This window comes from Bactrocera tryoni, chromosome 5, assembly GCF_016617805.1.
Source record: "Bactrocera tryoni isolate S06 chromosome 5, CSIRO_BtryS06_freeze2, whole genome shotgun sequence".
Taxonomy (NCBI): domain Eukaryota; kingdom Metazoa; phylum Arthropoda; class Insecta; order Diptera; family Tephritidae; genus Bactrocera; species Bactrocera tryoni.
This window is the reverse complement of record NC_052503.1, coordinates 14,944,012-15,088,190: the sequence shown is the minus strand read 5'-3', so window position 1 is coordinate 15,088,190 and position 144,179 is coordinate 14,944,012. Positions and strand designations below refer to the sequence as shown.

The following is a 144,179-nucleotide window of genomic DNA, read 5'->3' as shown; positions in this document are numbered from 1 at the left end:
TTCGATAATCGAAGAAAACTGTCAACATAAACTAAAGTTTTGAACTGCTTTTAAGTGCTTTTACGGCTTCGGCACACCTTTAACACGATATTCGACCGATTGATGGTCTGTTGCCGGGTCGTAAGCATTGATCCAAGACTCATCGTCGGTAATAATATGTTTCATAACATCCTGGAAGTCGAAAAGCATAATTTAACAGACGTTAACGCGACGTTTTTTTCGAAAAAAATGAGTGATTTTGGAAGCAATCGTGCTTTAATTTTTCTTAGATCCAAATGACCTTACAAAATAGTTATTACTGATCCTTTCGATATTCCAATGAAGCCGGCAAGATCTCTGACTGTTAATCGTCGTTTCTCAAGCGCCAATTCCTTTATTTTATTTATTTTATTTATTTGATTTATATTAGATTCTACACACAAAATTTATTGAAACTACTTTGTTGAATAATTTCATTCATCGTAAAAATCGTCGAATACACTTTATGTACTTCAGAAAGACAAGCGTTTACGAAACTATAATGATTAGTATGAGGAAAAATTTAGCACAGATGCCACTAAAGGTCATACCAAGCTAGAAAATAAAATATTTCGCAGAATGAGTTTTTGCGCGAAATTTTAATCAAAATGTCTTACTATTTTTTGCCCACAAAAATAAAAGATATCAAAACTATAAACGAAATGTTTACATTTTTCGATGGTTTTGAATAAATTGCAGAAAAAATGGTGTTCAAGGTTGAGCAATGATTTCTAGGTTATGGTTTAGGATAAAGTTATCTACAACCAATCCATCATCCTTAGCAAGCGATCAATTTTAATCCATTAAAGCTGTGTCTGATCGAATGATATGGGTGTGGCTGGCAAGTGATCGCAGCAGGATTTTGCTAGAGGGCTTCCAGTAAGAGACACGAGTTTACAAGTTTACATAAGATCGTGAAGAAAAATGCTCCTTAATCTATTTTGTTTTCTTATTAGTTATTAACAACTGTCTCAGAGTTTTAAGTCAATAAGTGCTGACTGTAATCCATTTGATCGGCTTAGCATGCTATCAGTTTCAATAATTCTTTCTCTGACACGGCTTTGTCATAAATTGAGGTTGACCTTCTGGCTTAGTGCACTCGATTGCGCAAATAAAAATAAAAAACGAAAACGAAACAGTAACAGTAACAGTAAATTCATTCAAAATCACGCAACTAAGAGCTCACTGCGCGTTAATTGCGTTTACAAAGTATAAAATGCATTCAGTGCCGATTTCGTGAAATGAGCGACGGAAATGCAACATCGCATCAATGCACTTACGAGTGAAACAAAATAGTGAAAATAAAAAAAAGATATACTCCACACATTCACCACTAACAATATGAGCGTGCGTGGAGGTGATGAGTCGTCTGGCATTCTGCATGTTGCCAGAAATCAACGGAAGATTTATGTTAAGTTGATTGCACTGCTAAAGGACATCGGCTTAATTGCTGAAAACCAACGCAGAAAAGAACAGCAAGAAACAGGAAATTTAAAAACAACAAAGAAATTGCAAAATCACACAGCTGTAGCGAAGCGGTGAAAATGCTGCATTAATAAATGACGTTGATTGAGTTTACCCAACGAAGCAACCAAGCTGGCGACTGGCGCTGTGTTGCATGTGGCAATGTGCAATAATTTCAAGGCCAATTCTCGTTTCACTTTCATATCGCTTTCCGACTACATATTTGTTCTCTGAAATGCAACTATGCATGAGTGGAATGGGATTTTGCAGGCAGATAAAGTTAATTGAAATGCAACATGACTCATATAGGCCAGTGGCTGCCACATACCATAAGTGTTCATACATACACACTATGTTCATATGTTGTTTAAAGATTAAATTTCGTATATATACAGATAGACGTATGGACCGACAGACAGATAGACGGACATGGCTAAATCGACTCAGTTCAACATACTGCTCATTTATAATGGGTTGTCAAAAAAGTCTTGCGGTATTTTTATTGAATTTTTTTTTTACTGAAATTGAAATGAATTTTTGATTACTCATGCCCAGCTCTTGACCGATGCTACGGCTGCTACTATGCCGGTCTCTTTCGACCAATTCAGCGATTTTATCGCAATTTTCAACGACAGGCCATCCGGAGCGTGGCACATCTTCGACCACCTCTACACTAGAACGAAAACGTTGAAACCATCGTTGTGCAGTGGAAATGAAAACTCTATCGGGTCCATAAACTGCACAAATTTTATTGGCGGCGTGAGTTGCATTTTTGCCTTTATCGTAGTAGTACTGTAAAATATGCCGTATTTTCTCTTTATTTTGCTCCATGTTTGCGACGCTATAACTCACGAATGACTTAAAAGAAACGACAATCAATCAAACACGTGTTAGCGCGTGCAATGAGCTTTCCAAAAAGGTTTAGCATGACCCGATGCGACGAATAAAACTAGAACTACGCGCTTTCAGCGCCAACTAGCGAAAATACCGCAAGACTTTTTTGACAACCTATTATTAATTATTTATCAATATTTATTTTGTCGATTCTCTGAAATTCCACGGATTCCACGGAACGGCAATTTCAGTTTGGTGAAAAAGAAAATATCACACGGAGCCAAATCTGGACAGTGCGGTGGTTGAGATGTCGAGATCTTTTCATGCTCGTCATGCCATCTCTTCTCTCTAATACTTGCCTGACTATTTTCAAGCATCATACTCTTCACGTTTTTAGTATTTTCATCAGTTAGAGGTCGCAGATCGTCCAGAATGAGGCACGTCTTCAACGATCACTCTACCATCTTTGAATACTTTGCACCACTTGTAGGATTGTGTTTTTAATAAAACTGAATCACCGTAAGCCTTTTCCAACATTCGCAACGAATCCGAATTTAATTAGAAATACAAAACTTGAGACAAATTCTTTGTTCGCTATTTGTATCCATTGCAAAAATCGCAAACGCACTACTGAGGTGTTTCGACTTAAGGAGCCGCTGTAAACAGACTGGTTGACAGATCGCGCTCATATTTGGCATAGTAGTTGGGTGCCATTAATTAGTCCACTTTCGAGTAGAGTTTATGGGTTCCTTTCAAAATCCGTAATATGATAGCCTTACATTTGCAGCGAGAACTACGTGCAAGTGGACTTGCTTGTTGATACAAAAAATGAGTCATACCTGACAAACTGACGAAACTAGTTGTTTCGTAAAGAGAGTGTTTTCATCGACCTCTAAGGCAGCTAACATAAAGACCGTAACTAAGCTTGGTCAAGGAGCAAAGGTTGCCACTAGCACTGGAGTTGCAGCTAAGCTCAGCTTTAGAAAGGCGACAGCATCAGCGGCAACTGGCACCAATCCTTGTAACTAGAATATGGCGACAATATATTTTTGGCCTTTTTAATTGAAGAAAAGTGTCCAAAACATATTTGTAGAATTACATGATCGTGGACTAAATTGTTGGAGAAGCTTAACCTCGACCAAATATTTAACAATCGCCTAGCGCCTCATTATAGCTATTTTTGTAAAGCAAAATGAGCTGTCAAACAGCTGACATGACAATAGAAGATAATAATAATGAAAATGCAAACCTGTTATAATCGATTTTGTGTATAGATTATTGTTATTATTAATAAATATTTAAATGATTGCTATAATAACTCCAAATAATACTCAAACACTATGGCATACTAATCCAGTATTAAGTGCTCTTTTATGCTCACAACACATTTTCATAAATAAATTACAATTGTGGTTCGAGATGTAAAGTTCAGATTTTGATTACGCCTATGATGAAACAGCTTTAATGCATAATTGGAAGTTACAACTTTGCATCCAATCATTCAGTCTCTGCCACACATACAAATGTATGAGTGTGTGTATGTCAGTGGGCATCATGTTGCATGTCACTCTGTCACTCAGCTAAGTCGCCCGTTCAATGTTGTCAAGCTGCGCTGTGAGCAGGGGTCGCCAGTCAGCTATTCCGGCAGCATTTTAATAACGCTTGTCAATTTTATTTATGAACAACAAATACAAATTGTAGCAAACTTGATGGCATTTCAGTAGCTTCGGACAACTTTAGTAAAGCAATAAACTGTTGTGCATATTTTACAAGCATACATTTTATATATCTGCATGGAAATGTATATACATAAACAGTTACTTTGCTGTTGTTAGTTATAACTTTATGTCAAGTTGAGCGAAATATTTTGATAAGTTATGCTCTTGCTTATTCTTCTGCAGCTTAATCACTTCTGTGCAGTCAGTCTTATCATAGCTAGTACATATAAATATATGCAATGTAAATATATTTTTAATAAAATTAATCCAATTAAGCCATTCCAAACTATGTAGTTATGACAGAAGCTCCGCGCCTAATTGCATTTATTCCCCACAGTAACATTATGTTATTATTAATATAATATCTGCAAACAACTTTTACAGTAGTTATTGTATTATAGAAGGCAAAGCATAGAATGGCAAAACATAAATTAAAATCTCGTTAAAGTTAGACTTTACAAGTCGCACATTATTACGTTCAAGTCCTCAAAGCGATTCAATAACAGAAAAACAATTAGGTTAGGTTGGGTTAATCTGGTAGGCCAATAAGTCACGCATAGACCAGTTTGCTTCTTTGTGATACCAGATGGAGTTCGATCGATACCTCATCCAGTGTATCAAACCGTGCTTTCAGCTTAGTCTTGCCAATGCGGAACAAGTGCGCAAGAGATGCCCCATTGCTTTCCTGTGTTCTGCTATAGACATTTATTTCCTGCTTTCTTTTCGATATGTCAGCCACATCCTGCGGGCATGTTTCGCCACCAGACAGTGACCAGTAAGTATTCCCATCATCTTCGTACAGTCTCTTCTATCGCGTGCCAATAGAAATTTTGCGTACTTCCGATCTACCATTATGCACATGACTTTTTCAGTTTTGCACCCTGGTGGCTCTTTCCATTGGGTTTTGATTTTATTTACGATGCATCTGTCAAGATCGTTGTATAGCCAATGCATGGGTTTCCCAATGTTGATCACGTTTTCGGATGTTACCCACACACCATTCTTGGCAATTTCGTTCACCTCACCTCTTGAAATATATCAAATATAAAAATATATTTTTCTTGATTTCGATTGGTCGGTTTTTATAACAATATGCTGTTGTAATCCGATCTGAACGATTTATTCGAAGATTGTAGCGCTGTATTGGGAAAATAAGAAGTTTGGCATTTATATCTCGCCGATATCGGCGGTGCTGACAAATTATCAGCTCTTTTGAGTGAAAAGGATTAATGCGAAATATAAAAACTTTGAGACTAGTTCACCTATGTACAGACACACGGACGGTAGTTACATACATATATATTTATTCAATGCTTTATAGAAAGTGTTACAGTGATTAGATTTAGATCAAATATGCGCCGTTTCGTTCGATAATCTGGCAACTTCATAATACCCCTCTCGTAGAAGCCCCCCTCCTTATTTGCGAAGAACTCTGACAGCCACTTTTCACAAACCTCTTTTGAGTTCAACTTTACACCAGCAAGGGCGTTCGCCATGGACAGGAACAGGTGGTAATCACTTGGCGCTATGTCCGGGCTATATGGTGGATGCGATAAAACCTCCCATCCGAGCTCCCGTAGCTTCTGACGAGTCATCAACGAAGTGTGTGATCTGGCGTTGTCCTGGTGGAACACTACACCCTTCCTGTTGGCCAACTCTGGACGCTTCAAGTCGATCGCCTGCTTCAAGCGGTTTAGTTGTTTGCAGTAGATAGTAGAATCAAGCGTCTGGCCATATGGGAGTGGATGATTCTCTTCCAATTACACCAAACACACAGCAAAACCTTCCTGGCCGTCAATCCTGGCTTGGCCACTGTTTGGGACCATTTACCGGCCTTTAACAACGAGCGTTTTTGCTTGATATTGTCGTATGTGATCCATTTTTCACTTTCAGTCACCATCTGCTTCAAAAATGGGTCGAGTTCGTTCCATTTCAGCAGCACATCGCAGGCGTTGATTCGGTCCAGAAGGTTTTTTTGCATCAAATCATGCGCCACCCAAACATCAAGCTTTTTTGTGTATACAGCCTTCTGTAGATGGTTTAAAATAGTTTGGTGACTAACTCCCATCTTCTGGGCGATGTCACGAGATACGAGTACCATACGTCGGTATAATCCGACGTTTTTCATGTTTTGATCGGTATTCGTCGTCACAGGTCTTCCACCGGCTAGTTTATCCATGGTGTCGTTTTCACCCGCTCTAAATCGTCCAAAGCATTCCTCTGCAGTTCGAAGGGAAAGAGTACCATCCCCCAAAACACTATTAAACTGACGGAACGTTTCTCTAGCGGATTTGCCTTTAACGAAGGAAAACTTTAAAATAGCGTGAATTTCGACGTTAGTGAACTCCATGTTTACACGTCTATAACTGTTGAACGCAATATCTAAACTAATCATGCATAGCGTCGTTTTGTAGGTTATGTCAAGACCTTTCAAAGATGTATTGCCAGATATGAGCTCTGTAGCGCATTATGCATAGCCGCGAAATTCAAAAGACAACAAGTAAGGAAGGGCTAAGTTCGGGTGTCACCGAACATTTTATACTCTCGCATGATAAAGTGATAATCGAGATTTCATAATACGTCATTTACATATTTTTCAAATACCGTATTTTTGTAAAGTTTTATTCCGCTATCATCATTGGTTCCTAATGTACTATATATTATACAGAGAATGCATCAGATGGAATTCAAAATAGCCTTATATCGGAAGAAGGCGTGGTTGTGAACCGATTTCACCCATATTTCGTACATGTCATCAGGGTGTTAAGAAAATATTATATACCGAATTTCATTGAAATCGGTCTAGCAGTTCCTGAGATATGGTTTTTGGTCCATAAGTGGGCGAGGCCACGCCCATTTTCCATTTTTAAAAAAATCCTGGGTGCAGCTTCCTTCTGCAATTTCTTCCGTAAATTTTAGTGTTTCTGACGTTTTTTGTTAGTCGATTAACACACTTTTAGTGATTTTCAACATAACCTTTGTATGGGAGGTGGGCGTGGTTATTATCCGATTTCTTCCATTTTTGAACTGTATATGGAAATGCCTTAAGAAAACGAATCTATAGAGTTTGGTTGACATAGCTGTAGTAGTTTCCGAGATATGTACAAAAAACTTAGTAGGGGGCGGGGCCACGCCCACTTTTCCAAACAATTGCGTCCAAATATGCCCCTCCCTAATGCGATCCTTTGTGCCAAATTTCACTTTAATATCTTTATTTATGGCTTAGTTATGACACTTTATAGGTTTTCGGTTTCCGCCATTTTGTGGGCGTGGCAGTGGCCGATTTTGCCCATCTTCGAACTTAACCTTCTTATGGAGCCAAGGAATACGTGTACCAAGTTTCATCATGATATCTCAATTTTTACTCAAGTTACAGCTTGCACGGACGGACGGACGGACGGACGGACAGACAGACATCCGATTTCGACTCTACTCGTCGCCCTGATCACTTTGGTATATATAACCCTATATCTGACTCTTTTAGTTTTAGGACTTACAAACAACCGTTATGTGAACAAAACTATAATACTCTCCTTAGCAACATTGTTGCGAGAGTATAAAAAGACGGAAGGGTATTTGACAACCTAATACTTCCAATGATCCCCAATGTTTACTTTGTGGCAATGTCTGCGTTTGTGATATTTTAAGCAGCCCTCTCCTTTAACTCTTAATTGATTTGTACTTTCTGATTAGTTTCAAAAATAAAATAATTGACATTAAGGAATGTAGGCAATATTTCGAGTGACAAGCTTGGATAGTTCATTGCATATATTCTGGCGGATATAATAATTTGCTGAAGACCTGAATGCACCGTCAGATTGCACAATGTTTCTTTAATCAAACACGAAAGGCTCACTATGGCTTTTTTCTGTTTTCGGAACGGAAAAATCCACATTAAAAGTTTTTGCTGTTAGCAAGCTCTTATTGGCTCGAAAGGAACCTATTTTAGAGGAAATAATAACGATTTAAATATGTGAAAATAGTTTTTGTTTGTCAGTGTGGGTGAAATTAACAATAAAACATTTAAAACACATCAATTTCCCACTGATGGCACCATGTCATCAATTCGCAACAATTTATAAAGTTTTATGCAAAAGAAACCCACAATCATTACTGTTTTCGGTAGCTGACCTATTTTGCGCTGAAGGGAATTCGGAAGGTATTTCTGAAATCATTAATCAACAAGAATAAGAACAATTTATAATAACTTTCAAAATAAAATATTTTTTGAAGTTTTAATATGCAATTTATTAGTGTACTCATTTGAAAAATTGAAATATGATACATGGTAAAAAGGCTCGCATTAGCTTAATGCGACTTTATTTTTAATTTTACTTTGTGGGAGTTACCCAGAGGCAGACAACATCAGCAGCGAATGCAAATATACGAATTGTTCTACCTGATTTTGTACTGTTTCACCCATTCGACCACCGAAGAGTCGTGACTTTATCAGCCATTTGACATTTGACACAATGATAAATGCGAGTGAATTATGGATTGTAACGGTTAACCTTAACGAACACAAATTGGTAATACAATCCCGCTCAAGATGAGCAATACTTACAGCCATACACACATACATATGTATATATGATGCATATATAATTTTTGAAGTATTGTATAATAAAAATAAAGCAATTAAAAGATGAAATTTATTAAAAAAGTTTTGTACTTTTGGTTAACCGCATATTTTTCATGCCGCCAGACTCATTAATTACTTTATTTACAAGTGTTATTAGCAATCAATTTGACAAAAATGTGTGAATTCAAACAAAAAGTTGCAAGAAAGAATTTCATTAAACATTTCCAATGAAATAATCACAAGCCAAATTTGGTGAATGACACACACAGCAACCGCGTTGTAATGTCAATGACACAGACGCCACAGAACAAATTATAAACACATGCTGGTACTTTTCTCAAATATTTATAAGAGTATACATATGTATAGGATTCTTTATTAGAATGTGCACATTGAACTGGCTGGCACATGCCCAGAATTGCTTCTGCATTTTTAGTTGCAAACAGAAAAAGTAAATTAAAATAAAAGTTTGTTGTTTCAGCATGTCAATACCTAAGCTTGTATATATGTATGCGTGTTACAAAGCCGTTAGCTATTGACAGTATAAATACTGAAGATGCTCTTGCCCACTTTTGATCAAATATGCAGGCATAAATGGCATTTACTGCGCAACCTGTCAGTGCAACAGCTTCAAAAGGTTAAAGTTCGTGTTCGAAGTGAGTATTTGTTTAAATATACACATATAGATAGATTTTATATACTTACATCCACTTCTAAAATGCATCCATTAAGTAAATAGGGAATTTGTAATAAGAAATAATTAAAAGTATTTTGAGTCACTAAAATTGTCATGTGGAAATTGACACCTGAATATAAAGTTATTTTTAACTGATTGTTTTTTTAATATTAGGTAGAAAATTAATTTAATTGTCTACAGAGCATCTTCAAATATCGTTCTCTGTAGTCTCAAACTATCCGATCAAATATGAACCGGACTGGCAAAAAAAAATTAAATTTTCACGTACTATATTACAAATATTTATTATCGCCTTCAAAAAAGTCTCTTGAAAAAATGTAAACAAGCCAACGCTCAGGCTAATCCACTTGTTATGTTATAAGTATGCTAAAGATGCGTTGGATGAATTTAGGGTCCTCTCTCTTCTACTTTGTCAAGCATCTTTTTTGCAACTGGTATTTTGGTGCGGGTCTGTCATTGACAAGCTTTATAACCAAAACATTAAACAAATCGAATGAGTCAATCCATAACGGATACTGAGACTCTCTGCTATCTCTCTGATGCCAACACGACGATTTTAAAGTGCGACGTCTTTAACTTTTCCAATGTTATCGTCATTAAGAGCGGTAGATGGATAAGCTAAGGTATGAGGCAAATTTTCGTTGACTACACGATCTTCGCTGACTGTTTTGTGTCACTCAATTACTTGTGTTCGTGATCAAGTAGACTCTCCAAAACATTTATATGGAAATATAAAAATTCAAGCACTCCTTGTTCAATTAATTGTTCCTCCAAATTTCACACGAAATTGAAAAAGGTTGTACTAATCTAAAAATTTTTTCTAGCGTGCGCAGTTTAAATGGACTAAGCAGATTATATCATATAAGATATACTCAAATAAAACGAGATCTGTTTAAAGAAATATTTAGTTAGATTGGTGAGTGAGAGGTTTGGTTTATATTAATTGGTACAGAGTCATCGTAACTGATTCATTTTTTCTTACTTAATTTTAAGTCCTTTATCAAATTTTATGAAATCAGATTTTTATAAAGATTACCGGAGTAGTTTTAAGACCAAAAGTATTGTGTTTGCTTCTTCAAATGTTGTTGAGTTATTTAATATATTTAAATTAAAATACTGATTGATTATTAAAATAAACGAATGTCCTGGACTCGGCATATTTTTGTTGTGCTAAGGGTTTCGCAACGTCTAGATGCCTACAGCGTTGATACGCTTTGAATAGTAACTATCAAGTTTTTAAAACAAAGTAGATTTTCCGCAATCTCATGTACCCTACCTTGCAATTTATACATTTTTGTCAGGTTAGCTTTATAAACAAATACTTGCCAAACACACATTGATTGTCAAATCTGGGCCGAATTGAACGGACTAAGTTTAAATGTCATCATCGCTGCCAAATTGAAATGATGAGGTATATTTAAGCGGCAGGTCACATAATTTGTTTCCTTTCCATAATATGAATACACGTAGAGTAGAAATGTTGCCGGTATGATCATTATTCTTCAAAACACAGTTAGAGTACTTTAAGGTTCGCAGTACTCAAAACAGGCAGCATATTGGGCTTGGAATCGACTGACTAGTTTTTAAAACAGTGAGGTGCTTGCATTGGGATGATGGTAGAAATAGAGATCTTATTCTGTCGCTCAGCGTTAAGGGGTTACATGGGTTTCCTCGGGCAAAAAACAGCCCTTTTTTTGATTCCGTTAACTACTCGGAAAAAAGATGCGCCCGTGATGCGTGATGTTAGGATAACTCTTTACAGGTTGGTTAAAACTTTAACTTAGAACTTGGGCGAAGGAAAAAAACTGAAATTGGATTTTTGGCAGTCATTTTTTACAAAAAAATGAAAATTTCTCGATATATTTTTTTCAAATAGTTGTAATCTAAAAATAAATCTTTCGTCCAAGTCTTTAAAGATTGTATCTCAAAGATCTATGTAAAATTTCATGATAATCGGTTGAGTAGAAATCTTGCCAACCGACTTCAAAGACACAGTTTCGAGAAACGACGCACTGCCCCTAGCTACCATCGAGCACACAAGTTCTCAAGGCTGTATCTCCGTAACTATTACTCGGATCAACTTGAAAATTTAGGACAATATTCTAGAGGTGTTGTCAATCTATATACATAAAAATGAAACCCGTTTTCCGTTGTCACGACATAACATGAAAACGGCTTGACCGATTTGGCTGAAAATTGGTGGGAAGGTAGCTTAGAATCAGGGTAGGGACATAGGATACCTTTTATCTTTTTATGTCAAAAATTTAATACAACTCATAAATACAAAATTTATGTTTCAAATCATAAGCATTTGTTCAAAATTCATGTTTGTAGGAATCATTTGAATATATGCCTACATATTTATACAGATTTTTCTTCAAAAATAATACAATTGCTAAGTATTTGTAATAGTTGAAAAGAACTGCAACCAAATCCACAGTGCAATGGATTATAACTGGGTCAGTAATCAGTCGTTAAGTATGTATGTATGTATGTATGTTAAGTATACAACATGCATACGAAAAGACTGATGTCATAACCTTTCCATCCGACTTTTTGTCTTTCCACGCGCTCAAAGACTTCTCAGAATCAGTTATTAGTTGTTTTTATTGGATTATGAACTTGCGAGGCACTCACTTTGCACATTGCTTTCGAATCTTTAGATCATCTTTGTCCTCGGTGCTCAATTCGCCTGTTTTCAGCTTAGCAAATATCTTTTCAACGGTGGATTTCCCTGAGCCCAAATTCAACAGTATTTTCCCCCGAAAAGCAACCGAAATGTTTTCTGCTCAATTTTTTTGTAAACTAATACAAGTTTCTTTACAAAAATGCTATATCTCATTAACTAATAGTTGCAATCCAACTAATATAAATCATATAGTAGTACTTTCTATGTATCAGCCACAGTGAAGCGAATTCGATTTTTTGAAACCCGTAAATCCATGTAACCCCTTAAGCAACATACGAGTCGATCTATTCTTTTAAAATTCTATTAGCACATTGAAGGGTACATAATATTTAGCAGCATAATTATTTTTTTAATAACTCTATCAAATTAACATTTGTTTTCGAAGCCCAAATCCAACTTTACTATTCTCAAATCTTGTCATTCTCTTATATCTATCGCTGCAAAAAAACGTTGGTGTTGACTACTGACTTTTTGTGCAAAGTCTTTATGGCTATATAGCTGTCACAACTATGATATGTTATTGGTTAAATGAATTTTAGTGCTCTTAATTTATTTTATACGAATAAAAACATCGACCAAAGTATTACGAATCCATTTTGCTTACGTTTATGTGGATTTGAAGTGATAAAACAGTTATTTAAAGTTCATGATTGCACTAAATTAAAAGGAGACAGGTGAAAGGGCGAATATATATGTACGTATACTAATTTCATTATTTAAATGAAATTTCATCGGAAGCTGTTCTCCAGCAAGTAGAACTAAAAATAGAAATCTTTGCCAAAATATGATTTAAATGGTAAGAATAAAGTTATGAAAATGTGACGTGCTTTTAAGAAATTAGTTTGTGATATTTATTTTATATACTAGTATATTATATTTATCTTAATATATTTATGAAATAAGTAATAACAGTCAGTTGTGCTTATTCATTGCTTGCGATGTGAAAGGCGGAAGAGAGTTGATTAATTCTTAGCTCCAAAAAATATAAATTGTATTTTCGTGTTCCTTTCGCTTTATTTATTAAAGTTTTGCAAAACTTCACATTGATTTATGCGCATTCGCCATAAAAGTTAAACTTAGAAAAACATTTTTTCGCTTAGTTAAATAAATGAAAAAAATGAGCACAGAAACAACGTTCACTTGAATTGTGCTACCAGCTGACAAATATACAGATATACAAACAGACCATGCTTTGTGAGAGAATATATACACTTATACTTATACCTATAGATATTTTTATATATACTGTATGTATGTATTACTGAAATTCACATTACTAAACAAGCCCAAAATCGTCTGCTGCGTTGGTGGCTTGCCCTTGAAAGACACACAGCGGTAACAATGGTACCCATCCTTAAAAATAAACTCAATGACAGCTCCCTATAAAGTAATATTTACAGAAAATAAATATAAACACATGTACGAGTATGTATGTATATTTATGTGCCCTACAGTTGCAACTTGTCGAAAAAAAATCAATATTAAAATAAAGTTAAGCGAAATAAAAATAAAAAATAATTAAATTACATTCATTAATTGCAGCTTAATTAGGCATTTTGACACCAATTTGCGGTTAAATAAGTTTCGGCGAGCGTTGAATGCCTTTTTTTGCAGGAATTTGTGTAATTTTCGCGACGAGTCGCGGTTGAAAGTAAAAACAGCTGAAAGTGAAAAGCAAGCAAACGCTGGCTGACGCTTTGAAATGTCATTGTGTGAGGCCAACAACACAAAAACACTACAATAACAGCAGGAATGATAAGCCAAATTGGCACAAAAAACGAGGCGAGGCGTTGCTGAAGCCAATGCAAGGCGATTTACAAAGAGGCGAAAGGGAAGATCGGGATGAGTAGCAGCAAGTACTTCAGCTGTTGTGCAAAGATGCGAAACAATTTTGCGTGCGCAATCAAGCTGATTAAAGTCGGAGAAAAAAGTCATTGTAGTTAAAGATCGATACAGCTGATGGTGAGCAACTGTACAACTACACAACTTTTGAATGACTTTTAAGCGTGAAGCCCCTGGCTATTTAATGAATCGTTTAAACGAATTTATGAATGACTTTAAATTTAAAATTTCGTTAATATTTAAAAACGTGTGCTTCATTTATTTTGTGGCTTTACAAGCAGCTGTCTGCAATGAAGTAAGTGGGTTAGAAGGGAAATCGATTTTATGAGGTAATGTATAGCACCAAAGGAATCTGGAAAATTTTTAAATACCTCGAGCAATGACATCTAATGATAAATCGGCACATTGAACTATATTACAACAGGAAATCAGTGTAGGCGTTTTAAATGAGTTTTGGATCAAGTTCTTATTTGAAATCCTTTGCATTTATGAAGGTTATTGCAGCAACCGAAGTTTTTTTTTCGAAACTTTAATGGTTATTTAAAAAATTTGTACAATAATAATATTCGAAGTATTGCTAATCTAAGGATATAGTATTGTCCCATCTTTCTATCAATTTGTGCATTTCATCCCAAAAGAACTATGCCACCTTGGCGTAGAATAAATGAAGCGAATTTATGAAAACCTCTTCCCATGTGAACAATAATTCAGTGAGGGTTTTGCACCGCCTGGAACAAATACTAGTCAGAAAGGGCAATGCTATTTGTTTTCCCCGGTTTAAGAAGCTCATAATACATAACGCCCTTCTTACGCCTTAAAACACAAGGCATTACTTTGATGTCTTAGAGATTCGGTCGTTGATTTGGTAGTTTGGTCAGGTTACATACATATATGTATGATTTTTTGCAATTTAAAGTTGACGTAATGGATCTGATTTTCACCACCAGTCATATTTAGAAATAAACATATATAAATACATAACCAAGCCTACGTCATTTAGGTTATGATACCACCGAATTAAGAGGTCCTGCACTTTGGTTCGTGTGACTATCTCTTTTTTCTCAGAATCAAAAAGTGGCTTGCCGGCAAATGCTTTATATCAAATGAGGAGGTCAAGATGGAAATACTTGTAAATATCTATTTTTGAAAGTCTTGAAAATAGTATGTCGAAGATACTGTTTCAGATTCATTTTCTTCTCGAAACACGTTGTTTCATTGCTAGGCCAATGTGTGTCGTTTCAGTCCATGTGGCATGCCGACCAAACGAGTTATTTTCACTGAGAAAAATGTGCTTGGAAGCTAGGCTTTTTATGGGGAGAACGCTTATAAAAAGTCGGTTTTTCTGTTCTGGTGTCAATCGAAGCCAGAACCTTTTGAATATATTGATAATTATATAATTAGCTTGTATTTTTTTTTTAAAACAATAATATTATTTGTAAAGACTAAAAATATGTATGTAAAAGGTAATTGAACCCTGCTTTCTCGTGAGAAAGAGAGGTGAGAATTGTCATCATACCTAAATTAAAATATTGCATCGTGTAGTCGCCGACCATATTCCTCGCTTTTATCAGTTCATCTGCAGACTTTCTGGTAAAGGTCTGCTGGCAAAATCATTCTATAACATTAAAAGGTTATATAAGGTTAGAATTTTCAAAAAATAGATTACCTTATTTTCTTAATGTACATAGATTTAAGAAGACGCAGAGAAAAACTCATATGGTTCCGGTGAATATTTTCGAAGTTACACGAAAATTCGAGCTGAGTCGATTTAGCCATGTCCGTCTGTCTGTCTGTCCGTCTGTCTGTATATATACGAACTAGTCCCTCAGTTCTTAAGATATCGTTTTGAAATTTTCCAAACGTCATTTTCTCTTCAAGAAGCTGCTCATTTGTCGGAACTGCCGATATCGGACCGCTATAACATATAGCTGTCATACAAACTGAACGATCGGAATCAAGTTCTTGTATGGAAAACTGTCACATTTCACATTCTATTTTCACAAAAGTTGGCACAAGTTATTTTCTAAAGCAACAATGTAATCTCGGAGGAAATAATTCAGATCGGTTAACTATAGCTTATAGCTGCCATACAAACTGAACGATCGGAATCAAGTTCTTGTAAGGAAACCTTTTACAATTGACAAGACATATTCACGAAATTTGGTATGAGTTATTGTACAGAAAAATAATGTAATATCGGAAGAAATTGTTCAGATCGGCTAACTATATCATATAGCTGCCATACAAACCGAATGATCGGAATTAAGTGCTTGTATGGGAAACTTTGGCATTTGACGTGATATCTTCACGAAATTTGACTTGGCTTACTGCTTAAGGTAATACTATAATCTCCGAAAAAATTGTTCAGATCGAACTACTATAGCATATAGATTCCATACAAACTGAACACATAGTTACTAACAGAAATGCACCTGTGAAGGATATTTAGCTTCGGTGCAACTGAAGTTAACATTTTTTCTTGTTTTATAAACATTTTAAGGCCAAAAATCAATTTTTTTTTTTCAGAAACTGCCATTTTATCAATAAATTTTATTTTGCTTATTCCTTCGATTTGCTTTATAAGATTTTCCACTACCTTAACAAATCCTGTTTGGTTTTTCAATTTTAGAAGATCTAGTTCAGAAATATATTGGTTACCGCAAAACGTCTTTTTTCAGAGGAGCTCCTGAAGATCAGCTGTAGTTTTTTTCCTAATGTTTTTCCTAATACTAAGTCTTATAATACAGTTAAAAGATCTCGTAATATGTGTACAACTTCTGGATTAAATATACTTAAAAGTTTTCTCAGAAAAAAATCGGGAAAATTCGTTTTTTTCGGCCTTTTAACCTTCTTTAAGATTTTTAGTACTTTCATATATTGTAAGCAAAAAAAAAGACCACTATGTCCTGTCTTTTCGATTAAAAATATCAGCGATGAAACTTTTTTCGTTAAAATTTTTCAAAAACTTTTTCCTTAAAAATCTCTGCTTGGACGAATAATTTCAAAAATTTTATGTTATGGCGAAAAAAGTAAAACAGCAGTTTTCTCACAGTTTTGCTGCGAATCTTGCACAATAAAGTCAGTACACTAAGTGGTGTATTTTTGGGCAGTAGATCGGCATGTATTAATCGTTTGAACATTAGAATCATATAGTTTAAGGCTCCTGCTTATCTGTTTATATACGAAATTAGGGTTAAAATCACAATGTTAAGTAGCAGCAATGCTGCATAATATTCACAAAACAATTTAATTGCTACAAATAATAATTTCCTGACTGATTTTACAACTGACGCTGAAAGACTTTACAAAATTTGTTTTCTACAACAAATAACTTAGCGAATCACATATACTATATATATCATACAATTAATTAATAATGTAAGCTATAGTTGTAAATAATAATAAATTGGTTAAAACAACAAAATAAACTAAAATATTTGTGTCATGTAGCATATAATTAAATAAGTGAAAATGTGAGAACTAACACAATAGGCGGGGCGTATAAGTAACTTTTATTTACACAAATTAAGCAATCGAACACATTGCCACTTATTTACAAAAAACAAAAAAAAATAATATTGCGCACTCTAGGCGTGTATAATCACTTAATTTGCCTACACCCAGTCACAGCAATTTGGTGTTAATAGATATTTTGGACTTTGAGAAAACAAATCGATATTCAATTGACAGCCGTGAACTATGCCAAATCGGTGTGGTGGCATCGTAACTCAAGCAGAGCCTTGAAATTACTAGTTTTGTGTGTTCTGCCAAAGCGAAAACAAAAAAATTTAATCAAATTATAACACCGCTCATTCATTTGAATTTGCCACGCATAATTTCATTTCATATATTTATAACTATATCTTCTTCTTCACTGTATATACTCAAACTTATAATTATGTATGTATGTGTGCACGAATATGAGCAGTTATTAATTTATGTTCAGGCAGTTGTATGTCTCAACAACAACAACACTTGCGCACAATTTCTTGCTAATGCACGAAAGCAGAGTTTAACAGCAGTGGCGCTATCGTTTCACATACTCGCTTAATTTCACATAATAAACAACGGAATTATGACATTTATAGACGATATTTATGATAGACGAGCATTATTGCCAGTGTGTGCATTATAAAACGCGTATTATTAACGCTTAAATACTTATGTTGAAGAAAATAACAATTTACGATAACGAAAAATTTAAATAATCTCTTATAGGTTATCGCCAATGTATAATATTGTTTAAAATATTGAGGAAGGAAGAACAAGCATTAACTGCCGCATTAATTATTTGTATTTGCTTATGTTATCTCATATGATATGACACTTTTTCGAGCTCAAAATAAAGTCGGAATTAATGCTATGCAAATAATATGAATATGTGTATTATACATATTTCTATGTAGCAGCATATGCGCCGGGATCAGTTAGCTAATTAATTATGTAGATCATTTATTTGACTCGCTCGGGCATACCAGCATATTTTAAAGAATTTACGCAAATCGCGTGCGGCTTATCTTAAGCATATTCTTAGTCAGTGTTCGACTTCGAATACATATTCATAAATCTTCGAACCGGATATGTTTCTTTGTGTTGTTGTGATCGGTTTGATTGAATTTGATATTCGAATATGCGAAATGGCGATTTTCAAGGTGCTGCAGCGGACGTTTTATTTCACCTCAAAAACCAGTATTTATTATATACATATATACATATATCAATATATATATTTCAATATATTTAATACATACGGACTTTTATTAGTTGCGCTGTTATAACTTTAAAGTATTTTATTTTTTATTCAATAAAAATTTGTTATACAAATATCTCCTGTGCATACAATCGCGCGATTTGCAATGTATTCTTTAATTTGAAGGCGTCATTTGTCTTGATCTATAAAAATATCCACTCATTTACCATTTAACAACAATTGATTTATAGTCTTTTTGTTAGGTGGAATACAAATCAGTGCAAGCAATAAATTATTTGCCGAAAAGCTGTCATAGAGCGAAAGGTAACAAAATGGCGTCGTTGAAATGAGAATTTTGCAATCAAAAACTTTGGCTGCATTAATGGTCAAAACAATTTATTCCGCACTTTGCTGCAGTTGAAATGCCTTCTATGAAAGAAGTTTGCTTATAAAAGCTTTTAAAAAGAACATTTGTCAACATATATAACACAGCTCTACAAAAATAATATTTTTTTTGTCGTCCTGGATTTCCTAGCACATTTCTATTCAAGTGTCCAGCTTCCAAATTGACTCATGAGAGTATTACATGCTATTATTATTACATTTTATACATATATGCCTTTTTTGTAGTGGCAGGAAGCCCCGCAGTGCAAAGTCCGCTAAACCTAACTACTCCCACCTCATGTCTCTCCCATGGGACCACTGAACTAAGTACCAATCACCTCATAGGAGAGAAGAATATATTTAAGTTTTCTCTATTGTACGCCTAACCAGTTGTAAATGTCTCAATCTTATCATTATTAGAGCTGACGTCTCGCTAACAGCTTTCCATTTTACAAAGGACTCGCACATATGTAAGTGCAGTCAAATTTTCCACCGTGAGACTACCACCAGTTATGCATTTCAGCTTTTACCTTATACTTGAAAACGAAGGGCAATGATAAAGTACATCTACAGAGTTTTCTATACACTCTGTACAGGTTGGACAATTGGACTACGGTCATGACGATATTTGTATAGGTAGCTTCTAAAGCCGCCATGGTTACTGAGTATTTGGGTCAGTTGAAAAATCAGTTTCCCATGTTGTCTATCTATCCATGAATGTACATATGTCCGGAATCAGTCCGTGGGTCCATCGTCCTTTGCTTGAAGTTTGCCACCGTTGCTGACACACTGTGATAATTTTGATTCACTCCTCTCTTTTTACTGCTGTAGACGTCGTTGATAAGTTGTGTATTCGCGCGAACTCGTCCTTGTCAGTAATGAACAAATATTTTTCCAGTCATAGTTTGGTTTCTGCGCACCCTTTTTGTGCATGAAATACTCCCTCTCAGGTTCCTTACTGAAAGTGTGTGATATTTTCATGAAATGCGAGCAAAAATGTATTCAAAATCGATTTTATGTATATCTAGGGCAACAAAACCCCTGTAGACTAGTGTAATTATTCCACTTGAATTTCTATTTAAAGCGTGTTACATAAAGAGCTTAAAACAGCTACAGCCAAATCAATCTTACTTACTGCTGTAGACGCACTTCGGTGCGAAATTATTTTAGTAAGCGCGAAGTTTTGCTTTTATAATGCAGAATAACTTACACCCTGCTCATTAATTGCAATTAATGGTAATTTTATTTTGCTTCGTTTGAGACTTCTTCATTTTTCCATATAAATAATTGATTAAAGAAAGCGAGATACATCTTAAAACATGATTTTGGGATTTGTTAAAACTTACTAGATCAAAAAAAGTTGTTAAAACTTGAGTTAGTTGAAGAGCCTTTTAAAGCTTTTTGGTGTGATATTAAATAATACCAGGAACCCCTTAAGCAGCACTGTCAAGAAGAGTGTAAGGTATTCGGAGATCTTAGAAAATATTACCACAATAGTTGATTTAGAAATTTTTATTAATTTCACTTTGCATTTCCATACAAGAGTACGCAAGAAACTCACTAAATCTCAAAGGTATTAAGTAGATATTCGTGAAACCACGAATCATCCTTCTTGAACAGCTAGAGGCCGGTTCATTGTGTCCCAACATTCTTTTCTCTGTCCATTGTGATGCCCAGAACTTCTAAGTATGGATCAGAAAGCCCTTCGCATATCGACAAAGCGTTTTGAGTCTGCCACAAATTCGCTAAGGTGTTCTAATATCAGCAAATTTCTTAGTTTTTGAAAGTTATGGCTACTGAAATTTTCAAACATAGTAGAAAGTGTCTATGTAGTTATTTCCTACTCGAGAATAGGACAGTGTCCAGTTTGAAATCCTATTCTCACTGCGTGACTGATCTTACTAAGAGATTAAGGGATCTCTAATGTTTCACTCAGAACCTGAAAGAGCTTGCTGTCGCACTTATTGCTAATCACCGCTTACTGAGCTGATTTGAGATCCACAAATCCAGTGGTACTATACAATTGGTCAGCTGAGCACCAAGTCTAATGAGGTTGGGGTAAGTGTGTCCTTCCTTCGATGGACATATCTCTAGCCCTTAAAACTGATTTTCAGTGAATAATCATACTAGAACAGAATGTATTAGTTAGAAGCTAGAAATTCCTCTCTGCAATCCCGAAGAAGACAACTGTCAAGCTCTTGCCAGTTATATAATGACTTTCTAATTAGATTTTTTACGTATGTTGCTTCACATTTAAATTAGAACTTGTTTATTGACGGTTTTTCTTAAATTAACAGTTGTTTATATGGTAAAAGTGCAATCGGAACTTGAGGTAACTTCGGCTCCATCGAATCTATAATACTCTTCACAAATAAAAAGGTCCCATATAAGAGTTTGTTCGGTAAATGGTAGTCCTGTCTGGACATATTTTTCGATATTGTGCCGTTGCCTTGGAAGGTAATTCATGCCACATTTCATGAAGATGTCTTGTTGAATAAAGAAGTTTTGCATACAAGATCTTGATTTGGAAATGTTCAGCTTGTATGGGAGATATAGATATAGATGTAGTGGTCCGACATGGCTGTTTCCGAAAAAAGAACAGCTTCTGGAGAAGGAGTGAACATGTGCAAAATTTCAGAGCGATATGTCAAAAAGTAAGGGACTAACGCGTTTATTTAGATAGTCAGAAAGACATTGAGTAAGTAAGAGAGTTTTAATTTAAATCCCGAGAAGATCAAAAATACTTGTGATGGAATAGCTTCAATCGTGAGAAACTCAACACCTCATGCTGTATGGAATTTTCAAGGTCCAGTTTTTAGTTTCCGCCTATAAATCCTGTTAAACTCTCTATAAATATAAAATAATAAGAATATTCGAATATTTATACAAATTTGTAGTCGATTGGCCTCCAATGGTCCATGAATATTTCGTTTAGAACTTGTATGTACATTCATATGTTCTTGATAGCAATTTTGCCATCTCATCGAAAACAACAGTTCTAGTTATGAATTTTCATAAATCACTCCCTAGTAAATATACAAAAGTTTTTGATAGTTTTTGTTTCGTGCGTCACTCCACACTCGATGAGTTTGTTTTCGCAATTCATATTCGGTTCATAAACGCCACTTTTTCTAAAATTTAACTAAAAACACGAAATAGAAAAATATATTTTTGATTTCATTTGCATAAAATTATGGAATCATTATGATATTCACTATAACTACCTAGTTCCATGGTTATGAATACGTACATTTGACTAGTCTAGCGCTAAAATATGTGAAATTTTTAATATCTTTTACTTGTATATGCTTTAACAAGTCTCATCGGTTTAGGGAGTGTTTCACAGTTAGAACAGTCGGTATGTGCAGTTGACGTGTCGCAAGTAGATTGACAGGCTGGCAATGACAAATATATTTTGTTGTTTTTCAATAAAATTAGATTATTTAGTGCCATGAAGAGGCGGCGTACACAAATTTCACTTTTTGTGCATCTTCCACAACTTTTTATTAATCACTCGATTTCATTTGATGATTCTTATATAACGTTTTGGCTGCACAAAAATTCAGGTCTACTATATATACAAAATTGAATTTTTTGTTGACATTCCATAGACATTTGCTTCAATTTAAATTACCGTGCTATATATGTATTATTTATTCATAGCATATTTTATGCGATGTCCTTTCACTTTTAGAATGCTTTTTATGGCTTTTTCATTGCCGTCAATAAGAGCAAGTCTTTGAGACGTTTAACTCATTAAAATATAGAATTGATTTTACTTTTCTATTGAAGAATTGCTAAGAGCAAAGGAGTACTCACATTTGTAGTTCTTATTGCCAAAACTGGAAGTTGAAATTTCGACGACGTAGGCTACTTTTTCCTTTAAAGGAGAGCTGAGTGTTGCCGAAGCACACGAGAGCTCTTCAAATGCTTTCATTGGTAGGAGGTTTCTATCAAATAATCAACAAACTGTCTCAGAACTTCTGTTTATTTTAAATATTTTGGCTACTCATTAAAAATGATATGTTATTGTTTATATTTTTACCACAATATAAGGACAGATTCATCAATAGGAATTTTTAGTAAGGAAGGTTTTAAAACACATCTTACCTTCTCCTTTCTTAATTTAACAACTATATCTCTCTTTCTCTTTCTTTTTCTTTAACGATCTCCATATTTGAGTTATCAGAAGCATATGTTCGCTGAATCAAATCTCTTTGAAGTTTGCTAAAATTCATTTAATATCAGCTGTAACACGCAGATAGAGTGAAATAAGGCAGCAATGATAAGTAGTTACACTGATTTGTTGAACATTAATCTCAGAGAGCTAAGTGAATGTTGCAGAGCGAAAATGGTTAGGCAACCTTAACAACAAGGAAACGAGTGCGTGATTTGATATCTATACTAAAACTTTCTGTTCTTACTATAAGCAATTTAGATGTATAAATTCAATCTTTCAATATTGTGTTCGATGTGGGTTTGAGTTTTGTGATCTTGGGAGAGCATGATGGACTTTGAAATCATCGACAGTCGGATCATAACGAACCTCTCTATAGCAAATATAGACAGACATGCGTAGGCTTTATATTTCGGGTTTTGGTTCGCTTTGCAATCTAGTAACTCAAAACAAAGTTTGATATATTAATCATATACACACTCAGAACGTTTTGACATAAGAATGCTATTTGTGTTATTTACAGTAATTTAAAATATTCATCTCGGGCAAAAAACGGAATTAAATCGCGATCATTTCTGCCCAATTATTTTTTACAACTTTCGAAGTAGATTAATTCAGCAACTGTGCATCGTTGAACTTAATTCAATTTTTGATGATGAAACTCCACCAAGGGCAAGCGTCTATCGATCGAAGTTGAATTTCATGAAGTTGTTGTTCCGAAAACTATTGAGGCTGTGCGCAAACTGATATTGTAAGATCGTCAAGTGACCTAACGTGGTCTGATGTTGATTGGTCGATAGAAATGTTAAAAAATACGATAGCGGAGCTTAGAAACATGTCAAAGACGTCGTTACAGGTGATGAATCGTGGATTCAGGCATATGAACCCGAAAATAAACAGAAAGCGACTGTATGAGTGATTCCAGATGAGTCCAATCAAATTTAAGTTGTTCGCACGAAGCACCTTCAAGCAAACGGTTGGAAAACCAGCCGCCGAACATGGATCACTCTTCACTACGCCAATGCGTGCTCTCACACAACGACTGAAACAGCTGCATTTTTTGATATCTCAAAATATCGGTTTATGTTTCATCTTCCATATAGTCCTAACTTGGCAACGAATGACTTCTTTTTGTTCTCGTACGTAATATTATACTAAAAGGTCAACGTTTTTCAACACCTGTAGAGGCGGTTGATGCGTTCAAAAGCAATGTTTTCGAGATATCTCAATCAAAGTGGCAAAAGTGCTTCGACAATTGGTTCAAATTCATGCAAAAGTGTACTGATCATAATGGAGAATATTTCGGAAAATAATAAAGCAATTTTCGTTGATTAATATTTGTTTGTGTTCTCTAATCCCGAGATATAAAAGTCAAACGGCAGTATTTAATCGATTCAGCTTGTCCCGCTGATCATTTATATATATTTCTTTTGTGTTCTCCGACGAGTTCTGAGAAATCTAATTTACTTTATTGAGGGTATAAAAGCGAAATATTATAAAAATTAAATAAACTTAAAAATAAATATTTCATTTTGATTAAAATTTCTATTTTACAAATTGTTAATAATTATAAATAATATTGATTAATATGTTTCCATAGGCGAATTTAAAAGTAGTAATAATGCAAGAATTAATCATAAGTAATCAACTCATTCATGGGAGCTTAAAACCAAAAATTCTAACAGAATATATTTTTAAGTTCCTCATCATTACAATAAGGCATGTTTGATGTTTAATAATTAAGCTATTTAGTTACAAAAAAAAATACTAATGGAAAACGCAGATTTGTGATTATATATATATGTATAGATACATATACATATTTATACATCATCCACTTGAATCAAAATTTTAAATATTGCGGAAATAATTTGAACTTAATTTCATTCAAATCGATGGGCAGCAAATAAATTTCAACGAAAATATTAGAATTTCAATTAAAAGAATTGCTAATAAATGTGGTTGAAACACACAAAAAACGAACGCAAGAAAATCGAAAACACAACAACACAACCATTATTAGCACGAACTGGCCGGGTTCAAATGTGGTTGTGCTTCAAATGCAAACATTTTAATTAGTTATTAAATCACACGCAAAACGATTTTAATGAATTTTATGTGGCAGCAGGAAAAACTGGAAACGGAGCGACGAATATTTCTTTGTGAATTGTCTGCATGCGTGTGCGTGTGTGAGTGAATTAGTGAGTAAAAAAATGGACAACAAGGAATAAGGCAAACGAACGGCTGGCAAAACGTGATTCTATGCACACAAACACATAAACTTGTATGTGCATAAATGTGTGTGTATTTGTGTGAGCCTTCTGCTAAAGCTCAATTTTACGTAATTTTGCTTGACAGTTGCTTCATTTGTATTTCTCGAGCACACACACTCATACATACAGCCGTGTTAACTTCGAATTTTAGAATATTTTATACCAACAACACACACACACACAAATGCAAAAACACTGAAAGCAACCCTTATATTTTCCATATAAACGCGCGCACATACACACATACAACCACATATGAGCAAGTGAATAGTATTTTACGCTGGGGCGCAACACCTGTCCGTGAACGCGTCCAAAAGAGCGCCGGCGAGCGCAACAAACACGAACTCATTTGACTCTCACTCACGTATCGGCGCAGCCGATCGTTGCTGGCTAAACAAACAAAAAACTTGTTTTTCGCCTGCGCTTGACGAGCCGGCAGGTTTTGGGCTTCAAACGCACCTACACAGCGGCAATTTATGGCAGCGTGCGCTACGTAGCCAACATGCGAGCGTTTAGTGCTAGCTAGCTGCTTGTCGTTGTTGTTGGCGTTAAAGATGCTCACTTTATTCTTCTTCGCCGATGATGCGTCTGATTTTGTCGCTGAAAAGTTAATGAATTGCTGCGTCGGCGTCGCTGTTCACTGCAGCGTCTGCGCTTGCGCACAAGCATATATTGGGCATGTGCATGTGTTTGCTTGGGTGTGTTTGAGTGTGTGTGTGTGCGTTATTGGCGTGGCAGATCGCATTGTTATTTTTGTTAAAGATGTTGTTTCGCAGTTTGGGGCTTTTGCTGGATTTCGCAGTCTTCATTTATATTGGCAAGTAGCGCGACGAGCATCTTCAGTTCTCACAGATCGGTCCAAACGGTACGGTCTAGCAAAGTAAAGCTTTTTTCAAATTGTAATTTCCAGCATACATACTTTGTTGAAATTTAACACTTAATTTTTGTTTATTAAGAAAAGCATTTAACGGCAAAAATATAGTTTTATATAAAAATATATTTAACGAAAGTTTAAAAAGTTTTAAAATAAAAATTAAGTTTGAGAAACTTAAAAAAGTTTGAAATAAAACTCCAAAAAACACTTGTGCCCGCAACCACTTAAAGGATATTACAACAAACATTTGACAAATAACTGTGGCTTGCTGAATTATAAAATATGTATATACATACATACATATATACAACTAAGACACTGTGTAACAAATGCAAATAACTTAAAGGACTAAAAGCAAATTCCAAAAATACATTTCAATCGCTTTCAAAGGATTAAGTGTTAAAATACAATAAATAAATGCTAAACGTGTTATTTGCCGTTGCTGTCATAATTAATTAACTCATTTTTTTTTTCTTTTCTCTCTAAAGATTTTTTAATAGATCGCCTAGAACTTTTAGAAAAGTAATTTTCCTTGCTTAAAGCAAATCAAATTTTATATTTGCAAAAATGGCGCGTGCTGTACTATGCATGGTAAGTTTGGGAATTTATATTTTTGAAATTTAGAAAATTGAAAAAATCAAATATATACATACATATGTATTTCAAAAAAAGAAATAATATTTTTAAATTAGAAATTTTTTTTATAAAAAGTAGATATTAAGATTTCATTAATTTTAAAAATTAAATATTTTTTTTAAGAGAAAGGAAAAAATAACGTTTTTTATAGAAAGTTATAAATAAATAATATACATAAAAAATTTTTTTAATAAAAAAATGCAATTTATGTGCAAATTATTTTATTAAAAACATCAAAAATAATTAAAAATCTTTCTTTAATTTAAAAAATTAAATATTTTTTAAGAGAAAGGAAAAAATAGTTTTTATATAAACTTTTTATATAAATAAATATATTTATATAGATTTTGAATAAATAAAAATCTGTGTTTTTTTTTAAGTAAGTAAAAAATAAATTACGTAAATACTAAAATTAAATTAATTTTAATTATTTAAGATATAAGTTTATTAAAAAATTTAGTTTTCTAAAAAAATAATTTGTTTTAATTAATAAAAAAAATAATTAATTTAAGTATTAAATTAAAAATGGTAAAATTAACTTTTTTTAATTATTTTAATTTTTGTTTTTAATTCAAAGTCATAAAATTCAATATATTTGTTTTAAGTAAAGGGAATAGTTATTATATTACATTAGTTGAATAAAAAATCAGTATAAATTTTTTCAAAATAAATAATTTTCTTTTTCCAAAATTTATAAAAGTAAAATTATTTTTTTATTGATCATTTAATTTTCTTTTAGTAAATATTTAAAAATATTGATCTAAATAAATTAATTATTGTATTAATTAATTTATTATTATTTTATTTATAATCATTTATTCTTATATGTACGTATGTATGTATATCGTATATACATATGTATGTATATGAATTTCAAGTTATGTTTCTGTTAGGTTTAGCCCTATAGCTGAAGAAAAAAAATTATTTAAATAAAAATTTGGTATATAGAATTTCTTCTGCAAACGAAATCAATTTTTATTGAATTTTATTAGAAAAAATTTTAAATATAAATTTTTTATCTCCGTTTAAAATATTTGAAGAGAAAAAAACATTTTAATTCGAAAAAATTAAATTTTTTTATTGACAATTTTTGTTATTCTTTTTTGTATTAAAATAATTAAAAAAAAATTATAATTTAAAAAAAAATATTTTTTTTTCTCTAGTTTTCTGCAAACAAATTTATACTTTTCTGTAAATTTAATTTTTTTTTGTATTCCCGGATATGATTTAATTACAAGCAGAAGATCAAACTTGGGGCGAATACATTCCGAGTTCAATCTATTCGTATGCATGTAAATATGTACTACAAATATTTTTGTAAAAACATTATGCGCGTAACCGTTAATGCACACAATTCTACATACATGTATGTACATATATTTTACGACCGTTGTTTTATTTTAAATACCTGACATTTAATGACTTTTACACGGCGCAACATTTTCTTTTTGTTTTGAACATCATATTTGTACTAAACTTTTCGTATTTTGCGCCGAGTTAGGAAAACCATTAAATGCATTCTAGCTGTGCTCTAAGCTTGTAGCTTGTATACTTATTGCTTAAATCGCAAAATTCACCTTTAACCGCGCGGCTTTAACGGCTTGAGTACATTTCCCCACACTCGCGCATATGTTTGTACACATGAGTAATGTCCACAGGCTGTCAGCTCAGATTTAGCTTAGCTGTCGCCATGCGGAGCCTCAGTAAGTGTTTGATGTAGTTTTCGCTAAAACAAATATTATTTGTTTACATTCTAAAGTGAAAAACACAAAAATAAAACGAAATGTTATGACAGCGCCGTGGAGAGACAGCTTTTTGCAATATTTGAATATGAGTAATGGGGAAAGTTGTGATAATAATTTATTATGGTGGGAGTTTTTATAGCAATTGTATTTGCAGCATTTGTACTAGATTATGCAAGCTTTACTCTGCATACTTTCCTTCTCTCCTGTCTATATTTATAAGTACTCTTCCTTGCGCTTCCAATCGAGTTTATGCGGTTTTTTAATATCTTCTGTTTTAAACCACTTTTCTGCAAATCCAGCACACTTCTAACGCATTCACTTTTGTTAACTTTTTTTAGCAACCATAGCGTTTAGTATCTAGCACCGTTATAAATCTGCCAACTCATTTCTAACGGTATACGCATACAAATTAACTTGTCATCGCGAAATAAATGCGAATGCAAATTTTTGTTTGTCGTTAAAAGCTGGCGAGTATTTGCGTATAACTCTCATGCTCACAATGTTTCCGTTCTGGGAAAGAAAACAACAACATTCAAAATTATTCACTTCCACGCTGGTAAAACAAAACTTACGGCTAAAAGCCATTAAAAAACGACTAAATAAATAAAATATGAAAAAAGCGAAAAAATAAAAAAAAAGTTCTGTAGAAAAAATACGGAATAATTAAATGAAGGTCACACTTTGTGGCTTTCTTTTATAAACTGTCTCTTGCTCTGCAAGCTTCTAGAAGTCTAGAAATGCAATATTAACAATACTGGTTATATTGGTTATTGCTACTTTCTCTTTTTATTGTGGTGGTGCTCTTGAGTCATTGTCAGAACTGCATGAATAAGCAAACGCTACTTGGGAGAAATGGTGTTTTTAAACAACGATCTAAAGGTTGTTAGTAGGTGGTTTGAGTAGTTTTTGGATTGCGTGTCGTATAATAATAGAACTAAAATCACATTAAATCATTTAGCTTTGTCAAAATATTTCAGAATATATAGGAAAACCTCGGTTTTTTTGTCTTAACGCTTAAGGGAGTTCTTAAATTTGCTAAATTGTTTAAGATCGTTTCAATTTTGGAACTGACAATTTCATTACAATTATCTTAGCAAGCTAACATTTCTACTATTACACAATTAGTAACAGCAATGAAACTAATCGCATGAAAATCTCACGGTCTTTCATATAACGGGTTCAAATTTGATAGGTTCCTACTGTAAAATATTCTGAAAAGGTTAGGACAAGAGCACCATATAAACTTATTTAATAATGGTTCACAGCTTTTTGCTGAAAGTGAGCTTGGTAGTTTGATCACAAACAGTTTTCGAACAACTCAAGTCACCCTTATGTTAATTTTTTGGCTTTAACGTTCGCTTTGACTGCCACACTAATCAGTTAGGAAGTGAGCTTGGAAGAACTGTCGAACCGATGACTTTATCGGTCTCACAGGCGTTATAGCAAATTTTCTAAAATAAGTTTTTGTCAAACATTTCAACTACCAACGTCAAACACGTATTATACGAAACTAAAAAGCAGTTACCATTATTTTGAAATTTATTAGGACCAAATTAAATATTTTCAAATTTAAATTTCATATTATTTACCACAATAAAATTTGCAAATGAGCGACTATAAATACAACGATTTGTAAATAGGAAATGTTGCTTCAACAAATTTGCATTTTTCATTCATAGCCAGCCCAATGTTGCTTTTTTTGTAGCGCTCGGCCAAAAAAACTAAAAAAAGAGGAGGCAGAAATATTTTTTTCTTGTGGCCCAAACTAAAGTATGCCAAAATGATAAATGAAATGCGTTGGCCTTTTATCTCACGATTTTCGTTTGTCTGTCGTGTTATTATTTTATATAATACACGCTGCAAAATGCCGTTAGTTGGAGTGGTTTTTGGCGTGGTTTCGACGTGACACGCGGGTTACTTTGCAATGACAGCTACAAAATCAGACAGCTTGCGTGCGCTTTGTCACAACTTTTTTTTGGCATGATAAACAATTAAGGAAATATTTTGGCGCTTTTTTAAATATTTCGTATTAATTTCTTATTTTTTTATTTTTTATTATTGATTTATTTTAGTTTTTATATTTTTCCCATTACTTTTAAACCGTAAACATAGCGTATTTTGCATTTTAATGCTTCATCTGCAACTGTTGCTTGCTTACCTTCGTTTTTTTTGCAGTTTTCGATACATAATTAATGAATTGAGCAGCAGACGCATTTTTGCTTACAGCTTGCACACGTCATTCTCCAAAGCAAATAATTTAATATGGACTGTAAGCATGGCTAAGTAGTATGTTGTAGCTCCTCCGGGAAGCGGTACATAATGTCCGAATTGTGCCAGCGCTCTTTGTTTATTTTCGCTTTTTTACAATATTTGTATTTCGGTCAACGCTTTGCTCGCGGGTCTTCAACCCGAAATTCCTATGAAGAATATAATAATTATGCGAATGGATTTTCGTTGCTTTTTTATTCGCAAATATTATTTGCGTTTTTTTGTGCAGAAAAATATTTATTTTCAATTTTACAGTTGTTACTGATGACCTTCCTTGCTTAACATATTCTAAGGTGTATATAACTATTTTGCCAATCAATTTGCACCATGTCCGTGTGTTATGAAGTGTTTTTGGCACCTTGGTCGTGCCAATGTTTATCAAGCAAAGGTTAGTGCCGCCTATCACTACAACAACTACAAGGAAACCAATTTGACAGCATTTTACATGGTCAATGAGCCATGTGCAGAAGAGGTATAGGTTTTTTAGTGGATTTAATCGATATGTGTGGTTATAAATCTTTGAATTCAATGTTAGAAAATATATATACGCCATTGCGAATTTTTAAATTAAGTAATTTTGGATTAAAAATAAAATTATTTTTTTTTTAATTATCATTCGCTGAAAAATAATTATTTAATATTTTTCCTAAAATTTTTATTCGTTGAAAAGTAATTATTTCATTTGTTACTAAAATTTTTAAATTAAAAAATATTTTCTGATCTTCTATCGAAAATTTTTAAATTCGAAAATGTTGAATTAAAACTTATCTTTTAATTTTTCTTTTACGAATTTTTTATCCACTGAAAAATAGCTTTTTTATTTGTTACTCCAGTGTTTTAATTCACAGATATTTTCTCGATTTTCAATTTTTAAACTCAAAATCAGAATTAAAAATTTTATTTTTAATACATGAATAAAAAAATGTAACCCAAATGTAAGTGGAATTAATTTTTCAATGCATAATTTGCAAACCTGCCTATAAGCAAATAAAAAAATTAAAATTTAAAACTTTCAAATCAAAGCACTATCTACTCCACAAATTTAAAAGCGTGTACGTAACTTTACTTGTTATTTTCAAATCCAAACGAAGAAATAAAATCGCAAAAAAAAATTAAAAAAATAAAATGGCAAAAAAAAGCGTAAAAATTCGCAAAAAAATAAAATCGCCAAAAAAATTATTTGCGAAAATTATAAAGTAAGCATTTCAAGGTTGTGCTTTTGCGCTAAATATTTTCTATGTGTTTACATGTTTTATACGGTTTCGCATACAGTTAGTATCGCTGTTATATTGAAGACCGCTCACGCTCTAACACAACACACACACAAACATGACGGATATGTTAATTAAATTTGTTTGATCTTGCGTCTACTGATTACTCTTATTTTTTGCCTGCATTGCTCATCTATTAGGCTGGGTATTCACATATAAACTGCACTTATTTTTCACTAAGGTGTCAATGGTTTTGATTGTCGATTTAATTGCGTGTGTTTGCAAGGGGGTGACTAAATAAATTGCACATTTCAAAGCGTTTTACTTAACAAACTGCGCTTGTAAGCCATTTGCTGCCGCTAAGCCACGCTACAGCCTGTTGACCAAAAACTAAAACCGTTTGATTGATTGCATGTGAGGATTGCTGCTTCAATTTGCCAATCAATCAGTGCGATTCTTATCACTATTGCAAGGAGTAAATGAAATAAATTGGTATTAAAAAGGTTGTTTGCCGTTGATTGAGTGAATTATTCGAAAATGTTTTGCAGCATATTTATATTCGTGTGAGTTAAGACAATTTGATGGGATTTAAGTTAAATGCTGTTTTACTATCTAGTTTTTAGATACGTTATTCAAAGCTGTTTGAAATTATTTAGAAAAATATTTTTTTGATTAAGCAATAATATTATCGAAATCTGGCGTAAATTCGTTTAAAAGTCAAACAACGAGAGGAATTTCGAACTTAAATGCCTGTACAGGTTAGCGCGAGAGCGCGATTTCAATATTTTATATTTATATAATTTTCATTAGATCAGTTTTTAGTTAAAATGTTTTTTTGAATGAATTCTATGTTCTACATTCTATGTTTTACATTCTACATTCTATATTCTATGTTCTATATTCTACATTCTATGTTTTACATTCTACGTTCTATATTATATACTATACGTTTTATGTTCTATGTTCTATATTCTATATTCTATATTCTATATTCTATATTCTATATTCTATATTCTATGTTCTATATTCCATATTCTATATTCTATGTTCTATATTCTACATTCTACGTTCTATATTCTATACTCTATACTCTATGTTATTATATATACTATACTATACTCTAGGGTTTTATATTCTATAAGCCTGAATATTTTGAACCTTTATACCTATCCAGAGAGCTTTTTCTAAATCACTTATCTTTAAATTTTTTTACTGTGAACAATCATTAATTTCTGCTCGCTGAATTCTATCAGAACTTTTTACCTAAAAATTGCTTATGACGAATCCAAGTTGGCTCTTTACACAAGTAAAACAATCTTGTTTCCATAATTACCTAAAAAATATGAAAATAAATATCTGAAATTACGAGGAAAAGTAAATCAAGCTTGCCAATCTTAAGTGACCATCTGAAGGGCCGGCATAGTAAGCAGTATCACGTGCGTAGAAACTTTGCTATGCTAAGTGTGTTACAGATATACATGTAAATATATTCTTGAAAGAACGCTTCCATGACATTATAAATAATATTCAAAATAAGAAACCAGCAAAAAATAAGAAATTTCGTAGACCAAAGTCGGCACTTTAAGCCATGAATATGTATGTATATAGATATCATTGTATATATGTACGTATGTATGAGTCTGATGTCCACAAGCAACGCTGTCTTTAATTCAGCCAAAGTCAAGACACTACTACGCTTCAAAATTTACTCATAGTTATTCATTTTGTAGTTGTTGTTGTCGTTTTGCTACGCATTGTGCACGCAGCTGATAATGCAAATATGATAATAACGCTGCTAGACTGACGACAGTGCCAGGCCTGCTATTTATGCAAGAGCTACTAAAAGTGCTGGTGTTGTTGTTGTTGTTGCTGCGCTATCATGCTTTGCCTACTGCAGCACTTTAGTAGCGTAGAGCGACCGTTGCTGACTAATACCCGCGAAAATGTAGAAAATATTTTTTTGTTTTTTGGGTTGTAATGTTCTTAAGCTGCCGCTTCTGGAGCGCCATTTACGCATAACAATTAACGTCACACAGCTTAACGTTAAGTGCAGATATGAAATTACAAGAAATCATGACAAATGACAGCAAATGGAGAAACCGTAAGACGTGAAGCAGTCCAAAAAACACAAAAAAAATCTTTAAATGCGTAAAAAAGCTGGTCTCCAGGCCGCAGATGGCTATCAGCGCTGTTGCGGCTGACTGCATAATTAATTGTTTGTTTGTATGAATGAGTGTGGGTGTGCGCGTGCAAACGTGAGTTGGCAAACAAACACAAATTTAAATGCCCCACAGTCGTCGCGTTGTTTGTGGCTGCCGTTGTAGGTGCCTCATCCCACATTTCCGATTCAACACGCACTCGCAGACTGTTCGCGTCTGTTTTTATTTAAATTGATACGGATTTTTATTTTGCATTGCGTCTATTTTTGCGCCACTTTTTACACTTCCGCCTGTTGCGGTCCTTTTTTCTGTTACATTTACCTCCTCAGCACTTTTTCTATAACGGAGTTTTTAGGAATTTCCTCCACACCAAACAAACCGTGCTTTATACACACTTTATTGTAACACACTGTTGGATGTGTAAGCAAAAAACCAACGAAAGGTCAAACGCCTGCGTGCGTGCGTGCCACGAAGCGTGTAACCAACTGCTGTTGTTTATGTCTTGTTGTTAACGGTATGTTGTAAAATTTAGGTAGTTTCGCTTGTACACTTCATTTTTGGCAAATTTTCGGCAACACCTACTCGGCTGCTAGTCGCGGTGGCAGATGCTTATCGCTGTTTAATAAATTCTCTTAAAGAGTTGAGATAAAATTGAGTGAAATATGAAAAACTCGTTGTCTGCAAGCGCTTGAAATTTATTTATACACACATATATTTCACATTTTTTATTACTTATTGCCAAGTAACAGTTATAACTGTATTTAAGAATGTGCCCACACAACAAGTGAATACAGTTATATCAATAAAATTATACAATAATTGTAAGCTGCTTGCCACTTAATCAGTTGAGCGCTTTGTACGCATGCTGTACAGCTGACTGGCCGGCAGGTGTAATTTACTGTTAATCCACTACTGTTCATTGCATACATTTGTAACAATTTGCACATTGCAATAATTTATTTGACAGTTTGCTGAACGCTCAATATAACGGTAATCACTTTTAATTTATGGCTAAATTGAGTGTGAACAGCAAATTGCATAGTGTGTATAGGGTTGTAGTTACATCATTACTGCTGATTGAAAAATCACTCCATATAACGGGAATCTCGTTTAATTTATGACTGAGTAGAGAAGAAGCGGAAATTGCATAGTGTGGACAGGGCTTTATATGAAATTATTGCTGATTGAAAAATCACTCAATATAACGGGAATCTTGTTTAATTTATGACTGAATAGAGAGCAAGCAGTGAATTTCATGGTATGGACGAGGCATATAAAGTACTTGAGTGACGTTCTTAATAGCTTCATCTAGTTCTTGATCAATTTATTGAACTTAGATATAAAATATTGCAAATTATTAAATATTATATCAAAACCGCGTAATTTTTTTTTTTTAATTTATTACACTCAGCACAACTATTGGTCTACTGGCTTATAATTTACTATTTTCGGCCGTCATTTAATATTTTTACACCGTATACTCGTAGTCGCACGAAATGTAAATAAATACACACAAACATTAACTACTTCAATTAACACTCAAAAATGTAAGCAGCATCTATTTGCTCTTCCGAAGATGTTGCTGTAACGCAAGGTAACTCTTTTGCCCTTACTAGCAAGATACTTGGGCGCAAGGTGTGTAAATTGGTTAGTCAGCGCTAACTGCTACATTTCATAATATTTTCAGCTGATTAGGATATTTTTTTTTTTAATTTTTAATGTGCAACTTAGCATTAATTTCAAAAATACTGTAATATATTAATGGAAATACTTTTATTTGGTCGGAAAAGGCTCAAAGAAAGAATGTTCAAAATGTTAAGTTTTCTTCAATAAATTTCCAATTTCAAACTTAGAAATAACAGTTAATAGAAACAACTGTTACTAAACTGTACTTATTTCAAATGATATATATTTATCTTAATTAAATTTTCAATTCGCATAACCAAAAAAAATTGCACTACTTAAATATAACCAAAACTATACCTAAAAGTTGTACAGACTACCCTAAGTCTTGCTGCACAGAATAATTACTTTTTATAAAATTTAAGCACATTTCTACTCCCAAAAGGTATTTATTACAATACCTAAAACTATAACTAAAACTATACCTAAAAGTCGTATAGCATAACCAAAACTATACCCAAAAGCATTACTACACAGAATATTTACTTTTTATAAAAAATAAATAAATTTCAATGCACAAAAGTACTTTTATTGCACTACCCAACTATACCTAAAAGGCTTACAGCCTAACCAAAACTATACCCAAATGTCTTACAGCCTTCCCTAAGCCTTACTACACAGAATCCCATGTCACACCGCTCTGTGTAAAACGAATTAATTAATATATAAAAAGCAAATTAACAAAAAATAGTTTAATAAAAGCACATGTAAGCTCCGGCATTCACACAATTTTTTGCCAAATTTTTCTCACAGCACTAAATATATTAGCAATTCAAATGCCGTTAGAGTTTTTAACATTTTTTAAACAAAGAGTTACATACATATGTACATGTGTTATACACATTTTCTGCTTTATTTGTAAGCGCTATCAGCTGCGTTGTGTTTCCGTCTATAACTGCAGACGCCAAAAATAATTAATAATGAATGACACATAACCTAAAAAAATATGAATTCTTTGTGATATGTAAATGGGCGATTTGAACTATTTTTGCGGCATAAATGGGTTATAACGTTTGCGTTTCCCAGCTATGGCAATATAATAGCGCTTACTGAAGAACTTTGTTTTCTGTGTCGAAAGTTGTGCTTTGCTGGCTGCTTGCGGTGAAAGCTTATTTATTAATGAAGTGGAAATGCAATAATTTAGGTTTCTATTCATGAAAAGAATGTCTAGTTTTGAATAATGAATTATCGTAAAGTGGGTTAGGTATAGAAATAGTTCTTGTGTCATCGGCGGAGAGGCAGTGGCTGGTGAAAAATGAGCTATACAGGTTTTTTAAAGAAAGAGGGGACTAATAAATTTTTGAAGCTTTTGAAATATTACAGTTCCAATTATGGAGGCTTTTTCGATTTTTATGAAAGAGGAGTTGCAGTTGGGATTTATTATGAAAGCTTGGAGGGATTTGGTATGAAATTTCGTTAATTTTTTGATTTTTGGTGCTAGAGAAGGCAGTGTTGGATTTGAAGGTTACTATGAAAACTTTAAGAGAATTTTGTGTAAAATTTTTGGTTCTAGCAAAGGCAGAGTTGTATTCGGTGGACATTATGAACGTTTTAAGGGGATTTGGTGTGACATTTTGTTAATTTTGAAATCAATTAGATCATTAATAAACCAAATTTTTGTACTTTGTAGGCTTTTGATATTAAAGTTAGAGATTTAAGACTAAAAAAGTCTACAAAAAGAAGATTCTAAAAAATCTTAAAACTTTCATACTCCGCGTGCTTTCTTTATTAAAATCGCACCCATACACACACATATGTAATACTTAACTCACCAAAAACTCCTTGACTTTTATCACTTTGATTGGCGTTATGACGACATTGCAGATTCCTTATGCGTTAGCATTTATTGTCTACGACATTGCCATTGGCCTTAATGGTACCAAAGACAATGCTTAATAATGAAAACCACTAATACTGAATATAAAAAAGTAAAAGTGTCAATGCTAATCGCTGCCTGAAACACGCAAACTTAAATCCAGTGAGCAATAATCAATAACTTCTATTCAACTCTAGTCACATTAAGCCGTAAACAAGAAGCAACAATGGCGAGGAAGAATAAAACAGAATTAAAAGAAGATAAATAAAGTATAAAATAAAGTATGAATAGAAGAATTAATAAAACAAAAATATTATGCTAAGAAGAAGTCTACGCAGCTTCGACAAACAACTCCATAAGACACCACTGCTGCGCAAAGAAACCAATAAAATTGTTGAAAAGCAGATATTCAAATGTCAGCAGCTTATTAAGTTGACCAACAGCTTTTTAGCAAACATAAATATTCAAAAGCAAATTAGATATAGTTGCGTTTTAAGCAAAAGAAGAAAAATATTTAACTAAATAGAAAAAAAGAAATAGAAAAAAACCAAACCAGCTACATATTTGCCAATCGCCTGAAGCGTGATGAGCCGCGTTAGCAGCAGCCAAATGCCAATAAACGCGGCTTCTGTGCATTGGACCTGTGTCATTTAGGCCTCTTTTTCTGATTTCCTGCAGCGCTAGGCAGAAAGCGAGCGACAGGCAGCGTGTTTACACAAAATTACCAGTTTCACTTTCAAACCCAATTCAGGTATTGATACGCAAACAAGCAGCAGCACTGCGGATTACATTAGCAATTGGCTGCTGAAGATCACGCACACAAACATAAACTGTTTAATTTTTAGTTAAATGCTATTTGATCATCACTCCATCACTTGACTGGCCACGCAGCGCTTGCGCACATATCTGCACCGTTAACACTGTGTACCACCAGCAGCTTGCATGTGTTGGTGAAGGTCGCAGTTTGGACTGCTAATAATGCCGTTGACATTATTTTTATTACTTTTTTGTTTCTAAGTGAGCGCTGCTATTTTGTTTCCACATTTTATTTTCTAATTTTTTCTTTGCCTTGCGCTCCCGCCTCTTGCATACGGTATTTGCATTCGGACTTTCTCGCAGCGAGCCAAAAATTGTGGATGACATCAGCTGCTCGAAAAAGCTGAATTAGTTAGTCAAACGGTTTGTGCTCAATAGGCGAATTAAATTTCGCTACAATACATTCGCACATGTGTGTGGGTGTGTCGGTGCGCGTGTGTAGCGGCTGACCAGGTGGGTTGTTGGGATTTTTGTATATTTTTTGGGCGTTGTATTTTGCGCGCTCAGCAGAAAAAGCATTCGAATGCTGTTTCGAATTAATTTTATTTTCTCCCTGGCACTGCGCTGAGCGCATACCAATTTAATTAAATAATTTAATATATATAAAATGGTTGAAAATAATTTATAAAATGTTGTGAAACTCGATTTTTATAATGATTTATTGTGCATGCAAAATTTTGTATGTATATATGTACATATACATATGTAATTAAGTGTTATGTGTAGTTGGTTGTATTGTTTGTTTTGACATTTATCGAAAATCAAAATTTAATTTGCGTCAAAGCAAATATTTTGCGCTTTACTTGATGAAAGAAAAAAATGTTATTTTTTTTAATATTTAGTAATAGTAACAGTCTCAGCAGAGAAAAAAACAGCTAAGTTAATTTTGTAATATTTGAGGTTTCTATAAATACTCTAAAACTAATTGCTGAAAAGTGAAATTTAATGAAGTAGAAATTAATTAGAGGTAAAAATAGTTTACATTGAAATGTTTTCTGCCAAAAAAAAATTCTGAAAAATTTATTTAGCTATAACATTCTTATATTTAGAATGAATATAACTTATATACATATAATTTGAATTAAAAAAAAATATATGTGTTTTATATTTCGAACAAAATTTTTTTTTTCATAATTTGAGAATTAAAAAAAAAAAATTATTTTTTATTTCGAATGAAAAAATTTTATTCATAATTTGAGTTTTCAAAAAAATTATTTTTTTATATTTTTTTATGTAAAGGAGCACATTTGTAAGTAAGAATTTTTGCAGAAAGTCAACATTTTTGATAAATTATAAATTAATTAATTATGTGTTACTTTTTACTTAATAATGATGGTATTTTGTTTTTGATTTTAAACGAAATAAAAATAAACTATATACATACATAATATTTCTTAATTTTCTTTTATTAAAAGCTGATTTATTAGATGAAAAAATATTAAAAATAAAAAAAATAAAATTTAACAATAAAGAAACATTTATTTACATAAAAAATAATATTATTTAAGAATTCCCCAAAAAAAAATATTTTTTTTAAATTTTATGAACAGCAGTTTGTTTAAAACCAATAATTTTTGTAGTTATTTAAAATTTGTGAAGAAATATTAGTTATATATTTTTTTACTTAATAATGATGACATTTGTCTTTGCTTTGACGAAAATTATGCTCAATCTTTAGTTTTTAATTTTAAGCAATATTTTAAACGAAATAAATTAAACTATATAAATATTTCTTAGTTTTCCTTTATTAAAAGCTGATTTTTAACAATTAAAATATTATCTAAAAATTAATTAAAAAAAAAAAAAAATAACAATAAAATATTATATTATTTGAGAATTAAAAAAAAATAATTTAAATTTTATGTACAGATTAAATAAAAAAAATTATTAAAAAAAAGTTATAAAATAACATATGCAACAATATTCTATTGTTTTTTTATTTTTATTAAATAAAAAAACAAAATAAAATTTAATAAAAATTGAAAAAAAAATAATTAATAATATTTTATTTTAATGCAAAATATTATATTTTGGCATTTTTCAAAAATTGTTTTGAACTAAAGGTACTCATATGTTGCTTACTTACATGAGCGCTGATAGTCAAACTAATCAGCATTTACACTTTTTTGGCGTTATAATATCAATTTACACGCTTCTATTTAAAACTAAAACAATTTTTGTTTATTTATTTCCTCATAGCCAATTAAGAACTTAATAATTTCAACCTCCTTTTGCCAAAAAGAATAATACCTTCACATCCATCAATCTTCATATGAACAAATTCATAAAAAAGCTTCCCACAAAAAATCACTTCCGGCAAATACAACACTGTATGCCATGTGTAAGAATTGCAGAACTTCTGCGTGCTAAATATATTTACCGTTTTCCTTAGTCAGCGCTGAGTTGCTTGCGAAATTTCGCAATTCAGCAGTCAATTAGCGCCATGCGATAGTAATTTTTCAATACATCGCATCCGGCATTGCAAGCCGATGAGCTAATTTTTATTTCATAACGCTGTTTAAAGTTGTGTTCCCACCAATTTTAGAAATATGTACCATTGAACTTTCCCAAATGTGTTTATGTAAATTACGTTAAGCTAACGCCTTTTACGAAATGACACTACGAAACTCGTTAAGTGATCGTAAATTTTCGTATTTTTTATGAAACACAAGCTGTATAAGAGGATTTTTAAGGCACGATAGCGGGTGGGATGCGTTAAGTAAACACACATATACATATGTACATACATTCTTATAATAGCACCAGAAATTACCGCTATAGTTTGAGGCAACTTGTCATCCCCACATTCTTAAATTTAATTACATAAATTCCTTGCTCGTGACATTTTAACGGTTAGTGCGGGAAACACACCCGCTGGTGTGAGTCACATAGCCACTATGTTCTAGACATAGTTGCGCTTGTGGTAGTGGAACCGCAGTTTGTGCTTAACAGTATTTTTTATGCACTTAAAAATTTTATAATTATTTCCAAAGAGTTAGTTGACCCATAAATTACAACAAAATGTTCTAAAAAAGCTTTTAGCAACTAACTTACATACATATATTTGCCGTAAATTACTTTTAACCACTTAAGTGCTTTTGTATGTGTGCGTGTGATTACTAGTATTTGAATATGTAATGTGTATTTGCATATGTAATGCCTCATTAATTAATGCATTTGAAAATCCGTTTCAATATTTATTCTAGCGCTTGCAAACGCAATCACTTGCATGCATGTCTGTATGTGTTTTTATTTAGATTGAGCTGCCTTAGTTGTTATTGTTGCATTATTTGTGATTATTTGTTGATGCATGAAATTTTATGCAATGCACGCAGACATAACTTTGTCTGTGAAATATAAACAGATATTTTTGAATCTGAATTAAGCAGCGCCAGAGCAGCGGCCACAAACACACGCTTATGAACGTTTGTACATGCATATATGTAACAAAGTGTCTTTGCGTTTGTTTATTTTTCTTAGCGACATTTGGAGCTGTTGCTTTACACCTTTTGACTTTTGTTGATCTCATTTTTATGGGGATTTTTTTGAATTTTTTGTTTTGGGAAACACCAGATGAGTCTCGCATACATTTGTAGATTAGTATGTACATAGACCAGGGAAGATAAATTTTGAAAGTAAAAATAAAATCATAATAAGATAAAACCCATTGGAAACGAAAGCTAAATAACAAAACTGGAAGAAATAAAAATATACTTGTGTTTTGAGGTCGGGAAGAGAAAAAGTAGGTCCTCAACCACGCTTTAAAGGTTAAAACGGTTTCTCTCGATTTCCGGCAAAACTACCTGTCCTATAGTAAAAAGTTATATGGCAAAGTTATATGTAATGAAAAGATCTAAAACTTTTGGATCAACAACTTTTTCACATAACCTCAACATTTATGTGAACAATTCAAATATCTAAATTCTTTGGGTTTTTGATTTTTTTTTGAAAAAAAAAAAAAAAAATTGTTTCACTAAAGTTTTTTGTAAACTTAGAATTCTATATGACTGAAGCGTACTTTTTTTATTTAAAATATTAAGCAGGAAACTTTATTTCGTCTCAAAATCGAAAAACCCTAATTCTTAATCAAAAATTCTCACGTCAAAATATCACATTTTTTTTATAAAGCCAGTAAGCTTTTACTTTCTAAGGTTATAAAAGGTTTATACATCGTTTTGGTAAATTTTCTCTGAAAATGTATAAAAATCCACCTTTTAAGCGTGCATTTTTTTTTTAATTAAATTTTCCAAAAATATAAAAATTTTTTTTGAGATAGTGCGTGCTGAGATATCAATTTTTCTTTCCAATAATAAGGGAATAGTAGGAAATTAAGAAGCGGATGGCTTTACTATTAATATTAAGAGCTCATACTTGGAGGTCATTTCTTAAATTTCTTAATGTCTATCAACCAATTTTTAAGAGTATAAAATAAAGAAATATTTGATCTATGATTTATTTATTAATTTATACTTTTATTTATGAGCTTATACTTGAACAAAGCATATAAAGCGTAAAAAAATTGTTGATCCCCCCTAGTAAATAGAAAATAAATATAACTAATTTTTAGTTTATAATTTTATTTATGAGCTCATACTTGAAGAGAGCATATAAAGTGAAAAAATATATTTTTTTACCCATCCTAATATATATGTATGTATAAAACAAATTTAAATTAGTTTTTAATGTATAATTTTATTATTGAGCACATACTTGGTAAATTAGCGTAAATAGTAAATAAAAATATTTTTTTTTACCCACCCTAATATACATATGTATGTATGTACATACGTACATATATAAAATAAATATAACTTATTTTTTTAATGAGCTCATACTTGAAGAGAACATATAAAGTAAAAATAATTTTTTTCGACCCACCCTAATTCAGAGAAAATAAATGTAACTTATTTTTTAATTTTTTGAGCGATCTACCTACAAGTTTTTTAGCCAAGAAAGTGAGAAAAGTCGTTTTTTTATTCACCATATAAATAGAAAACAAATAAAATTTTTTCATAATTTTATTTATGACATTTCCTGAAATTAAATAAAATATATAAGATAATATTTAATATATTTTAAATAAATATAACGAAGTTATTTAAATTTTTTATTATTTTGCATTTTTTTTATAATTTGTTTTTTCTTTAAATATATTTTTAATTAATTTTATTTTTTATTTAAGCTAATTTAAGAAAAAGTATTGGTTTTTAAATTATTGATAAATAAAATATTAAAATTTATTTACTCATTAAATTTCACAAAATATGCTAATTCGTATTCTTTTTTCTTCTCTTTCCAGGTGAGTGATTTTTTGCAGAAAAAAAAAGTACTAAAAATATTAATATTTGTAAAAACCCTACATACAGGTATTTATTTAATATCATTTTCAGTTTAAACTAAAATTAAATACATAAATTCTGATAAATGCCTTTAAGCGCATTAAAATTAACCTTAAAATTGGCAGCTGCTATTGGCGTTTCAGGGGCGAGCCAGCAGCGCCAAGGCACGGCGATGAAGATAAACACAAATTAAAAAACAATATATACATACAAACATGCATTTATATATTTATACAAATACATACATATACATATATGTGCATGTAAGTAGTGCAATATTTATGAACTTTGTATGACAACAAATTTCACTTGCACGCTTTCATGGTCAAAATCGTTGCATAACCTGTTGCCAGCGCGGAAGAATTTGCCACAGTTTCGTTGAAACCGTAAGCAAGCGAGTCCGCGTGCTGTCGGCGTTGTGGCGGCAGTAATTTGAGACACGCATATTTTTTGTTGTTTTTCGTTGTTGTTGTCGGTGCACGAAGCTGGCGTGCGTGGTCGGCCGCGTCGCAGTGCACAGCATTTGCCATTGCGGCGGCAATGTCTCATTAAGGCCAAGCGGATAGCTGAACGCAGTTAATCTTCCAACAGCGCTGCAATGCAGTCGCAGGGCGTGGTGCGCTGTTGTGAAGTTTTCTGCTGCTTTTTGTGGTTTTTTGAAAAAAAAAATACTTTGGTGAATTCCGTAATTTTCCCTTAGTTCACTCGGCCGCACTGCCTGCCCGCAAGCTATAATTTTGTAACTGTCAAGCGCGAGCAATTCGAAACGAAGTTAACAACCGGCAAACATGTGTACATATATACTTACATGTATGCATTAAATGTTTGTATGTCTGTTTGTTGCTGTAAATAAATTAAGTTTTCAGAAAAAATGCAATGCAGTGACCTTCGTTGAGGCGCTCTTCAACGCACACATTATTGACGCTTCAATTTCAACAAGCTGTGTGATTTCTTAGCGACTCCACGCTCAGTGCAGCCTCGAAAAACCGGCTGCCGAAGTGCGGGCGCATCTCGCGCTCATTTCGTGTCAGTCATTCAATTCTGTTTTTGAATCATTTGTTGGCGTCATGCATGTACGTACAATGTATTGGAGCTCTGGCGGCAAATTATTGAATGATTTTCTGATTGACAATTTCAAAATTTTGCCACTTTGTTTGCGGTGCGCTGAGGTGAAAGGCATAAATGTGAAATGAAATGCATGAATGTGGGCAAAATGCATTTATGTGCTTATTCAAATTCTATGCCTGTATTAGCATGCCAACTCAAAATATTTTAGAAACTTTATGAGCGCATATTTGCTCTCATTTTGCGGTTAAAATGGGCATTAAAGCTGCTGTGGCTTCGCAATTCTCTTTTGCGGTTTCGCGACCACAAAATAATCAACTCTTGTGCGCATTAATTAAACGAAAATTATTTAAGCCAATTGTTGCGAGTTGTGGGAGTGAAATTTAAGCTAATAAAATTTTGAAAATTTCAGTGTTGGAAAGTAAATTTTTTCCACAAAATTTTTTTGCAGAAGAAATCATTTATTTTTACTTTTACTTGTGTACCTAATAGTACACTTTCTAATAAATGTTCGCACATATCTGCTATTAAGTAGTCGATTTATAGAAGCCAACAAAAATGCAGCACCAAAAATATCCTGTATTTTCACACAATAAAATAAATTCACTGAATTTGTCTGTAATTTTTCAACAAATCAATCACACACTGGGCGGGAAATTAACAAGCATTGTGCTCTTTGCTAATTTTGTATTCACTCTTGTGGTTATATATGTACATATGTATGTTTGGCACACAATGCTTGGCAATCAGCAGCAATTAATCACAGCCTATTAGAATTGCTTCAAAATCGTATTTTTGGTGCAAAAACTATTATTTGTGGCAGTGTTGAATTAGCCATCAAGCACATGATAGCAACACATAGTTGAAATTTTTCAAATTTTTGAAATTTTTGTGTGGCAGCTACTTGCAATGCCTCCATATGTGGCATAGTTATATGTACATATATGTAGTTTTTTAGGTTATGTGATACAATTATTTTTACTAAATTTTGTTTGGTGCGGCGGTTTTGTAAGAGGATTCAAATGCCAGATAAATATTTTTCTGTTGTTTAGACATACATGCAAAATGAATTTGAGGCACAAAATGCAACAGAATTTTATATAGATTTTGCAGAGCATATATTTCATGTTGCCATATTATTTTAATTGGTTTAAAAATTAAATTTTGCAACTAAAAAATGTTGTTTCCAAAATGTACACTTAAATTAAGAATAATATTGCAATTATAGTAAAAATGCAATTTAATAGCAAGTTTGAGATTTTTAATAAATTTTAATGAAATTTAAAATTTTTTTATTAAATTTTTTTTAAAATTACTTTTTAGAAGAATAATAAAACAGAAATTTTATTAAAAAAATTCAAGATTTTCATTTAATTGTAATATACATATATATTTTTTTATTTAATTTTGTTTTTTTCATAATTTTAAATTTTTTAAAATAATTTTCTTCGTTGCAATTATAATAAAAATGAAATTGAAATAACAAATTCAAGTGATTTTTTGTTAAATTGTAATAAATTTTAAATTTCTTAATTTTTTTGATAATTTTATTATTATTCTTTTGTATTTGTAATGAAAATAAAATTGAAATAACAAATTGGAGAATTTCGAATTTCGAATTTATTAGGTATTTAAATTTTTTTTTCAATATTTTTTTATATTTTTTATAATATTTGTTGCAATTATAACATATTTGAAAAAAAATTATTTAATTTTATTTAATTTTTTTTCAAATTTTTTTAATTTTTTTATAATATTTGTTGCAATTATAATATATTTGAAAAGTTATTTAATTTTATTAAATTTTATTTTTCATAATTTTTAAATTTTTTTATAAAAACTTATGGAAAGCTTAAATAACTAAAAAATATGTTTTCAAAAATAATTTAAACCAATATTTATCTGCATGCCTTAATAACAAATTTAATAAAACTTACTAATTATTAACGAAAAAGAAAGCAAAGTTTTTAGCTTTTAAGCTTTTTTCTCATTAATACAAAAAAAAAAAACAATAATTATAAAAATAAAAAAAATCTAAATTGCAACAAAAAAATTTTCCAAACAACAAATTTTCATTAAAACTTACATATTAAAATAATTTCGAAATTATCAAATTTAAATATTAAACTAATTTTCGAAAATTTTTATGTAACAAAAATTTTATATTTTATTGAAAATTTAATGTAAAATATGGGTTTTAAATAAACTGTAACAGCTTTTTGATATAATTCTTCGTTATGCACAAGTTCTTTATTATTATTTTGATTGTGTTGATTTTTCGTTTTGACATTTCACTGACAAAATATTTCAATATACTTTAAAAGTTCTTATGTAAAATACAAACTTTTTTCGCGGCAACAAATGCTTAAGTAAACATCATTTCTAACGGGTTGTGCCAAATTTTTTTTGTTACTCTAAAATTGTTGACCTTTTATCTCAAAATTCCTATGGTCATAAAACTGGCATGGTGTAAATCTGGCATTACGCAATGCGTAATATATTTGAATGCACTAAAGTTAAGCGTATTGAATAGATTTGTATTGAAAAGTTTTAAAAGCTTCAATATAAAGTTATGTTGTAAGCTACTATGGTCAAAATTATGAGACAGTGTTGCCATTTTGCCATATAAGAAATATCTTAGAAACTAAAGAACTGAAAAATTTGTCAACTCGAGAGCTAAACTGAATAAAAAAGTGCGTTCAAAAAATTCAATAAATACTTTCAGCAAGCAAAGTAGCTTGATTACTATGTTTTCTTACCACAGTTATTATAAATTTGCATATAATAAACTATAAAGACACCTTTTTTATATAAACAAATCTTATAGCTTACCTTGTCAGAAACGTGTCAAACATTTTTATAATCCATTAGCTTGATTTATTTAACAAATTCATCAAGTTCAATCCGTATCCTTCAGTGACGCTGTGCGCTATGTCAACACTGACAGCTTACTGTATTATTAAATTAATTTTTATTTATGATAAATGCAACTGCTGTCAATTTTTCGAAATAAAATACGAAACGCATAGATATCGGTTGCAGCCGCACCATATTTATACGTTATTAAAATCTTCATTTTAATATAACGAAAGAAGAGAGTTAAGTATGCTGGTGTTTTGACAGCTCAAGGTGAACATTTGAAGCTTTCCGAAATATTACAAAACATTTCGTGTGAAACAAAATGAGCAAGCCAGCCAGTTTACTGGCAATCAAGCAAGCAATGGATCATATACTACAGTGTATTAATCATACTGTGTGTGTGTGTGGCAACAGTAAAAATTTCGATATTAATATATATTTTATGAATATCATCGCACCGTGCTGTCTTCTGAATACCACTTTCAGTTTCTTATGTAGATTTTTCACCTAACGGCATTTGCCAGTCCAGTTCAATATATCAACTGAACGCATCTCATGAATATAAGCTCACGGATGTACCGTGCCACGCCGCGATGTTCTCCACAGCAGCTTTGTTTGCTGACACATCACTACTGTCTGCCACTGTATTTGTCTTTAGACTAAGCGTGAATTGTTTGAAGTACAAAACAATGACGTTTATGATATTTATGGCTTTGAGCGCATATTAAAGTTATATTCAATTATACGTGGAGGTGACAAAACCACGCACACGAAGAGTATGAAGAGCATATTATAGGTGTGTGGAAAGATTGGAAATCATAGATTTCATGGCGTCTTCATGCAAATATTTCTGACTTAAAGCAACTGTTGTAAAAGTGGTTATTAAATATTTTTCTTATGTGTCTGGCTATAATGCAAATAGTTAATTGCCTAGAACGCCGCATGATTTATGGCTAACCAATCTAAAACATGCCAACCTTTTGATGTTTAAAGATGGTACATTAAAAAAAAAAATTATAATAATAAATATAAAAAATATAAAAAAATTACAAAAAAATTTAACGGAAAGCCGCATGGCGCTCTCATTGTGGGAAAAAGTCGCGATAAAATCTCGACACAGTTTGCGCAAAAAGCCTCAAATCAAATCGAATCAACCCACTTTGCCTCAAGTACGCCCACATTGCCGACTGACATACTGACAGCTGTCAATTCTCGCGCTCTCTGCTGCAATTATTGGAGAGGCATGCTGCCAGCAAAGCAAAAAAATCCAATACATACCCAGATATAATAATTAAATGCCTTTGAACGCATGCGCAATGCGATTCTTTGAAAATATCAGCAACATCATCATCAGCGCAGTAGCGCCTGCGTGCAGGCGCTGTCAGTGCGCCAGACTGAATGTCTAACTGTCTATCAAAAAGCATTTATGCTCACCATGCTGTCAGAGCGGCTGCTCAGCGGGAAAGCGTTTTTTTATTGTTTTTGTTGTTGTCAACTTTTGTGCACAAGCGCCCGTGCGCCTGTAATTAAAATTTATTGAATTCTTCAAAGTTTTTTATGTGTAAAAATAATGAGCACACATACAGGCACACGCGCTCGCCACATTAAAAATTACTCAACAACTTTGAAGCGTGTAAGACATGAGTTTACACTTCTCGTTCGCAAATATTTAATGCACACACGTACATATACATATATACAGACTTGTGCCGTGCTGTCATTACATGTTGTTGTTGCATAAGCATTAATGCGTTTACCATGCAAATTCTTGTAGTTGTGTGTGTTTGTGTGTGCGCATCATTCGCTTGCTTGTATGTTTGCCGCACATTTTCGTCAATTTTTGTTTGCATTAACTGTTCTCACTGTCAAGTCGTCGACTACCACCTTTTCGGCTTTGTTGTAATTATATGCTCACTGCCTAATGTTGAATGTTCATTGGCTTCGACGCCCCAGACACAGGCTATGCCCGTTTGCTGCGTTGTTGTGTTGATGTGCTAATGTTTGCTTTCAATTTGTGCGCTCCAGCACAAACAAATACATACAAAAATACTGTTAACATAACTACTCATATTATTTATGTATTTTATATGCAGCAAATAATGCGTGATTATGTTGAAAAATGGATTTTTTGACAGTCGTCTAATGTCAGTCGTTGGCAGAGAGGCAGTACACTTGTGCAGCAAACATGTGCACATACATATATGTATATCTGGGACAACCAGTTCAATAACTGCCTATATTTTGGTTTCTCACCATCGCATGTAACGGCCTCTCTCAGCTGGTGGCTACTTTTATGTCGTTTTTTCTAACCATTACAACACTTGTATTAGCATAAGTATGTTAGTGTATATGATTGCGTATGTGCTCATCATAATCGTAAAAACAAATATTAAATATTTCAATCAGCATGTGGAAAACCGGTCAAAAAGTGCAGTCATGTTTATGTTAATTTGATTTGAACGCCTATTAAGCGGACGAAAACGACCTTGTCGAAAGCGCAGCGGTAAATTTGTACGACTTTTGATGCGCTTTGAAATTCTAAATGCATAAAATTGTTTCATACATGCTTCTATGACTTATTTTTGAATGAATTACGTTCACCCTAAAAATTAAAACTCCAAAATATTTGTATTTTTCCTATAATTCTTTATTTTTCTTTTGTTAACTACTATCAACCGAGAAATTACTTATCTCTATATACTTTTTCTCATATCTTATCACAATTCTTAATTTTAGTTATATACCCACTTTTACTTCTACCCCAACTGCCCCGAACTCCTACTAAAACTCTTATTCCCTTATTTACATTTACTTCTATTCTCTTCTTTTTCTGTTTACTAAAATCTTCATCTTTTATCATTTCTAACCACTTTTAGTTTCTAATTTTTTTTATTCCGTTCCCCATTCATATCCAATAATTCATTCCCGATTTCAATTCCTTTCTTATAAACCACCATTTCCTTATCCTCATTTCTAAATAAATACCCAAGTATAATCATCATATCGGCTCCTACTCCTTAATCCTATTCCCATTTTTCTAAAAAGTCCTCCACAACATTCACATTCCAATTACATCCCGATTCCCTCACATAATCCTCATTTTACCATCCCTCCATTCCTCCACATTTCCTATTTTCTCATCACATTCCTAAAAAGTCCGTTCCACCATCAGATCCATTCACTATTCCAATCCTCATATCCCAATTCCTCTCCATAATCCTCTCTTTCCCAACCGTTCCCTTATCTTTTGATATCCTATTCTTAGTTCAATGTTCTTATTCACATCCCGATTCCTCTTCATAATCCTCTTTTTCCTATCCAGTCCCTTACCATATATTATCCTATTCCTTATCCTATATTCCTAATCACATCCAGATTCCTCGCCATAATCCCCTTTTTCCCATCCAATCCCTTATCATATATTATCCTATCCCTTACCCTATGTTCTTAACCGCATCCCATTTCCTCTCCATAATCCTCTTTTTCCCACCCAATCTCTTACCATATATTGTCTATCCCTTATCTTTTGTTCCTAATCATAACCCAATTCCTCTCCGTAACCCATATTCAATCCTCTATAGCTATTCCCATATCCAAGTCCTACCACTCCATAAACCTTATTCTCCCATTCGATCCCTTACCATACCTTATCCTACCCTTTATCCAATATTCCTAATCACATCTCAATTCCTCTCCATATGCCTTATTCATTTCTTAAAAGTTACTTCCATATTCAATTCTTTTCATTCCTATTACCCTGCCTTGCATTCCTTGAATTTCCGTCCTATAATCCCAATCATATCCTTAATAATCTTCCTACTCCTTAACATTATTATTTGCTCTTCGAATATGGGATATGTACGTCACCAACCAATCAACTCTCAAACAATTTGTTCATACTAATTCCAGTTGCCATTACCATAAAGATCCCAATTCCCCATTCTCAACCGTCAGTACTCAATTCCTATCCAACATAAATTTCTAATTCAATCACTAAACACTCCTGATATCCCTGCTTATAGTATTTCGTAAATCTATAGCTTTATATCCTCCTCTCTATCGCTCTACCACCTTCTATCCACCCATTTCAAAATCACATTACAGTACCTGCACTGGAAGCCCATTTATCAAGACAAGGTTGCAGACAATCCCTTCCGAGTCACATCACACGTATCGAAAACCATAGTTTTCCCAGTTAGACTCATTCCTAGCTCAAATCTCACTAATTTGTACCCTTAGGCTGATCTCATAGTGAAATAAAGCACAAGAGCCAGTCGAAACCAATTTGAAATATCAAAATATTATATTGATCTAAAGCCGTAAGCCCTGGCAGCTAGTGCTTCTTACTCTGTAAGATAATAATTGTATTATTATTTTCCAATTAAAAATAAATAAAGAAATAAAAAATATATTGATCTATTTACCTGTAGATATTTTTACTTGACGAAATAAGAAAAGACTTTTCCGACTACCAAATATAAAGTCGTCTAGGTACAAAAGTAAAGCCTTTTTCGACTTGCTCACTGCATTGTTGATGGCTACACTATGTTGACAGCCTTAGCCGTACGAAAAGTGAAAAGTTAATTTCATGCTATTTGGCTCCACCATTGTGATAATTGACTGAATTATCCTTAAATTCACCTGCTTAGTATACTGTGTCTAACAGAAGCCATGACAATCGAGTAAAATCGATGAATCGGTCTGTGTTTGTGCCATTAAAGCAAAAATGAAAATTATACATCTGAAAACGCACAAATTTATTGCCGAATTCTCTGCCAAAATAATGAAATAATACAACAGTACAGTATATATACTACTTATATATATATATACAACAAATATATGCGCCCATATCTAAAAGTCGCCTCAGGTCTTTGCCACCGAACGTTGACTGCAAGCGTGTAATTTATGTATTTAAGGTGTTTTCACACTCAAGTTTATTGAACTGTTCTCACGAGCAACACACACGCACACAAAAGCTGTCGTATTCCTTAAATTCGACGAAATTCTTAAATTACAACAAAAAACCACATAAACAAAAAGCAAAAAATATGAAATTCTATTAAAATGTTCTTATGAATACTTGAGTTAATGTTACAGCGATTAATTGGCGCGCTAACGGTGGTAATGACACGGCTTACCTTCACCCAAAGCCGGTCGGTCGGTCGATCGGTTTGTTGGTTGGTCGTCAAGTGGCGCATCAATGATGACTTCGGCCATAATTAACGCAAACACGCAGCGCCGTTACGCCCAAAATGAAATTATGCACACGCAGCGTGCTCGCCGAACGGCTGCCTTTGAGCGCTTGTGTTTATATACAAATACTTAATTATTATATATATAAATATATGTTTATTTGGCTGGCAGCGATGCAAAGCAGGTGTTGTAACGGCAGCGCGTACACCGGAAGTTGTTTGTAACTTTTGCGCTTACGGAAAACTTTATTAGCTAATTAATTAGGGGCTGTGATAAGCCGATGCGGTCAATGTCAAAGTGAACAGCTAATGTGATAGCAGGCGTACCGCGCCTGGGGTCAGTTGAAGTTGGTAACGAAGATATGTTTATCTGTACATTTCAATAAATTAGTTGTTTTGAAAAATTTAATAGCTATATTTGGTAATCTTTAAAGCAAAGTAAAGACAATTAAAATCTTCAATCGCCAAGCATTCGTCATTTGCTATCGAAATATTAATCAAGCGATTTTTTGTGGTTTTTCAAACATAAATTGAAGGTCGTTTGCCTGCCACTTCCACTTTTGTCGAAGAATGCAAATAAATTAAATGAAATATGTTCGCAAAGCAAAGAAGTTATACAACGAAATAAAACTTTTCAGAACATAAAATTGAATTAATTTGATTATTTTCACGGCAAAAGTATTGAACAGCGAGGCAAGTGTCTAATTAAGGTATACATACATTATAGAAACTTGATATTCTTCATTTTTTCAACCAAACTTGGCGGCTCAAAGAATAATTTCAAATACATACGCTCATGCATAAGCCAAGAACTCAACCAAAGCGGCATAGCTGCCACTTCGATGAGCGTCTGTCTTTTGAAATACACGAAAAACGAGTGTTTCGCTTTCAAATTTTGTGTTTTTTCATATTTTTTTGTACTTTTGTTTTATAAACGTGCGATTTTTAACGAATTGTATTGCTAATTTTCGCTTTTCAAGTGGCGCGTCTGGTTTGGTCTGGTCTGGTTGGAAAACAACTAACTTTGGGTTAGTTTAAATTACGGATGAGCTATGCGGCCTGCGTTCCACTGCTATACATGTGTACAGATATATATTTTATTGCATAATATATACAGTTTATGTACAAATATATGTGACAAGTGTTGTTTATACCAGTTTCACATACTCGTTGAGTACAGCCTCTCGTAGTTAATATGACAAAAAAACAAAATGGTTTTCTAAACATAGCTTTATAAAACTTTTTTTTCGATTTCAGCGCAAATTTATGGCTTGTTAACAATACTATAAATATGTATATGCTCATTTTCATAGTTCAATAAATATGTGTTAAGGCTTATACGACAGCTATTGTTCTAGAACCGGTGCTATTATTTTATTAAGCTTAATTTAAAAATTTCGCTGCTTTAAATATAAGCAACAGCTTATGTGTATGTATACCTGTATGATACATTTATGTATATTATTATGTATAAGCATATATAATATGTTTGTATTAGTTTACTTATGTAACAGCTAGTATTGATATTCTGCGCTCTAGCGGCATTTCAACTAATTCACTGACGCCAATCAAACGCAACTCGTAGCAGATAATCAAGAATGAAACTAGTATTGATATTTAGTGGCTATTTGATATGCGTGTGCTTCTTCTTTTTTCGTTTAGTGCAGCTATAATTTGTGCGAATTTCTATTCGTTTCCGCCCAAAATTTGAATTTATTGGCAAAATCAAATTAATTTGATTACGAGTGCATGAAAACGGCTATTAATACGAAAACGCCACGTATAATTGATACGAAAAAATATAGAATATTTTGGAAAAAAGAGCTCAGTTAAAAAAAAAAAAAATAATAATAATTTTTATATTAAAATAAAAATTAAATAAAAAATAAAATAAAATATAAAATAAAATAAAATAAAATAAAAATAAAAATTAAAATAAAATGAAAAGAAAATAAAATCAAATATATAAAATAATAAAATAAAATATTTAATCAAATCAAAATACACATACAATACATATGTAAAACAAAAAACATTTTTACAAATGTAAAATCGTAAAATAAAATGTAATAAATAAAATAGGTAATAAAATATTTTCTTTATGAAATCAAAAAATAAAATAAAATAATAATGAAAAAAAATTAAAATTTTATAAAAATTTGATAAAAAATAAACCAAATAAAAATAAAAAATGAAATGATATTGAAAACAATAATAGGGAAATTAATTACAGATAAAATATTATTTTTAATAAAATCAAAAAAAAAAAACAAAATAAAATAAAAAATCAAAAAACATAGTAAAAAAATAAAATAAGTACAAATTTATTTTCCATAAAATAAATAGAGGTAAAATAAAATGAAGGAAATCAAAATACACAGCAATAAAAAAAGAGAATCATTAAATAAAGTGTAATAAATAAATTAAAAACAATTTTTTATAAAATAAAATAAAATACTACAAAACAAAATAAAACACAATAAAAAAATTAAACCCAAACTGAAATAATTATAAAATTACTTTCACGAAAATTTATTTATTCGTACTAAAAAAATAACACTCGCAGCCCGGCAATGCAAGCCATGTTCAATTTACAAAAGAAATAAGCAATTATCCTTAAATATTACTGCGAACTTAATAGGTAAAAATGTAAAATAATATTAAGCAAAAATAACATTTTCACTGTTGCTTCATAGGAATTAATTTCGTACAATTTAATATGCACATGAATGGCAGCCGCTAAAAATAAAACATGTTTTTATTGCATAAAACTCTTGAAAATGGCTTGTTTGTGTATCGGCATTTGCTCGTTTATTTTCATCAAAAATGTGTTATTTTGAACAATGAAGTGTAATTTCACTTTTATCGTCTGATAATTGAGAGTTCACAATTTACAACGAAACTGATGTGGAACTTGCATAAATGTATGAATACGCGTGGTTCAGGGCATACACGGCGTATACGTAATGCCACAGCATGCTTGTTTTATGCAGGAAAAAGCGTTCAATTAAAAAGTTTGCTTCAAATGATTTCTGTTACTGTATATATATTTTGCTGAACTAAAATTAATTGAGGTAAAGTGTTTAAAATTTAAAGGTTGAATGCTTACGAGGGTGAATGCGTTTATGACGAGGAACATATGTGTACATATATCTATAACTGTATACCATATGTCTACATCTATGGACAAGGTCACATTTGTGTACATAAAATTTGAGTTTCAATACATGAGAGAATTTTTTTTATTATGCTTTCAAAGTTGAACAAATATTTTATATTTTTAATGGCCTGTGAAAGTGGCTTACCATAATCATACGCAGCTGCAATGACAGCGTATTAACTGCAATATATGCTCTTTGTAATGCTAAATTGTAATTAAAAGAATATTTTACATTGCCTATGTTCTTTCTTCATCATTTATGCACACGTGTTTTTAATGAGCTTAGCATACAGTTGCTCATATAGCTCATGCTTATAGCAAATCTGTATGTAACATTTGTATATATATATACTCCTGCACTCATGTTATGTTTTTGTTCTATCTTCAGTGATGAGAAATGTTTGAAAATATATAATAGGCATGTATAGCATATAAAAATATGAAAACGTATGCATATAAAGACATAAGCTGCCTTCTCTTCACTTAATGCCTATTTCGAACGAAATTGCGCGCACAAATACCCATACATTTTCATTAAAGTACTCCAGCTTGTGTGCAATGGCTCATCAATTTTTCCAATCAGGTCAGTTTGGAATGTTTATGCGTATGCAATTTGATGATTTTGACATTTTCGGAGAAGAGCATGAATATGCAATATTTAAAGCCGAAGCTTAGAGCATGTCGGATTTACTTAAATGCATACATATGTATGTAGATGTAGGTATGTGTATGTATGTATAAATGCAATATGCCTTTCGCTTAAACACAAAAATGTAATTTTTAATTTTTTTGCGCAGCAACTCTGCTTCAACATTGAAAAACTATGAGGTGCACAAAATTTATGAAAATGCAGTTAGCTCAATTAAACGCTTAAGAGCTATACACCAATATTTTTATTAAAAATTTAGAAATATTTATAAAAGTTAGTTGATTTATTGCGCAAATGGGGAGATTTGCCAGACAGTAAGCCGCAATTATGCAAACAGTTAGAACGCTGATGCAATGCGTGCTAACTGAAATAAGCCAAGAAAATAAAGAACGACAATTTTCAAACTTAATATGCGCAGATAATGAAAAAGCTGCATTTAAAAAAGAATAAAAAACAACAACAAAACGTATGACATTTTTCAATATTACAATCTAGTAAATTTGCATAAACGCTACACGAAATAACTCGATTTTAATTGCTGTCATTCAAAACTATGAAAACCATGTGCAGGCATACACATAATGGTGCACATGCATTTAAATAGCTGTAAATGTGTATGTCACAGCTGTTTGCCGTAAAATAGATGCGCACGCACATACGCCTTGTCAGGTTGGCTTCAGAGCCAATAGCGTGTGAATCAGAAAAGCAACACCAAAAAATTTTGTGGACTTTAAGTAAATGGTGACCACTTTTAATTAAAAAAAATATTTGAAAATTGCTGACAAATGCTTTTAAATTGACCGAAAAGCGTAGCCAATTTGAGTAGCGGTGGCATTTTAAATGAAAATCTCATGAAAAATTTAAATTTCTTTAGCCGAGGACATTTAATACTTGGCCACGTAAATTTTTTTGTTTTGAAAATAAGATATTTAGATTTATTATGGATGGAAATATGGCTCAAATAAGATCTGTACTGGCTGAAATGAGATTTTTAATTATTCGTGGTTTGAAAATCGGCTAAATATGATAAATGTTGGTTTGAAACTTAGCCAAATTAAAATCAAAAGTTAAAAATTTGTACTTCAGTAGTGATTAACAAATATTCGAATTCTAATCCGACCCCTGACGAGCACCCCAAGTAAATCTGGAACTTATATTGTTTAGAAATTTTGAAGTAGTAGTTTTAAATAAAATATCCATGGCTTACTTTTCATGTCCAAGGGTGATATTTGCTGTTTTTTACATGAAATATGCAATTATATTTTCTTCATTACATTAAATAAAATGAGTAACCGATCTTTATGTTTTTGTAGTAACTTTTTATAACACTTATTAAAAAATATTAAAAAACAGGTTGGAAAAACTGCATTTTGTCTGCCTAATGAAAACAGCTGATCAATATTTACATTTTGTATGTTATTCTGACATTTTATTCTAATTGCACTAACACTGTGACGTCACAAACAATTACACTCAAAATTGTTCACACCTTTAATTAACATACATATATATGTATATACTTTCGTCACTGATATTGACAAATTAGCAAAATAATTTTGTTTATGCAAAAAATTCCAAAAAGCTTTCAAAACTGGATTTCTGGTACGAAAATTGCTCTAAACCCGTATCCGGACACTAAAACAGATAATACAGGAGTGCTTATTTATGAGAATCAGATACATGAGCACTCTTCTAAAAAGATTTTTAAATTAAAAAAAATGTAAAGCTTAATTTCTCTCAAGGCGGTATATATTGCCTTATATATTTCAAGAAAGATCGAAAACAATTTTTATACTCAAAGCTTAAAATTCTAAGAAAAGGAGTATATTTATTTCATACTTTCTTTTGTTTGCACAAAAATGCTTAGTCCAGTTAACCATGAACTGGTAACTAGTTTGTAACTAGTTAATATCGCAACAAAGCATTTAAGCGTAGCTAAAAACTCTTTTCATTGTCATAGCAAAATCCAAAATAATAGTTTTTTCGGATCACATGACGTCCATTAAGAAATATGCAGAAAAAATTAATAAAAAAAACTTTGAATAAAAAACAAATAAATTCAGAAAAAAACCAGAAACATTTTTTCATTTCCAGTTTTATAGTTAGTCTCATTTGCCGCAAACTGTGCTTAAAATATGGACGTTCTCATTTTACCAAATTTTACCAGCTCATAAAATTTGCATTTAACGTCTGCACACATACCCACGCACACCTTTGATATATGTATGTATGCAAACACTCTGACTCAAAAGCTTAAAATCGCTCATCTTCACTTTTAGTCTCGGCTTGACGTCATATTTATTTTGGAAAAAAAACTGCTAACCTGTCAAGCGATTTTTTCACAATCAAATCTTCATTTCAAATAAATAAACCTACATTTACCGTTGGCGCGCGCAGTTCACTCAAGCGCGTTTCAAGTGACAAGTTGTCAGCTCTAACTTTGTAGTGGGCCACTTAGCAATGCAATAAGCACACGTACATCCACATATATATACAATTTGAATATATAATACTATATCCGCTTAAGTGTGCTCCATTTAGGAGCTTTGTGTCCGTGTGTGTGTCTGTGTATTACTCATATTCGCCACTAAAGCGCATGTGTGGGCGTCTTCTACGCTTTTGGCTGCAATTGGTACTAAAAGATATTCGTCTATAGAAAGATCTAAACAAAGTGGTGACAATAAATTCGAACGCCCATAATTTGGCAAACACGATTTAGCCATTTGCCAACGCAACGACGAGCCGACGCAATGATACGCTGGCAGCAGACACTACAATTGGTAATTATGTGCGAGAGAAAAGCGCCAAAAAGCGGTAAAAAACAGTAGAAATTACTTTTTATTATTATAAATTGCAATGCAAGTGATTTGTTCACAATACTGATTGCATAATTTTAACATCACATATGGGTAATTACTCATAAGGCCGCTGCTTTGTTGCGGCTGTCAAGATTTTGTGTGCGTGTGAACGCATACCCATTTATAGTTGAGAAAAATAGTGTTATACAAGTGAAGTGTGTTCCAGGCATTATATTTTTTGGAAATATTTGATAAATGGCTTATGTGGCTTATGGTTATGGCCATAAAAGAGTTGTAATGAGAAAGTAAATATGGGAATATGTGGGTGCAGCCATATACATATAAGAATTAAGCAACTATAATGGCAAGAAATATAATATGTAATAAAGTTAGCTGGCAAAAATATTGGTATAGTATATGGAATATATATGTTTTATAGTTAGAAAAGAGTCCAGTTGAAACTGCCGTTTTTGATATTGAAAGAAAACGAATTTAATAAATAAAAATTATTTAATGAATTACTTTAATTGTTTAATTAATTACATTAATCACTTAACTAATTAGTTTAATTATTTAATTAATTTACTGTAATTACAGTAATTATTAAATTAATTACTTTAATCATTTAATTAATTACTTTAATTAATTAATTTAATTATGTAATTAATGACTTTAATTATTTAATTAATTACTCGAATCATTTTATTAATTACTTTAATTATTCAATTAATTAATTTAATTATTTCGATAAATCAAATTTTTTTTCAGCACAAATTGTTTAAAAAACGGCGATCATATTAAAAAATATTTTTACACAATGTTTTATTACATTAATTTTTGCTTTTCTCCCACCCAACAGGCCATCGCTTGCATTTTAGTGCAATGCGCTCTCTCTCAAAACTACGATAAGGAAAATCGTCGCCTCATTCTGCAAATTAAAGACCAAAAAACGACCAATCAACAATACTATTCGTCGAATTTCGATACCAGTAAGTACAGCTTGTTTCAAGTTCTCTTATAAATACCATCAAATGCACAAAAAACATACAAGCATTTGCACACGTAGCATCGAAAAAAAAAATTTAGTATTTGAATACAAAAATATACAAAATTTGTAATTGCATACATAAACCTAGCAATACTTTCATAATTTTCATAACTACTTTGCTCTATATTTCCGCTGGCTACTATATTAAAATCTGTTATTTTTCATAACTTCTAAAATTTTTATATTTTCATTTTATTTTCTTTCTTTTTTCACGCGCCTTGCGTATTCCTAACTATCCTATCTCTCCTGTAACGATCCTCTTACTCTCACTTTATTCTCTCTATATCTCTCTCTTATCAACTAACCAGCTGGTTAGTCACTACTTTACACTATTGTTTCACTTTCACTCTCTCCTCTTTTTCTCACTACACTCTTGCTATCTTTTTCTCTCACATATGCATTTTAGTTTTTGCCACGTCATACATAGTAGTTGTTTTGTTAGTAGCATTTTATACATACATAGCTATTTATATACACATTTTATATATATATAAAAAGTATTATTTAGAAATTTGCGCCGTATGACGAGCTCTTGGAAAGGACTCGTGCGCCGTGTTCGCCTGCGACGTATGGAGTCCTTTCGGCGTTTAGCTGCGCAGTTAGTTTTTATAATTGTTTTTGTAATTGTACAAGTAGCAGCTTGTAGCTAGATTATTTATTAAATATTTTTATAGAAATACCTTAAATCATTTCTTTCGTTTCTTTTGTACAACAAAATTCGCAGCTTTTATTAAATAATTTGTAGACATTTTGTTTATTTGAAAAACAATTAATTTTTTAATTAATTAACAGTAGTGCGCGCTGTAGCCTTAATAAATACCAAACACAAAAGCAACTAAACAACCAATAAAAAAAACTAGTTTATCCTAAAAATAAACAAAAAATTGTCTTATGCTATAAATCGTAGTTAAAACCAGAAACAACAACATAAACAATATTAGAAAACGTTCAAAATAAACATACATACTTATATCATATATATACGTTGTTACTTTTGTTGTAGCTTTGTACTAAACACCAAATAAAATCATAAAGAATGCGTAAACGTAGTTAAAACCAAAGCAGACGCACACAAATCTATCAAATATATATATCTACATCTATTTAGTAATATATCGAAATAAACAACAACAACCAAAAATTATATATCGTCAACCAAACTCGTCTCAAATTGTAAATATTTTCGTACCGACACACACAACTCGACTCAAATCAACTCAAACTCAACTCAAATCCACGCCACGCCAATCCACTCCAAAACACCCCACTCTTCTACTATAACTTGTAGCAATATTAATATAATAATTTTGAATTTTCAAGAGGTGAGCGCTCATTATTTTTAACAAGTAATTATTTTTGTAAAAATTTAAAATTAGAAAATTATAAAATTTTAAAACTTTTTTAAAAACTTAATTAATAAAAATTAAAATTTCTGTGAAAATGAATACTAAATATTAAAAAAAAATAGTTAAAACAGTAACGCAGACCTCGAAAAAGTTAGCTGGAAAGCTTGCTGTAACTTCATAAACGCTGAAAGTGCTAACGAGCTTTCACTTGACTAAAGCTTTCTAAAAAATATATGAACGCTATGTAAAAATAATTCTTAATGATGTGCCTTAGAGTGATTAACTTACTTTCCCACGTACGTTTAATGTAAATATTCTGAAATTTATGCCTTCTTAAAAGCTTTCACCATAGAATGAAAGCTTAATGCAAGTTTTACTTAAAAATTTGCATAAACTTCTTTCTTCTCCTGTCCGATACCTTTACATCCATCATCCTTTATCCCGCATCCATATCCATACCTTTCATCCTACTCGCATCATTCACTCGACGTACTCGTGTGGCCCCGAAATGAAATAAAGCTCTGGCTTTGAACTTTAGAGTAAAACATACTATACATATTTTTTTCTGTAAACAGCTGCGCAATAGCGAAAAGGTAGTACAATTTTATATATATTTTTGTATGAAGTTTAGAAATACTGCGTATTAAGCTATGTGTTATAAGAGGCAGGGTTTACACTATACGTGTTTTTATGACAAATTGAAATGAACGACATTTTAATTTTTTTTTTTGATATTTTTAAATTTTTTTTACATTTTTTCTATTAATTTTATTGCCATTTTTTATTGAATTTCTGTCGTAAGAGTAATGTAATGAAAACTAGCCATTATAGGTATATTAAATATTATGAGGTATTAACCGTGTATAAATGCTAGGCAACAAACAACACTGTTAGCTTTTTTTTTAATGATATTTAAAACGAATTCTTCGCTATGAAATGAGAGAAGAAAGCAGTCAACAATTATTGTATATTCTTAAAATATTAAATATTCCTTCAATATCCACATAAAAATTAATAAAAAAAAAATAATATCCATTCCACCACAACCCGTTATCAACTTCCGTACATCAAAAAAATATAACAACAACTACCGCAATATACAACAAAACACTTGCTTGCTTTTGGACACTACACAGATGCCTATCGTTATGGCTATGATATCGGTAAGACGGGCAATTTCCATCATGAGACCCGCGGTCCTGATGGCGTTACCTACGGTTGTTATGGTTACGTCGATCCATACCATATGTTACGTGCAACACATTATGTTGCCGATACACACGGTTATCGTACCGTTGAACCACAAAAACCTGTCGAGGTCTATCCAGTTTATGGCGAAAAAGGCCATGGCGTAATTTTGCAATGGGATGAGCTTTACTTCCCAATTGGCTGTGGCAAGTTCGAAGGTGGCGCACGGCCAGAATTTCCAGTATTAAATTTGGGTGATGTACGTTGAATAATCAATGAAAAAAAATTAAATGAAAATTTCGTGACCTAAATCACATCCTCCACCTCTACCTACAATTTTGCAGAAGAAGCCTAGCGGTTTTACGCCAGGTTTCTCCCTTTCTCACGCACCGGGTGTGCAAAGCGGTTCAGCCATTCTCAGCCCTTCACGTTATGCCGATCACGATCGCGAGCGCATACCAGCTCCCTCTGCACATGTTGTCGCCACAGTGCGACCCGGCGACAATGGTCCATATCCAGGTGATAATGGTGGTGGCCAATATACCGGCGGTAACGGTCCATACAGTGGTGGAAATGGTCCACACAATAACGGCAACGGTCAATACAATAATGGCAACGGTCCATACAGTGGTGGAAATGGTCCACATAGTGGTGGAAATGGCCCATACAGTGGTGGAAATGGTCCATACAATAGCGGTAGCAGCGGCGGCGGCGGCGGCGGCGGCGGCAGTGGAAGCGGTGGCAGCGGCAGCGGTGCCTATTATCCTGGCGGTTCATCAGGTGGAAGCGGCAGTGGCGGCTACAACAATGATGGCGGCAGAGGTAGCGGTAACAATGGCGGCAGCGGCGGTCATGGCAGCGGAGGTAGCGGTAACAATGGCGGCAGCGGCGGTCGTGGCAGCGGAGGTAGCGGTAGCGGTGGTGCTTACTCGCCCGGACCGCTCGGTGGAGCAGGTCCGGGTGGCCCAGGGGGGCCGGGTGCATTGGGATATGTAGATTCCGGCTCTCCTGGGGGCCCCTATGTAGCAGGTTAGCTGGCTTAAATAAAAACATAATCATAGGAAATTTTATGCAGCACAGAAAGTTTGAGCTTAGGTGCACTTAGGGTTTACGTTACATTGAAAGTTTTGAGTGCAAAATGTAGGTCCAAAGCGATATGAAGTGAGTAGCTATACGCGTAAGCATGCTGTATGGTTATCATTGTTGTACTGCTTTTTTTAATATTCAAAAAAAGAGCTTTTCTTCAGAAAACTCGAGAATTTAAATCGATTTTGAAAATGTCATGAAATGCACAGTTAAAATGTTTTTAAGAGCTTTCAGGAAAATCTTTTGTTTAAAGTTTAAACTAAGAGCTTTTGAGCTTTCGCCACTCGGATATTCCACAATTTCTTCGGAAAAGTCGATTTAAATATCGATTTTGACAATGTCATGAAATGCAGTGTTTAAATGTTTTCAAGAGCTTTCATGAAAAGCTTTTTAGCTTCAGTACATGCTTTAACCGCAATCTACTTTCGATTTGAACCCGCTCATTAAACTTTTTTTTTTTTGTTTCAAAGCTTTTTTGTCATCGAAAGCTCATATTTTAAGCTTTGTGCTAAGCTTTTTTTACCACAAAAATAATTTCAGCACTTACATAACTGTAAAGCTAACGTTCGAAATTCAATTATTGGGTGAAAGCTTTGCTAAAATGCAAAGCTCTACGGTGAGCATGAAAGCTACCATATTAACCACGGCAGCATTTCGGCACACGTATTACCGCTCACTTCCTATTGCTTACATCCTTAGGTCTTCCTTGTATTTCAATCTAAGCTTATTAAGCGGTTAGGTTAGCTTTAAGAGCTTTTATGAACCATAATAATTTTTCGTGTTAAATTTTTTTTCTATTACCATACTTTTTCTTCAGCGATATTTTATTTAATGCGAGTCTATTTTTGCATAAACGCACCAACACACCAACACATGCATAGCACAATATACACTCGTATATACATATGTAAAAAAAAACAAAAACTACAGCATATGTATTTATTTATATTATTTATATTTACATATCTATATGCACTTAAGCTATTATGTCTGTACAAGTACACACACAAAAACATATAAGCGCGCGCACAAACACTCACAAAACGAATAGAAATGAATGCGAAACCTTCAAAATACAGTCAAAGCGTATAACGGGTATTATAAGACATTTGTATACAGAAATGGAAAGTGAAATATGCATAATCAAGAAATTCTTCAAAAAAACAATTCGCGACAGTTTTGACACACACACGACATTTAACGAATGCTTAAAGAGAATCACAAACTGGTAGCCTCTGCAGGTCTGTCTCGTTTGTCTTTCTAGACAAGTACTATGCACACTTGTTAGCACCTACACACACACATACACATATACCTATGCACCTATTGCTATTTGCACTCGACTTTTTAGAATGTCCAACCGACCTCGCATTATACCGACATAAAATGCAGTTCATATGATTTTTTTAAAGAAAGAGCCTCTGGAATATATTTTTAAATGAGTTTTAAAAATATTATTAAAATTAAAAAGAAAAAAACTTAAATAATTAAAAAAATATTTAAAAAATATATAAAAAAATATTTTAAAAATATATTCTTTTCAAAAAAGAGTTTCTGTAGAGAATTTTTGACCACACTATATACATGTACCCGGGTTCGAGCACGAAGCGCGCATGAAAACAAATTTTTTGTAAAACCGACAATGACATCTCTTTCATTACCAAAAACAACAACATTATGCACATACAAGTGAATGAGCGCAGTGAGCGTAATCTAAAGATATGCGACAACAGAAAAGTGAATATCAAATCTTCACACCAAAAGGAATGCTGGAAGCCAAAAGCAAAAAAAAAAAAAAGAAACTGAAAAAATTAAAACAACTTAAAAGAAAAGACTTACAGATTTCGGTCCACACATCTGCCATACATACTCGCACATTTCCAGCACCAAAACAGCACCAAAAATGCCTTTGAAAAACCATAACCACATTTCAAAAATAGTTTTAAAGCATGTGCAAGTCACACACACACATACATACAAAGGCATGCAATGCTCATAAATACATACATTCACACACATACGCACGCGCATGCACTCGTACAACTCTTACCAGCGACTGCAACAATTGCTTGCTCTCAGCGCCTCCACATCCTTCATACCTTTGAGCATACGAAATTTAATCCTATAGCCTAATCCTACTTAACCTCAAACACCACACACCCCCACACATATATTCCCACCAATTGATCCATAAATCCACAAACTCTCATCATTATTATCCAATCACATATCCCGTTAGCAATGCTGTTAGCTGCTGCGTCGTAACGGTGTACGGGCTTACTGTAGCATTGTGTATGTTTGTTGTATTATTATTATTATTATTTGTTCGAAAGCTCGGCTTGACGTGTTTTGCGAGTTTACCGTTATTGTGTACACGTACAGTTGTTGTGTTCACTAACCACACTGCCTCTCATACCTATACACATACATACATTGTGACTAAAATCGCTATATATATGTATAAATATATATATATAGTACATGCATACATACCATATATATGTGTAACATTGTATCTGAATGTTTTTGAGCTTTACCGGTAGCTGGCGCTTACAGCTTGTAGTTGTTAACACTAAGTAAGTAGTATGATTAAATTAAATTATAATTGAGTACATTTTAATTATGCCGTAATTGTAGTTGTTTTAGGTATTTCATAGTAACTGTAGTTATGAACCTGCAAAAATTTAATTTTGATTTGATTTTCTCCCAAAATAGTAACTTGTAGCCTTAGTTGTGCGTAGACATATTGTACACACTGTACCTGCAGTTTAGAAAAGTATTTAGCGTAGTTAACTGTATAATGATTACAAATGATTTTGACCATTTTTACGCATTACTAATATATTACTCTTTCTCTCCAACAAACACTCTCTCCCTCTCTCTAGGAAATGGTAATTATGAAGGTTTTGATGGTCGTTATAAAGGTGAGTTTACTCTACGCTCTTCCCAGTAATCGAACATTCAACTAAACCACCTCTCATTTCCTTAACTCACTTACAGGTATTAAACAAGGTCAATATGTCCCGGACAATTCGGGCAAATATGTTCATGTTGAAGGTCCAACTGGTCCACCAGCCGTACCATATGTGCACGTAGAGGGACCACAGGGCGGTTTTGGCGGTGAAGGCGGCGTCGGCGGCAAAGGCAGCGGTGGCGGCGTAGGACCAGGCGGCCCAGGCGGACCAAAGGGACCCGGCGGTCCAAAGGGACCTGGCGGCCCAAAGGGTCCACCCGGCCCACCTGGTCCACCCGGACCACCAGGACCATTCGGCCCAACTGGACCCGGACCTAAGGGACCAAATGGTCCACCCGGACCACCTGGCCCACCTGGACCAACACGTCCCGGCCCACCAGGACCACCTGGCCCACCCGGCCCAACACGTCCCGGCCCAGGCGGACCACCTGGACCACCAGGCCCAACCCGTCCCGGACCACCAGGCCCACCCGGACCAACACGTCCCGGCCCACCAGGACCACCAGGACCACAACCACCATACAAACCAAGTGATCCAAGAGACTCAAATAAGAATACACCCGGCTATTTGCCACCCGTCTCAAAAACTGGTAAAATAACGCAACCCATTAAGTCATCATCATTAGTTGTGGAGGGTGAAATACCCACGACAAGCACACATACCACCACCACAAATACACAAACATCTTTCGTGCCAAATTATGGTAGTAATAATGATTATGCACAAAAGAAGGTCACCACCCCCACAACCACAACCACAACCAACACCAATACCAATACTAACACTCAATTTAATAATAATATTAAAACAACACCTCTAACCAATATTCCTCCTTCTTCTCCTCCCTCTCCTCCCAAAACCATCACCACCACAACAACGACCAACACAAACACGAACACGAATACGAATTACCCGAATGTACCGGTTAATCCGCCGACTTCCTATCAACAAACTAATAAATACTTGCCACCCAATCGTGGTCCAATTACGAATAACTTCAATCGACAGGATATATCTATTGAGAAGGAAAAACCGTACAAGACAATTACCACAACAACTACAAACACAAATACTGACAGACAAACCGGACAGAAAATCACTCAAGGAGGCGTAGGTCAAAAGGTAACCACAACAACATACGAACAAACACCCGGTATCTATAATGGACAGAAGGTAACTACACAAAAGGAAACTAATATCTATGGGCAAATACCCGGTTATCCGATTGGACAAAAAGTAGTCGAAAAAGTAACAACCACGACAACGACGAACCAAAATGTACCTAGCTATCCAACAGGACAGCGGGTCGTTGAGAAAGTGACCACCACGACAAATACCAACAGAAATGAAGGCTACAAGCCCAGTCAGCCCACAGGTGGTCAACGTTTCGAACAAAACCGGCAAACAGAAAAGAATGTAGTTACCAACACCATTACTAATTACCAAACGCCACGTCCCTCCTATCCACCGACCGAAATAAATAACGAACGTGTGTGCTCTTGCAATACGGATCGTAATCAACAAACTACAATAGGCACACAACAATCTACAACCTCGTCCTTCGGTAAACCAACGTCGGATAGTAAATTGTATAATCAACAACAATTCACAACACAAACAACAACCGCATCGGGCGGCCAAGCGTTCTTTGGCGGTATAACGAACTCTATGTCATTGTTACAACAACTGCCGGTGTTTCCACAAGCGCCAGGTTATGCCGCCTCCTATGCACCGGACAAGATACCCAAAGGTGCCATTGTAGCATTTATGCCGGTAATCATTTTACCACAATCAGCTTACGAACAATGCGACGATAATGCGTTACATACGGCCGACAGATACCAACAGAATGTCGACAGCTTCCCATTGGGCGTGCAACCAGCACCGATTCCATTTAGCTTTAGTCAGATTACAGGCGGTGCACGTAAAGATCAATGCATGTGCCCTTGCTCTTGCACACAAAACATACCAGACAGACTGCACAAGAAACGTGACACGAACGCTAGTGACGGACTGAATGCAACCGTAGCCGTAGACAATGAGAAAGAGACCGTTGAAGTGAAAGCTGTAGAAGCTTTAGAGACGGGCGAACAAGCGGAGACCAAAGTGACGGAAAATAAGGTACTAGACACGACGCCAGCAAGCACGGAAAATGTAGAAACAACAAAGCCATTGACACCAGCTGTGGTGGATACAGCCGAACCGGTAGCGTTGGTTGGCGAAGCGACTGCAACGACGACAGTAACGACAAACGAAGATGTTAATGTCGCGCCAGAAAGCGAAAAGATCGCAGAGCCGTCCGCAACTGTTGTGGTCGAAGAAAAGAAAGACTAAACAGACGTTATGACGAACGACGTTAATGACGTTATATTACAATTTGTCATCTACATACTCACAAACATCCTGCAAGAAATCCTCTCCAATTTAGGAATGACAAAATAAGTTATCTACGGATACCATATGAAATAACGCCGTCCGTTAGCAAAAGAGAACGTCAACCACAGCAATCGACAGCCACCAACGTCCCGCTATCCTACATCCTCTCCGCACATCCCAACAAACGCTTGTTGCTTGCTCAGTCAAGTCAGCTGGTGTCCCTTAAGCGGACACACTGCTGGCCTTTGCAAGTAATACCGGTACCGTTCCTGCATATGACGTGCCTGGCAGTTGGTCCATTTCCTTATGCGTTCCCCCGTCCAAAGCAACACGCTACGTGCCCGCTCCCGTCCTTATAACACCTCTCCCGTCCAACAGTAACGGTTACTACAACCATTCTGGAATCCTGATCCTCATTACCAAGCGTAGCAAGCATATCCTGGCATCCCGATCCTGATTCCGTACCGGCTCCATACGTCCAGCTCCCGATTTTGTGTTCATGCCCTTACAATGTTTATTTATAGTAACAACAACAAAAACAAAACAATAAGAAAATACATTGTAAGCACTAAAAGATGTAAAAGTCAAGGCAGTAATGTAGAGAAAGAGATTGTATGAAGAATAAGAAACAGAAGAAGAAGAAGAAGAAAAGAAAAGACAAAAAATACTCTTAGATATATAATTTATGTATAAAATCGATGTAAATGAGAATGCGCGAACTTCTCCTTCCGTCTTTCTCTCTCTCTCTCCCTCTCTTTCTCTCATTATGAATATGTTATGTATGCACTCATTTATGAGAAAGCTAAAAAATATTTGTTAAATTTGTTCTTTTGTTTGCGAAATTAACGCTTTTTATGTATGTATCACTCACCAACTCTATGTATATATGTATGTGTGAGTGCGTTGAAATAAGCGGAAAGAAATGGTAAAATGCATGAGGCGCCGTTCCTCTAGTTAGTTAATATGCCCTTATTAACTAATCGCATTTTTAGTTTCTTTCAAAGCTCACCACACTCACACATGCATACATACAAACGTATGCTTAAGCATTGAAAGCGCTCGTCGCTTTATCAAAGTAATACTCAAATGTATTTTCGTTTGTAAGCATTCGCCGTCTAACGGTTGTGCTTAGAAGCAGCAAAAAGTGCATTTGACGCGCTGATTGAAAAGAGAAAAGAATCCTAAAGATGATGATGATGCGAAGTTAATTATTACAATGTGAAATGTTGTTTATTATGCTTTGGCTATATACATATATACATATGTACTATTTGACGTTTTTGTTTCCTTAATTTTATTTCGTTCACTTTTTTATAATTTTTTTATTTTAGTTATTAGTTTTTATTTAATGTTTACTTTAATAATACATGAAAAATTGTAAAAATGTTTGGTTAGATTTGAGAAAATTTGTTTTTTCTTCGATTTAATAAAACAAAATGTATTTAAAAAAAACATAAAAACAAAAACAATTGCTCTTATTTATTTCAATTGGAATTAGGTATAGGACGAGGCTTTATGAACAATTTAAATTCATCGATGGTTAATGTTGGCTTTCAGAGCTCCAATTTCGTTATGGATTTCCGGCTTAATCGAGGTGAATCTCTTCAAAATCTTTTGGTGGCCTTTTCAGAGGTACTTCTATATCTGCAAGAGTGTTCTGAAAACAGTTTTTAGTAAATATGGGTTTACTAAAATATCAAAAATGAAAAAGAAGCTGAGAAGAAAGACTTACTTTTGTATTTAAGATTTGCTTACCCATGTCAGCTACACTGTAGGTAGCATCTTCTTAAGAGAATTGAGAGTGCAGATGGCAATGGTTCTGACCCACAATACAAAATAAAGCAGAGCTTCGTTGACTTTTACTTTAGTAGTTCGGTTTGATTGAAACTTATCCCGTTGTAGGTAACACTGACTTTATTAACACTTCCCACCTCTATGAAAGGACATCGTAGCTGTGAATCATAAAGTCTAATTATGGATTATTGGATGAGCTGGATTAGGATTCTATCAAGTTAGCTGAAAGGTGAAGTTGACTTGGTTAACAAAGTTCGGTTTTAATATAAATACAGTTACCGCCGATTATTTCCACCTTCCAACTTGTGTAGTATACTCTCGCAACATATTGTTACAGAGTATAATACTTGTAGTTTTGTTCACTTAACGGTTGTTTGTATCACCTAAACCTAATCGCGATAGATATGGAGTTACATCGTCTTCGTCTTTATTGGCGTAGACAATGTTTACACGGTTATGGCCTAGTTTACGACAGCGCGAAAGTCTCTCTTTCTTTTCGCTGTTTTGCGCCAATTCAAGATTCCAAGCGAAGCCATCGTCCATGCCTGAGCACCATATAGCAGGTTGGAGATGATGAGTGACTTGTAGAATTTGATCTCTGTTCGTCGAAAAGGAACTTTACTTTTCAATTGATTACTTAGTCCGAAGTAGAGCCTGTCGGCAAGAGTTATTCTGCGTTGATTTTCGAGGTTGTTCTTGTTGTTTGTGTTAATGCTGGTTCCAAGGTAGACGAAGTTATCTACGACTTCGAAGTTATGTCTGTCAACAGTGACGTGGGAGCCTAGTCGCGAGTGCGACGACTGTTTGTTTGATGGCAGGAGATATTTCGTCTTTGTCCAGCCTGGAGAAAGCAGAACTAACGGCGCGGGTGTTGACGCCGATGATATCAATATCATCGGCATACGCCAGCAGCTGTACACTCTTATAGAAGATTGTACCTGCTCTATTAAGCTCTGCAGCTCGAATAATTTTCTCCATCAGTAGATTGAAGAAGTCCCACTATAGAGAGTCGCCTGGTCTGAAACCTTGTTTGGTATTGAACGGGGCTTTTGGTATTGCTCAACATCAGTTTACACAGGCGTATTAGTTTTTTCGAGGATACAAAATTTAAAGATAGCGGCAGCTCCTTTTCGTGCTATCAAAAGCAGCTTTGAAATCGACGAAGGATTTTTTCCAACATTTGGCGCGTGGTGAGTATCTGGTCAGTTGTTGATTTTCTTAATAGAGTCTATATAATATAGCACATATAAATTATAATGATTACAAAACGAATTGATTTCGTGGTGACTGTCTGCCCGTACGCCCATCTGCCGGGCAAACGATCATTTGAGTAAAATTGACATATCTTGTTGAAGCTTGGTAATCCTCTTCCTCGGCACTCAAGAGGTGTTGCACAGGAGTAGAATCGGACTACTGACATGCCCACAAAACAATTATAGTTAAGCGGAACCCTATCGAATGCTATAACTAGACCGCAAATTATGAAACTTAATGTAAGTTTGGGCATAGGTTGGTAGTAAATAAGGGCATCTGTTGACTGAGATTTTATAAAAAGTGGGTGTGGTTCTGTCCGCTAATAAGTTAATGGGAGTATCTCACAAGACACTAAAGATATTTCAAACATAACTGCTGAAAGGAAGCTCCATTATCACCTTTTCATACGCATAACCGCTGAAATCAGATGACGACTACGCTCGATCCTCATCGCACTACAGAAAGTACGAAAACTCACAAATTAAATACGCCAGATGCTTTACATTTCAGAGTCTATTTGATGAGGAGAGACCTCATTGGTGCCGATCTTAAGATTGGACAATGATTGGCGCATATATGATATCTTGAAAGACAAATGGCAAACAAATGATTATGTACCACTAATAATTTACTGCTATAGTAGGTGCTGTTACGACATGTTCAGTTAAAAAAAAAAAAAACACAGAACCATTTGCTTGGAAGTGCTTCGTGCATGAATAAATCTTGTAGGATTCGGCTCATCTTGAAATACCCAAACAGTCGACTGCTGTTTACTTTTGGGTTCATAAATGTAAATTCACGATTCATCATCAGGCACGATATCATAGACGTGTTTCGAGCCATCGTATTTTGTTAAAATTTCTCTCGACCAATCGACACGAGTCTTTCTGTGAGCTATTGACAAATTGTGTGGGATCCAACGTGAACAATGAAGTGTACTTAGTTTCTGTAGCAACAACTGATTTTGTAGCCATCTTTGCGAAATTCGTTTCGAAGTGATCTACGACTTCGATTGAATTCACCAGATCAACGATAAAGAATGGTTCTTGATGGAGCTTTATCGTCAAAAACAGAACTAAGTTCATCGATGTCCTAAAATAGTGGAAATTGGACCAAGATGTTTCACGTCCGCTGATACCGAATATGTGGCTACATGGCCTAGGGTTGATTTTTTACTGAAAATACTGGCCAATTTGTGAGTTATATTATTGAAATATGATGATAATTGCTTCTTATAATAGCATGTTTATGAGGAAAAAAATTGTGAGAGTATTAAATATGCGGTTACAGGAATTTTCACAAATTTAAAATTAGCAAAAATCAGAGGCTGTTGGATTTCAACAATTTTCATTTACACAAATACCGGCAGCAGAGCAACTATTTGAAAAGCCGAAACATTGCGATTATTAATCGGTTAATATTCATACGAATGGTTACAAACCGGCTATTTGCATAATCGGTTTTCAGGTTTTTCGAATAATTTAAGACACCCTAATTTGCAGTAATACAAGTGGAAATCGGACCAAAATGTTTCACGTCCGCTGATACCGACATAAAATTAATATTGTCCTTTCATGGGCAAATGAAGTTTTCCAAATAGGTAAAAATCATAGGGTGCCAGATCAGGTGAGTAGAATGAGTGATTAATGGTTAATATGGAGTTTTTTGTCAAAAAATCAGTGACAAGCGTCGACCGATGACACGGCGCATCATCGTGCAACAGGCGCCAGGACCTTGCCTCACGGTATTGTGTCACGAATGCGTGACAAATGACGCTTCATAGCACCAAGGTAAAACACAGCATTAATCGTTTGGCCAGGTGGGCGAACTCTCGGTGTACAATACCCTCGGAATAGTAAAAACAAATCAGCATTGCCTTTATTTTTGACTTCTGAAGATGACCGACTTCTGATCGTCACAGAGGTCCTCACGACCTTCTTGGAATCGCTTAAACTACTCATGCACATTACTACTGGATAGGCACCGGTCACTATACATTTTTTTCATCATTTGAAATATTTCAGTAAACGTTTTCCCAAGTTTAAAACAAAATTTAATATTTGCTCTTTGCATTTTACGACCGACGACCAAAAGCTGCTGTCACTTTTTGATCGATAACATCGATTGTAGTTATCCAATTGTCTTAAAATTTTTACGAAATGTCAACAAGAGATCAAGCTTTTTATTTCATATACCCAATCCATCGTTACAAAATGTATTTTAAACGACTTTTTTATTATGGTTCCAAAATAGTAGAAAAGTCACTGGGTGCCAATTCCGGACTATTCTGTGGCTGTAGAGGCCCAATTTCATAAATTTTCTCATAGTTTTCAATTGTTTGTGACACGTGGCTTTGCCTTGATGAAATAGAAAAGTTCTCTACGAGTTTTTAATGCTTGGAATCCTGTTCGTCGCGCGTAGTTCACTAGGATGATTGCTGATTGAACTCAGGGGTATATTGACATGATAATAAATAATTTCAAATTTATTACTATTAAATAGCTGAAAATGTCAACAATTCGATGCTGTTCTTGGTTGGTTGATCACTAAAATAATCAGGAACGTTATGTCCAACAAATCCCTTTGATAACTTTAGAGTATGTGCTATTTGAATCAACTTAATTTTACGGTCATTCGAAACCATTTTGTGGTTTTCTTTGATGTTTTCATCCTTTGCTATGACATTCACTGCTCTTATTGTATTATCGCTGCTCATTTTGTGCAGGTTCCAAATTTAATTTTGATGCCTAAAACTATGCTACAATTTAATGAACATTAGCAAGCTTTTCAACATATTATATACCAGTCATATGTACATATATGTATATCCATTCACAAACTTGCACTGTTTTAGCAAAGCTTTTAAGCTGATTAGTCTGCAGTTGTATTAACATTGAGTTTTTTTATTTCAATGCGAAAGAAAAGCAAAATTATAAAATGTTTAGTAACAGCGTAACCTTTATTAGAGCCTTTATTTGGTTGGCTGCACTTTCATTTATCCGGCACTTTCTTAGTTCAATAACAATTCCAATATTATATTGGTTCAAATAGTGCTGTTCTACTTCATTTTGCTTTTAAAAATATATGTTTTCTGGCACGGCGGTTAACATATAAAAATTATTTGACGTTATCTCTATGTTAGGCTTGTCGGGCTGTCGGCAAGGCTTTGTTTCAGTGGTTTACAGTTGCAGTAGTTATGTGAAGGTTTTTGGTTCCATATCTCATTAAGTTAAATATGATGTGCTCCCGTATTTACAGCTGTCTCACCTACTAATCCCATGCGCTATCAAATCAGGTCAAATAGGTGTTACCTTAGCACGTTTATATCGGTCATTAGTAGCTTAGTAGTATCACTCTCAATGGTAAGTGTCGTATATCTGCTCTCACCTATTTCGATGCACAGAGCTCTCTTTTGAAAGTTTCAGAAAAGCGGCAACATCGAGCAAACAAACAATTGCATGAACCTATAATCAGTATAAAAAGTGCTATATACTATATACATATGTATATGTATATATACTTATTAATTAATTCTGATTGCAGTTTGTACCTTATGAAAATTACTTAATATGCAACTATATGCTAATGCAAGAAATCTATTCACTGGTCAAAGAACTCCAGTTGGCTAAATGGACCTTTATCTAACACTTCAACTAGTTTACGCTTAATTAATTCAATATATGTATGTACTATAGGTGCACTGTATTGAATAACAGTTTTTCTAATAGTAATGTTACGTATTGTTATAAATAGCATTTTTCTCAATATACATTATTGTATGAACATTAGGGTGTGTAAAAACAAAAGCAGACAACTAATAGTTTTGTAAGAAACTTACTGCTCTACATGGTCTCTTAGAGTTGTCTATACAAAGTGAAAAAATAATTGGTTTAATTTTTTTTTGAACCACCCTAATGTAAATTATTACATGTAGTAATACATATTAATTTTTTTTGTTGTGTTTGCAGTGAAATTTTATTGGCCGTTGAGAGTATTTACTTGAAAAAAAAAAAACAAAACCACAAATATTTTTCACTGAAATGAAAATTGAGAAATTAAGATAATTTAGTTCACATACATATTCCAAAAGTATACCCTCCGTTCGAATGTAATGGAAGTTACACTTCTTCATGGAGGTCTCATCATAACGTTCAAACTTTTCGATAAAAGTAATAATGACTCCAACTAGCTTTAAGTTGAAGCCTATTTTTTACAAACTAATTCGTCTACCTTGGAAAAACTGACGAAAATCAGAGAACCGAAGTTCAATTTGCAGTTAAAAATGGGGTTTTCAATAGGAACGCTGCAAAAGTGGACCAATAGGGTCAGCAAACAACGCCATATTTTCTGACGTTTCTCTTCATTAAGATTTGCCATTTCATCATGAAAGGATAAACGATCCAACAACAAGTCAAAATTATTAAAATTTACTACCGAAATTCGGAGTCAGTGGCCTCAACTTTAAGAACACTACGTCCAATTTATGGTCGTCATAATCGTCTTGTCGAATCAACAATTGAGCGTCTAGTGGAAAAATTTGAATTCTCAGTACAAAATGTCCCCGTGCCAGTGAGGCAAAGTAGTGAACGTGGTGTCAGCAATATTGCTGCTGCTGGAGTATTAATTGTGAAAGACCTAAATCAGTTTCTCACACGCCGTTCTCAAGCGTTGGGCATCTCTGTGGCGAATTTTGCGAAAAGATCTTGGCCTAAATTCTTACAAGATCAAATTGACGCAAGAACTGAAGCCGCTTGACCACCAGAATCGTCGTATGTTCGTGAATTGTGCTGAGCAACAACTTGAAAATGATACGGATTTTCATCGAAAAATCATCTTCAGCGCTGAGGCCTATTTCCGGTTGAATGGCTTCGTCAATAAGCAAAATATGCGATATTGGTCAATCAGCGATCCACACGCACTCCATGAGTAACCATTGCATTCCGAAAAAATTACGGTTTTGTGCGGCTTATGGGCCGGCAGCGTCATTGGTCCGTACTTTTCCTGTGGTGATCAAGACCGTCACGTTACTGTGAATGCGAATCGCTATCGCTCAATAACAACCGAATATTTTTGTTTCGAATTGGGTGATATGGACTTGGTCTATATGTGGTTTTAATAGGACGGCGCCACAAGCCATACGGCGAATGTCACAATCGATTTATTGAAAACCAAGTTTGGTGAATGTGCTATCTCACGAAATGGCCCAGTCAATTGGCCGGTTCGATCGTGCGATTTGATGCCGTTAGACTACATATTTCCTGTAAGGCTAGGTCAAGTCTATGTCAATAAGCTAGCGACGATTGATGAACTGCGTACGAGTATCGAACTTGAACTTGCATCGATCGTGAAGTTGTGTAGTATCGGCAGATTTATGTTTGAAACCGGTCTCGTGGTGGAATTGCAAAAAAAAATCGAGTTTCATACATAATAGCATCGAATGTGCTTTCACAGGAATAAAGAATTTCATTGATGATTATTAAAAAACCCGTCATTTGCTGGTTTGAGATATTCAAGTGTTAGTCTTATTAGTTTGTGAGGGCAGCAAAAGAACACTCTCTTTGATAAGAATTGCCTAATATTGACTATTTTACCGAGTTTTACGAGTTTGGTAAAAAAAAATCCCCATAACCTCGCACTACACCTGGCCAAATCTAATACTGTGCAATTATCAAAAGCCAGTAGTCAACAACTTTGGTAGTACTTAATTATATTTTGAATAGCTTCATAAAAATTGTATTTGATTTGCATTCTTTTGCCAACCGCTTGCAAAAAATAGGCCATCTACATATATACATATGCATAGTAGTGATACAAATATTTCTAAATATTTAACAATTACCCGCGCTGAATTGCATCTTTTCACCAGACCAAAAAATGCACACGCATTTTTGAGGTGTCAAAGGAAATTGCAAAAGCCGGAAAATAAATTAATTATCTTAGTCGCAAAACCACATTTCACACCTCAACTCAATGCACATTGCCACACCCTGCAAATGTAGCAATATACCTAAATATTAATGTCTGTACATGTGTATGTACTATATGATTTGTACTGGAGCGTGTATATTGGCAAATTGGCTGGGAAGTTGAGCAGTAAATTCGATATTTTTATGAATGAATTCTACGCTTTTCAAGGGCCTGTAAATAGCAATCAACTAGCAAGGCAAGGTAAACAAACAAATTGCACGAAGAAAAAACAACAACAACAACACAAAAATGTAATATAGATGAAATTTCAGCGCTGAAAATAACAAAGAAATCGATCGATAAAACAAAAGTAAGCCAGTAAATATTTGCTGCATAAATAAGAATACAGACAAGTGGAAACGCCGTCGATGTTTGGGAGCAAATAGACAGAAAAAGTATATATGTGTGCGTGTTTGCGGTAAATATTCGTGGAAACTCATTTATTGGTATTGATATATGCAGGTATATACTGACAATGTGGATGAGGGATTTAAAGTTCCGTCGGCCACCAAGTGTTGAAACGCGCTTAGCGGCATTTTTCAAAAAAATATTTTATTTAATTTTGACACTTTGACACCTCGCGGTATTGCTTTTCGTAGTATTTAACTTAGTTGTTGACAATTTATAATAACGTTTGCATATATACAATTTTAAACTTTGTTAAACTTTGATATAAAGGGTGGTCCATGTAGTATATTTGAAGAATAAATCATAAATCATACATCATGTCGACAATGAGAGATTCACTGATGTTAGAAAAAATTAATAGGTGGGTAGTGCCTTATAAAGGGTGATCCACGTGAGTCGTTTTTTTATTTCGGTGTTGTTTGCCATTACATCATGGAAAGACTTACGCCTGAACAAATTTACAAGTCGTTCAAATTTATTACGAAAATTCAAGTTCTGTACAGAATGTTTCCCATGTGCTTCGCTCAACTCATGGTCAACATAATCAGCCTACTGAGCGTACTATTCGCAAAACCATCACCCATCTTGAGACCCAGTATTCATTATTGGATAATAATCGACCGAATAGACTACATTCAGCACACAGTGAGAAAATATAAGCAGCCGTGGCTGAGAGTGTACACGAAGACCGTAGATAGTCGATTCGACGCCGTTCGCAGCAACTCGGACTAACATCTGGAATGACTTCACACATTTTTCGTCGAGATCTTAAATTGAAAGCGTACGAAATACAGCTTATGCAAGAACTGAAACCACTCGACATGATTTGGCAAATATTTTTGGAGATCATATTTGAATTAATTAATTTTATTAATATAGTGTAATTGGCTTTAAAGGCTTTATATGCGTTGTTCTAGAAACACTCTTTGCAGAGTCGGTGAGAAAAACTTCTTAAAAACTTGATCGACTTGTGATATTCAGAAGATCTTCTTAGATACATATATAAATATCTAGTTTAAAATTTTGACTACTTCTTCGATACATCTTTTTTGCGGAAATGTTCCAGGAGATCTGCTACAGGAACAAGAGAAACCAAAATTTTGTATAATAAATTACCTATTATGAAAGTTCATTTACTAAATAAAATGCCTTTTGTTTGTGAAGAGTGCTATCGATAGGCTGTTTTTCTTGTCATCTCTTTCTTATAAACCTTACTTCAGTTTCTAATAACATATTGAAAAGATAATAAATCTTCATAATTTTTAAGAGTATTGAAGAAGACACAACTATGTGAACCACCCTATATTTAAATAAATGCAGTTGTTTATGTTTCTATACACAAGGTCTGTCGCAAAAGAAAAAGGACTGTTAAAAAAAAACAACAAAAAATTAATATTTTTCAAAAGTTATATTTTTTTATTCAAAGTAGTTTCCTTGTGCTTCGATACAGCGTTTGGCCCGGTCAATTAGCATAAATGAGTGTTTAAGGTCATTTTTCGGAATGCTCTTGAGAATATCGGTCGTGGCCTTTTGGATAGCTGAAAAGTCCTGAAACCAGTGTCCTTTCATGGGCAAATGAAGTTTTCCAAATAGGTAAAAATCACAGAGGCGCATTATCGTGCAACAGGCGCCAGGACCCTGCCTCACGGTATTGTGGTCGAGCACGATGAATGCGTGACAAAAGACTTTTCATAGCACCAAGGTAAAACACAGCATTAATCGTTTGGCCAGGCGGGACGAACTCTCGTTGTACAATACCCTCGGAATCGTAAAAACAAATCAGCATTGTCTTTATATGCATTTATATGCATTTTACGATCGATAACCAAAAGCTGCTATCACTTTTTGATCGATAACATCGATTGTAGTTATCCAATTGTCTTAAAATTTTTACAAAATGTCAACAAGAGATCAAAATTTGTATTTCATATACCCACCAATAGGTGGCGCCACCAGGAACAGTTATATTTACAAAGTTCTGTTTCTTTTGCGACAGACCTTGTAAATTTACGAAGACAATTTTTTATTAGAATAACTATTTGACCTCTCAAACCAGCAGATTATCTACCAACACTTGAAGGTTTGTGATTTAAATTTCCGAATTTTTTTTAAAGGCCTTGACTAACTCCTCGTAAATGGCAAAATTGTTTTTGACGGTCTAATGAGGTAATAGATTTCTCAATACTCTGAAGTAATTCGGATGATTTGGGGTTAACAAGTCAATGGCAGTTAAATAAGTAGATGTTTCAAGCGTTCTGATATTTTTTGTTAAAAGAATGTGGATTTACTCAGCTCATTATTTCTTAATAGAACTTTATATAATACAAGCTTTGATAGAACTGCGACTGGCTTGATAAGAATTCTTGATCATATACGATAGAATGTATGTAAAGTAAATATACCCATACTTATTCGAAGGCAGAGCCCAGCACTAAAGCGCTAAAACAGGGCTAATATTTCTTTGGAACTTCATGTTGAAAATGGCAGCTAAAGCTATGGTATATAGAGAGCTGTTGACTCTTTTCTCGGTTTTAATAACTATCTGATTTAGCCCTCTAACTTGACACAGCAACTCTTCTTCTTGGGCATCTTTCCCCACAAACTTACTAATTTATGATACATTGAATATATTGTACATGGCACATTGAAAGCAGTTTCCATTTGTTTTCGTCTCTCAGCTTTTGAGTTATCGATCTGATATTTTGTATACACGTTTTCTCCCCAAGAAACTACTCATTTATTGGAAGCGCCCTAATCGATGCCTGCCATACCAACTGAAAGAAGAAATCCTTGTATGATATACTTTTTTAGCTGACAAGATATCTTCATGAAATTTGGTATTGATTATCGTCTAAGACAACGGTACAAACTTCGTTGAAATTATAGCTTATAGCTGCTATACAAATTGACCGATGAAAATCAAGATCTTTGGTGTTTTAAGCCATAAAAAATGCACCCGCAAAGGGTATTATAATTAAATTTTTTTCTGGTTTGAAATATTAATTACAAACACTGATTGAGACAAATAATGTTTCGTACATATCCTAAACTTCATAGAACGAAATTAAGCACTCTGGTCACACACCTAATCCAATTCTTCATTATCTTTGCTGGCTAAAGGCTTAAAATGTTAAGAATTGTTATTTTCTTTAAGTAGATTTATATGTTTGTATGCTTATATTTAAGTGTTTAATAAGTTTGGAGCTGAAAGGGAAGTGTTGTTTACAGAGAGCATAAGTTTTGACAAGCTAATATTGCAGCTTTGACTCAGCAAAAGTGTATGTTTGTTGACTGAATAATTGGCTAATTTCAACAGCAATTGGAGACTCGCTTATTTACTAGTTAAATAACTGGGCGCTCAGTTGGATGAGTTCGAACTGCTTGTGGACGGACATACAAGTATAAGCACCTGTTACTCTTTACCGAAAAGGTAGCGCCTTTGAGGGTGGTGGCCGCCGACGTTGTCATTTGAGAGTTACTCGCAAGTTGTATATGTGTATAAGTGTTTTTTAGCTAAGTCAGAGTAGCTCAGGTGGAAAATGAAAAAATATAAATTGACCTGAACGCTGGGAAAAACAATCAAAAACACTTCAACTTCAAAGCTCGCGGTACGCTTAGCTCATCGAGACTCGCCCGCGTGTATATAGTTAGTAGACGTTGTAAACTGTGAACTTGAATTGTCTGTATTAACAGCAGAGACCTGAGAATATTTCCATTGTTCAACGCGTGTTGTAAAGAACGTTGTTGTTCTAAGTGCTTTTTGCTGCTGTAATTCCAATTCAACTGTTGAAAACGAAAGTGTTTTTGGTGTATTCATTCAACAACGGTTGGTTGAACGTAACGCTTGTGCGGGTGTGTGTGCGCGCGTTTGTTTTTGGTTGGCGGAAAAGTTTGAAAAACATCTAAAAGCGGCAAACAGCAGTTTAAAGTACATACTTAAGTGTTTGGCGAAAATGTGTTCGAGCGTTAAGTTGGCAGTTGCGTTGGTCAGTTTTTTACCTCCTTGTAATATTATTCTTAGTATATCGATGGGTTTTTAAGTATTTTCGCCAAGTAGTCATTCAATACTCAAATGTTTTTCGTCGTTGTTTTTGTACCATTTTGTAGCTGTGCGTTGGTGTCCTGGCGGGAATTTCGGCAGAGGAAAGCACAAATGCCGAAAGCACGAATGCTGCAGTTCAACAAGATCTAACCACTTCGGGCACTTCGGCGAAATGTAAGTAGAAGTGTCCTAATGGATATACTTAAGTTTATACGTACACCAATATTACTGTGTAAGTATTATTTGCCGACACAATTGTGAAATTATTTCATTTGTTAGAGTATTTGTACAATTTTACGAAGTTAGCAAATATTTGAGGGCAAGGATCGCTCTTTAAGTTGTTTATCTTCAATTCAGTTGTTAAGCTGTAAAGTTGAGTATTTATTTGTATATATAAAAGTGCATATAAAACACCAATATTGGATATAACGAGGTAAATGTGCAAACACTTGGAACATATTTATTTCAAAATGAAAGGAATTCAACAGTTCGGAGAAACTCTTTTATTACTAAAAGGGTTGTACAAATATTTCTTGGAAGGATGAAGCAAATAATTGTCAAGTTGATGTGTTTTGCTGGAGTTATGCTTCTTCTTCTTTACTGGCGTAGACAACGCCAAGTTAACAACAGCGCGCCAGTCTCCTTTAAAGGCTTTGACTAACTCCTCGTAAATGGCAAAATTGTTTTTGACGGTCTAATGAGGTAATAGATTTCTTAATACACTGAAGTAATTCGGATGATTTGGAGTTAACAAGTCAATGGCAGTTAAATAAGTGGATGTTTGACAAGCGTTCTGATATTTTTTGTTAAAAGAATGTGGATTTACTCAGCTCATTATTTCTTAATAGAACTTTTATATAATACAAGCTTTGATAGAACTGCGACTGGCTTGATGAGGATTCTTGATCATATACGATAGAATGTATGTAAATATACCTATAATTATGCGAAGGCAGAGCCCAGCACTTAAGTTCTAAAACAGGGCTTATATATCTTTGGAACTTCATGTTGAAAATGGCAGCTAAAGCTATGGTATATGGCTGTTGACTCTTTTCTCGGTTTTAATAACTATCTGATTCAGCCCTATAACTTGACAGAGCAATTCTTCTTCTTGGGCATCTTTCCCCACACTCTTACTAATTCATGATACATTGAATATATTGTACATGGCACATTGAAAACAGTTTCCGTTTGTTTTCGTCTCTCAGCTTTTGAGTTATCGATCTGATATTTTGCAAACACGTTTTCTCCCCAAGAAACTACTCATTTTCTTCTTTTCACTGTTTGGCGCCAATTGGAGATTTCAAGTGCAGTCAGGTCCTTCTTTCCCTGATATCTACAGCAGAACCTTTCTCTCGAAAACTCGCAACGCCGACTCAACAGATGTTGTCATCGTCCATGCTTCCCCATCATATAGCAGGACTGGGATAATGAGTGACTTGTTGAATTTGGTCTTTGTTCGTCAAGAGAGTACTTAACATCTCAGTTGCATACTTGGTCCGAAGTAGCATCTGTTGGCAAGAGCTATTCTGCGTTGGATTTCCAGGCTGACATTATTGTTGGTGTTGATACTGATTCTAAGATAGACGAAATTATCTAAGACTTCGAAGTTATGATTTTCAGCAGTGACGTGGGAGCCAAGTCGCGAATGCGATGTCAGGAGATATTTCGTCTTATCGTTCACTACTGGACTCATTTGCTTCGCTTCTTTGTCCAGCTTGAAAACAGCATTACTAACTGCGCAATTGTTAGGGCCAGTGATATCGATTTCATCGGCATACGCCAGCAGTTGTACACTCTTGTAGAAGATTGTATCTTCTTTATTCAGATCTACAACTCAAATTATTTTCTCCAGCAGTAGATTGAAAAAGTCCCACGAAATGGAGTCGCCTTGTCCGAAACTTCGTTTGGTATGAAACGGACAAATTAACAGACATTTGTTTTCACTGCCGTTATTTAAGTTTAAACCTAATTAATTTGACACAGACATTACGGAAATAAGTAAGCTCATTATCTAATTTCACTTTTGTTTATTTGTTGTTGTTTACCAATTAGTGTTCAACTTGGGCAGCTTATTTGGTCAGAGTCCCGGCTACGGTTACGGTAATGGATATGGCTATGGTTACGGCAACAACTACTACCCCAGCGCCAATAGGCCGTCAACCTATTATCCTTACAGGAACAACTATTACCCCACCACCAGCACATACCCCAGCAACTACTACCCGAGCAATTATTATCCAAGCAACGGCGGCTGGAGCGGCAGCAATTACCCCAACTACGCCTCAAGTGGCGGCTATTATCCCAGCACTGGCGGCTACGGCTATAATTATGGCAGCACCACTGGCACGACCGGTTACTACCCCAGCACGGGCACCAATATTCTAGGTGGAAATGGCGGCTACGGCGGCTATGGAGGTAATGGCGGCCTGCCTGAGTACTATGGCTATTATAATCCACAATACACTGGTCAGCGCAATCGTGGTTACGGTTATTACGCCAATACCGATCGCTATGGCTTGCCACGCTATGATGGCGGCTATAACGATCGCCCTTATGGTGGGCGTGGTGGTTACGGCACTTATCGTGGCTACGATTGATACGGACCGTGTGTATGTGTGTGGCATGATTTGAAGTTTGTATATCTCTGTTTTGTTTTTTAATGTTTTCTATGTGTTTTGCTTTATTGCTGTTGTTGGTTTAGTAATGCTCTCGAAATGCGATAATAAACTTGCTTCTTGCTTGTAAATATGCTATGTGTGTATATATTTCATTGTTTGTGGAAGTTTTTGTTTACTTATGTATCATTATTAAACCAAAATTATATTAGAAAAGCATTTACGTATGTGTAACTAATCCTATATTCTTTATTCCTCAACGAAGGTTTGTATGTACCAAGAAATACTTCAGGTAATCGTATTTTATGCAGCTTAGACAAATATTGTTTCTGCTTGAACTTCTTCTTCTTCTTTACTGTCGTCGAAACTGAACTATTACAACAATTAGAAAGTTCGAAGGATGCCACCTTTTCAAAAGTTTACCCAAAATATCCATAATATAGAAACACTTTAATGAAAAAAGGTACCAAAGAGAAGAATTTTAAAGAAGCGTCGGTAATATTTTTTATAAGGGTTACCAGCTTTTCAAAAGTTTTAATAAAAAAAAAAACAAAAACAAGTCGATGAAATGATAACAAATATTAGAATATTATTTTTTTTAATTGTTGCCACTTAAAGAAATTTATAAAATTTTTAAAGAAAATTAATTACCATTATTAAATTAAAAAAAATAGAGTAGCAATTTTTATGGGGAAGGTTGCCAGCTGTTTTCACCTTTCAAAACTATTAATTAATACAAAAACACAAACGGCTGACAAAATGAAGAAATATGGATATCAAGGAAATAATTTTTTAAATGTTGCCACTTTTTCAAAATACATATATCAAAAATTTATAAATAAAATAAAATATCGTGATTAAAGTAAATAAACTTAATAAGAGTTACAAATTAAACTTTTTTGGGAAAGGTTGCCAAATTTTTTAATTTTTTTTAGTAAAATATGAATTTTTTTGTTTGTTGCCAATTATAAAAAAATTACACAATTTGGAAAGAAAATGAATTACCGTTATTAAAGTAAATAAACTTGATTAGAGTAGCAATTTAAACTTTAATGAGGAAGGTTGCCAGCTGATTTATTTATTCAAAACTATTAATTAAAACAAAAAAACGGCTGACAAAATGAATGAAATATCAGAATATGCATATCAAAAGTAATTTTTTTTTTAAATGGTTGCCACTTTTCAAAAAAAATTCATAAAATTTAAGAAGAAAATGTAATACCAATACTGAAGTAAATAATCTTAATTAGAGTTCCAATTAAATTTTTTTGGGGCAGGTTGCCAGGTGTTTCAATTTTTTTTAATAAAATATACTATGTTTTCTATGGTTTTACAAAATCGACAAAAATTGTACCATTAAAAAATGAAATAGAAATATATAAGTTCCATTACTTGATATAAAAGAATAATGCCAAACATTTTGTAATAATTTCGAAATTTTTTCTATTTTAACTGGGATATTCTACATATTTTATATACTTTATAATTTCGGTATTTTTCCGAATTGTTTTCGGATATTAAATATATTTTTTTAGTAATTTCGACATTTTTCTGAACAGGGATGTTCTTTATCTTCAATATGCTCCTACATTGTGATATTTTTCTAAACTCTTTTAAGGTATTCAATATATATTTTTCAATGATAAGAACAAAAAATATTTAAAACACAATCGGATATCTATTTCTCTAAGTTTGGAGTTCCTGCGGAGCAGTTTCTTATCTCTAACGATCGATAACTTGATTACTGGTACATATGTATGTAAAGGATGTTGTATTTCGAGGTTCCATACTTTTTTAAAGAAAAAACATATAAACTTCAAATTTAATGGGGAATGTTTATTATTATTCGAAAGAAATGTCCTTCGGCATTTACTTTCTCTTTTAAATGTAGACCGCGACTACGTCTCAGCTGGTCCACCAATTGAGTTCAATTTTCGATGACTCATTCGAGCATTTGACTGGTAACTGGCGAATGACACGCGTGATATTTTGCTTCAAGGTCTGAATCGAAGCGGAATTGTCCGCATGGACTTAAGACTGGGCATATCCCCACAAGAAAAAGTCTAACGGTGTGATATCACACGATCTTGGTGGCCGATCGACCGCCCCAAAATGTGAAATTATTTGCTCACCGAAGTGTTCTTTCAATAAATCCGTTGATGGATGCGACGTTTGCGAAGTGGCTCCGTCATGTTGAAACCACATGTCGCCGAGGTTACGAGCTTCAATCGCCAGAAATATGAAATATTGAAGAAATATGGACTGATGTTTCCACCGGCTCACAAGCCACAGCAAAACGCTGTTTTCTTCTGAATGAAATGGCAGCTCTTCAGGTTGCTGTTTGTCTCAAATGCAATAATTGTGCTTATTTACATATGCATTGAGTCGAAAATGGGCTTCATCGCTAACAAAATTTGGTTCGAAAACTTCGGATCTTCTTGGAACTTTTCAGGAGCCCTAGAGCGAAGCAATGTCGCTTGATCGAGTATATAATATAGATATACTTACTTTATACGCATTTCAAAAACATTTTCTGACAAACCAAAAAATCAAGGACACTGTAATTTTATGCTGTGCTGTGCCAATTCTCTTTTTCAAGTAATATGAACTATTAGCTTTTAATTTCATTTTCTCATATTTTGAAGCTTTAGTGATATGACAGGCGATTATGCATTTAACTCAACATATGTCACCAGAATAATTGAGCAACTTAAAATCATAAAAAAAAACTAGAGAATAATATCATTCCATATTCACATCTGTGCTCGTATGTGTAGGCAGTTGATAATTTAATTTGAATTTATTATATTAACGTACTAAGTTCTTATAATGCGACTTATCACAGTCAACGAAACGGAAACGACATATTATGCAAAGTATTAGTCAGGTGTTTAGTAAATCGGTATAATAAAGGGTTCATGTCACAGTGGGGGCTCATAGGTGCAGCTTGTGACAAATTGAATAGACGCATTTCGCTAATTTTCTATAATTACTGCTAAATCACGAAGTTGTAATAAAAATTGAAATGAATCACTTTTCTCTATTCTGGGGTGCTTTGCTTTATGCTGAGAATTATAGATTTCAATGCCAGGCATAGATTAAAGTTGTTAAATAATTACAATAAATTATCTATATGGCAGTATGTTTATAATGGCGCTGGATATGTGTCACAACAGGTGTGTATCGCGCCCGTAATGATCAATACAACAGATTAAGGGCGTTTTCGATTTTTTTGTTTATAAAAAATATTTAAATAATATTTGGGTTAGGCTATGTGGTTTTGTGGGAAAACACATTTTGATTACGTTTTGTGAAACTTTAGCTTACAGCTTAGGTTAGCTTGGCTAATGAGTCACGCATAGAGCAGTTTTGATCTTTAGCGATACTTGATGAAGTGCTGTTACGTGGTCTATGGGAAGTAATCATCCTTTAGGATGGCAGAGCTTAGAGTGAATTTCAAGAGGTTCTGTGGCCCTACACACTACATCTCTTCCAGTGTCTCATACCGTGGATCTCCAAATGCTTAAAACGTTGCCTTGCCATTGCAGGATAAGGCCGTAAGGTATGCTCTATCGTTTCCTTGATCTTTAAATTCTATGCAGTCTTCTCAAGTTGAGTTCAATCTACCTGTGATAAACAATTTTGAATTTTCAACCAGTATATATACGAGCAAATTTTTTATGTATGTTTGTTTATTTTAAAAAAAAAGTAGTCAATATTTAATTGCTTTAGTTTACCAATTTTGGTAGATGAGATTTAGCTTTAGGCTTTGGGTAACTAAGCATACAAGTTTCTCTACTGATTCGCACATGCAAGAGCATGCCTAAGTGTATGCTTCAACAATAATCAATTAATTAATCGTTCTACATCATTACTCGTATGCCTGAAGGTATGCTTCTCAAGTACTCTCAACGTTAAACAAGTGCTGCCACAGTGTAATTTCACATATAAAGCACTTAAAATGGTTAAATAAAAAGCACTTGGATGAATTTATGTGCAAAATTTTCTGCTTAAACGCTTTTATATAATTAATACTTGTGCTTAAACGTACACAGTTCAGTTGTAATCATATTTATTTGGACTTAAATATTTGGTAATAATTATATTTGTTATTATTTAGAAACACTGCCTGATTTTATAATATGTGTAATATACATATACATACATGTATGTATTTTTTAAACTATTGAATTTTATAAAATTAATCAGCTCAAAATAATATTATTATTCTATTATAATTAATAGAACAAGACATAAATATTTATGAACTTTATTATTAGTATAATAAGTTTGTTATGAAGATTGTAATACACAGAAGGAAACGTTCCCTACTAACCCTACTAAATATATATATTAGGGTGTTTTTTTTTAACTATTAATTTTTTTCAATCCCGTCACGAAATTTCCTTGGAAATACCATACAAAAAATTCCCTGAAAATTTGAGTCCTTAATATTAACATTAAGAACTGGACCAGGGGCATGTAAAAATGTTCCATAGAAAATACACTGCAATAGTGATTTTTTATCTTTAAATTCCTACAGCTCAGAGGTATTTTATGACATCGCTTTGACTTTAGACGCATATTTCTCAGAATTGCTCACTCTACAAAAGTGCCCAGTGCAGCAAAGTCGTACTTTTCAGATCGGATCACTAAAGCATATAGCTGTTATAAAAACTGGTCGATCAAAACCAAGCCTTTGCATGGAAACTGTTTTATTTGGGAAGGGTATTATATGTTAGGTGCAAGTTTTTATTTGTTCTTACGTTCAAAGTTATTTTTTGTATGAAACTATTATTTTTTTACAATTTTCTTTAGTAATATTTAAGATTAACGTTTTTTGAAAAATTACCTTGAGCAAATTCTCACATTTCCACACATCCATTCTTTCTATGATGTTATTATTTGTTGTTGTTGTCATTATTAGATTAATTATATTTACTAATATTGATAATTGTGATTGATTGTGTATTTATTTCGTTTTTTACTTTTGAATTAAATTATCCAAATCAACTTTTATGCTAATTGGCTTGAAAAACTCACTCTTTCACTTACAGGCGCACTCAAATCGGCTTTTTTCGGATGAAATACTAAAATTGGTTGACTCTTCCAGGAATTGGTCAAAGTTAAATGTCAAAAAAAAAGTATAAATAATAATGCAACACATTATTTTTAACAACAAAAACTATCGAATTCTAAAAACAAAAGCTATCGAATCGTAATAAAAACATATTTCTATAAAGAAACGTAAATTAATTGTGGTAATAATATTGGCAAATATACCTAACTTACTTACTAAGTAAATAAAAAGGCATTATTTCAGACAAAAATATATGAAATATAAACACTAACAAAATTTTCTTAACACCTGACTATCTACATATTACTTATTTTTGTTACTTAAACAGCTTTAAGTGGATTCACGCCTTAACGAATTATTTGTGTGTCTAAAGCTGGCAATTTTCTACGTTTCTACTTTTCGCATTTCTCATTTACTCAAATTTCACGGAGGCAATAGCCGCACATATGTAGTATGTATACGCAAGCTTACATCATTTAAATTCATTGGAGCATGTGTGGCTGTCTGCAACTTCGTACGATTCATGTAAGCTGAGAATTATTATGAGAACGTGTGGGAGTTGCTTTTTTCTATTTGTCTGTCCTAACACTCTAGCTCCATACTTAAGCAGCTAACATGAGCACTTTTACTCATTTATTCAATTATTTATTAGCTCATTCATTCGGCGCTCTAACACTCACTTGGGCATTGTTAAGTCGCTCAAGTGCTGACACATTTGTGACGGCTTGTACTTGTGTGCTTATGAGTGTGTGTGCGTATCAGATAGCGGAACGTGCAGAGCAACACCTTTACTTTTAAGCTTTCGTTTCATGGTTTTTGTTGCTTTGCAAAGCTTAGCCGCTGCCCGGCTGCTATTGTGTACTGCAATGCTGCTAGCCTGATTAGGTTGTCACTTGAACTGACGTTTAACAACACATATGCTTGCTCTGTGGGATGCTTTGCCCCCAACTATATCATTTTCAGTGCACTGAAATTTATTTAGTGTCATCATGACTAAAATCTAATGCATTTCTACTGTTTTGTAGTGCCATGCTTATAGACTCTGGGCGTGAATTTGATACGCTGAAGGCGAAAATACAATGGAAGGGGCAATGTCACAGCCATATGGTGAAGTTTTAATTAGCGGAATGAAATGGAAATGAAGTAATACTTATATACTTACAGAAAATAAGATTTATGAGGTTGGCAGTAATATGTAACGGCTGTTTAATGTAATATACGAAAGGAAACAATTAAAAATAAAATAAAAATGCGTTATAGCTTTGAGATGATAAGCAAAATAAAATACGAAGGAATTTATGAAGGAAATTATTAAGGAAAATAATGACTTCTTAATTTTTTATGTTTACACGTAGTAAGTTTTGGTTAATGAGTGAAGTTAGCTGATATTTAAAATTACTTCGTTGTAGGTATCCTCGGCTCTTTTGTTTTTGCCTATAACCATGTCTTAAAGATAACAGAAATGTGAGTACTCTCCATGAGCTCTAATTTAAGACTACTAGACAACTGTAGTATCTTCTAAGTGGCTGTGGCTGCCATGAAGGTAGCGGTAGATAAGATTGATAAGGTAGAAGCGAAGTACAGCTGCTTTAGAGTCCATTCACAAGCGAAAGCTAGGTACAGCTATGAATTACAGTTTCCTTTAGAAGATGTGCGTTCACTCCGATAGCGAAGTGGCTTTGAGCTCGGTGACTGTGCGCTCAAAACGAGTCAAGGAGTGCATAAACTCATCAGAAATAGCATCAACTATCTTTCATATTATATTTGTATTGCCGCTGTAACCGAGCACTTAGGAAATCGATGAGCTTGCTAGGAAGATGATTTAATAGGCGCCCTTATAGAAACCGTCCCTATCGACAAAAACTGGAAAAGTCGAGTTTCACAACCTCCCTTTGAGGCGAGTTTTTTTCAGCAACATCATTCGCCATAGACAGGAAAAGGTAGTAACTACTTAGTACGAAGCTTCTGGCGAGTCACTATCGATGTGAACCGCTTGTCTCCTTTAAAGTCCAAAGCCTCCCATTCCATCATCCATCCATCCATCAGTTGGTCCAATTGTTGACAATATAGGTCTAATTGTTGACAATACAGTTCCGATTTGACAACTTGGTTGTAAAGAATAACAGGATCGATTTTGTTGCAGCAGCGGTTCGCCGATGGAAACCCAGTCTGTGAGGTTTTTTTCGTTAACTCATGTTTCACTCGCTTTTTTTGCATCCAGCCTAATTTAAAAGGTTCCAAGCGACTTTTTGTGCAATGTTTAACTCTTGAGTCTCTTTTTCACTATTTCACACTTCGGTGAGCAGATTTCGCGTTTTGCGCCGGTCGAATGCTCACCAAGACCATGTGCTAGCACACCGTTAAAGTTTTCGCTGTGAGGACATGCAAAGTTCAAAGTCTGTGCGGACAATCACACTTCGTTTCAGGCCTTGGAGCAAAACATCACGCGTGCCAGCCGCCAGTTACCAGTGGAAACGCTCAAACGAATCATCGAAAATTGGACTCAATGGATTGACGATCTGAAACGTAGCCGCAGCCAATATTAGAAAGAGATAATCTTCACAAAATAAACGCCGAAGAATGTGCTTTCGAACGATAATAGACATTCCCCATTGAATTTGAAGTTTCTCTGTTTGTGTGTGTAAAAAAGTAGGGAGCCTCGAAACTGATCAGCCTTTACAAATGAAAATTAATTCGATTTACTATAGCCACAGGTGTTCAGATTAAATTATAGAAAAGTAAATAGATAAATATCTTTATGCTCACATAGTTGAAATCCACCTTTGCTTCAATTAACAACATATTAAAAATGTAAAACAAATTATACAAGCGATAAATATCCAGCGCAAAATATTTGCACAGAAACACCTTATAAATAAATTGATAAGCAATAATAGATAAATTTTGCCAGCCACCTCAATGGGTTTATATGTGTGCGTGTGTACATAAAGTAGATATAAAGCAAACAAAAAAATCTGTAAACAGAAAACTGGAGATCAATTAAACACACCACTGACTGGGTGTTGCTTTTATGGCGCAAATTTTATTGCACTGACGCACACATATACACATACGCACATAGATAGATAAAATGGCAACACATTCAAGCATAGGTGAGCAGAAAATTGGGCTTGGTTGTATGTATATCGGTAAACATTTGCGGTTTAATTGCACACTCAAGAGGCGTGGGAGACCAATTATTTGTGTATATATGTATGTGTGTGCGTGAATAAGTGAATTTGCTGGATCATGATAAATAAATATAAAAATACAAGTGCCAGGCAATAGCATTGATCTCGTGATTATTTTTACAACGAAAATAAAAATTCGACCGACAAACAACGGTAATTATTAAAGCTTTATAACCCGAAAATGCAGAGTAAATTAAAGACACACAAAATTTAGTGTTTGCTTAATGCATTTCGATTATTTTTACAAGCAGACTAAATCTATTATCACAGTAACGAATCGCAGCATTTTCGATTTCAATATGCGCGTATAGATTGCATATTAGGATGAGCCAAAAGCTAAACTATCGGATCTATCACTGTAAGGTTATTTGTTTCTGTATTTCTTTCCGCCCGCTCTTTTGAATTTTCTCAGTAAGGTTTGCCTTTTCATCACAGAAAGATATACATATATCCAACAACGAGTCGAAATTATTAAAATTTACTACCGAAATTCGGAGTCAGTGGCCTCAACTTTAAGAGCGCTACGTCCAATTTATGGTCGTCATAATCGTCCTGTCAGATCAACAATTGTGCGTCTAGTGGAAAAATATGAACCCACCGGCACAGCACAACATATTTTCGTGGCAGTGAGACAAAGAAATCGGCGTAGTGTGAGAATATTGCTGCCGCTAGCACATCAATTGAATAAGAACCAAACCAGCCTTTCACACGTCGTACTCCAGCGTTGGTCATCTCTGTCACGTGGTTGTGGCGAATTTTGCGAAAAGATCTTGGCCTACAGCCTTACAAGATCCAATTGACGCAAGAAATGAAGCCGCTTGACCACCAGACTCTACGCATGTTCGTGAATTTGGCTGAGTTACAACATGAAAATGATCCGAGTTTCCTCGAAAAATCATCTTCAGCAATGAGGCTCATTTCTGTCTGAATGGTTTCGTGAATAAGCAAAATATGCGTTATAGTCAGGCATGTACTCCATGAGTCAACATTGCATCCCGAAAAATATACGGTTTGGTGCGGCATATGGGCCCGCGGAGTCATTTGGCCGTACTTCTTCCATGATGATCAAGACCGGCACGTTACTGTGAATGGCCATTGTTACCGCTCAATGATAACCGAATATTTTTGACCAAAATTGGATGTTATGGACTTGGACAATATGTGTTTCCAATAGGACGTTATTTCACGAAGTGGCCCAGTCAATTGGCCACTTCGGTCCTGCGATTTGGCGCCGCTAGACTATTTCCTGTGGGGCTAAATCAAATCTTGGATCTATGCTTACAAGCCAGCGACGATTGATGAACCTCGTACGAATATCGAACGGGAAATTGCAGCAGTATTGGCCGAATTATGCATGAAAACCGTCGAAAATTGGGTTCAGCGTCTGGACTTCTGCAATCGTGCTCGTGGTATGCAAAAGAAATTGAGTTCCATACGTAATAGCATTGAATGTACTTTCACAAGAATAAAGAACTTAATTGATATCCCAAACCGTTTTGTGTTTTATTAACTTTAGTAGCACTCTTATTGAAAAACCCTTTAGTTTCCACATAAGAGCTTGATTTGATCGAACACCCTTCTGCATATGTTGCTATACTTATACTGTATACACACATATACATACATAAATATTTACTGTGTGTTTATTCCTTCATCTTTTCGTATTTTTGTGTAGATGACTTTTATTGATTTTTGTTTATATGTACAACAGAGCTATACATTTATGTACGTGTTGAGTGTTGGCTTCTTGGCTGGCACGTTGACTTCCTTGATAAAGATCAATTGACAGGTGATGAACTTAGCGCTTGCCTTGACATACTCGTATGTTAATATAATGACTTACACGTACAATGTACATATGTATATGTATGTTTATGTGATGGAAAATTTCTGAAATGTTCTTCCACCCAACGAAGATGGGGAGATATCATGTAAGTGAATATTTTTAGCATACAAAATCAAGTTTGTCATTGCTACAAGTATTGTGGTATGAGAAATATTCTAATAAAAACCAATTAATTCGGTGGAATCCTAGAAGCACACTGAAGTCTTCATTTACAAAATAAGGACAAGGCATATATTACAAGGGGCGGGGAGGGGTGGAAATAAAGCGCTTCAGAAAGAAACCGGCAAAGGAAGTCAAGGCCTCAAACCATAATTATTGGTAGCAATCGAGGAAAACGAGGAGCGTAATTTTGATATACGCAAAGTAAAATCTATTTATGTTCGATTCCTCATCGCCATGATGTACTTACAAGACGAGAATCACCACCATTGCTATTATTAGTTCACTATTTATATATGAAGGTAGACTGGTATTTTCATATGAATTATGATATTATTAGTTAACAAGTAAGGAAGGACTAAGTTCAGATGCAACCGAACATTTTATAAAGTTGAAAATCTTTATATTAGGCATATAGGGGTTCAAGGAAACATTTCCCCGATTCAACCCATTTTTGATACATTATTTCAAATCTGTATTTCACACATTAACCGATATTTTCGGTCAAAAATTAATTAATTAGATACTGGGGTCCACATATTCGGTACTTAGGAGCTTGAACCGTTTTGGTTGGATTTGGGAATGTTTTGGTCAAAAGGCGGCATTCTTCAAAAGAATTGTTAGTGTAAATTTGTATTCCATTATATTAATTACTGCTTGATTCGTATACTAGACAAGTAAAGGATCAAATGAAACTGAAAATTATGTTATACAAAAAAGTAGGCGTGGTGGCTGTGCTATTTTGCCGATTTTCACACAGTAATGTGAGAATGACAGGAAAATATTGCTGCGTACCGAAATTGATTAGAATTGGGTTTTCATCTAAATGGTGCCACGCCCATCGTTCTTATCATTTCTGGTGTAAGATGTTCGGGAACATTATCCGGTTTCATTTATTTTCACACTGTCGTAGGATGAGTCGAACAGATTTTTGCTGTGCAAATTTTGGTCATATAAGCCGAATAGTTTAGGAGATATTAAACTTAACTTAAATGCCCATTTTTTAAGATTGGCCAACAATTGCTCGCCGTAAATGCGATTGGTTGTTCTATTGTCGGACCGACAGACATCCAGTCACTCAGATTTCAACTCGACACAAATGAAATATAACAATTTGGGTAAGTATGTGAGGTGCGCGAAAGATATCGGACAAGTCATCTCAAATCATCCCTGAGAGTAACAACCACAAACGGTGATGAATGCAGCTTGGTTTTTTATATGTACAAAAATATTGCTAATGAAATCATTGTCCATAACTACTTGAGTGTATGAGATTAATGTGTATACATTTTTATTTATAAATCCTTCAGGCCTTCGCCATAATCTTGCGTTTAATCTGCCAAACTTAAGTGTGTACCAAATGGTGATCCTAAAGTTATTACTTCTAGTTAGAATGTGTAATAATAGGAAGAATAAAATGCACTTGCTATGTTAAGAAATAAAGTTAGGCCCTAAAAATCACTTCAGATTTATATTCATTCTCTTAACAGTAATAATACTGTTAATCATTATCATCATTAAATACCAAATATTCATCATTGTGCATTCATTTTATAACCTTGAGCTCCCATAATTTCATTTCGATAATCTCAAGTTTCAATGCAATGAGCTCAACATTTTCATTGGAATTTGCTTATGGTTTATTAATATAAATCCAAAAAAAGATAATGAAGCTTATGTTCATAAACTTTTATATTATAAATAAATGTGTAGTGAGTGTGCAAGAGGCCCTTTTATATTGATTCATTGTAAAAATTAATACCGCACAAGTTTATAGAAAGTGATAAGGTTTTAAGGAGATAAGCTGCGGAGCATAATATTTTGGTAAGTATCCTCATAAACGAGCACAAACACACACATACACACACATGCGTGTGAAGTTAGGAATGAAGCGATTGACTGAGTCATTGTATTGCGAAATGTTGTGGGTGTGACCTATAACGACGTCTTGCGATACATTTTTATACTCTTGCAACATGTTGCTGCAGATTAAAATAGTTTTTTTTTTCACTTAACAGTTGTACGCATCATCTAAAACTAAGCGAGGTATATACATATATATGTATATAGGGTTATATACTTATATCCAACGAGAATTGCTTAAGCTCCTAGGCACCGAATATGTGGACCTCAGTACCTATAATTGACATTTGATCGAAAATATCGGTCAATGTATGGAATATACATTTGAAACTTATACAGAATCCTTTTCTAACAATACTTCTCTGAGCACCCATAGACCTAATATAAAGATTTTCGATCTTCCGGGAGATTTTATATATCCAGTATAATCGGCCAATATTTGAATTATTTCAGTGAAAATCAGAGAGCGTGTTTCACTCATAATACAAGTTGTGTATATTTGTGCTTATAATCCAAGAAAAATGGGCGAAAACTTGACCCAAACCCCAAATAAGTATTATCAGGATTTTCGAACATCCGCCTGACTTTGCTCCATATGATTGACGAAGATCTGAAGGTCCTTTCCCTGGCTTTGATTCCTGCACGTTGCAAGAGTATAAAATCTTCAGTTAGACTCGAATGTATCTCTTCCTTACTTGTTTGATTTGGTAATTCTTCAACTCATACTCAACTTACGAAGGTAAGGCATGTTCAAATAAAAAAGAATGTCTCGTGGAAAGGCAGAGGTGTTTTACGAATAATTTTGCTAAAAAATCAAGAGAAGTAAAAAAGCTGAAAATGCATGTTATTATAAAGTGTTTTTGTTTATGTGTCCTTGAAAAGCATACGTTAGGTCGAACGGTTGTTTGTAAGTCAACGATTTTGAGGAAAGTTGTTTTATTTAAAAGAAGTGAGCGGGTGTCTGCGAATCTTTATGTAAATTGTATATATATGTATATAATGCACAACCAATAGCTCACAATTATTCATATTGCGAATATATATATACATACATATGTATATATGATATGTTGGCACATAGTAATTAAATTTGAAATTACATTATCGAACTGGTCTATTTGTTTGCATACCGAAAACAATCAAACAATGTTCTGACTAGTGATCCATGAACACTACAAAAAATGCGAACCAAAATATTTTATCGTCAGATTATGGCGGAAAATTTTCCCATTGTTATCAATGCCAAAGGAATTTAAACAAATTGGAATGATCGATCTTTTTTACAGCGGCATAAAAATGATTTTAATGTCGATGAATGCCAATATCAAAATTTGTATATTGGAAAATTACCGAATATGTTTTTTATGTATTTGTTATTGAATCTAGTAAAGAAAACACGTCAAATGTAAATCAAATTTATTTATTTTTTTTAATGTTATGTTTATAGAGGAAATGATAATAAAATAGTAGACTAAAACGAATTATGTTTATTTAAAACTGTGTAGCTCAAATCACATTAATGAAAGAAAAAATAATGATATTATCATAATCTTCTAATCAATCGGTGGGTAATCCGATTTTCAAATAAAGTAAAATTGCAGAGAAAAAAAATTTGTTATAAATACCATCTGATCAGATTTGACTCGGACTAATTCATTAAAACTGCGTGCGTAAATTAAATATGTTTTTTAAATTTGTGGTTATGTTTGATTGAAGATTGATCGCCATATGTAGTGCATGTTCAGAGCTGTTTATTACCGACGTAAAAGATTGTCTGGCAACTTTTTATTATGGAAAAAAATGTACAATGAATTTGCTTGAAATATTATATTGTGACATGGCTTCGCTCTGTGGCCTCTTGAAAAGTTCCAAGAATACCCGACGTTTTCGAGCCTAATTTTGTTAAGCGATGCGGCTCACTTCTGGCTTCGCATTTGGACTGAAAAGATTCACCAGCTGCCATTTCAACCAGAAAAAAAAAACGATTTGGTGTGGTTTGTGGACGGGAGGAATCTTCGGTCAACGGCTATCGTTTTCGCGTCATGATAACCGACTATTTGATGCCTGAAATTAAAGATCGTGATTACCACCAAGATCGCGTGATAGCATATCGTTCTAATTAATGGAGTCTCCCACAAGTTTAGCAATTCTTATGACTGATTTTAAGGTAACGTCTAACGTGATGTCTTGAAAGTTTGTCATTAAGAGATAAGGTCTGGGAGTCGTTAGAAAAAAATTTACCTTTTGATTCGATTTTGAGAGTAGTATTGAAGTTTAGTCCAGCGCAGTGAACCTGCAACTATGATTAAATTTTTTCTTAGCGTCATTTTACAGATATGTAATTATTAAAGATACGTATCGATATTCGATAAGATGCCATGAAAAAATCAACTCTGTGTCTATTTGGGTTATTAATGAATTGTTTCGTTTAAGTGAATTATAATGAAAACCGATTTTTTTATTCAAATTGCTGCTTCAGTTGGCTATTCGTAGGTTGAGCTTTCAAACCACCGTTGCGAAAAAGGAAAATATGAAGGCAATGCTTCAGAGAGTTTTCAATGTAAGCTCACTCGAGTGGAAATCTGAACCGGTGTCTTCTTGCCTAAATAGACGAAAGCAGAATTCACAGTTTGTGCAGGCTTGGAACTTCTCGCGCCTTGTAAAGGTGTTAGCGCTATATCTAGTATTTGCTTTAAAATTTTCAAATTTCAATAAAATCACACTTATAATGTGTTAGTTGCAAATGTTGTGGCGTAGATTTTGTCGTTAAGTGCAAATATCGCAGTTTAGCTCAGAAGGCACGTGCTATTCGCTTCTAAATGTACAATATATCATTCAATTAGCACTGCGTTATTAATCCATATCAATTGCCTGCTAAATTTTTGCTAATTTTATAGAAATACATACAATGTGCTAGAATTGGAAGAATGACTGATGAATATGACTTAAAAGCTCAAGCTCAAACAAGTAGAAAACTGGCAGCCTCTATCAATTTATGCAGCGCTAAATGCCAACAACAATATACAAATTATTAAGTTCAACTTGAAGTTTATTGAGTATTATTTATCTGAGCACACACACACACACACACACACACACACACACACATGACTTATGAATCGCACATGTGAATTATGAATGCGAAATGCTCTGACTTCCAACGACATTAAATTGCGAACTGCAGAGGTCTATGTTAATTTCTTTTCTTCTTACTGTTCTTGTTGCTTTTGTTATAATGCCCCACGTGTGTTGTTCTGGCCGCCGCAGTTTGTGCTGGGGCCACGACTTGGTTTTGATTTTCAATTAGCGCGAGTGTCGCGGCAGAGGGTTGTGGCAGAAGCGTGACAAGTGAGTGGTGTTTTACACTTTACGCGAACTCAAGCCCTTTTAGCACGAGGAAACACTTCACGCGCACAAGCAACTCAGTGGTAATGTAAAGCTTTCGTAGTAAGTGCAAACATTATCAGGGAATGCTAAAGCTTTTTCTTCGTTTCGCTCATGACATTCCTTTCCGTGCCATTTCATCGCAGTCATGACACTTAAACGGGTTTTGCAACACTTTATATTATTTACTTTAACAACTTACATATACTTATGTATGTATGGGTTTATATACTTGTATAGCTTACTTTTCACAAATATTTGTTCGTGGCTTTTATTGCGTGAACTTTACACAGATTAAATCACTAGTAAATTGTCGCTGAGTTCTCTATTTAAATGTAAGAGGTTATGTAATTTTCTCTTATATTTTTGTGGAGTTCCATTATATTTCGCCCCGGAAGTGGAGTGTTCGTAGAAAAACCGGAATTAATATGGGTTTCTAAATGGTTTTGTTTTGGGTGCATTTGTGAGGTTTAATGGCGGAATTGTGTTTGACCTATACTTACTTAAACATATTTGAAGTAAGTGAGGTAGGATTTAGTTCGGGTGTAACGAAACCTTTTGTATTTTCGCTAAATGAGATGCTCAAACTTAAATTCATTGAAATATCAAACATCTTGAAGTTTGAAAGTAAGGTGTAAAGTCAAAATGGTTGGTAATTGTTTAGATTGGTGCTAGAGGAAGGACTGTACTGATTACATTCACTTTTGGCATTACTCAAGTAAACTCTAAAACTTGTTTCCACGCCCGAAATATTTGACACAACATCTTTGGCCAAATGAGTCCGAACACACCACATTAGCACATAGCAATATGCAGTTGCACAACACTGACACACCGCATTCACCATTTCACAACACACGTTCCACATCACTACATCCACAATGGCACCGAAATTGTATGTTTATACAGTATAAAGTCCACCGAAAATTCGAAAAACTTATAATAGCTGTCTTCGGGAAGCCACGAATAAACCCTCTTAGACTGCGATAGACGTTTTTCTATTCAGAATACTCTCTCAACTGCACAAGAACTGGCTGCTGACCAAAGCTTGCTTAACTCGCATTAAGCCAATAGATCCAGCGCCCGAACGAACGAAGACAGCGGAACTCCTGCTTGTTCCCATCCTGATGGAGTTCGGGTGGAGATGCCTTTTGTTCGCAAGTTCGGCTTTATAAGCTTTTCAGACGATTCCGCTGTGGCCAGGCATTCATTTAAATTTAATATGGAAATAGCTTGATGCTACTGCCAGTGAATTCTTGCACTAATTGACTAGTTTTGAGCTCATTGTCAGCGAGCTCAAGACCCTAAAAGAAGGTGTACTTCGGAGAAGTAGTACTTACATCTGCTACTACCTTGATGTTTGCCATTTCTGCTTCATAGATACTAGAGTGGCGTGGCAATCTGAAGCATGAGTTGATTAAGAGCTCTCAACAGAAGACTACCTCTCCGACCTTCCCCTTGAGCTTCGACTCATCCGTGAAAAAGCTCACTATACCTCTTTTCCAGCGACTCCGTCCATTTACTTATCTGTCTGAGGAATGTGCATTGAGAAGATGCCGTTAAGAGTAAGTTCCGCGGCGCAGTAGGTCAAGTTATCGGGGATGCAGTTAAAGTAAGAGAGAATCGCAGAATGCCTCTCTTTGGGACGCGTAATGTGTTCAATTTCTCGAAGTCTAATAGCAATCTTCGCAACAATTCATTTGCCGGCAATGTCCACGGGTGCTATATGTGTAATGACATTAAGTGTCGTCGTTCGTGTTGTAGCTAGTGCTCCACTGATGCTAATAAAAGCCGTAGAAAACAATCCAGCTGTTTAGTGAGTGTGGCTTTATCGAGTGCCATCCAGCAGACAAATAATGTACTGGCTACGGTTTCGTAAAGCCAAAGCACAACTTTTGGTGAGAGACCCCAACACTTCCAAATAACTTCTTTATAGCAGTACAAGGCAACCAATGCTTTCTTCACCCTCACCTTTACATTGTACTTGGATTGCTATCAAGTATGAGGCCCAAGTACTTTACCTTTTCAAGAGTATGAAATCGAGAGCCTCCCAATGAGGGAAGGGGTGTCTACGGGGATTTATTTTTCCTGGTATATAAAATCAGTTATGTTTTATTTGGATTGAAAGCTAAGCTACTTCTTGCCGCCCAGCTAGCTGCCACATTGAGGTGGCTTTGCTTTAATTCATCAACTCCAAAACTTTGGGTTGCTTCTACTTGCGAGCAGAGAAATGGTGAATGGAAAGTGGCTAATATATTAGGTAGTCGAAAAAGTCTTTTCGTATTTTTAATAAAACTTCAATTTATTTTGTTATGTTTATAATAATAAGTAAATAAACAAATATGTACCATTTTGGTCGACCACTTTTTGCCATTTTGCCTCTAGAGACATTTTCTCATCAGTGTAAAACTTTCATCGGTGTAAATCGAAATTTCGAAATATCCAAAACGGAAATGAAATGTGAAAAACACTAAAAGATTATTTATTTATTTCAAACGGCTAATCAAAACCTGTGTAATATTTTAATATTTCATTTTTCCAAAAATTAATATATATTTTAAACTACTAACTATTAATATATTTCCTAATACAATGTAAATCGGGCAATTTTAAGTAAGTAAAGTTGATAACTACTGCATTGGCTAGTCAGACACATATACATCTATACAAAGCACCTCTTTAGTTGTCATGCCAATATAGATATAAAACTTGACCTTTACTAATTCAGGTGCGTTGAAACTGCTTCTGCTTGCCACTCCATTTGTCAGTGTTTCTAAAGCAACTTCACCTTTACCCGACCTTCTGAAAAATGTAATAATTGGTTTTGTTTGTGTCTATGGTTTTATTATGAGAAACTGTGTTTAAGTATGGCATGGTAGGGTGCTCTTAAGGGTCCTACTGGCTTTCTAGGCTTCGAGTATGCAAATAAGCGGAAAACAATGCTAAAAATGGATTTGCATATTTCTGGTATTTCTGCTTTGTGTATCACTTTCAACAGTTCATTCCATAGCTTATGCTCTCATTTCAAGGTTATAAGCATATATATATGTCTGTGTATAAATATAAACAAAATTAAGTAATTTCTGCTTTGTAATACGATCGTCTATATTTTTGTTTGCGGAGTTGGCACTTTCATCGCTGGCATGAGTTGTTGTGTGTGTGTCTGTGTGTCGTGTCGTGGGAGTGGACTACGAAACCTGTTTGGAGAGTTTAGCGGTTGTGGGTATCATTATCAATATATGCGGAACTAGCATAAAGTTTACAGTTGGTGCTTGACTGCGCTCGACAGAAAAAGTTCTGCATATTTTTTGGTAGTAAAAGCTGCGAAGGGAGTTATAATAATTTTATTACGTAAATTGAATAATTCTTTTTGTGTTACAGAGTTAAAGGAATATAATAAAAACATTTTTAAATTGTTTACAAAGTCGTTTGAGTTTATTTCATAAAGAACAAATATAACATGAAGACTTTTTGATTGGTCATTTTGAATGCTATTGTAGTCCGATCTTAAAAATATCTATTCGTCGGTTATAGCGCTGCCAAATTTCGTGAAGACATATTGTTGTAAAATATTTTCCAAACAATAACTTGGTTCGATTGAGCAGTTTATATGTCAACTGTATCCGAGAGAGGTCTGATATCGACGGGTCCGACAAATGAGCAGCTTTTTGGAAAGAAATTTTAATAATTTTGATGTTCATTCTTGATATTTTGTGCAGAACCAGCATAAAATTGATAAAAATTAAAATCATATTTAAAATAGCTTAAATGTTACTCATACGCACTGTAGCACTAAACAAAGTATGTACTTAACATTGAAAAAAAAATACCGTAAAACCAAACATATGCTGCTTAAACACAAATTTTTCCATGCCAACAGTAAATGCCTTGCATTGAGGCAGCCAAATTGTTTCATTATTTTAGTTCAATGAGCTTATCGAAACCATTCCGATACTCATCCAGTTGCGATTCACCTGAGAATATACTAATGTCAACTCAATTACACAATTGCTATTTGCTTACAGCCCCTTTTCCGTGCCCTTTCAAAAGTTTTGTTGCTTTCGATGTTGCTGTTGTCGTGTTCAATAACATAATTGATCAATGAACTACATCAATTAGCTGATTACCCAAAGCCACTAGCCACTCGCAGTCTACATAAATATGACAAATTTACCTTGACAACATTGCGAAAATTAGTGGCATATGTACCTAAATGATAGAATACCACAACTACAGTGTTATTGCAGAGTTTTAGTTAATGGTTACCCAGCGTGTGAAATGCGTAAATAAAATTGAGTGCTACTCCTTGCAACTAGTCCATTAGTTTTCAAGATATCGATCTGAAATTTTGCACATGTCCCTCCATCTCCAAGAGCTGCTCATTTGTGGATGTAGCTGATATCGGACTGTTATAGCTTATATTTGTAGTACAAGCTGAACGATCAAAGTCTGCATAAAGTGCTTTTCATACCCTTCTATGCTAAAATATGTGCAACTTTGAAGGGTATTATAGCTTCGCAGTAGCCAAAATCTGGTGTTAGAGATACAGTTTAGTAGTTTTCAATTTAAAGGCCGCCATCAAACACTATAAACCGGCGTAAAAGTTTACTTCGATAATCACTACTCGCATTTCACGCTGGGTTTTGAACAGCACTTCAATTTATTTGGAAATTCGATAAACATCAACTTGCAAATGTTTTGCGGCAATATGCCATTAATGGCGTGTTTATGTCGCATTAACAAAGTTTGAAATATAAATTTTGCCGTTTGATACAAAGTGAAATTGATAATTTAGTCATTACAAAATAAATATTTAATGCTTGAATTTTAGAGTTCAGTTCATAAGCAATTAATTAAAAAAATGTAACCGCGATTACAGGTTTAAATTGGATAATATTGATTTTTGACATTTAATTAATTGAGTATAAAAGTGTGGGAGGAATATCGGTTGCACGGTTAAACTATAATTTTCACTGTTTTTTCGATATTGTCTTATATTGATAATTTTCTTGTCATTTGAATAATATTTCAGTATAATTGTTGGACAATTATCGATTGTAAGATAATTTCTACTGTCTCTATCGATATTTTCATATATCGATAATTTATTTTATTATTTTATCGATATTTTTTTGTATAGATTTTTTAACGGAATCGACCAGAGCGAATAACAATATCACATATCTCCGATTGTTCAGACTTTTTAAACTTTGCTTAAAAATCGCTGGCTCGAAATCGGTTAGGCAAAGTTGTTAAGAATGGATCGTAAAACATTTCTCACATATGCGATTTTATAGCAAAAAAATCGACCCGCTTTATGTACATCTTGCTTTGAATATTTGTTGACAACGCTTGATCCTTTCTTATATTCACATATTAACAACAAAATGGAAGCTAAAATAATATCGTAAACTATCGATAATTTTTATTTTGATTTTGATGTAGACATAGCGGCTCTTATCGATATTTTTCTTTGCTTGTCCTTTTAATCCTGAGTAAATTTTTTGTAGTATTTAATTCAAACTACAAAACATATAAAGTGGGTTGCCAGTAAAGAAGAAGAAAAAAGTATAGTAAATTTTGCAAATTTTTTTTAAATTTATCGATAAATATGTACATACAGTAATAACTGCCGATCATTTTCCTACATTTTCTTCAGCTAATTTAATTCAAACTACCAAAAACCCATCGTAAATTTATCGATAATTTATTTAAAGTTATCGATATTAATGTGCATATGATGATAATTATGGAAAATGGTTTTCTTTTAAATTTGAACGACTTTTTTTTCTTTGGTTTTCTTTTAAATTCATGATAACTTTTTTCAATTAATTAATTCAAAATAAAAAAAAATACGGTAAACTATGAAAATTTTTTTTTTAATTTATCGATAAATGTATAACTATATCAAGAACTTTTCTAATGAGTTTCTCTTAAATCTAAAATAAATTTTTCTCCAACTAATAGCATTAAAAAATATAGTAAACTACCGTTATTTTATCTAAATTAATCGATAAATATGTACCAATAGTGTTAGTTATGAATAAATTATTTTTTTTAATAAAAATTTATTTTTAATGCAACTCAATGTTAAATATTTGATTAAAACTTCCATGATAAGCAAGTTGCGATATTTTAGCCAATTTTACTCTGAAGGACTGATATTCAAAATGATCGATTTTGATAGTTCTGCAAAAAAGAAGAAGCTGGAATAACAACATTTTTAACGCTCGTCTTGCGCGTGCAATTTAAAGGAATCAGTCCGAGTCACACATGGCCACATTCTCCTAGAAATATACATAATAACTAATGTTAATCTACCGCAAGGGAGTTTAGGAGAGGAGGAGTGTCACTACTGGTACACAAAGAAAGAATTAATGAAGAAGAAGAGAAAGAAGAACAATAGAAGAGCTTTAAATGCAGAAGGTTATATATTTTTTCTGTTCCAAATGTAACTTTTCGGAATGAAAATTATACTTGGGGCTTCATACCACAGAGGGGTTTTGCAATACTTCAAGTATTAATATTTATTAAATCCAAGCTCTTTCTTGATTTCCTCAGAACTATACAAAGTTGCTCAAGAAACAACTCAGATTCTTCTTCTAAAAAGATCTTCTTTTCTGTGAGGTCAATGAGTGACTAAAATCGCACAGAACCATTGTGAAAATAAAACTTTTTTCAATGAAAAAATTTCCCAAAGAATAAACATGCTGTAAAATATATTCAGTGTAAACATATAAACATATCAATTCGACTTTCGAGTCTTATGGGTTACATGTTTTATTTATGTATGTAATTGTTATATATAAGCGTTTTCACACTTTACGCATCTCAATTTGTGAATGCATAAAAAATTGAAATCAGTGGTCAAAATAAAATATCTGATTGCTGACTTTTATGACTTTTCTTTTACATTTTTGCGGTCGCACTCGAGGCGATAATGATTTACACACACATACTCTTACAAAATATAAACATACAAGAATTTATCCCTGAGAATTTATTGCTTTCATTCAATTTCGAGCAAGCATAAATGAAGATATGCCAGCAAAAACCGAAAAAAGCAGAAGAAGTGGAAAGAAGAGCCGTAAAAACGTTACGGAGAATAAGTAAATCTAATTTCCTCGCTAAGTACTTGTATTATTCTATTATATACAATTTCGTCGAAGGCATAAGTGGCGGGCTGATAACAGAAAAGTAGATGCTATGGGAAACCGAGAGAGAAGAACATACATATTAACGTGTATCTACTCCATACACACAGCACTTTAACTTTAACGTAGCGTTTAAAGCCAGTTATCTCCTTGTTTTCAGGGTCAACTTACTGCTCTTAAGTTGGAGTTTTTATTTCCGGAGTACTAAAATTGCAACCAAAATCATAATTGGAAATCTGTAATTTTATACCAAAACTACTTGACAATATCATGTGTAAGTATACATATATACATATGTACAAGCTTACAACGCAACCATATCAGATATTCAGACTCATACCATATCAGTCAGTACCAGAAACAGTTTTGTGCGGCTATGAAAAAACCTATTTAACGACCGCTTGCTGAAACACATAGTAAAAAGAATTAAATCACCAATATAATATACATGCGTATGTATGTATGCACAAGCATGTGAATTACATACACATACATGCATTTATATGGGTAAGTGTAAACATGTCAGTTTGTTAAATATGAAAGTGTAGCTCATGCTTGAATGGAGCGAACACTGTGGCCTTTCGCTTTCCAATATTTACTTTTGGCACGCTAGTGAATTTTTATGAATGAAAATATATTAAAACTATTGTTTTTTTGTGCATGCGCGGAAAATATTAGCAACCGCGTTCGAAACGAACATGTTGTATGCGCTGCAAATGCTATCAAACACGTGATTATTTCGGTTGCGTGTTCGAAGCAACTCATGTTTTGGAAGGAATCGAGTCTTTTCATGCATATTTGGTCAAAATACATTAGGGTGGTCATAGAAAAAAATTATTATATTAAATTATAAGATCAGAAATATTGATATGTGGTTAAATGTGAGTCGGATTAATAGCATTGAAAGGGTTAAGCAGAGCTTAAATTAACCATATATAGAAGATTTACGTTTAAACTAAATTGTTGCTAAATATCAAATTAGTCTTACTGATATTGCGAGATTATATATTGAGTGTAAAAGAGACTTTATACTATTTTTGCCAAATTTTACACTAAAAATGTTTAAAAAATAATAATATTATTATTAAAAAATAATAATAATAAAAAATTAAAAATAATTTTGATAATTAACGGTGCTCAATATATGAAAATATTGCTTATAATAATTAATATTACATTGACATATTTTATATATAAATTATTTTGAAATATTCTAAAAAATATTGTTTTGGTAAAATATAATTTTTCAGAAAAAAAAAAATTAAATAAATAATATAGGAAACTAATTTTTATTATAACAATGTTAACGTTTCTTATCTCCAATTCAATCGAAACTTATTTGAAGTTAAACTAAAGTTTAATTTATAATGGTGAACTATTAGTTTGCGGTAGGTTAATTATTATACCGGATACTTTACTTGAGTTATGTTTCCGGTATTATAAATATATGCATAACTTGTTCTAAATATTTGTTGAGGTCTCTTAAACATATTAATTAAAAATTTTCGATTTTTCTTTTAAATTTATCGATAAATGTGAACATATAGTTATATTTAACAATACTTTTTAATGGTTTTATTTTTTAAATGCAGGTTAAATTGTTTTAAAATAATTTAATTCAAAGTATCGATAAGTATTTTTAATATTTATCGATAAATATGAATCTAATATGATAATTATCGATATTTTTTCAAAAATTTTCTTTAAAAATAAAATATTAAATAATAATATAGTGCCTTACGTTACTTTACCGCTAGCGAGTGTAGGCAGACTTGAAAGGTTTAAACTTTCGATAAGTATTTCTTATATTCATCGATAAATATGTACTTACAATGATAATTATCGATAGTTTTACAATAATTTTTTAAAAAATCAAATACTAAATAATAACATAGAGCCTTACGTTACTTTACCGCTAGCGAGTGTAGATAGACTTGAAAGGTCTAAACTTTCGATGAGTATTTTTTATATTTATCGATAAATATGTACCTTTAATGATAATTATCGATAGTTTTACAATAATTTTCTTTAAAAATCAATTACTAAATAATAACATAGTGCCTTACGTTACTTTATCGCAAGCGATATACATACTATAAATAAAAACAATTTCATACCAAGTTTGGCTAATGAGTGATGGAGTAATCATAATTTTGATTTTGTTGTATTGTTGCAACTTTTTAAAAATTAATAATTTTTTGAAGTTCACAAATGTTTAATATTTTTGAAATAGTAGAAATTTTAAAAATGTCGCTGAAAAAGATTTTCTACAATCGAATAACGAATAACTATTATTAATTATTTTTCGAAAAAAAATTTCATTGCAATAAACATTTTTCTACAAATATTTACGAAGAGAAAAAAACTTGTTTGAAAAAATATGTGTTTTTGAAAATATTTTCTATATTTTTTTATTTTTTGTACTATTTTACATTTTAAGATTATTTTCATACAATCGCAATTGGCAATGTACAGATTTATTTTTTTAGCTGATTTTTGATTCTCATCAAAACAAAACTCTGTAAATTGATCGACCCATAATCACAATTTATTAACAATGTACGCCAATACTCGATATTCTTGCCAAAAACTTTGATATTATCTTCTTAAAACAAGTTTGCAACAACTGTTATCATAAAATCTTGCAAGCACATCAATGATATCAGATATATATGTACATATATATGTGAACATAGATAAGCGGTGCTGGGTGGAAATTAGTGGGTGTGTAATTATAATGTGTTGTATACAGAATATGTTGTAGGTCTGAGCAGCAGCAGCAACTGCTGCCAAAAACACTGTTAGGCGAAATGGTCGAGCAAAGTGAAATTCAGTTGATAACGGATAGTCACGGTGTTAAGACGTTCCAACCAACCCAAAAGGCTGATAAAATTACATAAAAATTTTTCAAAAAGTGAAACTGTTAGAAAAGCGTCAATAATGTTGGATAATGGACGTGACAATGGATTACTAATTAACGAAATAAATGAGTAAAAAAATTTTAAATTTTTTTAAGAAAAAAGTGAGATAAAAAATTGAAGAAAAAAACTAACAACAATTAAAAAAGTAAATATTAAAAAAAAAAATAATAAAAATAATAAATTTTATAAAATAAATTCACAACTAAGAAAAGTTACAAAAAATACTAATTATTTCAAACAAATTAACAATTTACCTGAAATAAAAAAATTCAATAAAGTTTTACCAAAATTTAATCAAAACCAAATATAAACGAGTTAAACGCAGCAGTGCAACATTTAACCGCGGTCGCGTTGCTTCGCCACACACCTTCTTGACAGCGCATTCGGTGCAATTAATTTCTTCGCTTTACTGCGGTTTTGCGCTTTGACGCCACCTACCGTAATTAGATTATTGGATAATGGCGCTACAAACAAACATAAATGTCTAATTCTAACGGTGAGAATTCATGGTGGTCTGTGCACGTACGTATCTAATGTGTAACATTAATGGTTAATTGCCTTTGAACGTAAGCTTTACTGCTTCCGAAAGCGATTAAGTGAAGACAATAAAAATTATAAGATTTTTATATGCGGAAATTACAAGCGCACGTAACCTAATAAATAAAATTGTCATATGGCTATGAATATGTTGAGGGGGATTGATAAATATAGTATAAAAAGCAATTAAAATTAAGATTAGTTTAATTGGCTTGCACCGAAGCTATAATATAGTTCACAGTAACATTTCTTATAACATAAAAGGGTATACAAATTCTTTATACTGATTTTGATCGCTCAGTTTGTATGGCAGCTATATGCTATAGTTGTGCGATCGGAACAGTTTTTTCCGAAAATATAATGCTGATTCTGAAAATATTCTGTGCCAAATTTTGTACAGATATATTGTCAAATAAAAACAGTTTTCCATACAAAGCCTTGAGTTTTATCAATCAGTATGACAGCATATGAACAAATTTTTCGTTAAACGTGCCTATGTTTTAAAACAATAATACATGCCAAATTTCATGAAAATATGTATACCTATGGTCAAAGAACATTTTTTTTAAATTAAAGTGCACAAAAAAAAAATCAGAAATACATATCGTCACCTAAAATGCAAAACAACATATCATCAAAATAATCGAAATGGAATTTTTTATTGCTTACGGTGCACTGCATCATATTAAGTTTATGTAGCATAAAATTTACAGCTTCCTGTGTCAAAGATAACTAATATATAACCAATGTATAGCCAATGTATAAACAATATATAACCAATATATAGCCAATGTATAACCAATATATAACCATTTTATAACTTAAACTTAAATTTTTTTTCAATGAGTGGCTTCTTTTATATCGTTTTTCCATCGCTTGTAAACCTATGAAAAGTGTTGTTACGTTTCAATGCACTTTAGGTGACGATATATTGTATTAAGTTACATGGAAAATTTTTTATAAAATCGATTATTCATTATATGTATGAGCTTATAAAGTCATTATTAATAGCTTATCTCACCTAAAATCAGGAATATCCACTTTAAACAAAGAAATGAAATCATCAAAAGAGGCTAGGCAAAGATAACGGTCGAAAATCGTAGAGAATATAGAATAAAGATTCACACACATTACTGATTAGATTCAGAAAGGCATTGTATAGAAAGTGGGCGTGTTTATGATTCTATAGACACGATTATATGTAGCTCTTCAAAGAGGGCATTATATTGATAGCATACACATTATATTGATATCCCCTAATAAGAAATGAAATAATTTCTGTGATAATATAATAATTTCAACGTAATATGAGGTGGTGAATTGTCAGTTCTTACCCAAATTGATTGTGAACATTAATCATACCCATTGTTGGAGATACCCTAGCTTTTAAATTTAGTTCTAAATACCGTCTTCTATTCTGTAACGTTCTACTTTCCGGCACTGCCAATTTGATATACCAACTTCTTCAAGGTGTGCCAAGGACACGTGTATCAAATACCATCAGAAATATTAAATTTAGTATGCAGAATATCGACAATATGGTTAAATGCAGAGACGTACGCATGAACGAGCGGATAGATAGATATGACTAAACCAATTAGTCCTGTCAATCAAAGGCATTTTGATATGCGCCAAGTTATTAACATATATATCGATAATTTGAGGTTGTTACTAACAACCGTTAGGTGAGACGTGAAAACGTGTTGAATGTAGTGTTATGTACATATACTGAAAATAATCAATATTAATGTTACCTTATAAGTGGCAAACGTCGAAGGGGTTGGTAAACAGCTGTAGGCCACCACTGCGTATGAGAAACATTAAAGTAATAGCACAGCTATATTTTATGTATATGGAAGAATACATATTTATGGTATATAAAAAATGTCAAAAGCGGGAAGAAGAAAGATATTGAACAAAAAAGTTAGCAAATATTTTTTTTTAATTTTTAAAGATTTTAAAGATAGATTTAGCTCAGAATCTGTACTTCGTTCGGTATTTGATTAACTTTATATAAAAAAAAAAGAAAATAAACAGTTCACTTCAGAAGGAAGGACGTGTGACGGACGAACAGACAGGCTATGAATTTCACATATAATTTGATAACTTTTTTTAAATTTCTGATATTTTTTAGATTAAAAAAATTCCAAATATTGCGTTTACTAAATCTTAACTCAAGAATTTTTCTCATAATCTATTTAATATAAGGAATTCCCTTTGAAACGATGTCACTGTTGCTTTTTGGTATTTTCATGCATGTTATTATAACACACGTGGCTGTGATTTGATTATGTAATGAAATCATAAGGTAATGATGCTCAGCCACCGGAAGTGCCATTCGTAATATTCAAATTTTTCGCGAGCAGCTTGCGGCTTAAGTTCTTTTTCTGCACGTGTGGCAAATCATATTCGTTTTTATTTGTAAGCTGCTGTACATAGTCATTCGTGTATTTACCTGTATGCATGTATGCATAGATATATATATAATTTCCGATTAGCCATCTTCTCAAACACCTTAGGGTTTCTTATCTTCTGCATAATAAGCGTAAATTAATTTTCTGCAAAAGCGAATATGAATAAGCTTAATATGACTATTGTGGAACAGCCTTTCAGGGAAATTTATGCCTGCAATATTTTATGCAATAATTAATATATAACATATATCAATATATATATACATACATATATACATATTATCTATGTGGATATATATGTACATTGTGATTGCCTTTCCTATTTTAAATTATCTTTTGTGTTTAAACTGCACCATAGGACAATAAGAACGACGACGATAAAGCTGCAAATTCGCTTGATTTTGAAAGGAGATCAGAAAAAAATTCGTGGAAGAGAAACAATTGTGAGATTATTAACAAAAGCTAGTAAAAAGACTTTAAGAGTTGCGTATTACAAGAGTATCGAAATTAGAACTTATTGATGACTTATGATGAAAATTTTAAGGCTGTTTTCTCAGTTTGGCTAACAGCATCTGCCAGTTATAGTTAAAAAAGTTTCTTTAACGACAGAAGGAACCTTGGTTAAGTTTACCAGAACTTAACTGACAAATGGCTGCTAACCAAACATTGAGAAAATGACCCTTAAGTTTTGACATTTTACTGAAAATTATAATTGCAGTTGAAATTTCCTAACTCGAATCATCATAATCTCTTCGAGTGATGGTAGGAAATTTGTGTGCAATTTGACTTCTATCGCTAATTCAAGAGTTCGAGTTATGGTAAACTTTGAGTTATGGAAGTTCAACTGTATTATATTTTTTAGGGGGGGATTGTGAATACATGCGTATGTTTAGAAATATATACAGTGAAATCTCCCATAAACAGACACTGACCAAACACCTTTTCTGTCCAGTAATTAGAATTGTTCGCTTAATAGAGCGTCCATTTCATAGACCGTCCACATAATACAGCTTTCATTGTATTTCTTATTTCTGAATTGTTTTGACTTTTCTATCTTCTAAGTTGCTTCAAACTGAACACAATGTGCTAAATTGTACTAAAATCTGTTCAATAGTTTAGGAGTCCATTGCGGACAAACAACGTGATACGTAATTTTTAGTTATAAGAAAAAAGTAATGAATGACAAAGACTGCACGAAATAAAAAAATGCATACGCTGGCAAATGAAATGTGAGGTATGAAATAAGTCGCTAAAATTATAAAGAAATATATGTTATCGATATCCAAGATCCAATAATAACATAGACCCACTTTCGTCGTAACAAACTTGTCAAACTTTAATTAGCGGTAATATTCAGGAGAGTAAAAAGAAATATAATACTTTTCCAATAAATGACATTAGAATCTGTATCTCGTTGTTTAAATGCGACAATCTGTATTACAGAGGAGGCTTTACCGAATTTTGATTTTTGCTGGTTTGGCTGAATTCTTGAAGAGTTTTCGCATCATATCATAAGCCCACTACTCGTCACCATTAATGATGCATGTAATGAATCGCCTCAGCTATGTGGTCAAGCAACCCTTTTCGACCGCTTGGTACGAGGCTAGCATTGACAAGCTTCATACCCCAAAATGTAACCAAAATATATTGAATTTATCCAAAAGAGATATTGAGATGCTCTGCTATTGCTCTGAAGCCAATACTGCTTCTACAACTTTTTGGAAGTCATCGTCATTAACAGAGGCGGATGGACGATTCGCATGCCACAAGTTTTCGATAATCCTCGCTGAATGCTTTGCGACAGTCGAATACTCAACAAAATTTCTCTGCAATAATTTCAATGATTTGTTTGCCTTGATTCCATTAAAAATATAAATTTTCAAATAGATGCGTTGCTCAGTATTTCCATGGTAAACATTTACAAACAAATCTTTCGCGTCGTACAGCTGCCAAATAGGCACTAATTGAATCATGAAGATCAAACTCAAAACGAACATTAAAAAAGTCTAATCGTTTTTTATCTTTTCGTACAAATCTGGGATTTTATTTTGATCGCTTCGATTTGCCCACTCATTTTAAATGAACCAGTCCGGGTCAAATTTGATCAGGTGGTTTATATTAAAGTATACTATTTATAATGCGTATTTTTTGGAAAATTATCTATCATCATTGCTATTATAAACTCATTAAGTGGTAACAGTATAAGGTGGGCTACCTGTCACATCGGCATGTAAATTTTCGCGTCAGACCACACTTCTAAGCAATAGTTTTTGTTTCTGCAACTTAGATATCAATTTTTTGATATTTTGTGTTTTAGGAATAAAGAGTTGGGCACCATACTTGTTAATTGCTATAGCAGCCTTAAGGCTCTAATTCTACAGAATTTTCTGTAATTTTGCGAAATATCTAAGCTTTCGAAGTTTTGAGGAAAATTTCATAGAATTTTTCTGTCTACCACAAACGCTTAAGGCCTTTGAAATGGAATGAAACTACCACTCACAAGCACTACAAACATATTTCAAAAGCACTGCATCTGTCGCCTACGTTTGCCTAGTGGTGGCAGATAAATGATGATAAAAAAGATGAAGGCTTTCTTGGAAAATGATTTGGAAAGAATCAGCAAAAATTGAAAGCGCTTTTATTAAGGTTAAAGCTTGCGATGAAGATTTCCAAGAATAGTTTAATATACTATATTCAACTTTACATTTTATAAGCACTAAAGGATAAAAAATATTTAATATATAAACCGACTTAACACAAAAAAACATAACCGAATTTAACCTGAACTCGTTTAAACAACTTTTATTTTTTCATTATCATAACTCATCTTCTGCCATAAATCAGATTATCCCTTTATAATAAACAAGCACACATACACACAAGGCTCATCACTTCCGTAAACAGAATGTTCATATATGTAAGTCAACGACTTAACGGATATGCAACTCTTGAAACTTTTCGTTGATGGTTCAAGTTCGGGCAGCGTGTGTATACATTTTGAACATCCGTGAAGGTTGACAGGCACGCGGCTTAATTGCAATTATGAAGAAAAAACAAGGCAAAAGTTGTCATTGAGAAATGCCATTACCTCTTTATCGACTCAAACCCAAAATTTGATAAATTGAAAAGACAAATTATTTTTCTTTCCGCAAGTAAATCCCTAATGAGTTTTTGATAAATGGATAAGGCCAAAGGAGGTATTGGTTATTTTCCATTAAGATAATGTAAAAGATAAATAATTGAGAAACAAGTAAGCAAGAGATAAGTTCGGGTGCAACCGAACATTTTATACTCTTGCAACTTGCCGAAATCAAGACCCGGGATTTCATTAAGTTGCCTCACATACCATAACCAATCATATGGAGTAAAGTCAGTCGGATGTCCGAAAATCTTGATATTAGTTATATGCGGGTTAAGTCAAGTTTTCGCCAATTTAGGCATAAAGATACACTGTTTGGAGTAAAACCCTTTTTTTTACTTTCATTGAGGTAACTCAGATATTGGCCCATATATCCAGTTCAAAGTCACCCGGAAGATCGAAATTCTTTATATTAGGTATATGAGTACTCAGGGAAGTATTGACACAATTCAAGTTGAAAAGACCAGGTGGAGAAGGACGTGGCTTCGCTTGGAATCTCCAATTGGAGCCAAGCAGCGAAAATGAAGAACAACCGCATACACGTTGTCTACGCCAATCATAAAGTAGAAAAAGATAGGAATATAAGAATAATGTCACGTACCAAATTTGGTTGAGATTTCATCTTAAAGTGGGCGGTACCATGCCCAACGTCTAGCTTTTACACCGGCTCCTATAAATCCCTCCCATACCATCTCAGGTGTAAGGTTTTATGTCTCAGCAGTAATCAGTTATTGTTTTAGTTTTGGTAATATTTAACAGTACTGTTATATGGAGAATAGTTTTATCCAAGAAGTTTAAGCATTTGGCTGGCGGCTGCATCCAGTAGAAGGAAGCAAGGAAGGATGGGTGGATGCTGATGCTGTCGCCCGTCATACGATTTGGGGCAATTGTATTTTTTAAAGCAGTATAGTCGTAGATAATCGAGGTGAGGAGCCTACTTTTATAGGACCCACCTCCAGAAATGTTCTAACATAACACTATATATAAGTAGGTACGTCCACTTCTCCATACTATACTATACAGATATTATTAGGCAAGAGACTTAGACCTTGCGTATATAACTTAAATCAAGAGCTTGAAAAGGGCGTGACTATATTTGCGAATGCCCTTGTAGAGTTCTACCGACTGTGCGCTGCGACTCAAGAATAAAACGAAGCTCCCTTGGTGGAACAAGCTGCTTGGGTATTGCAGACGCAAAGTACGGGGATGTTTCAACTGGGTAAGCAGGGCACGAATATAAAGAACTTCTAAAGGACTACAAAAAGTTTTTGCGTAGGACAATGCGAGAATCCCGGAAGAACTTCTGTAGTGGCTTTGAAAAGACCAACGAGTTGGCAAGACTCAGGGAACTAAACTAAACCAAAAGCTCCTCCCCAACTGGTATAATTCGCAAAAGTAGTGTAGAGTAAACGGACAACTGCGAGGACTCATTAGAAGATCTGGTCTTAGATCTTGGCAGAAGCACAATACGCATTTAGGAAAGTAGAGACTGCACTCCATACACTTCAATTTAATATCGAAAGGGCTCTTGAATATAAGGCATTCCTGGATAAAAATTCAACACTTTTCGAAGTTGGATATTTCAGGTATCGTTATCTGTAATGTTAGCGCCGGAATTAACATTATTATTTAAATTAATATAATATGAGGAAACTTCAAAAAGTATGTTAAAAATTATACCAAGATGAGCGGATAAAAATCTGGGACCGTAGTGATCACTCGGTGCCCGGATTGTAAAGTGGATGCGTGAGAACCTACCAACCAATCTCCCGGAACTTTTATTTTAATTGAATTATTCGTTTTTTTAAGTGATCCAGTTGTTGACAGCTCAGGTTAAAATTAAGAATTTGGCCGAAGGGGATCAAATCAGAATATACCTTCCTGGCCATCATTCCTCGCTTAAACACGATTCGACAAGAAACGTTTGGCTTGATACTGTTATGAGTGAACAAAGTTTCTTCACATGCAAGTTTCCGTTTAAGAAATGGATCGATTTTGTTGCGATTGAGCAGCGATTACACGACTAGGGTTTTTTGCGTTGCGCTTGCGCTTCAGTAAATTCTACAACACCTCTATAACATTGTCCTAAATTTTCAAGTTGATCTGAGTAAAAGTTTCGGAGATACAGCTTTGGGAATTTGGCCTCCAAGGCTAGACTAAGTGTGCCGCCCTTAAACGCGTTTTTCACGAAACAGTGTTTTGAAGTCGGTTAGCAAGATTTCTCGAGAGCTACTCAACCGGTATTCATGAAATTTTACACAAGTCTTTGAGATACAATTCTTAAAGACTTGGAGGAAAATTTGTTTTTTCGATTACAACTATTAAAAAAAAAATATCGCGAAATTTAAATTTTTTTGTAAAAATGTCTGGCAAAAATTTAATTTTCAGTTTTTTTTCGCCTTCGTTCAAGTTCTAAGTTAAGGTTTTAACTAAAACACATATTGTTTTTCAGTTTAGATTATCCAATAAGGAGTTAGCTAATAGCGTCACATGGGAGAGTTTAAAATATGTCTTTTTCGAAAATTTCAGATTGTCTATTGTAAAAAATCTAATAATGTCAAAAAATTGTTGAAAGAAGACTGGTTTTTATCCGAGAAAACGCATGTGACCCCTTAATTCGTGCGGCATCCATACATCGAACTTCATTTTGTAGCAGCCTTATTAAATGGCTTCAAACGGTTTTTAGGGTAATATTTGGCAAGTGAGCAATCGAAAAAGTGCTTGCATGTTCGAGCTTTACCATTTCCACTTTAAATCAGTATTTTCATTAATTGGATTTCCTGAGCGTAGTGGCGCATTTCTTCTTTGCATATGTGTATGTTATTGTTTCTTCTGTAAACCATATTTGTTTTCATTATATTGAAAGCTCTTAACTGAATAATATTTCATTACTGAGAAATATGTAAATGTATTTTTCAAGCAGTTAATGATTTTCATTGAATTTTAATTCACATTTCTTGCCTTTAATTTCGGTTGTCGTTGCAGCTGAAATGAAATATTCTGAATAACAGGAAATTACAAAGAAATTCGAGTTCAACCTTGATTGTGATTCTTTCTTTTCGATAAAACGCATTTATGTCGTTCAGTTAATGTGAGTTATAGTAGTCGAGATAACATTACTAGAAGATGATGGAAAATATCGATATATGAAGCTTTGTTTGTTTTTCGTAGCAATATATATACTATATATATTTATGTGTATATATAAGTACATATACAAGTCTGTTAGTAGTTTAGTTTAGGAACTCCCAAATGCGGGACAGTCAAGAAAGAAGTTTTGAGTTGTTTCCACCTCATCTTCTTCAATACAGCTTCTAAAGATGGCGCCTTTTAAGATTACCAACCTTGCTGCATGCACGTCGACAGACAACTACAACTAGGGAGAGGCGAGCTTTACAGAGGGTAAAGAGATTACTAGATCTATTGCGATCGATCTTGTTCCAAAAAGCTTCACGACACCACATGTACCGATGGTGGCCCAGCTATCTAGTAGTAGAGCACAAGAGGATCTACCGATAGCGGTTCTAGGGTGTCTTCTGCGATTACGATGTGGCCTGGCACCTGTACCAGTCTTAACACAAATACATTCTATGCTATTGATAGCGAGGTTAGGCACTCCTTGACCAACCCTGAACGCAATGTTTGATGAGTGGATGGTCATCTCTCAGAAGGAGATTGGAAGGCGCTGTAATAGTCACCGCCGGCCGTAGAACGCTCTCGAGTTTCTTTGCAAGTGTGGTCTTTTCTAAAGCCCTCTACCACATAGAGTCTACATAGAGCATATTCGTATACATATCCAGGCGCAACGCTTGACTATGGTGCCGTAGAGCCAGTGGACCACTTTCGGTGAGAGACCGCACTTTTTGCCAATGGCTTCTCTACAGCAGTATAAGGCAATCGATGTCTTTTTTGCTCTCTCTTTGATACTCGGCTTCTATGAAAGCTTTCCATCCAGAATGAGCTCTAGATATTTCACTGTTTCCGTCGGTATACTGCGTAATTACTTTCCTTGAAACAGCGAGCATCAAGCATGTGAGTTAAATTTCCAGCCTTGAGTATTTTTAATGTGGCATTTTTATATGTAATACTGTGTCAAACAACAGAGCATTCTGACTATCTAGCTAAATTTTACGGATCGCTTAGCAAAGTATAAACTTTTACAAATGCAATAATGTTAAAAGCTTGTAAACGAATGGTCAGATTTTAGCCGGTTGAGTCTGGTGGAAAAATATTAGGTTTTTTACCAAATCCAACGATTTTTTTTCAATTGAATATGTCGCCAAATTAAAAGTCGATAGCAGACATAATTAGATTAGTGTTTTAACTAGTAAAAGTGTTGAAAGATTCAAGTTGGACCATGCAGTAAGGCACTTAGCTGAAGAAATCATCACTTATGTATACTTAATAAGAAATAAAGAAATGGACCTGACAATTAGGCACCCAGCCACAACGCTCGTATTTCTGTACTAAGGATCATCACAAAAACAAAGCCAAACAACTACCATTTCTTTTCAAACTCCAATACTATTAAAAATAAAAGTTTTATAGCCAAGTAGCCACTCTGTACCAAAATTGTATTGTATTACAAGAATTAAAATTGGCTTACATATGCATTGGCAAAACATACATATATATGCCAATATTTCTCAGAAAGCCATTACAATTCTAAGTACATATCTATGTATTTATAAAAGCTTATGCGTGTGCACATAAACATACAAATTAAATAACTAAAAGCGACGTCAAAGAGAAATTCGAATTAATTAAATGCACTCGTTTGGAGGTCTCTGTTATATTAACTGCGCAAATTATAAGAATGATTTGAAATTAAATTAAATCCTTCAATTTAATAATGCGTGCAAAGCACACTGCCAAAAAAAATTAGCACACTTTCAAAACAATTGCGAATTCTTCAATTTTATTAAAGTACACATATCAAACAGCCCAGGGGGTTTGACGTTGTCAATGAATAAAATTATATATTTGTTAAGCGCGTCTACCATTTGGTTTTGACCGAAGGCGGGAAGAAAAAACTCAAAAAAGTCGGATTATTTAAAAGCCGTTATTGTAGGAATCGTAATGTTCATATTATGAATGTTGTGTCTGATCTTATTGTGGAGCAGTGTGGCGGTGTGGAGACATTCCAAGGATACACATTTACCCACATACATTTTATCCAATTTTGTGTTGGAACAGGTGCAACAAGCCTGCTTGTTGGTAATTACGGGTGCAATGAATACTACGTCAACAAAGGTGCTGGAGGCGCGATAGCCGGCCAATACATAATAAAATGAAGTATGGAGCATCACTTGCGGCCAGCCGGCTCAAGATTCTAGAAATGTTTATTTAGAATTAAACACAACTTCATTCCACAGTAGAGAAAATTCGATCAATAATTCTGTGATCGACAGTTCCAACGGCGAAATGAACATATTCACTGACGGATCACTGACGGGTGAAATAGAAATAGGTGCGCGCTTCTTATGTAATTAATAGTTTCAATTAATGATTGTGCGCATAACAGAAGGTGCCAAATAGGCATCTAATCGAAACAACAAGGCCATCAACCTTCTAGGATACAATCAAGCGGCAATTCAGGGTATTCGTAGCAGCAATATTAACGCTACCAGCGTTAGGTCATGCAAGAGGGCATTAAGTGCATTCTCATTAGGTAATACTTTTAAAATTATCTGGGTACCCAGTCAGATAGTAATGGAAAGAAATAAAAAAGCAGATGAGTTGGGCAGCTCGGGAGCAGTTGGAGTACAATGCCGCCAAGCTGCTCCAGACCATTTAGCTCCTTCAAGGGTTTTTAGAAGTAATCGACTCTAGAGGAACACCTCAGGCCTTGAAACACTGGCAACAGGGCTTATATAAAGTTATTTTGGAGTAATGTTGATAACGTTGATAATGAATGAATTGAATTGTGGCGCACCTACCCTTAAGACTCCGCCTTCAAAAATCACCGCTACTGACGGAATCGTTCCAGCAATGCTACAGAATGCACTTTGTCTGTCCGTGCCGGTGGCCAGAGGCCATTTTTAGGGGATGTATAAAGTTCAGCTATATGCCACAGTAGTTTTCACACCGACGGCAGGTAGAAACAACCGAACCTACTCGAAAGAGTTTAGGCCTATAAGCCCAACTTCCTTTATGCTGAAAGGGTTAGAGAAAATCTTGGTTGTGCACATTAGAGTCGTTAGGGCCTCCTAGAAACTTGTCCAAAGTACAATACGCACACACGAAAGGCAGATCGGTAGAGACAGCACTCCGTGCACTGGTATTTAATATCGAAAGGGCTCTGGAATATAAGCAATACGCTCTTGAAGCATTTCTGTATGAAGGGGTACGCATATAATAAAATTTCGATACTTTTCGAAATTGTTAAACATTTTAGGTATCATTAACATAATTATTTAAATTAACATAAAATGAGAAAGCTTCAAAAATTATTTAAGACATTATCCGTATATATACGCAGTTTATCCAGAAAAATCATTCGCTATAGAGAGGAATAAGTAGTGATCACTTGGTCCCCAGATTATAAAGTGGTCGCAATAGAACCTACCACCAACCCGGAGCCTTTATTTTGATTGTGTTTTTTTTTTCAAGCATTTCAGTTACTGACAGCCCAGATGAGAATGAAAAGTTTGGCCGCAAGGGATCAAGTTAGAGTATGCCTTTCTGGTCATCAGTCCTCACTCAGTCACCGTTTTAGCCGGCACCACTCGACAACGATTGTTTTCGTTCGACATTGTCGTAAGCTGTCAAATTTCCTTTACCAACAACCTTCCGTTTAAGAAATGAATCGATTTTGTTGCGATTGAGCAGCGATTAGACGTCGAAAACTGTGTGCACGAAGGTTATTTGTGTTAATTCATGCGGCATACATAAATCGAACTTACGAAAAGAAGCCGATCCAGCTTTAGTAATTTTAAGCTCCTGAGCAAAACGAACTGCTTTTCAGAGCTTAGGACGCATTTCTTCTTTGCTGATGTGTATGTTATTGAATAAATAATGTTTTTTTTTTTTAATAAAGCTTCGTTAGTAACTGGCATCTGCAAAGAAACTCGAGTTCAAATTTGATTGCCATTTTTTAAATATGAACTGCGTAATTACTTCCCCTGAACGGATAGCAGAAAGCATCTGTCTAAGATTTCCAGCCTTGATCATATTTAATCTGACATTTTTATTTGTAACTAGTTGACCCCGCAGCCGTTGTCCTGCGTGAAATAATGCGTTTTGAAATGAAATGAAAGTTAAATTTATCATTTTATTTTTATTTTTTCAATGTAACGTAACTTGTTAAACAAAATTTTTTTGTTTCTGTTCCGGTGTACAGAAAAGATGGTTTCCCATTTCGTGAGCACGCCATGTATATTTGGCCGTGTGAAAAACATAGCATTTCCAAATTTATGCCACATACTATGCGACTATTCTTGTGTCTTGTTGATTGTCATCTCAAATGTTCACTGGAAACGGAATACGTTTGAACTGAAATGGCAAAAGGTGCATCACAATCAGTCAGGTTCCATTACACAGTTTCGGCGCATGCAGATTGCGAAACACAATAACGACAGATCCAACTTTGGGACGCAAATGATGCGGCGGCGTACCAAGCCTTTCCAAAGAATTCCACTGGATAAATAACGGCGTCATCTTCATTGTCAAGATTATCGATCGATTTGTATGAGCGCAAATCTCCCGGAATTTGACTTTGAATCTTCCAGTTTAGGTCAACAACATCGGTATTTTTGGCAGCTACCATTGCGCATGTACTTAAGGAATAGTAGTTACGATAATTTGGCTAATGTCCGAACATTCGTGATGAGTTCATCTTTCGTGAGTTGATAAAGGAAGATGGAATTGATATCGAACCCCCGGAAGTATCAACCGAAATTCTACCATTTCCAATTTTTAGCGAAGGCGATGTAAAATGTCTTCGGCAATGTCATTTTTGTTCGTATCCCATAATTGACGCGGATTTGAAGGCTGATATGTAGAAATGATTATCGCGAAAGGTATGCGAACTTCATTTTCATTCCAGTGATTAACATGTTCCAGCAATTGTAATTGCCTGCTTACTTCTCCAAAACTTGCACACACCGTACCCTTCACAGTAAGCAATGACTCAAATAAAGTTGAACCGCGTACATTAATCAATAGCAACCGATGGTAGAAGCAATCGTCGTTTTTCGGGTGGATTGTGTAAATTCGTCCCAATGCATTAGTTGAGAACACATCTGGATGTCAATCTACTGGTTTGCCTTGCTTTGTGCGCAACTATTTCTTCGACGATGCAAACGGATCACTGACGAAAGTTTAGAAAAAACTCGTCAATGTTAATTTTGTTGCTGGCGGTGTTTCACTGGCTGTACTGTATTGGGTTGAAATACACTCTTTGGCCATTCTCCAAATTAACTGCGAGACGCACAAATATCCTGCAAAGCGCTTTATTGCAGTTCACGTATCGACCGTATCTTTCAAGACCAATAACCGCCATGTTGCTTCCCTTTTTTTAACGATTACACCAAACTGCAATACTCAACATTGATATGAGTTTTGAATATGAATTACACAATAATGGCGAATATGATACGATCCATGTTTTGTCAACTTCAATATTCATTCTTCTAAATTGAATGCTGAATGTTCTGCCATTGTCGTCTGGTGAGCGACGCCGATGGAGCGGATATCTATCATTTCCAGTTTGAGTTTCCGAAAGAAAAGAACTTGGATAGTGTTTCGTGCATTTATTGTCAGACATACAACCCGAAGTGGGATTGTGGTGTCTGCAAGGTCCATGAACTATATTGGTTTTCATCACTTCGTATAATACTGTATCTTTATCTGCATCAGGAATTTCCGCAGAAATGAGTTCATCAATTTGATCTGGTGTAACTACCATCCACCATCCAAAGAAGAATGTGTGCGTGCGGTTAACTTTTTTTTTGCTACTCAACAGAATACATCCAGCATTTAACAGCACCATATATATGTATGTACCATATGTTGCTTCAAGATAAAGTCCATCAAACATCGTAGCTGTTGTTTGAAAAGTCGTGCTGTGACATCGTGACGATCGCTTGCTGATTGGCCGCGTTTCATAATTCCACATAAATGTCATCGCATCCTGAGAGTAGTCGTTCATGTGTCTTGGGCTGCCATACGTTGATGGCAAAAAGAACGCCGACCGACATTAGCGCGACCTCTTCGTGGCTTCGTAAGAAATTTCAATCTGTAATTGATCGCTTTATATGAAACATAAAGTTTTCACTGAATAGTTTTCAATAATTTTTCTTTTGAATAGCCGGAATAAAAATTTAAATAATTTACAAATCATAATATTGAAAAACAAAACAAACAAAAATTGAAAAAAAATGTGTATGAAAAAAAGTTACTTTTTGGAATATTCCAATTTTCCGGCTTTTCCTCACAAAAACCATATGGTTTTTTTATTTTCGAACCTTCCCCGATCCACAGAGAACAACCTCTGAAAATTTCGTCAAGATTGGTGTAGCCGTTCTCTTAGCGTTACCAACAAACAAACATTCATTCGTTTGTATGGGAAAAAGAAAAGGGTTGTTTTTATGGGTTTTCCGGAAATTTTTCGAAATTTTCTTGTCGTAAAAACCATCCTTGAACCCCAACGAACATTTTAAAAAAAGTATTGGCAAAATTTGTCCAGGCGTTTTTGAGTTATGCGCTTACCAACACATATTGCGATTCATTTTTATATACATATGTAAGTATAAGATACTGGGTGAAACATCAAAGCATTCTAATCGTAGGCGGTATATACGTAGGTACCAGTTAAATTTTACGGAACCACGTACCATACTTGTTGCCTTTGTCCCTTATTATAGTACAAACTTTTACAAATGCAAAAATGCTAAAAGCTTGCAAACGAGAATCGTCAGGGACATTTTACATTTTCGTTCAAAATTCTCTTTCTTTTATATGCACACACTCGGGCTTTGTGCTGTTTTGATAGTATTTTAAAACTATGTGGGCATAAGTAAATATTTAGAGTGTATTTAGATGTACATATAAAGGGTGATCCATTTCGAGGTTCGTCACTTTTTTGAAGAATGAACAATGAAACTTGGAAATGTTTATTATCATTCGAAAGAACATTCTTTGGAGTATATTTTTTGAAGACTATCTCTTTCAAATGTTGGCCGCGGCTAAGTCTCAGATGGTCCACCCGTTGAGCCCAATTTTCGATGACTCGTTCAAGCGTTTCGACACTGGCGAATGATACGCGTGAGTCGAAGCGGGATTGTCCGCATAGACTTTAGACTATACATATTCCCACAGGTAAAAATCTAACGGTTTGATATCACACGATCTTGGTGGCCAGTTGACTGGACCAAAACGTAAAATTATCTGCTCACCGAAGTGTCCTTTCAATAGATCCATTGATTGATGCGATGTGTGCGGAGTTCAATTTCAGGCATCAAACAGTCGGTTTTCATGGCGCGATAGTGGTCACCATTGACGGTTACCTTCACATTCTTGAAGAAATTATGGACCGATGTTGGATGGATATAGCCAGAAATGTGTCCCATTACTGAACAAAAGTTTCCTCGAAAACATCGGATCTTCTTGGAGTTTTTCAAGAGCTCATAGAGCGAAGCGATGTCGCTTGGAAAGGTAGCGCTTCAGTTCTTGCTGCTGGATACCATAAAAAATACCATAAGGTTAGCGAACCGCAGCCTTTACAGATCCTAAATTTTCGAGATAAAGTTGAACGATTTGTAAATGTTTTTCAAGAGTAAGTTTTTCCATGATGAAATGCCAAACAAAACTGAACAGAAATAACATGCACACTTGACACGACTCACACGTGTTCTGGCCAAAAAAGCTATTGAAAAAAGTATCTCTATTTGGATCATCTGCTATATGCGATTGCCCAGTTGCCCAGGTTTGAGCCGATTGAGTTGAGATATTTTCTACGGCCCTCAATGCTCCAACGTAAGATACATTGGACAGTTAAGCTGGCTTTTTTTTACCAAACCCAATAGGTAAGATTTATGGTCCTTTGCGCACTGGCAACAGCGAATATTCGATGGAACGATGAGCTGAACGAGTTATACAACGACATTGACATAGATCAGCGAATTAGGAGACAGCGGCTACGCTGGCTAGGTCGTGTCACCGAATGTATGAAAATCCTTCAGCTCTGAGTGTGGGCGATGCAGTACTCACCGAGTGAAGCAGAGGAAAAGGAAGACCTCCACTCCGTTCGAAAGATTAGTTGGAGAAGGAACTGGCTACACTTGGAATTCCCAATTGGCTTTCGTGAATAGATTTTAGGTCAGTCAAGAATGCTTTGAATTTGGTAAATGCACAAAATTTGGTTAACCGTTTTACGGGTGGGCATATTACTTAATCAATTATCTTTGGCTCTGATTTTCTGTTCGGAAGGGAAAGTAAGGGAAGTGGGATAACGGTTCACTTACTAATCAGTGCATTACAGACAATGAAGAGCGAATTTATATAAAAACGAATGTATGTCAATAACTAAGCAAATGATCAATGATGCTGTCGAAAACAACCGTTGGTTAAGCAAAACTATCCCATATGCGTTATACTTAAAGAGCATATACCAACATATAGCATTTGCTTCTGAGGTAAGCACTTCAGTGCAGTAATTGGGAATAATTACAGATGTGTGCATGTGAGTTTGCTGGGCATGACGTTGCAGAAATGAATAATAGGTAAAATAATAGCCTTTCCATGCAAGGTTAAGCAGTTGTGCCACTTCAGTGAGAGTTTTGGTGAAAATGCAATGCAGAAAATGTACTAAATACAATTTCTGTGAGCGATTACGCAGAACTGGGATTTAATCATTCCGATTATTTGCTATAGAAAGCAATACATTTTCATTTAAAAGTACTTGCTATTGTTGTAAACTGAGTTTAATGATTATTTGTGCCTTGGAATGCCGGACTTTGTTGCACCTAAGAACAGACATCAGTCCCAATATGCTGGTAATTAATTATTTAGTGAAGGAGAGCAACGATTAATAACTTCCAAGTGCGCCAAGGTATGCTGGTTTCTGAGCGCAATCTGCACAGGAGTAATTAGTTACATTAGAGTTGGTTACGTAGGTATGTTTGATTACATAGTCAGCTACGCAAATAGTTCAATTGTAGTTGAATTCCCGATAGATTATGTTAACGCCGTTATGTTAGATTATGTTAATGAAAGATATATGTGTGTGCAGTAAAGCAACCAAAGTATTTCTCAAACTAATCTAATTAAATAGAGCGCCTCTTCAGGCTTTGTGAGAAGTCTGTGGACGGCTGTATGTTAAAGGCGTCTTGGATTTGCCATTTATCTTCTCACCACAACATAGTTAGCGGTTCGAATTCGAAATTTTTTAATTTGAAATTTTAGTTATTTGTAAATTAGTCAATGTGTTTAGAATAGAAGCATATTTAAAAAAAAAAACAAATTTTGTCGCTAATATAATTGGTTTATATGAAATATTCTTGAAAATAATATATCTTAAGAATATCAAAATTATTACATATTTTTAATTAAACCAAATTGTTCTTTAAAATTATTTTGCAGATAAAAGTTCATATCACTAACTGGCAAAATAAAATATTACGAAATTTTTTAAAGACTTCTTCGTAAAAACTTGACTTATAGCACAATGGATGAATTTCCCGTCTTACAAATACCTGATGATGAAGTACTCGAGGAGGAGGAATTCGGTAAGTTTACTTTGAATTATAATTCTGTGTTCTATTTTATATATACATATGTATATAACTCGAAATTTTAATTATATAATAAGACTATTTACCGATTTATTTTTATTTACCCAACATGTCTTTAGATTACTGAACAAGTGAAACCACCTTAAGTTTAATACAGTTTTTCATACCAAATATAAAATCAACTCAGGTGGAGGGTAATCGTGGTGGAAACTTACTAATAAGAACTTAAAGCAGTGTCTATCTTAATTTACCATCCCATCAAATTTGACACGGACTGATAATAAATGGCTCCTTTTCAGCCAATACAAATATACCAACGATTAATTTAGTTTTTCATACACTTGACTTATAGAATATAGTCTCATTAACATCGTAAACAGTCCGGGTCAATTTTGATCAGATGATATTCAGCGCTGAAATATAACCAATTACAAAATCGAGCTTAGGTGTAAGGTAGTGGTATTGGAAAATTTCTAATAAGAACTTAAAGCAGTGGCTATATTAATTTGGCATATGATCAAATTTGAACCGGACTGAAAAAAGATGGCCCTCAAAATAGGCTCTTTGAAAGTCAACGCAAGTATACCAACGCTCAATAAAATGTTTCATATACTTTTATAATTTTCATTTACTTCATTAAAAGTCCTGGTCAAATTTGATCAGTTGGTATGTAAAAGATTATAAATCGCTGTCGATTTATTTATCGATTGACTATATATTTTACTTGATATGTTTTATTTTTAAACCGTGAGAGCACAAGTACTCCTTCAGAAAGTCTAAGTCTTATTCTAAATGATAATCCTTGTTATCTTGGCTAAACAATTTTGAATCGACATTTCATTAACTTATTAACCAATAAGCCATCTCTTTCTTTAAGGTGATTGAACAATCGTAGAAAGTGCCCCGCTATAAAATCTTTTGATAGAAGAACTAAATTTTGAAGCTTTAATAAAGTAGCACTTACCGCACTCAAAACCCTTTTCGATCATAAATCTATCAGCTCGATTTCTGTGATCTTGAAGCAAATAGTCCTTCGAAAGCCGCCACTGAAATAATGAACTCGTTCAATTCATAACGTTAATGCAGAGAATTCCAATCTGTTCTATTTTATTTTCACAATAAATTTAATGTAGTTCGTTTGCTTTATTTATAAATTTAAAAGTAAATATATCTTTTATAAAATTTCTTATATTAATTGCAGAACGTCTTTACACCGCTCCTATTGTAGTTGTCATAATACTCTCCTTATTTTACGGCAGCATCAGCATTTTAGCAATCATTGGCAACTCATTAGTCATTTGGGTGGTGATAACGGCCCGACAAATGCGTACCGTCACCAACACATACATAGCAAACTTGGCTGTTGCCGATGTCATCATTGGACTCTTCTGTATACCGTTTCAGGTGAGTACATGGAGCAATTAAATACATGCGTGAGTAGATGTGAGAAGTCAGAGTATAAATGAGGAAGCAGAATATTTGCGTAGTCATGCAAGCGAAGCCAATTTCAACGATGCTTCTGAATATATGTATAGGGTGCCCTTTTAGATTTATAATTTGTTTTTAGAAGCTTAAGGTTATTATTTTAATTGAAATCGGTATTCTATTGATATTTATTGACTATAAAAACAATGCTAAATATTTTATTTTATATAAATTAATAAAATTTAAATCCTTTCAGTTTCAAGCAGCTCTTTTACAGCGTTGGAACTTACCCTGGTTTATGTGTGCCTTTTGTCCTTTCGTGCAAACGGTGAGCGTAAATGTTTCCGTTTTTACATTAACCGCCATTGCGATTGATCGACATCGTGCTATCATCAATCCTTTAAGGTAAGAAATTGTGAAATTGCTTTAAATTATTAAATATGTAAATACATAGTTTAATATATCTTACATACAAAGAATTATATTTAAAATGCTAAGAAGAGCTTTTTAAGCAATAACTTTTATCTTCCATTTTTGCATAAATACATAAATTTTAGTTTAGTTTAATGAAGTGAAATATATACAAGGAAAACTTAAACAAGAAAATGATTGCAATCCTTAGAAACAATATACAAGAAAAGTTTGAATAACTACAAAAAAGGAAACGAACTTAGCCACTTATATAGTACATATTCTTGGAAGTTGTAAGGAAGTGAGGGCGGAGAGATAAAAGGATATAGGAATATCTAGTAACTTTATTTAGTTTTTCTTTGTTCCAAAACTGTTTGCCATTGCGTAGGTAATTTCATAACACCACCTTCATGGAAACACTCGTCCCTATTGTTAAAAACTTGTAAAGTTTCACTTCCTACTTCCCAGCTTTTATCGAGCCATTATTGATGTATGCGGACTGCTGTTGTCGTGAGAAGTGCAATTAATATCACAGCACCCTTCTGAGCATTTGCTATCTTCAGACGGTCCAGTTGTTGAATATACAGATTCAAATCAAGATTTTGGCCGTAAAGAAGCAGCTCATGGTACATTCCAACAAAACATGGCTGTTTTCCTTAGACGTTGTAGTCAGTGACTCACTTTCCGAGTCAAAATTGATTATTTCTGGACTTAACTATTTGAGGAATAGAATTTATAGTATAAGCAAAAATCGTCATACCAAACATTAATACAAATCTTTTTTAACGCCTTCAAAATAGGCTACAATATAAGTACGTCATGTCAGAGCTTAGTCCAATTTTCCATACATTTGTTATAAGCCTTGGATAGGATGGTCTTAGTGCGAATAAATTATTGGCTTCAATGGTCTCATTGTACGTTCCTCGAAGCTGGCTTTTCGGTGTCGAAAACAGAAAAAGATCACAGCAAGTTAAATCAAGTAAATACGGTCGGTGGGGGAAGACTCTTTTTTGACCAAAAATCAGTAATGGACACGATTTCATTTTGGTGCGAGTCCATCATTGACATGCTTCGTATCGAAAATTTTTCAAAATGCACGAGCCGAGTGAATGCCACCATACTAAAGGCACATACATATGTATGTATATTTCATTTATATACCTCCTTTAAAGCTTAAGTTGTCTATTGTTTAGACTCACAGAACTTTAATCGATTTAAAATCAGTTTATAGTAGTTTGGTGACTTCATTTTGCTATTTAAAATATGAAAAATTAAAAATAAAAAAAGTTTAATTTATTTTCTGCTTCGGAAAATACTTTTTAATCTTTCATCAACGCTTCGAAATTTAGAAATTATATTTTATTATTTACAGTGGACTTTTACTTTAATATAAATGCTAATTTTAGTAGACTTTTTATATTTTAATTTAATATCGTCATATTTCATCATTCATCTTTATGCTAAAAATTCTAAACGAATTAATTCGGACGAAAAAACTGTTAAACGAATTCCAAACATATTTGTGTACGCACAAAAACAAAAACTTTTAAAACATTTTAATAAGTTTTCGCGTCACAAGTGTTTAGCATTTTCATTTCTTCATATTTTCATTCTACTATTCCACTTGCAGAGCACGTCCTTCGAAATATATTTCAAAATTTATTCTGTTTGGCATTTGGTTATCGGCCTTCATATTCGCTAGCCCAATCGCCATAGCATTTCGTGTGGAAGTTATCCATGAACGGTATAGAGGTGAGTTGGAAAAAGTTATATATTGTATGTACTTGTATATAGATCTGTTTAGTATATGCATATGTATATATTTTTATATCGTCACCTAAAATGAAAAATAAGGTAACAACACTTTTCATAAGTTTGCGGGCCATGGAAAAACGATATAGTAGAAGCCACTTACATTAAGAAAAAATTGAGTTTTGGTTATAAAATGGTTATATATTGGTTACATGTTGGTTATATATTGGTTATATATTAGTTATACATAACCATATTCGTTATATCTGACTGTGGCAACTGAAAATTTTATGCTACTTACATGTAATATGATGTAGAGAATTGTAAGCAAAAAAAACTCAATTTTGATTTTTGGACGATACGTTGTTTTGCATTTTATGTGACGATATGTACATATGTATGTATGTATATTAGAAAAACTTATACGAAACTTTTGTGTTTGTTTGTAATATGCAATATCTTTAACTCGCTCTATAAATCCTTTACACAAACTTCCATCAATGCAGAGGACGGTGTCATCTACAATGTGACACGACCCTTCTGCGCGAATATCAATCTCTCGGACGAACAGCTGAAGGCTTACCGTTATGCGCTTGTTATCGTACAATACTGTGTGCCCTGCTGTGTCATCTCCTTCGTCTACGTACAAATGGCTGTGAAACTGTGGCTCACCGAAACGCCAGGCAACGCCGAGGATACAAGAGACATGGCGTTAATGCGAAATAAGAAGAAGGTGAGTTGAACAATAATTAAAATCACGATTTGCTTCTGTTCACCTTTACTATAGTCATGTATTTGTGCATTGAGTCGTTTCTGTGGTTTGCGTTAAATATATCTGAATGTTGACCCGTAGGAAACTTAACCTCTAATTAAGTTGTTTATGCGCAATATACAAATACATGCATGTTGTTGTGTTGGTAGTGTTGCAGTTCTAATTATGCTATTTTTCTAAGAATTGCCTCCGGCTAAGCAAACAATAGTTCATAAGCAGCAACTGGCTATTTTTGCTCATTTACAACAATCTTTTTGCGTGTTTTGTTTACCTTGACATGAAATATTGCGGTTGACAATGAAAAAAGTCACATAATATGTATCTGCTCCTTCATTTATTATACTTGTACATATATGTATGTGTACGAATAACTCTTATTTCTTGTGTTTATGTAATAATGTCATTTCTTTTAAATGTCATATATGTATCTCTTCTATCAGGTCATAAAAATGCTCATCGTTGTTGTGATTGTGTTCGGCATCTGCTGGCTACCCTTGCAGCTATATAATGTGCTGTATGTGACTATACCAGAAGTTAATGAATACCACTTTATCAGCATAATATGGTTTTGCTGCGATTGGTTGGCGATGAGCAATAGCTGCTACAATCCCTTCATTTATGGCATTTACAATGTGAGTATTATGAGCGCATATACTTTGTAGTATATAAGATGTATGTTTATATAATTTTAATTAATTTATTTTATAGCAAATTTAAGCTATTGAATAGTAGATAATGGTAGTTTAAGATACAAACAAGCAAAATTGTCAACTTCGATTGCATCTTAGCTACAATGCGATTCACAAATTAAAAATGTTTCAGTCGGTTTGTATGGCAGCTATATATACGTCATAGTAGTCCAATCTAAAAAAAATTCTTCAGATATTATAGTGTCGCCTTGGAAAATAATTTAAGCCAAAATTCGTGCAGATAACTCGGCAAATAATAAAAAATTCATAAAAAAATATAATTTTGAGCATTCAGTTTGTTTGACAGCTATATGCTATAGTAGCCAGATATGAGAAATTTTTTCAGGTATTGTAGCGTTGGCTTGGAAAATAGTCTGCACCAAGTTTCGTTAAGATATCAAGTCAAATGAAAAAGTTTTCCATACACGGACTTGATTTTGATCGATCAGTTTATATGACAGCTCTAAATTATAATGCTCTGATATCAGCAGTTCCCAAAACTAAGCAGTTGCTTAAGAAAATAAAGAAGTGTAGGTAGCTTCTGAATGATATCTCAGTAACTGAGGTAGTAGTTCGCGTATATACTGACGAACAGATAGACAATTAGACTGGCATGATTAGCTATCATTGACTCAGCGCGCCAAGATGATCATTTTCATAGGTACATACATTATAAAGTCACCGAATTTTCCTTCTGGATATTATAAATTTTATGGCACACTGAACAGACCCATTTCAGGTTATAATAAAATAATTTTTGAAGTAAAACTTCCGAAACTTCCAAAAATGCCATAATAGTTTTATATTTGTTGAAACTTGCAGCGGTAGCTATGACAATAGTAAATATCGATACTACAAGCTCGTATATTTTAATCTAGAAAATATGTCTGTAATCACAACATACTCGCTAAGTGTCACTTTAAGACAAACAAGCGAAAATTAAAGGCAACATCTTTAAGTTATAATCATTGTTTGAAAATTATTCAGTTGCTTTTAGAAATATATAAAATATCCATGTAATCCCCGAAATTTTGAACTACCATTCAATGGTATTAGAACTTTTAGCAACGCATGCAAATGCGACATTTAATACGCAGAACTCATAAGCTAAAACGCCGATTACCATGGCGTATACGCAACATTAACCTTCATCGCGGTATTAGAGTTTCACTTCATGCAAATTGAGCTTTAGTGCTGTGATTTTAGGTAACCTATTTGCATGAGCACACAATTCTGTATACCTAGCATTTTCGCTGTAAGTAATTAGCACTGCGCTGCATGGCTTCTTAAGGTACATTGACGCAGGTGCTGGAGTATAGCGCATATAATGTATATTTTCATGGTGGTAAATCGCGCCATACCATTATTAATTGAAGTTGAAAAACCGTGAATGGTTCCGGGTTGCAAATGCGCTCAGGTGAAAATTTAAAAATAATTAGGAAGTGTTGCGCAATGCCTGTCGAGCTAAGGCCGTCAAAGTAGTAATTGCAAACCTGTGACAGAAGTTGTGAAGTGAAAAGGCTTAAGTTTTAAATCCTTGCGTCAGCTGTGTAGAGGTATGACTATGCATATTTCCGAAATTTAATTTTAATTAAGGTGGAAGGTACGTATATGTAGATGATATTTCCGCCAACATTTTGAGCATTACATATATTGCCTTAGTATGAAGTTTATATGAATAACTTATAAATGATTTATAAAGAAAGATATTATTATTTTTAAAAATTCTAAAAATAAATATATGTATAGTCAATACACACGTACATACATATTTTTCGTGAATAATTGCGGATATTTGACAAAACTGTGAATTGCGAGCACAATTAGCATCTGATTAACTTTTATAGGGACTAGGAACCGATTGCGTTAAGGGGTAACGTAGGTTTTTTCGTATAAAAAACAGCCTCTTTTCAACAATTTTTTCTCATATAAAAATGAAATATTTTATTAGCATTTTTCAGTGCTACAAACTTACACTATTAACATAGAAATTCTGAAATTTTTGGAAAAAAATAAAATAAATAAAAAAAAATTTTTGGAGAAAAATATTTGAAAAATATTCGGAAAAAAGCTGCGCCCGCGTTGGCAGGATAACTCTTTACAGGAACATCTAAAGTGAAAAACAAATCCGATTTTACTCAACTGCAATACTAACCTTTTTGTGGTGCAAGCTAACACGTTTCTTTCAGATAGTATCAGTTCTATATACTCTCAAGTTTTAGACACAAAATCAACTCATCTCGCATTACCAATCATTTATATATGTATCTGTTACCATCTCAATTACAAACTATCGTTATGTGTAGAAAATATTATACGCTTTTTTTTTTCTTTCTTTCTGCTTTCTGAAAGTTCTTTCTTTCTTTCTAAAAAATTTGTTTATCACACAAATTCATTTCTAACGCTTTCAATTCATCTATCTCGCACCGTTACCTCTAAATTGCAGGAAAAATTCAAACGTGAATTCAATAAACGTTTCAATTTGTGCTTTTGCAAATTTCGCACCAACAATGATGCCCACGACCGCACCTTGTCTATGCATACGAGAGCCACCTCATTGCGCTCGAACTTTGCCAATTCGTCGATGCGTATACGTAGCAATTTATATGCCGAAGCTGGTGCTGGACAAAGCAAATCAGACATTTACTACACATATCGTTATGCAAATATGCGACCGGGTCGGAATGGCAGTAATGCGTCAGCCTACAATATTATAGCTTTGCCTCGTAAAACAATGCAAACGAGTGAATGCAGCAAGACTAATACCGAGTTGCATAACGCCGCTGCTGCTGCTGCTGCGGGTAATGGTCAGAGTGTGCCGCAATGGCGGCGTAACAACTTCAAGCCGCTGTATCCAGATGTAATTGAATGTGAAGATGACTTGGACACGCTGATGCACTCGACACCCACATCAGAGGAGCCGAATTCCAGCTCGGCGGGCAGTAATAAAGTGAATATGAATGCCGGACCGGGCTTCATATTTAAAACTACAGGGAAAAGTAAGTGCCGCAGTGAGCGTGTAAAGCTAGAGAAATACATTTTTGTTAAACTATATTTTTGTTTTTATTTTCCTTTTCATTTCCCCACCAGGATAACTGGGAGCTTTGCCGTGCTAACAGAGTTACGCAGAAACCATGTTCAATTGTACAGTGGAAATGGACCCGATCATCAACTAAGCTGACGGCACGCACGTTTGGGCAACGAAAAGTAAAGCTCTTCAGCTTATTTGACTTAAGCTCTTACTGGGAATGCATGTGCTCTGTGCCCGTTCGGCTATTGTTGTAGTAAATTTGCCGATTTTGACAATAAACTCCCATTATCGAAATGAGTCGCACATGCGACCGCCAGTGTTGGTTCGTGCAAGCAATGTAAATAACATTTGCTCTCTATATGTGAATTATAAATGTTGGTATGCAGTGCTAAGATTTTTGTTTCTAAATTTACAGAAACACCCAAACAAAGTCTGATGCGTAGAAGTCGTAACGTCTGCCAATTAGTGACGAACCCGTCGAGGCTTTTAAGCAACGATTAGAAATTTGGCAGAATTCATAAGCAATTACTAATGATTCATGATGTGCTATACTACTATAATGGTTGCATTACAAGTTTATATGCATAATATACATACATATCTATATGTGGTTTTGTGTGTGTTTTCAAACCGGATTTGTTATTTCAAAAATGACAAGTGTTTTTTGAGTTAAAACAATTTTCAAGTGTGATAATACCAATTAGAATTCTCAAAGTAAAATAAAAAATTTAATCTAAATTAAAACTTAAAACAAATATTTGTTAATATAAATGGATAGTTCTCAGAAAAGGTAAGTCAAATTTATTAACTCGTTGGGTATTGCATTAAAAAGAAAATTGAATCAACTTTTTGATAAATTTTTTTTTTTTATTTTGAAATCCAGAAAATATTAATTGAAAATATTATGCAATTTTTAATACCAAATGACGGATTGAATAAAAATGTTTATCCCTAAAATTAGATTAAAATTTTATTTTTAATATTTTTATTTATTTATTTTTAATATTTCATTGAAAAAAAATTAATACAAACTAGCGGATAAAATCCTTTTTTTGAATATTTGAATTTTAATATTTTATAAGAAAATTAATTAATCAGATCCGATAAAAAAGAATTTTTTGTATGAAATTTCCCATTCAAAAATAAAATAAAAAATTAATTATAATTACGAAATAAAAAAATAAATAAATATTTTTTTAGAACTAATATTTCGCCTACTTCGTGCTGTACCATTTTGGTAATCTTTTGAAAGGGCAAGGTTAAAAAAGTCTTTTCGTATTTTGTCAATAGTTGCCGTTGCAGTCGTATATCTCCATGCAATGATCACATTGTATCATACCATATAGTGTTTGGAAAGGTGAGACCTTAAGCCTCATTCAACCAAAAAATAAATAAATTCGGGGAAGTTGAAAAAAAGTTACAGCTGCTCAAAAAAATAGTGAAAATAATGAAGAAATTCGCTATATTTTGAAATTTTTGCATAAAAAAGGGAAGAAAGCCACGCAGACACCAATGAAATTTGTGAAGTTGATGAAGACGACGCTGTATCAGTTCGTGTAGCACATAAAAAAATTAAATTGAAGTTTGATTAGAAATACGAAAAGACTTTTTCGACTACCCAACAATATTTGACATAGCTTAGCTCTTTTTATAGTCCTTCAGTTAGAATTATTATATAGAATCTGTTTTAATGATGGCTAGTGGGAATTTTGAGTATGAAACGCGTTCTGCTCGACTCCTCCCGATAAAGCTAAATTTTTCAAAAAAAGTACCTTGAACAGGACATGCTTGAACGGGCGAATTCTGATCCCACATTCATGGAGGGCATTATAATTGCCAATGAGACATGAGTTTACGAGTTTGACATTCAAGCTCATACTTTGTTCTCCATTCCGTTGATTCAAGTTGATTGTTGATTTAACTTGACCAAAAAATCAAGTTGATTGTTGACTTGAATCAACGGAATGGAGGGCAAAGTATGAACTGAAACCAAAAAACCATGCCAAGCCACTCAAAAATCAAGATGATGCTCATTGTTTTTTCCGATATTCGTGGCCTATGAAGAACCAACCATATTGTTCCGGAGGGCTAGACGTTCGATTGGCGTGATTGCGTAAGAATACGATCGGAATTGTGGAAAAACAATTCGTGAATTTTACATAATGCACCATCGCATCGAGCCACTATTTGCTCGAAATTAAAGCCAAAAACGCAGTGAATACCATCGATCAACCTCACACATCACAGTATTCACCAGATTTCACTGCGTGTGGTTTTTTCTTGTTCCCCAAACTGAAATTGCCATCCTACCCGTTTTCAGTTGATCGATGAGATAAAACAAAAGTTACTGAAGAAACTGAAGGTCAAAAATGCTTATGAATAGTGTTTGAGAACTGGAAAAAATCCTTGGTATGTGCAGATATTGATGAGTATTTAAACATTTTGCTTTTTATTTGCGATTTCCGGTTACTTTTTTTCGCAATGTATGCGGCATATCCGACAAATTATCATCTTCTTATGAAGAAACGCTTGCGTGAAATGTTTCAGATCAACAACACAAAAACTATATATGGCTTAGTATATATTTTATAGTGCCGATAACGTTTCTGACAATCATTGAGTTTGACGTATTGAACAAAGTACATAATATTTGATAGTTTTAACCAACACCGTTACCTGAAAGGTAGGCGTGTTTGATACCTATTCTATGTTTGACTGAGTATATGAACATTTTTCTGCATTATTAAATATATTTATACTCTCGCAACAATGTTGCTAACGAGAGTATTATAGTTTTGTTCACATAACGGTTGTTTGTAAGTCCTAAAACTAAAAGAGTCAGATATAGGGTTATATATACCAAAGTGATCAGGGCGACGAGTAGAGTCTGTCTGTCCGTCCGTCCGTCTGTCCGTCCGTCTGTCCGTCCGTCCGTGCAAGCTGTAACTTGAGTAAAAATTGAGATATCATGATGAAACTTGGTACACGTATTCCTTGGCTCCATAAGAAGGTTAAGTTCGAAGATGGGCAAAATCGGCTAACTGCCACGCGCTCACAAAATGGCGGAAACTCTAAAACCTATAAAGATGTCATAACTCAAGCCATAAATAAAGATATTAAAGTGAAATTTGGTATAACAAAGGATCGCATTAAGGAGGGGCATATTTGGACGCAATTGTTTTGGGGAAAAGTGGGCGTGGCCCCGCCCCCTACTAAGTTTTTTGTACATATCTCGGAAACTGCTATAGCTATGTCAACCAAACTCTACAGAGTCGTTTCCTTCAGGCATTTCCATATACAGTTCAAAAATGGAAGAAATCGGATAATAACCACGCCCACCTCCCATACAAAGGTTATGTTGAAAATCACTAAAAGTGCGTTAACCGACTAACCAAAAACGTTAGAAACACTAAATTTTACGGAAGAAATGGTAAAAGGAAGCTGCACCCAGGCTTTTTTTAAAAATTGAAAATGGGCGTGGCGCCGCCCACTTATGGACCAAGAACCATATCTCGGGAACTACTTAACCGATTTGATGAAATTCGGTATGTAATATTTTCTTAACACCCTGATGACATGTACGAAATATGGGCGAAATCGGTTCACAACCACGCCTTTTTCCAATATAAAGCTATTTTGAATTCCGTCTGATGCCTTCTCTGTATAATACGAGTATAAACATTAGGAACCAATGATGATAGCGGAATAAAACTTTACAAAAATACGGTATTTGAAAAATATTTAAATGACGGATAATGAAATTTCGATTATCACTTTACCATGCGAGAGTATAAAATGTTCGGTGACACCCGAACTTAGCCCTTCCTTACTTGTTTCTACTGAAATTGTTAAAGAGCTTTTAAAAGCATGCGCTCTGATAGCCAAAGGTATCATTAAATACGCATCAAGTTATATTTAAATATTGCTGCCACTTAATTTCCAAGAACATTTCGTATTGTAATTGGTTACAGTTCACTGTGATGTCACTTCAAGCGCCATAAATAGCGCTGACAAGTAAAAATTTTCACCCTGTCGCTACTATGTATTTGTAACGGATGACTGATTGACGGAGGCGAGAAGGAGAGATTGTAGACAGCATTGCTGATGTGTATAAAGCGTTTTTAATTATCTGGAATGAAAGTTGGTTTTGCGTGATGATGATTTAATGGTGAGCATTACTCGCTTGAATTTATTGATGTTTAACCTGTCATAATAATTAACGCATTTCACTAAATTTTACCTAAATTTAACCTCGATCGAATTTGGTCAGTAATATTCTAAAAAGTTATCAGGATTTATATGTGATTTGTATTAAACTACTAGTGCCGAAAGTGCTCTCTTAACCTAATATTGCTTTGTATCATGTTTAATTGTACCAATAAGTATTTATGAGAAATGATTTGAAGTTAGGAAATAGCGTCGATGCATTATAACGCCTGATCAAATTTGACCCGGACTGACAATTTTTGACATTTCATACTTGGGTGGTAAACAAATTAAATCATAAAGGTAAATTCGGTAAAAAAAATATTTTTTTCCATACCAGCTATGAAATTTAAACTGTCTTATTTGGCTATGGGTTGGGAATTCACTTAGATAATGTTCCAACTGCTCCAAAACCACTTTTCCAATATTTCTGAAGGTGGGACCCTAACGGTGGGTACCCTGTGATGAAACTTACAACATTTATAAGTTCTCTTTTGCCCATAAATAGAAATTTTTTGTTTTGTCCAACATCAACCCTAGCCCAAAGTGATTAAATGGTCTGTGATAGCAGGGGGTTTGTGTTCCCAGCTTGGCTGTCCACTAGAAGCTTTAGCGACTTTTAGCTGGTTAATGTTGAAGTCCATTTGGCACATTCTCTTAACTCTACTATTTTGGCCTGAAATATTAAAGTGCAGTAATTTAGTTTTAAGCTACCCTATGTGAATTATATGGATGACTGTATAAGAAGCTCACTCCTGTTTCTATTTTACCCTTCGAACCGTCGGTGAATATGTTGATTTCGCCGTTGAAACTATCGATCACCGAAGAGACCTTTAACGCAGTTGTTTTGGCGAAACATACGGATCTTTTAGTACAAGTCTAGCATTGACACGCTTCATGGCCAGAATATTATCTAAATTGTGTTTGAATTTTCAAGCATTGATATTTTAACTATTTCACTGTTATCATCTCTAACAGAGGTGACCAGATGACTCGCACATTTTCGGTGATTTCACGAACTTCACGGAATGTTTTGAGCCTCTCAAATATTTTGTGTTCGTGATAAAGTAAAGTTCACAAAACACTTAAGATATATTTCCAACAATTCCGTATCATTGATGCTATTGGAAACAAACAGCAAACTTGTTGTTCAATAATTTTCCAATGGTAAGAATCGCCAGTCAATGTTTTCGCCTCGTAAGCGAACGGCTATCACACACACATTGACATACTAAATGAAGATCAAACTTCAAACCTGCAAAAATTGTACCTATCAAGACAATATTTCATCGATCCAGCTTACGCGTGTAGTTTACTTGTACTAGTCCGGGTTGTAATTGATCAGCTGATCTACTTTGAAGGCAAAAACATTAATGCTGATGAGCATGCGATGAAAATTGCGAGTCATGTAACTCTTTCAAAACACCTCTTATTCCACTATGTTTATTGTATGGTGAAAATATATTTATTTTATAATCAAAATGTATATAATGCCTTTGATCCAGAATTAACTGCCTTTCTCTGGAAATCATTAATATCAATTTGGACGTGATACCCTGTGGGCTTTTAAGAGCTTGCTATTTAAAGCTTAATGACGTTTAGCCAACTTTATATCATATTTTATGCTCATGTCCTTCTTTGTATGGTGGAATAGCTCATTAGCTGTCAAGTTGTGAATGATATTGTGAAGGCATCTTGGACTCATACCTATGTACTATGTATATTCGT

The 144,179-nt window shown here is 33.9% G+C and overlaps 3 protein-coding genes across 3 annotated transcripts; all 3 read left to right on the top strand.

Moving 5' to 3' along the window:
* Positions 1-26,803: 26,803 nt before the first annotated feature.
* Positions 26,804-70,930, top strand: LOC120778760 (mucin-2). The gene is made up of 6 exons (XM_040110738.1): positions 26,804-26,833; positions 60,501-60,630; positions 63,172-63,482; positions 63,568-64,252; positions 67,195-67,233; positions 67,310-70,930. The coding sequence occupies exons 1-6, from the start codon at positions 26,810-26,812 to the stop codon at positions 69,616-69,618; spliced, it is 3,498 nt and encodes a 1,165-aa protein (XP_039966672.1). The 5' UTR covers positions 26,804-26,809; the 3' UTR covers positions 69,619-70,930.
* Positions 70,931-82,647: 11,717 nt separating this feature from the next.
* On the top strand, positions 82,648-85,881 carry LOC120778675 (heterogeneous nuclear ribonucleoprotein A3). Its single transcript, XM_040110609.1, has 3 exons — positions 82,648-83,069; positions 83,191-83,299; positions 85,181-85,881. Exons 1-3 carry the CDS (start codon positions 83,037-83,039, stop codon positions 85,723-85,725), a joined length of 687 nt encoding a protein of 228 aa, XP_039966543.1. The 5' UTR covers positions 82,648-83,036; the 3' UTR covers positions 85,726-85,881.
* A 25,702-nt stretch (positions 85,882-111,583) lies between these two features.
* On the top strand, positions 111,584-138,950 carry LOC120778616 (RYamide receptor-like). Its single transcript, XM_040110494.1, has 10 exons — positions 111,584-111,863; positions 130,014-130,159; positions 131,367-131,569; positions 131,847-131,995; positions 133,632-133,753; positions 134,260-134,486; positions 134,966-135,157; positions 137,661-138,213; positions 138,305-138,582; positions 138,661-138,950. The coding sequence occupies exons 2-9, from the start codon at positions 130,099-130,101 to the stop codon at positions 138,307-138,309; spliced, it is 1,512 nt and encodes a 503-aa protein (XP_039966428.1). The 5' UTR covers positions 111,584-111,863; positions 130,014-130,098; the 3' UTR covers positions 138,310-138,582; positions 138,661-138,950.
* Positions 138,951-144,179: the final 5,229 nt, after the last annotated feature.

Excerpts from the sequence above, each read along its gene's own strand:
- LOC120778616 (XM_040110494.1), top strand. The coding sequence starts at position 130,099 with ATGGATGAATTTCCCGTCTTACAAATACCTGATGATGAAGTACTCGAG. Across the intron at positions 130,160-131,366 it reads ACTCGAGGAGGAGGAATTCG|AACGTCTTTACACCGCTCCT; the intron begins GTAAGTTTACTT and ends TATTAATTGCAG. Across the intron at positions 133,754-134,259 it reads TATCCATGAACGGTATAGAG|AGGACGGTGTCATCTACAAT; the intron begins GTGAGTTGGAAA and ends CCATCAATGCAG.
- LOC120778760 (XM_040110738.1), top strand. The coding sequence starts at position 26,810 with ATGGCGCGTGCTGTACTATGCATG. Across the intron at positions 60,631-63,171 it reads TTCGTCGAATTTCGATACCA|ATGCCTATCGTTATGGCTAT; the intron begins GTAAGTACAGCT and ends GACACTACACAG. Across the intron at positions 64,253-67,194 it reads TGGGGGCCCCTATGTAGCAG|GAAATGGTAATTATGAAGGT; the intron begins GTTAGCTGGCTT and ends CCCTCTCTCTAG.
- LOC120778675 (XM_040110609.1), top strand. The coding sequence starts at position 83,037 with ATGTGTTCGAGCGTTAAGTTGGCAGTTGCGTTG. Across the intron at positions 83,070-83,190 it reads TTAAGTTGGCAGTTGCGTTG|CTGTGCGTTGGTGTCCTGGC; the intron begins GTCAGTTTTTTA and ends ACCATTTTGTAG. Across the intron at positions 83,300-85,180 it reads TTCGGGCACTTCGGCGAAAT|TGTTCAACTTGGGCAGCTTA; the intron begins GTAAGTAGAAGT and ends TTTACCAATTAG.